At 49.5% G+C, this 140,858-nt stretch overlaps 2 protein-coding genes across 2 annotated transcripts in view; both read right to left on the bottom strand.

Moving 5' to 3' along the window:
• Nucleotides 1–19,190: 19,190 nt before the first annotated feature.
• On the bottom strand, nt 19,191–117,027 carry LOC140428294 (tumor necrosis factor receptor superfamily member 5-like). Its single transcript, XM_072514609.1, has 9 exons — nt 116,624–117,027; nt 85,422–85,506; nt 83,483–83,608; nt 77,123–77,269; nt 76,877–76,973; nt 74,295–74,347; nt 70,076–70,183; nt 55,869–55,906; nt 19,191–23,297 (listed from the first exon to the last, which is right to left on the bottom strand). The coding sequence occupies exons 1-9, from the start codon at nt 116,657–116,659 to the stop codon at nt 23,073–23,075; spliced, it is 915 nt and encodes a 304-aa protein (XP_072370710.1). The 5' UTR covers nt 116,660–117,027; the 3' UTR covers nt 19,191–23,072.
• An 11,171-nt stretch (nt 117,028–128,198) lies between these two features.
• Nucleotides 128,199–140,858, bottom strand: part of LOC140428292 (tumor necrosis factor receptor superfamily member 5-like) — a 52,036-nt gene continuing 39,376 nt past the window's right edge. Inside the window, exons 8-9 of the mRNA XM_072514606.1 lie at nt 131,066–131,103; nt 128,199–129,206 (exon numbers count right to left, since the gene is read on the bottom strand). Of these exons, the coding sequence (XP_072370707.1) occupies nt 129,081–129,206; nt 131,066–131,103 (164 nt within the window). The 3' untranslated portion in view covers nt 128,199–129,080. The remainder of the gene's footprint in view (nt 129,207–131,065; nt 131,104–140,858) is intronic.

Genomic DNA, 140,858 nt, shown 5'->3' with positions numbered 1-140,858 from the left:
CAGAAGGAGGCCATTCGGTCCATTGAGTCTGCGCCAACCCTCCAAAAGAGCACCCTACCTACGCCCACACCCCTGCCCTAAGTTTGTAACCCAATAAACCCACATAACCTTTTGGGCACTAAGCAGCAATTTATCATGGCCAATCCACCTAACCTGCACATCTTTGGGCTGTGGGAGGAAACTGGAGCACCCGGAGGAAACCCACGCAGACGCGAGGAGAATGTGTAAACTCTACACAGACACCCGAGACTGGAATTGAACCCAGGTCCCTGGCGCTGTGATGCAGCAGTTCTAACCATTGTGCCACCATGCCGCCTCTCCTAATACTTGTCCAATGATTCCTCTTGCCTGAGTCTAGACTACTCAGTGAACAGTGGCAAATTATTCAACCCAGGAGAGCATCACAACTGAGCCCAGTTGGACTGTCACTCGACATTCAAGGGACATTGTCACCCTTTGGGGCCCCCAGATCAGAGGGACACTGAGGCCTTCTGCAGTAGATCAACTAACATTTGTTTTTCTAAATTTAGAGTGCCCAATTATTTTTTTCCAAATAAGGGGCAATTTGGCATGGCCAATCCACCTACCCTGCACATCTTTGGGTCGTGGGGGCAAAACCCACATAAACACGGGGTGAATGTGCAAACTCCACACGGACAGTGACCCAGAATCAAACATGGGAGCTCGGTGCCGTGAGGTAGCAGTGCTACCCACTGCACCACCATACTGCCCAGATCAACTAACTGAATGCCAACCAAGGATTTAAGCTGGGACCTTCTGATGTCTGTGGCTCAGTGTCACATCATGGAGAATATTTACTCATTAAGCTATCAGGGAAAGTCACATATATGGGCTAAAATGAAACAGAAAAGTGTGGAATTACTCAACAGGTCAGGCAGCATTGGTGGCAAGCAGAAAAGAGTTAATGCTTCAGGTTAATGATGTTTTATCAGAATAGGAAGATGTTTACTTGAATTATCCCAGGTATGGAGGGACTGCCATATGGGGGAAAATTAAACAGGTTGGGTCTCTATTCCTAGGAGTTCAGAAGAATGAGAGGTGATGTGATTGAAACATATCAGATTCTTAGGGTATTAGACAGGGTAAATGTTGGCAGGATGTTTTCACTCTTGGGAGAGTGTAGGACTAGAGGGCACAGTCGCAGAATAAGGGGGTGCTCATTTAAGACTGATTTGAGGAAGAATTTCTTCTCGCAAAGAGTGGTGAATCTTTGGAATTCTTTACCCGGAAAGCTGTGGAGGCCAAGTCCTTGAATATTTTCAAGGCTGAGATCGCTAGGTTTTAATCAGTAGGTGAACTAAGGGTTAGGGAGAGTAGGCAGGAAAGTGAACATAGTGAGTGTGGATCAGCCATGATCTAAATGGCAGAGCAGGTTCGAAGGGCCTACTCCTGTTCCTATTTCTTGTGGTTTTATGGTCTTTGGAGATTAATGGTTATTAAACAAGTACAAAGATAAGGAAAGGGGAGGGGGGGAAGAACAAAAGCGAAAGGTCTATAATAGGACAGAGGGCAGGAGAGATTAAATGACAAAAGGGATAATGGTGCAAGGGTGGGGGGGGGACAAATTTAGAAACCAAAGGCCTCTGAGAATGGGATAAGGGCTGGACTGTGCTGCCCTTCATGGGATGTTGCTGTCGATTGGCAATTGACGGAGACATCAGAGGGCTGCCTGACCATGTGGTTGCACACCACAAGAAAGATGCAGCATTTTCAGGAGGGATAGTGAAACAACACTAAACATCCAGTATTATGCTTGCACATCAGCTAGTTTACATTTATTCAATAGTGTTGGAGAGGAAAAGGCTGTCATAAATCGAAAATCGGGGACGGCAAGTGGCGCAGTGGTTAGCACTGGAACTGCGGCGCTGAGGACCCGGGTTCGAATCCCAGCCCTGGGTCACTGTCTGTGTGGAGTTTGCACATTCTCCCCATATCTACGTGGGTTTCACCCTCACAACCCAAAGATGTGCAGGTTAGATGGATTGACCATGCTAAATTGCCCCTTAATTGGGAAAAAAATAATTGGGTCCTCTAAATTAATTAAAAAATAAATCGAAAATCGGATTTAAGACTAGCAAGATTTGTGTAAAAAATATTAATGGTGATGCTACATTCAAGACTATTCTGAACATCTTTTATAGAAAGGAAACCATACTGGATTTAGTCACCAGCTTGATTTTGATACATTAGCTACAACTTCAGAAACCAGCCTTCAGTGGCAGCTGTGGTTCGGTGTTACTATTGTCAGTCAGAGGGTTGTGGGTAGAGGTTCCAGCCCAGTAAATTCAGCAGAAGCTGTGAGCTGACACTGGGGGAGAGCTGCTTTGTTTGATCTGCCATCTTTTGGATGAGACGCTAAACAGAGGCCCCATCTGCCCTGTCAGGTGGAAGGAAAATATCCCATAGCACTATTTCAAACAGTGGGAAAGATATCCCCAGTGTGATCATTATCCAGTTACTGTTTTGTGGAGCCATGCTGTATGCAAACGGATGGCCACATTTTCTACATTGCAGCACTTTAACATAGGAACAGGAGGAAGCAATTCGGTCCATCGTCCCTGCTGCACCATTTAATTAGATTATGAGTGGTCATCTATATCGATGCCACTTTGCCGCACTATTTCCATATCACGAGATGTAATTAACCTCCAAAAAACAATCGATTTCTGTCTTTGACATGTTCAATGATTGAACTTCCACGGCCCACTGGATTAAAGAATTTCAAAGGTTCACATCCTCTAAGTCCTCCTCATCTCAGTCTTCAATGGTCTGCCCCTTATTCTGAGATAAAGTCCCCTGGTTTTAGACTCACCAGCCAGGGGAACATATTATCAAAAGCACTTAAATGGTGTCAAAGCATTTTGGGATATCCTAAGGTCATACAGACAGTCAAATATTTCTGTTTTTATTTCTTTCACCAGTGAAACTCCAATCATATACCAGCTTTCAACCCATAGATATATCTCCTAGATTTAGGTCTAGCTCCCCCAGATCCATGATGGACAAAGGGCAGCCCCTGCCACCACCCTTGGTCTATCGCAATCTCATCTCTCCTGTCCAGGTGGTAGGCCGCTCCTGAAGGTCTTCCTTAAATGTACATGACCGGGTCACCTTTGGTCATCTGGTGGTGTCCATTCTACTGTTGTTAAGGTCTCAGGCCAGACCCCAACATTTGTTAGGATACCAGACAAGAATCCCAAACAGTTTTTTTTAATTTTGTAAAACTGTGAGGAAAGGGTACTTTCACCCTGGGAGTGATGGCTCTGACCAATGGGTATCTTTTATGTTAAAATAAACTTCATTTAAACATGGTATTAACCACATTAACATCAAAGAAAATAGCTTTTTTAATATAAAATGAATTAAGTTATTTCCTACCCCATTATTTTTTTCCAATTAAGGGGCAATTTAACACGGCCAATCCACCTACTCTGCACATCTTTGGGTTGTGGGGGTGAGACCCACGCAGACACGGGGAGAATGTACAAACTCTACACGGGCTGTGACACAGGACCAGGATCGAACCCGGGTCCTCAATGCCGTGAGGCAGCAGTGCTAACCACAGCACCACTGTGCCGTCCCCCCCAAAAAATAGCTTATTAAACACAAGGAAATATCCAGGACGTGATTCAGTGGCCTTGTTGCGCTCGAGCGCAACGAGGCTGGTGAATAGCAGGAGAGGGCAAAAATGAAAATCGCGCCGGGCCAAACCGTTTGGGATGCAACCGGCCCACTCCCGTAGGCGAAATCAAGATCCTGCCGAAGCATGGCGAGGACCCAATAATCACCACTTAAGCCCTATTTCCATACAATTAATGGGAGCAGTTTCCCCCGCAAGTGGTCACGTCGGCGCCGATTATTACTCCTTTTTAAAAGCGTGAACCTGGTGAAAGAGCTGCTGCGGGGAGCCGCGGAGGTGAGTAACCATCTTCACTCACAAGCAAAGAGCCCGGGGGCACTGGGCCTGCTGCCCCTCTGCTTGGAGGGGGGTGGAGGGGGCAACCGAGCATGGGGTCCACCCTCGGCCGGGGTGGTCTGCTATGGGGGGGGCATCGGAGCTGGAGGGTGTAGGGGATCGGAGCAGGTGGGGGGAGCAACTGCATGCGGTTCCGCCATGCCAACCCCTGGATTGCATGTACCCGGTTCAATAAGGGAATGGAGGATCTCAAGGTGGAAGACATCGCTGTTTGTCAGTCTCTCACCCTCTCCAATTCCTTATAGATATTGAACAGTATGGACAATATTTTGGACCCCGTGGCACTTGCCCGTGGCGGGTGCCCATGTGTAGGGGCCTGCGCCACACCCTGAGGACGCGGCTGCCCATTAGGCCAGGGTGAGACCCAGAGGGGGAGGCCCGCGATGGCCCAAGGTGTACAAGTGTTGCTGGTCATTCGGGCAGATGACGGACAATGCGTGCCGCAGGAGGCTTTGCCTCCACAAGGAGACAGTGTGGCACCTGTGCCATGTCCTTGCGGATATGGCACCACGTGGAGGAGGGGGACACCCACCCTCCATGGCCATAAAAGCCACCGCAGCCCTGAACCTTTATGCCGTGAGATCATTCCAGGGTTCAATCAGGGACCTGTGTGGCATCTCTCAGGCTATGGTCCACAGGTGCACCGACAGGTCACAGATGCCCTGTTTTCCCAGGTCTCAATGGTCCTCAATGACTCGTCTCTGTGCTGGTGGAGGATGGGGATGACAACTGTGACGCATCAATAGTTGCATCCTCGGAGCTCTCTTCCAAGGTGTTCTCGTAGGAGGTGAGGGGGACGACAACCGCCGATGGTCCTGCGGGAGAATAGACATGTGGTCAATGGGAGGGATGGGTCATTCAGTCAGGCAATAACAACTCACGTTTGACAGGTCATCCTGGTGGGGCCTGGTGGATCCTCACCACTGCGGCATGTGCCAATCTCCGCGCTGGTGACCACTCTGTCCTCGGCCAACCCCATAACCTCCAGGGCCAGTTCCTCGAGTGTGATGAGGATCCTGGGGCGGGATTCTCCGTTAGCTGAAGCCGAAATCGTGAAACGCAATTGGGCAAAGAATATGTCCCGATGCCAAAATTGCGCTGATTTGACACCACATCACAATTCTCCATCACATCGACAGCGGCATCAATGCGTTCCGGAACATATGTACAGTAAACACCATTTGCATATCATTAGCGGGCCCAACCCGGTATTCTCCAGGGCCCCTGCAATTTTCTTCCTCCGATGGGCCGAGTTCCGGATGACACGGTTCACTTGTGTCCCCAATGTCACGCCACACATTCTGGAACCTTTTGTGATCTTCTCAAAAGGTCTCAATGTTCACTATCCGAGGGTTGGAAGAAGGTTTCCTCAAAGAAATGGGGGCAATTCGTCGACATGTTCCAAGGCCAATAGCAACTAGGGAAAGAGGGAGAGACGGGGAGCAGACAAAAACACACAACACTAAGAGGTACAAAAAGGGAAAGGGGGGAGGTAATGACGAGAAATCTTGGGGGAACCACAGGAAGAAGCATGGAGGATTCGGAGGGAAAGGGGGCAGGAAGGCCCCCCCCCTCCCCCGAACCCCCCAGGTCTGCAACAAAAACCACAGAAGGAAGGGGATGGGACGATAACAGGCGCTCAGAACACCTAGAGCGGAAGAGGGGGATACAAAGGAGGAGTCAGGGAGGGGGGGGATAGGGAGAGGGGAAGGAGGGGCGAGAAGATATATCAAGAAAGAATGTATGTACATAAGAACTGTTTAAATTGTAAATATCGAACACAAAGTTTCACTATGTAAAATTGAAAATGGCAATAAAAATACTTTTTAAAAAAGACCTCAAGGTTGTCGCTTATCTCTCCACGTATGGTCTTGATGCCTTGGGTGGTGGCCAGAGTATCAGACGTTGTTTGCTGAAATAAAAGCATAGAAAAGGACACAAGCAATACCAAGAGAACGTTTATCAATTTACTAGCTTCCTCTAGACTGTCCCCTTCATATTAATGCCAGATTGAAATATTCTATTGAATTGCACTCAATATTCCAATTCCCATTTCCTGTTTTGATTTCCTGTCTCTATTGTCTACCCTCAGTTACTTGATCCTATCCCAACCATGAGCCCTGGAGAAATTTTGCAGTCCAAAAATATATCTTCATGTTTAAAACAGAAATCAAACATTTCGGGTAGCACGGTGGTTAGCACTGCAGCCTCACAACGCCGAGGTCCCGGCACTGGGTCACTGTCCGTGTGGAGTTTGCACATTCTCCCCGTGGCTGCAAGGGCTTCGCCCCCACAACACAAAAGATGTGCAGGTTAGGTTGATTGGCAACACTAAGTTGCCCCTTAATTCGAATAAATGAATTGGGCACTCTCAATTTATTTTTAAAAAAGAAATCAAACATGTCCATTTGATTCCAGGCAGTAACATTGTGATTGCTTGTTCTTTGTCTTAAATTACATCTTTTCTTAAGGTAACTTGTGAAATTACATTGTCTCTCTACATCCCAGAATTGTCCCAAATTCAAATAACAGTGATGTTGGCTTTCAGATTTTTGTTAATCTTCAGTTCATATCTTCTTCAAAAGAGGCTTTGTCCACATGTCCATCGACACTGCCGAAACTGTGCATGTGTTTTATTTAATTGTCTTCTTAAAATCCCTTTAAATGTCAGTTTTTTATTCCCCCCTCATCATCGTTCTCGTTACCTGTCAAATAGATTCCACTTTTAATTTTGTCCCGCCTTGTTAAACTATCGCCCATCCTGTTCTTGGTGCTTCATTCGCTCTGCCGTATCCCGTCGAAAAACAGGGCCACCATGGCCTCCTCTAATCGTTCTTCTCCTGCCCTACTCACTTCCTCAACTCCAATCTGCACATATTTTTTTTTCCTCAATGTTCATATATCCCACTTGGTTGATCCTCTGGTCCTTAACTACTGTAACCCACCCATTTAAGTAATAGACACTCCCCTTAGGCCCTTCAAGCGTTTGAGATCAGTTTCAATCTAACCGTGATCAGAATCTGCACGAAGGGGTGTTCTATGTGGATTTCCGACATCGAACAGCAACTGATGATTGCCTGTTGGAGTAACAGACTACAGGTCACTTATAATTATCATATTGTTGGGTTAGTACGGCAATGTAGTAATTCCTATTATTATGGCCATGAATCTGGAACGGGACAAATAAAATCGAGCAAATCCAATGCTGGCTCTGTTGCTCAGACTTGTCTGAGACTGGTGAATGCGACCTCTCGCTTCTCCATCTATTCTGTCTTTTACAACTTCTCACTGAATGCCCGCCCCTCCCCCCCTTTCACTAGGTTTTAAATTGGGCCGACTATTGCTGCACCATTGAAAATCGACAAATAAATTCGCAAATTTTTGAAGTTACTGCAAATCTTGTTCCACTTACAGTTACCTGGAAAGTAAAACACAAAAGATCCATTCTGCTTGGAGCAAAATGGGTTAATTAATCGGAACATATCTGACAATTCAAACTTAAAATTTGTAATTCTCAATTCTTGTAAAAATATAAATACATCTTCAGTTGTTAACAGGCAAGGATTAATTCTCTATTCATTTCAAAAAGGGGTGGAGTAAAGGTTTTCAACTGGATGTCATTACGTCACCGCCTCTCTTTGTTTTGTCTTAGGAAAAACATGAGCAGGGGACTCGTTTCCTTTAATAATCGCTACTTTACACTGCAATCTCAGAATTTTGCTGTCTTTCTTCTTGTGTCAGTTGTGCTAGGAATAATTTTTTTCGAACCTGCCAAGAAGTTTTAACACAAGATCAATCCAACACAGGATTGGCTCTAATCATTTTAGATATATCAATCAATCCAACTGAATTAAAATTATTGCACTCTTACATGTGTTAATTTGTATCCGGATTAAAATTCCCACATGTTGATCACAAATATCTTTGAATCATGCCTCTGGCCAGAAAAACATGACTCCAGGTTTTGTTAGCCGTTTGCTCAAAGATTACAATTTCGACAAAAAACATCCAAACTTGAAACAGACACACATAAATATCATTCGGACACAAGCAGCAAAACATATCAAATACTTTAAAACAACAAATGAATTACATCAATATCCTTTTGTTTCTATTGTAACATGCCACAAATGTCTGTAATTAAAAAATAACTCCAAACATGGTTAATTCCCCATAAAGATAAACCTTACTGATAACATGACTCTCCAACACCCACATATTCATTTGCTCGTAAAGTTTAAGCAGTTAATCATTTTTGCTTTTAACTGGCATTTTGAGTTCCTATAAATCGACACTTAAACCTTATATCGAATAATTTAGACAATTTAAAAATCAATTAATTGCCTGCTGAAATAGTTAACTTCTGTCCTCCAATTTTATTTTCCTATGAAGAAATCTTAACATCTCACTTGTAACTTGCTTTGGGAGAATTCAAATTGAATCACTGCCAAACTGCATCCTGACCTTGACCAGACAACACAAGCTGGTATTTCTCTTGTCAGTATCCGTTTGCACAGTATTTTCAATTCCCAGACCCTTTTAATATCCTTCAAGGGGTTTCCAGCTATTTTCTACTCCTAAATAGTGTTTCTAACCCCAGGCCTGCAGGTCGCAGATCACGTCATAAGGAAAGCTGGGGAGTCAACTGATTTCTACACATGGTCACAGATCTGCAGGTCTATTACCTCGCTTCTGCCAATCAGCTCTTTACTGAACTGTCTTTACGGCTTCTCCTAACGTTAGCTTTTGTTGTTCTACCTACAAGGACAGTGCTCCACTTTTGTGGGGCACTGACCTGCGTCAACAAATTAGCTATTGAGCCAAAACCCGAGTCCGCCGCATTCCATCCTGGAAGGTTGGTCTGAGGTTCAGGCTCTTTAGGTGCCTGCCCCTTTCTCTTAAACATTCTCTTAAACATGCCAAATGTGTCCTGGATTACTCCAAGGGTTCTTTATGATTCGGACACAATGTAATAAAGAGAACAACAACAGAAGTTTGTCTACTCTACTTTATTAGCAAAAATAATACAAATATGAATATAAAATAAGAATATAAACAAGAATCTTACGCCCATCTGTTCATCAGGGACCCTGGAGGTCAACGGCAGCTTTGAGATTCCGCTCCTGGCACCTGTCCTGACTCTAGTTCAAGGTGAAGTCCCACGAATGAGAAAAAGGGCCTGATATTTATACAGTGAAGTAAATAAGTCTAATAGATAAGCAGTTGGGAAAGTCAGCAAGCTGTTGCAAATAGTTGGATAAATGAAGTATTAAACAAGCATAGCGTGGCATGAGAATGGCTGAGTTTAAATATCTGGTGCTTTATGTTCCAGTCAACATCCTGGCCATAGAAGGCTGCTAAATATCCTTACATGAACAGAATCAACCCATTCCTTTTTTTTAAAATTTAGAGTATCCAATTCATTTTTTCCAATTAGGGGCAATTTAGCGTGGCCAATCCATCGACCTGCATATCTTTGGGTTGTGGGGGCGAAACCTATGCAAACATGGGGAGAATGTGCAAACTCCACATGGACAGTGACCCAGAGCCGGGATCGAACCTGGGACCTCAGCGCCGTGATCAACCCATTCCTTACAGACCATCAGCTGCGCATCTTACATGTCTGTGCCTGATACCCGGGCAGTGTGCACAATGCCTTCATCCTGGCACACTCGACATGTTTGAGACACCTCACCCAGCTCCTGGGTGACAAGGGTTAGCCACTGATGTCGTGGATGATGACATCTAACCGGAGGCCATAAACCAACGCAGAGACCCGCTACAACATTGGCCATACAGCAACCAGGAGCGTGATCAAGCGGTGCATCAGCCTCCTCATGTGCCTTGACTGCTCTGGAGAGGCCGTCCAGTATGATGCTGAGAGGGGCGCCCACATTGTGGCGGCCTGCTGTATCCTCCACAACATCCTGCAGCAGAGGGGCGATGTACTGGAGGTGGAGGAACGCAGGCCTCGTCCGATGAGGAGGATGCGGGGGAGGATGGGCAGGACATGAAGCCCAGGCAGGCACAGGAGGACGCACAATGTGTACGCCAGGGCCTAAACACACGGGATGCTCTGATCGCCTCCAGGTTCATCGGCTGGAGGAGGAGGGGGGGGGGGGGGAACTGGCCAGGGCACGGACACCGGATCCCAACCCCACACTCCCTCACTCTCCCCCCTCGGCCACCCCCTGCCTGCAACTCCCTCTGTGATACATACTTGTCGCACTACGGGGTGGAGGGCAGTAACAGCCGGTCTGGTCCATGGGATGGAGGAGGATGATGACCCGCTCTGTGATGAGCTCTGGTGCTCCGCATTGTTTGACAATGTCTGACTCCTGCCCATGGTAGCACTTTGCAGCCTCCAGCTGGGTGTCCCCTGCATGCAAGCTGGCCATTCCATCACGTGGTCCCATCGGATCCCTGGGGTGGCGGTGTTGGGGAAGGTCTGTGGAGGTGGGGAGCCAGGGCCACGCACAGGGTCTGCCCATTTCCCCCCGGCCAGCCCAGACCTGCCCACCCTCACATCCATCAGCACTGAGGCAGGTTGTAACGGTGGTGACAGATGTTTAATATGAACGGATATATACAGATTTATGCCCCAGCCCCCATAACTAAACTGTTCCCTGCACCCGTGCTTAACTAGTATTTGACTTCCTGGCCTTACGGGCCCTAACACTACACCTAGGTGGTTCCCAGACGGTACAGCATGGGCAGCATGGTAGCACACGGGCAGCAAGGTAGCACAGTGGTTAGCACTGTTGCTTCACAGCGCCAGGGTCCCTAGTTCGATTCCCAGCTTGGGTCACTGTCTGTGCGTAGTCTACAAGTTCTCCCTGTGTCTGCCTGGATTTCCTCCAGGTGCTCCGGTTTCCTCCCATAAGTCCCGAAAGACATGCTATTAGACATTCTGAATTCTCCCTCCATGTACCTGAACAGGCTTCTTCTGGGGTGATTGGGCCTGGATGGCCCTGGCTCCTGCTCGCGGGTTCCGGGTAACATGGTGCGCCCTCGCACCTCCCCTGCGGGAGTCGCCGGCACGGGCTCCATCATCTCGTCCTCCCTCAGGATGCCTGATGGTCCCCGGGTTACTCCATGGGACGGGGATTGCGAGGGGAGCTATCCCTTGAGCTCCCCTGCCTCCTGGCACTGCCAGTCCTGGAAGCCCGTTCTCATCTCGACCAGGGTCCGCAGACTCGCGGCCATGGAGCACAGGGAGTGGACCATCTCCATCTGGTACTGCGCCACATCACGCTGCAACTGTGCCACCAACCTCTGGGTTTGTGTCACACCAGCCAGTGACAGCGCCATCTCCCTCTGGGACTGGGCCACCTACCTCTGTGACTGCAACACATCGGCCAGCGCTCGGGCAATGCTGCCAACACTCCCAGCCATGGCCTGCTGTGACTGGGCCATGCTCAGGAGCGCCGCTGCAATTTCCAGGTGGTTCTGAGACATTGACACCTGTGAGGTAGCAACCCTGCCCTGGGCCTCGGCCATCACCTGCACAGAATGCCCCAGGCCTTGGACAAGCTGATCCGTAGCCAAAACCGTCGCCCCCCCCCCCCCCCCACAATGCCTCCACCGCGGACGCCACCCATGGAGTGTTGGCCTGGGTGGCACGAATTGGCAGCACCACCTCCTGCTGCTGCACGTGATTGGACTCCTCCAACTGCACCTGCAGGTGCTGGATGCTCGCCGACAACCCCTCATGTAGTCCCGGGCTCTGTGACTGCATCTCCACTATAGATGGGACTGTTTGTTCCAGAAGCTCGAGACCCGTCTGGACGGCAGCTTATCCCTGGGTCCGCCCTGCCCTATGACCGTCCGCCCCCTTGGGTGTTCCTACCTCCGCCTGTTGTACCGGGTCAACTGTGTGGTGCCCACCAAATACTGTCTCAAGAGCCTCGTTATTAACTTACACAACTGAGGTGAGTGTCGCTGAGATGGTGGAGGATGTTGGAGACAGCAGTGACGGAAAATCACTGTCATCGTCCGGCCCAAACTCCGGGGTCTCCTGAGTCTCGGGTGGCGGGCTGGTGCCCGAGCTGTTTTCAGTGTTGGTGCCCAGCTCACGTGGGGGCTCCAGCTGTGGCACTGGCTGGGGGCGGGGGACACCAGATGGACCCCCCCCCCCCATCTCCAGCAGGTCCTGCAAGACACAAGACAAGATGCATGATTAGACCGCGAGCTGGGGGGGGGGGGGGGGGGAGTGGTAGTGGGCGTGTAGGTGGGGGTGGGGGATGGTGGCGTGGGTGAGGATGGTGGGGGGTTGATACACGTGTCACGAGAAAGCGCAACTAACTGGTGTCTCACTTCCTCACCCGTGGTTGAGCTCCGCCTCAGCGACCACCCGTTCCTCTGGGCCGCCGACCATGTCCAGGGCCCTCTTCTCGGCCACGGTGAGGGGCCGCAGGTCCGACGATTGTGCGCAGCCCTCCTGTCTTCTCCCACTCCCGGCGGTTGTGTGCAGTCTTCTACTGGGGCGGGGGTGGGGGAACAGATGACTATAGTGTTAGACAGTCCAACGCATGCAGCCCAGGGGTGAATAGCTGGTGGCCTCAGTTGCCAGGGTACCCGGCCATGGCGGCTGGTATGGGTATGTGTTGCAAGGTAGAGGTTCAGCCGTCATCCTGGTAGAGGGGTGTCGGGTTACGGGTGTGTGGGACGCGGGTCACTGCCCGGGGCACAGTGTTGCCTGGCTGCCGTGAGGAGTTTGTTCCAGCATTATTTGTTCCGTCCGTACGATGTTGCCCACAGCGCTCACGGCCTCGGCAGCCTGCGCCCAGGCACGGCAAACAGCGACAGCAGCCTCCTTCCCTGGCCAGGGTACAAGATCCACCGCATCCGAGAGGGTCTCCAGCTTGGCATCGATAAACGTCGGGGCTGCTCTCCTCGCTGCCATCTTGTTGGCTGGGGTGGTGTGTGTGGGGAGTGAAGTGTGTATATACAGCTGCAGCTTGTCAGCCTCATGATTGTGAGTTGCGAAACTGCCGAATCCAGCACCATTTCTCATTGGAATCGATTGTGTTCCATGTGGCGCCGGTGCTGGCCCCTTAGCAGTAGCGGAATCGGTCCAGATGTGGCACCAGTTTTCCTGAAAGTCCACGAATTCTGCATTGTCACTTAGTCTCATAAACGGAGAATCCCACCCCTTAGCACAGTGGGCTAAGAAAGTTGGCTTGTAGATCATAGAACATAGATCATAGAATTTACAGTGCAGAAGGAGGCCATTCAGCCCATCGAGTCTGCACCGGCTCTTGGAAAGAGCACCCTACCCAAGGTCAACACCTCCACCCGATCCCCATAACCCAGTAACCCCACCCAACACTAAGGGTAATTTTGGACACTAAGGGCAATTTATCATGGCCAATCCACCTAACCTGCACATCTTTGGACTGTGGGAGGAAACCGGGAGCACCCGGAGGAAACCCACGCACACACAGGGAGGATGTGCAGACTCCGCACAGACAGTGGCCCAAGCCGGAATCGAACCTGGGACCCTGGAGCTGTGAAGCAATTGTGCTATCCACAATGCTACCGTGCTGCCCAGAATGAAAATCGCTTATTGTAATGCAGAACAAGACCAGCAGCGCGGGTTCAATTCCCGTTCCAGCCTCCCCGAACAGGTGCCGGAATGTGGCGATTAGGGGCTTTTCGCAGTAACTTCATTGAAGCCTACTTGTGACAATAAGCGATTATTATTATTACTATTATTAGTCCTGCTACTAATTCCAATTAAGCAGCACAATACAGCTCCAATGCCGCTTATAAATAAAGTTAAGCAACAGATTACTTGCTTAGTTATGTGGATACTTTTGGAGAGAGACCCTTTCAGGAGCAGAACCAATATATTTCTCCTCTACCTAACAGCATTTGGCAAAACTGCTGTTCAACTAAAAATCCTTCTGTCTTGTCAGTCTCAATTCCTATGGCAAACTGCAAAACTGCAGACAGACTTGGTTCCTCCCATCATCTGTATCCTACCAAAATGTCACACGACCTGCTTGGCTAGGATTAAATACAACCCTTCATAAATTATGTACTTTCCAGGGAATCTCCAGCAACGATAATAATATCCCATTAACCATTTATCTGTAACCATGTAAGTGGCAGGGGCTGGTTTAGCACACTGGGCTAAATCGCTGGCTTTTAAAGCAGACCAGCAGCACGGTTCAATTCCCATACTAGCCTCCCCGAACAGGCGCTGGAATGTGGCGACTAGGAGCTTTTCACAGTAACTTCATTTGAAGTCTACTTGTGGCAATAAGCGATTTTCATTTCATTTTAATTTTCAATGGTTGGAAAGAATTATAAACTCCTCAATTACAGTTTAAGCATACACACAGTCTTCATACCTTAACCTAAGTTTTTGAATAATGTTACTGCAACAAATATTTAACTTAAACTCAGGCTTTTAAAAACATTACTGCAACAGATATAAAATGTAATTTATAACAATTTCTACATTCATCACACTGTCACTCAGTGGGGCGTAGGTCTGAGAAGTAAAATGCATGTTCTGTCAACCGCAATCCTCTCTGTCGGAAAGTCCTGCAAGAACCTTTCACCATTTTACTGTAGTAATTCTTTGTTGGTGCTGCCTCACCATTTGATGCCAAGGATCTTACATAGGCAGCGCTGCTGAAAGGTGTCCAACTTTACTGTTCCCTTGCATGTCATGCGAAGATAGTTTGCAGTTGGTACTACAATGGATATGTAGAGTTACACCTTCATAGCCGCGACAATGGTTTTGGCTGCACAGTCTGTGCTGAAAGACCAATGCTGCTTTGCCCATTCTTGTATGAACATCAGTCTCTACATTGCCCTCCCTGGAGATGCTTCTTCTGAAGCAGGGCAAGTGGTCTACCTTCTCGATGTTCGTGGACCGCCTGATGCACGCAAGGCGACACGCGTGCCATCTATCACTCCCTGGAGCTGGGGCATCACGGCAATGGCGGAGAATCCTGCTGTACAGTCATACTGTTGTATCCAGGTCAAAGTTTATGTAGTCGGCTGCCCAGGAAAACAGGGCATTCCTGACTTCTCAGATGCACTTGTGAGCTGTTAGTTGGGAGATGCCACACAAGTCCCCACTTGAGCCCTGGAATGATCCTGGGGTGTAGAGGTTCAGGACGACCACCAGGAGTGGGTGTCCTCCTCCTCCACATAGTGCCAGGTCTGCAAGGACACAGCACAGGAGTCGCACCATCTCCTTGTTGAGGGAGAGCCTCCTGTGGCACATGCTGTCTGTCATCTGTTCGAAAGATTAGAGATGCCTGTACACCTTAGGCCATCGCCGGCCTCCCCTTCTGTGTCCCTCCTTGGCCTGATGGGCGGCTGGATCCTCAGTGTGCGGGGCGGGTCCCTGCACATGGCCCGCCGCCTCGAGCCTCTATTGGTGCTGCTGCCGCTGCTTCCTCCGGCGTCTGGCAGCCTGGCCTGTTACTAGCACACGATGGCAGCTTCCACTGGGTACACGATATCATTCATAATGAGATATCTGTAAGGAATTGGCGAGGGTGAGACTGACAAACAGCTGTGACTTCCACCCCGGGATCCTGGGATCTCCTGGGCGTCACCCACCCTCACATCCCCTGCCCAGCACTCATGGTGCCATCCAACCCACACTGCAAATGCACCCCCGGCCATAACAGCCTCCTTTGGGCATCAGAACCCTGACCCCGAACCCCAGACACCCACCAGGAGCGTTACCTGGACCGATCGCTGGTTCCATCCCCTGTCCACACACCCACCCTCTGGCCAGGGGGATGTCCAGGCCAGGGGGATGTCCCCAGTGCTATGGCAAACTCCTGGGTGTTGGAATGTTGGAGGCTGCCTCTGTGGTGTTGATGCCTCCCGGTGTTCAGGCAAAGTGTCCAGACCTCTCAGTTTTAGATTCTCGGCAGTAAGAACCGCCTGCATCATGGCATGTGTACTGACGGGGATCGATTTGGAAGCTGTGAAGTGCTCACAATACTAGAATTGCCAATTTCCCATTAACAATAGCCTTCAGCTGTGCAGCCAGAGGCCGCCACGTCAACAGGAGTCAAAGTGGCCAATACCATATTACCACGGACAGGGTCTGTCCCGGGTGTGTTCATTGGGACAGGCAGGCAGTGGCTGAAGCTGCCCCTGTTGTGGGTATACAAGGTCCAGGAGGGGGGGTGACATGCCAGGACCATGGCCGTTGGCAACCCCTCCCCCCACAAGCTTAGGGGTGAACCCCACCAATGGCAGCCGCCCCCCGCGACCGAGCTCCCCCCCTCACGCATCTGGATAGTGCTAATTGCCTGATTTCCAAGATGGCTACTCATCTCCTCAGGTCCCCACAGTAGCTATCTGCCAGATTCACGTTTTTAAATAGGTGTACTAAACGGTGCCCGCGTGAGCGCTCGCTATGGAGGCGGTTAGATCACAGGAGACCGTTTGATCAGGAGTCCTTCCCATTAATGGGATGGCAATTGGTCTTAATTGGTGATTGTTTGTTTCTCACCATGTTGCGGTGGGATCCTGACCTCACCAACGGGAGCGGGCTGGTTAGATTGGAATCTGACCAGTGCCCAGAGTGGTTCCCAATTTCGGCCTCTCCGCTATCTAACCAACCCACTCACTCTCTCGCCTGGCGTGGCGAGGCTGGTAGATCGTGCCCCAAATCAAACAAACAGACAAGAAGAATGTCACCCACTCTCTTTTTAATAAATACACATCATCACAAAAAGGGCACAAATGGTTCATTTTCGAGTTGTGCACAATTGATGAGGACTGGATGTGACAGCATTGGTAATGCGAAGAGCTAGATGAAGGTTGCCGACTTTGCTTTGTCGTATTCCTGGAGGTTTCATCGCATGATCTCCCATCTCCAATCACCCACCAATGAAAAGTTCTTGTTTCCAAGAACCAATACTTTGTTTTATTGCGAATGAATGAATGGGTGTGATTTAATGGAAGAGCTTCCAAGTGTGGTAGCAAGCGGGAACTGCCACGAGCTTCCCGACGCCTGGCCCAATGAGGCCGTCACTGGGGCAAACTATTAATTAGCCCACTTAACGGAGCCCCATGGGTTTCTCGCTGCACATCATGGTCCCGCCGGCTGATCGCTGGGACCACGCTCGCCAGCCCCTCCCGCTAACAAGGGAGAGCAGCATTTAAACCGCTCCTGCACAGCCTACCCCACTCCACTCACAGCTATGCCACGGAGCCAACCAGCCCAACGATTCGGCAATGCCAATCTGGAGAGACGGCTGGAAGGAGTAGAGGCATGCCGGGATGCCCTGTTCCCCCTCAGGTCTTGGAGGGTCAGCCACAAGGCAGCCAGTGCTGTTTGGGCGGACGTGGCTGCGGCCATCAGCTTGTGGAGCGTCACTAGGAGGGCTAGCACAAGAACGTCAATGACCTCCACTGTGTCGCTCAGGTGAGTTTTTTGTTTGCATCAATCCCCCGATACTCTTCTCCCCCTCCATACAGCCCATCTCCCCAAGCCCCCTCCCCCAACCCTCGAGCACCCCCCACACACTGAACCACGTGTGCGGCTAACGATGCCCCCTCTGTGTCCCTGCAGGAGAAGTTGGCCCACAGCCTACAGGAGAGGGCCTAGACAGACAGCGGCATGCCAGACATCAGAGTCCTCACCCCCATGAGGAATGGGCCCTGGGGGTCGCAGTGGTGGCAGAAGACAAAGCAGTGACCACCATAGAGGTTTGCGTGTGGCCCAGAGGTGAGGCTACACAGGCCCCCACGAGATGACCTGTCAAGCGCAAGTTGTTCATGCCCAGGTGGCACTGCAGGTTGGCAGGGGCATTAGCAGTGTGCCAGGCTGGCATTTTGTGCATGATCAGGCCTGCAATGCCCCTCCTGTGGGAGGTGGGGTGCAGGGGGAGGCCCCGAGGACACCCTTAAAGGTGGGTTAAGGCGTTGGAGGTGGGAGAGATCAGGGCGTCACTTAAGATCTCCCTCTGCACTGAGGAGTTCCGGCGACCGAGTGTGGCCATGGGGGGGGGGGGGGGGGGGGGGGGGGGGGGGACCACGACATTCCTCGCTGGGCCATCAAAAATAAACAGAATGCCATTAGATAGCGAGGCTGTTCCAGCTGCTGAGAGCACCAGGAACGGCCCCTCTATTCCCGCCCAAAACACATTCAATGTGTCCTGTTCTGGTCACCGTACTTTAGGAAGGATGTAAGAGGTCCTGGAGAGGGTGCAGAGGAGATTTATCAGAATTATTCCAGGGATGGGGGATTTTAGCGGCAAGGGCAGATTGAAGAATCTGGGTGTTGTTCTCCTTGGAGCGAAGGAGTCTGAGGGTAGATCTAATAGTGGCGAACCAGGTTATGACAGGTTTAGAGAGGTAGGCGAAGAAAACGTGTTCCTGTTAGCTGGTTGATGAACATGGTTGTCTTCAGCTGGAAGAACAAAAAGATTAGCTGACGGTGCAGGGAATCGGGGACAGATTTAAAGTTTTGGACAAGAGATACAGGGCGGAATTCAAGGAAGAATTTTTTATTTTATGCAGCGAGTGGCAATGACCTGGAGTCTTCTCCCTGGGAGGGTGGTGGAAGCGAAACCAATGAATGATTTCACTGAGGAAACTGGATGTATCCTTGAGGGAAATAAACCTGCAGCTTACAAGGACAGAGTGGGGAATGGGTTTTGGAGGCCAGGAAGGGGGGCTGAGGGGATGGGTTTTGGAGGCCAGACCAGGAGGCACAAAAAGTGGAGGGTTACCATTGTTTTTTAAAAATCCAATTAAATGCAATTTTAGCGTGGCCAATCCACCTATCCTGCACACCTTTGCGTTGTGGGGATGAGACCCACGCAGACACGGGAAGAATGTGCAAACTCCACACGGACAGTGACCCGGGGCTGCAAGGGGGTTATCATCTTAGGGGGTTGCCCCAACCCCCCGCCGCCGATGCACTCAAGGCATCCCCCCCACAGAATGTACCAACCCCTTCCCTTCTCGCCCACCCTTTCACCTGCCCGACTTACTTTACATGACATCCTGCCCACCAGGGGTGGGAGGCAGGCTGTGAAATTCCCCCCTATGTCATTTCCAAATGTACAACCCCCCCCCCCCCCCCACTTATTTGTTTCCATTCGAGTGCAGCAGCAGGGACTGTTGTGTTATGCTGTTTCGGATAACACAGGCTGCTACTTGATGCAGTCTTAACTAAAGGATGCTCCAAACTCTGAAATGAGTTCACCGTGTTTATTGAACTATTAAAACAGTTCCCAAATGAGTTTGACTCTCTGCTAATCCAACTGTAGTAACTCAGTCTAACTGTACCAGCTTGCTCTAAGCCATGTGCTGGGGTGTGATGCTGCTGATCAACCCTGTCTAACTCTCTGGCTGTCTGTGGATAGTGTTCATAGTGTTTATGTCATGCCCCCTTGTGGTGATGCCACCTCTGAGTGTCCTGACTGCCCATTTGTTGTGTCTTATTCTGACTGTTCATTGGTTGCATGTTTGCATATCATGATAGGGAACTTCAGCAGTTATAGAAAGCAGGTGAAGGAGTAACAGGATGAGGGATTATAAACAATTGTTTTATGTACATTTCTAAAATTAGAGGATGAGTAAGTGCTGGAAAGTACAGAAGCAGTCAGCTTTTTCCTGCAAGGTCATCACAATATGGAGAGAGATCCCACAGGAAGACAGACACATTTTTCTGAACTCACTCTCTAAAGAATAGAACCCTATGGCGTTGCCGAAGCAGATCAAAGTACTTTCTGCTAATTTTGGAAAGCTCCTATTTTGCGGATTGCACAGGACCCATATTGCCCTTGGCTTTTCCTTTCCTCAAAACGTGTACTACAATCATTACCACCATTGAACCCCATAGGTTCTGATCTCTAGTAGTCCACTGATATTTAACTCCTAAAATGCTGATTCAAGAGTTATGGGGATAAAGCTGGCAATAGGAGTTTAGGATTATTTATAGGATCAGTCATGAGCTCAACGAATGGTCGAGCCGACTTGATGGGCCAAATGGCCTACTTCTGTTCCTATGTCTTATAGTCTATTCCATGCCACTGCTAGTTAACCCCTAAAATTCTGACCTATCCTACTCCATTGCTATTTAACCCCCAAGATTCCAGATCAATCTCACTAGTACTATCCAACCCATTGAAATATTCAAGAAGACTTTGATCTTGGACTGTTTTTACTGATATTGACTCCTTGCTGAAGGTTAATTCAACAGGCACCACTCACACCCAGAAATGCATTATAGATGAGAGAGACTATCTACCATGTAGAGGGGATTCAACTACAATGTGCATCATAGCTAATCTCAATATTATCCCTCAGCTCAAATGACAGCTATCAGAAATGGCAACAGTGGTCAACACTCTGCCCCGGAATCGTCAGGAAAATCTGAAATCTGTACTGCCAGCCCAGCTGAGAACAGCAAATTCAGCTCAGAACGGGATTGATACGAGGAGTTCCTAACCTCTGTTACTCAACTACTCACTAGATAACCTCACATATCAAGGACAATAAAGGCTGAGAAGGAGATCTGTGGCAGAGTGGGTAGTGCCCCTGATCTCTGAGCCAGAAGTTCCGGGTTGAGTCCCACCCCAGGACTTGATGACCAAGGAAGGTGCATTCATAACATGGCCAAACAGGTTGAATATCAACCATCAAATCCAACATGCCATGACTGACAGTAAGAGCAGGAGAGACTCCTGGTCAGCCACGCTTGATGTGGAGTGGTGCCCCCTCAAGCTATAAGTCCCTGGCGACAGGCTAGTGACCTGCTCCAGGAATAATGAGCTATGGAAACAGACAGAAGTCTGCCTTGGTGCACCAACAAGTGTGGAATGAGAATTGGAATAAATGCTGGCCTAGCCAGTGATATCCACATCCCATGAATAAATATATTTTATAAAAGATTGATTGGGTGATCTTACTTTTTGATAGTTCCTAATAACCAAATAACTACTAATAAAGAATGCCTCAGAAACTATACAATTGTAATAGGTATCACTGGTTTCTAAAAAAAAATGCTTTCTAGTTTATCTGGTAACTATGCAATCAACACAAACCAGGGAGTTCCCAGGTTTAATCCACAATCTTTTATGACCAAACCTATGGCTGTAATAGAAGGTAATTACTGTAAAAGGCATCAAGTGTGCTTTGTGGAGAACACAATAGTCCAAATGTTTCTAGGCCTCAAGCCAAATGATTTACTACTCTAACATCACCATGGTGATGGACATTGGAACAGCCACTGGGAAATAAGCCGCTTATCAGCTGGTGTGTAAACTCAAAAATTCTCTCTTCTGGCCTTGCTGATTGAAGTAAGTTTTGTCTGGAGGAGATAGTTTGCTCCAACCTGCATGTGAAATAAAATAGTCATTCATGAGGAAATTCAGGGAGGTTCAGGCTAAAATCACTACATACGGTTACAAAGCTCATCGTCAAATTCCTGCTTCTGCTTTAGCCTACTCACATCCACAAGGCACCTCTACAAATCGAAAGATGAGCAGCAATCTAAACGCAATTGTTATTCAAGGTTGAATATACTGTTGTATTATTTTTTTATACAAGTGGCAGGGTGATCAAGCCATTTGCGATCTGTTGCATTACTTCAGGTGGTCTAAATCTGGGCTGAGATAAGCTCATAGCCTAACCATACTGTCTGTATGTATGTTCCCTTTTACTGTTTGGCTCTCTGGTGAAATAAATTCCCAATATCTGCAACAGTATCTAGTCACCAGGCTGGGAAACTCCCAATCTATCATCATCCTGATTAATCGGTTACTTCCCAATCACCATTGGACTTGCCGACCTACATTGGCTCTCCGTCCCCAAATGTGTCATTTTCTTGTCCTTGCCCAAATTCTTCCTCGAGCTGGCCCCTCGCTATTTATGTAACCTTTCCAGGCCCTCAACCTTCCCATTACAGAGCATTCCTCTAACTCTACCCTTTTGTCCATCCACTTCCTTTATACCTCCTTTGGCAGCTATGCCTTCCATTGTCTGGGTCCTAAACTCTGGAATTCCCTCTCCCAACTGGCTCGCTTCTCCTCCTGTCGTTCCTTAAGACAATCCTAATAATAATCTATATTCGTGTCACAAGTAGGCTTACATTAACACTGCCATGAAGTTAAATCTATCTGTTTGATCGACCTGTCCTAACATCCCCTCCTTTCACTTCGGTGTTTTTGGCTGATAATGCTCCTGTGAAGTGACGCAGAAACATTTACCAACTTAGAGTTGTTGTTGTAAATAGAGAGCTACCGTTAAGTCATTTCCCCACCCCCACCCAGTTTTATAGCCCTTCTCGCTCCATGCTCGAAATGGTTATAAATCTAACCAATTCATGGTCACCAAGGAGTTGGCCAGAAATGTGGCCTCTTCACAGCCCACTCAGTGAACGGTAGTTCATCACCGTTCAATATACATCAAGTTGTCCTTCCTAATTCCATACTTAATATTTATTCATCAAGGAATTTAAGTCTCCTGATCACATTCCACCCTTGCTTCTCATCAGCCCTCAAGCATTTTTCATCCATTCTCAGGATGTATATGCAACTGGCAAGGCTGACGTTTATTGCTCCAAGTTGACCTGATGGGTCCGTTACTATTGAATTTTTTGGGCTGTGTTAACTGATCAAGGCTAATTGGACAATCCCTTTCGCCACCTGACTGTGCGATCAGGTAACTTAAGCACAGGCCACCATCCAAACTAGAAACTTTCCTCACCCCTACAGCCAAGTAGTTTTAATTTTGACACCCCTTTCTGCACATTTATGATTTATATGGAGTGTGAATTCAATAATTAGGCTTTTCAATGCTACAAGTAATTCTGCTTTCTCGTGGTCATCGGTAATGGGAATGTGACAACCTTATTGTCCCTGGTCCTGGAATAAACAGATGAGGATTTAGATGCAGGATTGTCACATCAGCCAAGGTGGTCAGGAACCATAAGACAATCATAATAATTAGTTCACAGAAAAATGTCCATTTCAGTAACTTAATGCCAAGGCTTGGGGTTCAATGTTGTTCAGACGTTCCTAATAACCTGCCCATCAGCAAGTAGCACAATATAGTCCTTTGGCGAGTATGTTTGCTAGGTCTTTGGCAGAGGCGTCTGCTCTTGCTCTTGTTCTGGGAGATGATACTCCTTGCCATCTTCTTGATGAGCTGGGATCAAGCGATGTTCTTCTGCCAAGGACTCTGGAATCGGGACTGATGTCTCATCACTTGCCTGTTGTCCAAAATGCCAGTTGTCTTCTGGCAAGATTACAGCACCTCCAGTATCCTTTGCAGGAGCGAGCTGTTCTGGTTGTTTAAGCTGTAGGAACATTAATGTTAGGTTTTAAAGATGGTTCCCAACAGCAATGCATTCCAAATGACTAGCAAGAAATCAGAAAGAACTGTCCAACTGATCCTTAAAACCTGCTTCTTTGACCTAGCTTTCGATCATCGTCATAATATCCCATGTAGCTTAGTATCAAATTTGATCTAATTACACTCCTGCATTACAAATACAAAGTTTATTAGATTGCTATATTTTGGGACTGTTTCTTTAATTCATGGGAAAATGGAGGGGCTCATCTGATCTGTTCTGAATTCCACCCAGCAACAGGTTTGAGTGGCCCAGGTTGTCTTGCTGGGGAGAAGGTGCGAGATATTCACACATGTGAACAATGACCAGAACAGCTCTGCTGACAGTGGATAGCCTGTTAGTCTCCAAGTCTCACAGGAAGGTGTTAGGTTTTTTAAATGGTTAGACTTTATGCCAAGATAGAATGGAGTTGGGGAGTTAGAGATCTCGAAGATAGCTAATTATAATTAATACCTAGATACAAAGCCGATGTTGCTGTGGAGATGCACTTTGTGAGGGGAACAGACCACAGCAAGTCGCTGTAGTATTGGCTTACAGGTTTCTTAAGATATCCCTGAACCACACCAAGCTAAGAAGATTATACCTATGGAGCACCCCCCCCCCCTCAGTCCTGCGCTATCTGCACCCCCAGATATCTAAAGTGGTCACCACCCTATGAAATGACAGTGCCCCCACCCCCGGCCAGGAGTTTCTGTGGTATTTTTGCTGATTCTTTTGTGAATGCCATGGTTGGGGACAGGGGAAGCTTATCTCCTCCCTATGGAACTGTGGCACCCTTACGCAGTGATGTACCTTCAATCCACAGAGAGGCAGAGAGAGCAAGTGAACATAAGGCTTTATTAGTCATGAACTTGCCTAGCCAGAGTCAGTAGTACAGATGAATGCCGCCCACAAGAGGCCGGCCTATATATGTCCCTGCGGGTTATAGCTCGTAGTCCTGCTCGAGGCGATGCCTTTGTTGAGCAGGTATTGACGCAGCTCATCACTCATGAACGATGTGCCCCGGTCACTGTGGACGTAGGCAGGGAAACCGAACAGAGTGGAGATGCTGTGCAGTGTCTTTATGCCGGTGGCTGAGGTCACGTCGGGGCAGGGGACGGCGAAGGGGAAGCGGGAGTACTCATTGATGACGGTGAGAAAATATATATTCCTGTTGGTGGAGGGGAGGGGCCCTTTGAAACCAATGCTTAGGCGCTCAAAGGGCCGGGAGGCCTTTAGAGGTGGGCCTTGTCTGGTCGGTAGAAGAGCGGTTTGCACTCCACGCAGACTTGGCAGTCCCTAGTCATGGCCTTGACCTCCTCGGAGAAGGCAGATTGCAGACCTTAATGAAGTGAGTAAGCCGGGTGACCCCCGGGTGGCAGAGGTCATTGTGGATTGCCCGAAGTCGGTCATCTTGCGCGCTGGTGCATGTGCCGCGGGACAGGGCATCTGGGGGCTCGGTGAGCTTCCCAGGATGATACTTGATATCGTAGTTGTAAGTGGAGAGTTCGATCCTCCACCTCAAGATTTTATCATTTTTTATTTTGCCCCGTTGTGCGTTGCCAAACATGAAGGCTACCGATCGTTGGTCGATGTCGAGGGTGAACCTCCTACCGGCTAGGTGGTGCCTACAGTGCCGCACGGCTTCCACTATGGCTTGTGCTTCCTTCTCGACCGAGGGGTGTTGAATTTCGGAAGTGTTGTGGGTCCTAGAGAAAAGCTACTGGCCTGCCCGCCTGGTTGAGTGTGGCGGCCAGTGCGACGACTGACGCATCGCTCTCTACCTGAAAAGGGATGGACTCATCCACTGCGTGCATTGAGACCTTGGTGATGTCGGCCTTGATGCGGCTGAAGGCTGAGCGGGCCTCATCCATCAGGGGGAAACAGGTGGTTTGAATCAGTGGGCGGGCTTTGTCCGCATAGTTGGGGACCCACTGGGCGTAGTATGAGAACAGTCCCAGGCATCGTTTTAGGGCCTTGAGGCTGTGGGGAGGGGGGAGTTCTGTGAGGGGGCGCATGCGGTCGGGGTCGGGCCCTGGGACTCCGTTCTCCACGACGTAGCCGAGGATGGCCAGTCGGGTAGTACGGAAGACACACTTTTCTTTGTTGTATGTAAGGTTGAGGGATTGGGCGGCTTGGAGGAACCTCTGAAGGTTGGCGTCATGGTCCTGCTGGTCATGGCCGCAGATGGTCACGTTGTCCTGGTATGGGTATATCGCCCGCAAACCGTACTGGCCCACCATTCAATCCATCGTTCTCTGAAAAACCGAGACCCCCATTAGTGACGCCGAAAGGGACTCTGAGGAAGTGGAAGAGTGGGCCGGCTGCTTCAAAGGCAGTGTAGTGGCGCTCTGACGGGCGGATTGGGAGCTGGTGGTAGGCCGCCTTCAGATCGACCGTGGAGAACACACTGTACTGTGCGATCTGGTTGACCATCTCCACTATGCGGGGGAGGGGGTACGCATCCAGTTGCATGAACCGGTTAATTGTCTGGCTGTAGTCCACAACCATCCGGTTCTTTTCCCAGGTCTAGACGACCACCACTTGCGCTCTCCAGGGGCTGTTACTGGCCTCTATGATCCCTTCACTCAGCAGTCACTGGACTTCTGACTTGATAAATACCATGGCTAGCGAGCTGTACCGCCTGCTCCTACTGGCAATGGGCTTACAGTCTGGAGTGAGGTTTGCAAAGAGTGAAGGTGGGGGGAGACCTTGAGGGTCGCGAGGCTGCATACTGGGAGGGGAGGCAAGGGTCCGCCGAACTGTAAGGTCAGGCTTCGGTGATTACACTGCAAATCCAATCCGAGTAGTAGGGTGGCGCAGAGGTGGCGGAGGATGTAGAGCTTGAATTGGGTATACTCTGCGCCCTGTATCGCGAGGTTGGCGATACAGTACCCCCGGATCTGGACCGAATGAGACCCGGAGGCAAGGGCGATTGTTTGTGAGGCGGAGTAGGTGTGGAGGGAGCAGCGCATTACCGGGTCGGGTGGACAAAGCTCTCCGTGCTCCCGGAGTCGAAGAAGCAGGGGGTCTCATGCCCGTTGACCCGGACGACCATCATGGAGTTCCTCAGTGGTTTCGGCTGCGACTGAACGAGGGTCACGCGCCCAGCTGTGGGTAGCCTGCGTGGTCGGTGGAGTCGCAAGATGGCGGCCCTCATGTGTCGCACGTGTCGGACGGTGCTGGGACCGGCGGCCAAGATGGCAGCCCCCATGAGTCGAACGTGTCGGTCGGTGTTGGGGCCGGCAGCCAAGATGGCAGCCCCCACGATTTGCACGATGCCAGTGATGCGTCAAGGGAGGGCGTTTCGAGCAGGCACGCAGCCACATTGCGAGGTCTGTGGGACTGTGAGTCCATGGGTCGGGCCTGGTGTGCTTTCGATTTCTGGGCCTTGGATCGGCCCAGACAGACTCTTGCGTAGTGCCCCCTTTTCCCCGCAGTCGCTGCACGTCACCGTGTGGGCTGGGCAACGCTGCCGGGGTGTTGGCCCTGACCACAGAAGTAGCATTGCGGTTCTCCGGGCTGCGGCGTGGGTGGGTCCGACGGGGGCCGTGACGATAGTGTCCAGAAGGGGGTCGCCGGGCCCGGGCCCGTGGGGAATGTGCTGAGGTTCTGGTAGGCCACCTCGAGCGAGGTAGCTAGCTTTACCGTGTCCCGCAGGTCGGAGATCCCGTTTTCCAGCAGGCTCTGCCTAGTATAGTTAGAGCGGACCCACGCCACATAAGTGTCCCAGATCTGTGAGTTCATATGCTCCTCCGCCATCACATCTCAGTAGCTGCAGTTTCTTGCAAATAGGGTCAGGGTTTCCAGATACTCGTCTAACGATTCTCCGGCGCGTTGACGGCGAGTAGTGAAGAGGTGCCTAGCGAACACCTCGTTCACGGGCTTACGAAGTGCACCTTGAGGGTTGCGGCCGCTTCCTCATACGTGGCCGCTTTTTCAATCATTACCGAGATTCGATGGCTCACCCGAGCGTGGGGGAGTCGCAGTTTGAGGGTCTCCGAGGGAACCGTTGCTGAGGACTCGATGTAGGCCTCGAAGCATCGAAGCCAATGTTCAAATATTTCCTTGGCTTCGGACGCGCGGGCGTCGGGTTTGAGCCTGTCTGGCTTTAGAGCGGCTTCCATGGTGCTGTCGATGACTAATAAATTGATGTACCTTCAATCCACAGAGAGGCAGCGAGAGCGAGTGAACATAAGGCTTTATTAGTCATGAACTTGCCGAGCCAGAGTCAGTAGTACAGATGAATGCCGCCCACAAGAGGCCGGCCTACATATGCCCCGGTGTGGGCGGAGCCAGAGGTGGAGCCATACCGAGGTTACAGTACAGTACCTGGAAGCGGTTCATATCACCACTTCCCGGTCATAAGTCACAGGTTATGGTATATGCATGCATTATGGTGAATACATTCACCACACGTAGCAAGAACAGCCTCTTCCAAATGGTGCCTTTAACATAGTAAAATGTCTCACACAGGTATCATAATCCCCGTAGACACTTATAACTTTAAAAGTTTACTTGAATTTCCAGTGACTGACTGAAAAGGTCACACAACAAGGTTTCATGTTTTAAGACATTTACCTCTGTCGCTGGCAGGTTGGGTGCAGGCGATTAAAATGAATGTGTGCTGGGGTTTTTGTTTATATTTCAGTCCTGTCGATCTTTTTACCAAAGCTGTTTTTCAAAGAGGTGGAGAAGTTGATTGCCTTGAATAATGGGGGAGGGGAAATGTGGCTAGGATTAGGAAGGTACTTCTGCAAAGAGGACGGCAGGCAGGGGGGTTGGGCCTCCCAAATCTATTGTATTATTACTGGGCAGTGATTGCTGAAAAGGTCAGGAGCTGAGTCAGCCGGGGGTGCGCAAGGTTGGGGCTGATACAGTTGAAGGTGGTCTTGGGTGCACCTCACGAGGGCGAGGATGAGCCGAACTTTGAAGGGGTGGAGGATGTGCAGGCGATGGGGGAGGAGTCCCACAAACCACGTTCTTGCCCAAAACTGGAGGGGTATTGGAGGGAGGTTTTTAAGGTTATCTCAGGGGTGGTGCATGTGAGGTTCAAACCAGGGCCCCTAGAAACCATTTTCGGAGTGTCAGACCAGCCCGGGCTGCAGGCAGATGTCCTATCATTCGGCTCGCTGATTGCCCGAAGGCGGGTCCTGTTGGGGTGGAGGTCAGCTTCTCCGCCCTGTGCCTCGGCTTAGCCGGGGAACCTGCTGGAATTTTTGACGCTCGAGAAGGTTAAGTACGAGTTGAAGGGGAGGATGGAAGGATTCTACAATTCATGGGCACTGTTTACCTTGCACTTTCAATAATTGGATATCATCAAACATTGCGGGGGGTGGGGGGGGGGGGGGGGGGTTCAGTATACTTTTATTGTTGACTATGTATGGGATGATCGTGGATTCTCTTTTGGTCTTTCTTCTTTTGTATTTGGGCTGTAAGGATGATGGTTGGGTTTGTATGTTGGAGAGTATGCTGGTTGGGGGATGCTATTGTATTTGTTATCGTGGTCATCTTTTGTTGGTTGTATATCTGATGAAAAAGTGGAAAATGAGGAGAGTAAAAATAGAAAAATAAAACAATACCACAGAAACTAATGGTAAGCTGGCGATGCTGTGGTTATGGTACTGAGTTCATCACCCAGAAATCTGGAATAATGATGCAGAGAATGTGAGTTTAAATTCCACAACAGTTTGAGGTCCTGAATCCATTTTTTTTTTTAAATATGAAAATAAGAAGCCGGAGTCAATGCAAGTGACCATGCGGCTGTCGGAATTATTATACAAACCCGAACTTCCGGAGACTGGGATGTGCTGAGCAGTCGCACATTCGGGGCGTCATTCTCTGCCGGCGGGATTCTCCGTTTTGCCGGCGCCCGGGGGTTTCCCGACGGCGTGGGGCTGCCCCACAATGGGAAACCCCATTGACCGGCCGGTGTAACGGAACATCCCGCCGGCAGGTCGGGGCTGGAATGTGGCGCGGCGGGAAGGAGAATTTCGCCCCAGGTAGCTCTCCGCCAGAACACAGTAAAATAGGCACTTCTGGACGAATATAGCCCAAAAATTCAGACTCATTCCACCCGTAAACAGAAAAGGAAGAGGACAGGAGTATTATGCCACAACTGGGAGCTCAAGAGGCCACAGGGAAGGTAGAAGCAGTGCAAAAGGGCAAGAACCACGAGCGAGCAACTCGGCGGACCCACAAGGCGGGGTGGGGTGGCCCTGGCCACCCCTGACAGACGAATGGAAGATATTCCTGACTAAGGAATTGACCGCGATGAGGGAGGCAATTAAAGTGGCGATCCAGGTGGCGGAGGTGCTGGTCACCATGCAGACAGCAATCGGTGGAATGGGGAAGAAGCTGGAGGCTCAGGGGAAGACGATCCAGGAGCTTGAAAAGGCGTTCACCGACAAGAGTGACAGGTTTGTAGCCCGGAGGCCGAAATAAAAAGGTTAGTGGTGACCCAGAGGAGCCTGAAGGGGGAAGTCAAGGATCAGGAAAACCTGTCTCGGCTGCAAGATATTCGAATAGTGGACCTCCCAGAGACAAACGAGGGCAGCGACCCGACAGACTATGTGGCTCAGATGCTGGGCAACGTGGTCGAAAGGGACAGCTTCCCCAAGCCGCCGGAGATCGACAGGGCACACAGGCCACTCTGACTGAAGCCCAGGGCTGGGGAGCAGCCAACGAAGATAATCGGCAAACTGCACACGTACCAGGATCAGTGGAGGATCCTGTGTTGGGCTCAGCAGACAAAAGCGAGCAGTTGAGAAGGACACAGAATACGGGTATACCAAGACATTGGGGCAGACCTTAAGACATAGGAGCGGAAGTAAGGCCATTCGGCCCATCAAGTCCACTCCACCATTCAATCATGGCTGATTTCAACTCCATTTACCCGCTCTCTCTCCATAGCCCTTAATTCCTCGAGAAATCAAGAATTTATCAACTTCTGTCTTAAAGACACTCAACGACCCGGCCTCCACCGCCCTCTGTGGCAATGAATTCCACAGACCCACCACTCTCTGGCTGAAGAAATTTCTCCTCATCTCTGTTCTAAAGTGACTCCCTTTTATTCTAAGGCTGTGCCCCCAGGTCCTAGTCTCCCCTGCTAATGGAAACAACTTCCCTACATCCACCCTATCTAAGCCATTCATTATCTTGTAAGTTTCTATTAGATCTCCCCTCAACCTCCTAAACTCCAATGAATATAATCCCAGGATCCTCAGACGTTCATCGTATGTTAGGCCTACCATTCCTGGGATCATCCGTGTGAATCTCCGCTGGACCCGCTCCAGTGCCAGTATGTCCTTCCTGAGGGGTCGGGCCCAAAATTGTCACAGTATTCTAAATGGGGCCTAACTAATGCTTTATAAAGCTTCAGAAGTACATCCCTGCTTTTATATTCCAAGCCTCTTGAGATGAATGACAACATTGCATTTGCTTTCTTAATTACGGACTCAACCTGCAAGTTTACCTTTAGAGAATCCTGGACTAGGACTCCCAAGTCCCTTTGCACTTCAGCATTATGAATTTTGTCACCGTTTAGAAAATAGTCCACGCCTCTATTCTTTTTTCCAAAGTGCAAGACCTCGCACTTGCCCACGTTGAATTTCATCAGCCATTTCTTGGACCATTCTCCGAAACTGTCTTAATCTTTCTGCAGCCTCCCCACCTCCTCCATACTACCTGCCCCTCCACCTATCTTTGTATCATTGGCAAACTTAGCCAGAATGCCCTCAGTCCCGTCATCTAGATCGTTAATATATAAAGAGAACAGCTGTGGCCCAAACACTGAACCTTGCGGGACACCACTCGTCACCGGTTGCGATTCCGAAAAAGAACCTTTTATCCCAACTCTCTGCCTTCTGCCTGACAGCCAATCGTCAATCCATGTTAGTACCTTGCCTCGAATACCATGGGCCCTTATTTTACTCAGCAGTCTCCCGTGAGGCACCTTATCAAAGGCCTTTTGGAAGTCAAGATAGATAACATCCATTGGCTCTCCTTGGTTTAACCTATTTGTTATCTCTTCAACGAACTCTAACAGGTTTGTCAGGCACGACCTCCCCTTACTAAATCCATGCTGACTTGTCCTAATCCGACCCTGCACTTCCAAGAATTTAGAAATCTCATCCTTAACAATGGATTCTAGAATCTTGCCAACAACCGAGGTTAGGCTAATTGGCCTATAATTTTCCATCTTTTTCCTTGTTCCCTTCTTGAACAGAGGGTTACAACAGCGATTTTCCAATCCTCTGGTACTTTCCCTGACTCCAGTGACTTTTGAAAGATCATAACTAACGCCTCCACTATTTCTTCAGCTATCTCCTTTAGAACTCTAGGACGTAGCCCATCTGGGCCCGGAGATTTATCAATTTTTAGACCTCTTAGTTTCTCTAGCACTTTCTCCTTTGTGATGGCTACCATATTCAACTCTGTCCCCTGACTCTCCGGAATTGTTGGGATATTACTCATGTCTTCTACTGTGAAGACTGACGCAAAGTACTTATTCAGTTCCTCAGCTATTTCCTTGTCTCCCATCACAAAATTACCAGCGTCATTTTGGAGCGGCCCAATGTCAACTTTTGCCTCCCGTTTGTTTTTAATGTATTTAAAGAAACTTTTACTATCATTTCTAATGTTACTGGCTAGCCTACCTTCAAATTTGATCCTCTCTTTCCTTATCTCTCTCTTTGTTATCCTCTGTTTGTTTTTGTAGCCTTCCCAATCTGCTGACTTCCCACTACTCTTTGCCACATTATAGGCTTTCTCTTTTGCTTTGATGCATTCCCTAACTTCCTTTGTCAGCCATGGCTGCCTAATCCCCCCTCTGATAACCTTTCTTTTCTTTGGGATGAACCTCTGTACTGTGTCCTCAATTACTCCCAGAAACTCCTGCCATTGCTGTTCTACTGTCTTTCCCACTAGGCGCTGCTCCCAGTCGATTTTCGTCAGTTCCTCCCTCATGCCCCTGTAGTTACCTTTATTTAACTGTAACACCTTTACATCTGATTCTACCTTCTTTCTTTCAAATTGGAGATTGAATTCGGCCATATTATGATCACTGCCTCCTAAGTGCTCCCTTACTTTAAGATCTTTAATCAAGTCTGGCTCATTACATAACACTAAGTCCAGAATGTCCTGTTCCCTCGTGGGCTCCATCACAAGCTGTTCGAGAAAGCCCTCCTGTAAACATTCAATGAATTCCCTTTCCTTGGGTCCACTGGCAGTATTATTTACCCAGTCCACCTGCATATTAAAGTCCCCCATGATCACTGTGACCTTGCCTTTCTGACATGCACTTTCTATTTCGTGGTGCATTTTGTGCCCCTGGTCCTGACCACTGTTAGGAGGCCTGTCCATAACTCCCATTATGGTTTTTTTGCCTTTGTGGTTCCTCAACTCTACCCACACAGACTCCACATCATCCGACCCTATGTTGTTTAGTTCTATTGATTTAATTTCATTCCTAATTAACAAGGCAACCCCGCCCCCTCTGCCCACCTCTCTGTCTTTTCGATAGGTTGTGAATCCCTGGATGTTTAAATGCCAGTCCTGAACCCCCTGCAACCATGTCTCTGTGATGCCTACCACATCATACCTGCCAGTCACAATCTGGGCCACAAGCTCATCTACCTTGTTCCGTACACTGCGCGCATTTAAATATAGCGCCTTTAATTCTCTATTGACCGTCCCTTTTTGTTTTCTTAGTGTGGTGGACCTTGGTTTACTGAGCCTTTCCATACACTGTGTCATATTTTGTGGGATGGGGACAATCGTAACCACTCTTGAGTTTTGTCTGTTCGTGTTTTTTTTATTCCTAAGCAGCTACGCTCCCCGCTGATTACTTCACCTCTTGGTTCCCTGACTTTCCCTACCCCTCCAATCTTTAGTTTAAAGTCCTATTGACCACCCTATTTACTCTTTTCGCCAGAACACTGGTCCCAGCTCGGTTCAGGTGGAGACCATCCCAACGGTATAGGTCCCCCCTGTCCCAAAACTGATGCCAGTGTCCCATGAAAAGGAACCCCTCATTCCCACACCACTCTTTCAGCCACGTGTTAACTTCCCTTATTCTTGCCTCCCTATGCCAATTTGCACGTGGCTCGGGCAGTAATCCGGAGAATATGACCCTTGAGGACCTGTTTTTTTAATTTGAATCCTAGCTCTTTATAATCTCTAAACAGGTCCTCTTTCCTAGACGTGCCTATGTTGTTGGTACCGACATGGACCACAACAACTGGATCCTCCCCCTCCCTCTCCAGTATCCTTTCAAGCCGGTCAGAGATGTCCCGCACCCTAGCACCGGGCAGGCAACATTCCATGCGGGACTCTTTATCCTGCTCACAAAGGATACTATCTATCCCCCTGATAATAGAATCCCCTACAACTACAACTTGCCTATTTACTCCCTCCCCTTGAATGGCCTGCTGAACCATGGTGCCTTGGTCAGCTGACTCATCCTTCCTGCAGCCCTGTTCGCCATCCACACAGGGAGCAAGTGCCTCATACCTGTTGGACAGAGTCAAGGGCTGAGGCTCCTGAGTTCCTGACTGCTGGTTCCCTTTACCTGCCTGACTTGCAGTCACACCCTGCTGTCCCTGGCCACTGGCAGGATTTAAACTACTTACTCTGACAGGTGTGACTGCCTCCTGAAACACAGTGTCCAGGTAAGTCTCCCCCTCCCGGATGTACCTCAGTGTTTGAAGCTCAGACTCCAGCTCATCAACTCTGAGCCGGAGCTCTTCGAGCAGCCAACACTTACTGCAGATGTGGTCGCTGCAGCTCGCAATGGGATCTGCCAGCTCCCACATCAAGCAGCTCAAGCACATCTGTCAAAGTGCAGGGCCGAGTTTAACCAAGCAAAATCGACCCTGTACAAAAACAGAATAAAATGTGGGATGTTATTCCCAGCCAGGCCCTGGGGGACATTCCAGAACAAAGAACATTATTTTACCGTCCCAGCAGAGGCAGACGGGTTTGTGCGTGCGAATGGCCCAGACAAAAATCTGACAAGGCAGCGATGAGGAACGCGCAGCCGTGGCCATTTTGGATGGCCCCCTAACAGAGGGGAACCTCGGAGTGCAGGAGTGCATCCAGAAGGTAAGTATGGTTGATCTCGCAGGAAGGCGGGGGACAAAATCCCCCCACCACGATTATCACCTGGAACATTAGGGGACTTAACGGCCCGAGAAAAGATCCAGAGTCTTCACCCATTTGAGAAGTTTGAAAGCCGACATGGTCTTCCTCCAAGAGACAGACCCAAGGGAGAAGGATCGACTGGGTGGGACAGATCTACCATTCCTGCTATGGGACGAGGGCGAGGGGGGTAGCTATTTTGAAAAACAAGAGGACTGTGTTTATAGTGACAAAGATGGTTACGGACAAAGGGGGATGGAATGCCATGGTCAGCGGTGTCCTAGATGGGGCACCGGTAGTCTTGGTAAATGTGTACGTGCTAAACGGAATTTATAATGAAGACCATGGTGGAGATCCCCACCATTGACACACACCGACGGATCAAGGGGGGGGGGGAATTTAACGGCGTACAGGACCCATTGACGGACTGACCCATTCCCGCTGACTATTCCTGCGGGAAGTGCATCCAACTTCAGCTCCTCAAAGACCGTGTTAGGGAACTGGAGCTGAAGCTGGATGAACTTCGGATCATCCGGGAGGCAGAGGGGATGATTGAGAAGAGTTACAAGGAGGTAACCACACCCAAGGTACAGGACAAGAATAGCTGGGTTACAGTCAGGGGGAAAAAAACAAACAGGCAGACAGTGCAGGGATCACTCGTGGCCGTTCCCCTTCAAAACAAGTATACCGTTTTGGATGCTGTTGGGGGGGGATGACCTACCAGGGGAAGGCCCTAGCGGCCAGGTCTCTGGCACTGAGTCTGGCTCTGGGGCTCAGAAGGGATGGGGGGAGAATAGAAAAGCAATAGTAGTTGGAGATTCAATGGTTAGGGGAATAGATAGGAGATTCTGTGGTCGCGAGCGAGACTCCCGGAAGGTATGTTGCCTCCCGTGTGCCAGGGCCAGGGATGTCTCGGATCGTGTCTCCAGGATCCTTAAGGGGGAGGGTGAGCAGCCAGAAGTCGTGGTGCACATTGGTACCAACGACATAGGTAGGAAAAGGGGTGTGGAGGTAATAAACAGGTTCAGGGAGTTAGGCTGAAAGTTAAAAGCCAGGACAGACAGAGTTGTCATCTCTGGTTTGTTGCCGGTGCCACGTGATAGCGAGGCTAGGAATAGGGAGAGAGTGCAGCTGAACACGTGGCTGCAGGAATGGTGTAGGAGGGAGGGCTTCAGGTATTTGGATAATTGGAGTGCATTCTGGGGAAGGTGGGACCTGTACAAGCAGGACGGGTTGCATCTGAACCAGAGGGGCACCAATATCTTGGGAGGGAAGTTTTCTAGTACTCTTCGGGAGGGTTTAAACTAATTTGGCAGGGGAATGGGAATCGGATTTGTAGTCCAGCAACTAAGGAAGCCGATATTCAGGACGCCAAAGCGTGTAATGAGGCAGTGGGGAAGGGAACACTGACAAAGGAGAGTACTTGCAGGCACGGAGATGGGTTGAAATGTGTATACTTCAACGCAAGAAGCATCAGGAATAAGGTGGGTGAACTTAAGGCATGGATCGGTACTTGGGACTACGATGTGGTGGCCATCACGGAAACTTGGATAGAAGAGGGGCAGAAATGGTTGTTGGAGGTCCCTGGTTATAGATGTTTCAATAAGATTAGGGAGGGTGGTAAAAGAGGTGGGGGGGTGGCATTGTTAATTGGAGATAGTATAACAGCTGCAGAAAGACAGTTCGAGGAGTATCACCCTACTGAGGTAGTGTGGGTTGAAGTCAGAAATAGGAAAGGAGCAATCACCTTGTTAGGAGTTTTCTATAGGCCCCCCAATAGTAGCAGAGATGTGGAGGAACAGATTGGCAAACAGATTTTGGAAAGGTGCAGAAGTCACAGGGTAGTAGTCATGGGTGACTTCAACTTCCCAAATATTGAGTGGAAACTCTTTAGATCAAATAGTTTGGATGGGGTGGTGTTTGTGCAGTGTGTCCAGGAAGCTTTTCTAACACAGTATGTAGATTGTCCGACCAGAGGAAGGGCAATATTGGATTTAGTACTTGGTAATGAACCAGGGCAAGTGATAGATTTGTTAGTGGGGGAGCATTTTGGAGATAGTGACCACAATTCTGTGACTTTCACTTTAGTAATGGAGAGGGATAGGTGCGTGCAACAGGGCAAGGTTTACAATTGGAGGAAGGGTAAATGTGATGTTGTCAGACAAGAATTGAAGTGCATAAGTTGGGAACATAGGCTGTCAGGGAAGGACACAAGTGAAATGTGGAACTTGTTCAAGGAACAGGTACTACGTGTCCTCGATATGTCAGGCAGGGAAGAGATGGTCGAGTGAGGGAACTATGGTTGACAAAAGAGGTTGAATGTCTTGTTCTGAGGAAAAAGGAGACTTATGTAAGGCTGAGGAAACAAGGTTCAGACAGGGCATTGGAGGGATACAAGATAGCCAGGAGGGAACTGAAGAAAGGGATTAGGAGAGCTAAGAGAGGGCATGAACAATCTTTGGCAGGTAGGATCAAGGAAAACCCCAAGGCCTTTTACACATATGTGAGAAATATGAGAATTACTAGAGCGAGGGTAGGTACGATCAAGGACAGTAGCGGGAGATTGTGTATTGAGTCTGAAGAGATAGGAGAGGTCTTGAACGAGTACTTTTCTTCTGTATTTACAAATGAGAGGGGCGATATTGTTGGAGAGGACAGTGTGAAACAGATTGGTAAGCTCAAGGAAATACTTGTTAGGAAGGAAGATGTGTTGGGCATTTTGAAAAACTTGAGGATAGACAAGTCCCCCGGGCCTGACGGGATATATCCAAGGATTCTATGGGAAGCAAGAGATGAAATTGCAGAGCCGTTGGCAATGATCTTTTCGTCCTCACTGTCAACAGGGGTGGTACCAGGGGATTGGAGAGTGGCGAATGTCGTGCCCCTGTTCAAAAAAGGGACTAGGGATAACCCTGGGAATTACAGGCCAGTTAGTCTTACTTCGGTGGTTGGCAAAGTAATGGAAAGGGTACTGAAGGATAGGATTTCTGAGCATCTGGAAAGACACTGCTTGATTAGGGATAGTCAGCACGGATTTGTGAGGGGTAGGTCTTGCCTTACAAGTCTTATTGAATTCTTTGAGGAGGTGACCAAGCATGTGGATGAAGGTAATGCAGTGGATGTAGTGTACATGGATTTTAGTAAGGCATTCGATAAGGTTCCCCATGGTAGGCTTCTGCAGAAAGTAAGGAGGCATGGGATAGTGGGAAATTTGGCCAGTTGGATAATGAACTGGCTAACCGATAGAAGTCAGAGAGTGGTGGTGGATGGCAAATATTCAGCCTGGATCCCAGTTACCAGTGGCGTACCGCAGGGATCAGTTCTGGGTCCTCTGCTGTTTGTGATTTTCATTAATGACTTGGATGAGGGAGTTGAAGGGTGGGTCAGTAAATTTGCAGACGATACGAAGATTGGTGGAGTTGTGGATAGTGAGGAGGGCTGTTGTCGGCTGCAAAGAGACATAGATAGGATGCAGAGCTGGGCTGAGAAGTAGCAGATGGAGTTTAACCCTGAAAAGTGTGAGGTTGTCCATTTTGGAAGGACAAATATGAATGCGGAATACACGGTTAACGGTAGAGTTCTTGGCAATGTGGAGGAGCAGAGAGATCTTGGGGTCTATGTTCATTCATCTTTGAAAGTTGTCACTCAAGTGGATAGAGCTGTGAAGAAGGCCTATGGTGTGCTCGCGTTCATTAACAGAGGGATTGAATTTAAGAGCCGTGAGGTGATGATGCAGCAGTACAAAACTTTGGTAAGGCCACATTTGGAGTACTGTGTACAGTTCTGGTCGCCTCATTTTAGGAAGGATGTGGAAGCTTTGGAAAAGGTGCAAAGGTGATTTACCAGGATGTTGCCTGGAATGGAGAGTAGGTCTTACGAGGAAAGGTTGAGGGTGCTAGGCCTTTTCTCATTAGAACGGAGAAGGATGAGGGGCGACTTGATAGAGGTTTATAAGATGATCAGGGGAATAGATAGAGTAGACAGTCAGAGACTTTTTCCCCGGGTGGAACAAACCATTACAAGGGGACATAAATTTAAGGTGAAAGGTGGAAGATATAGGAGGGATATCAGAGATAGGTTCTTTACCCAGAGAGTAGAGGGGGCATGGAATGCACTGCCTGTGGAAGTAGTTGAGTCAGAAACATTAGGGACCTTCAAGCAGCTATTGGATAGGTACATGGATTACGGTAAAATGATATAGTGTAGATTTATTTGCTCTTAAGGGCAGCATGGTAGCATTGTGGATAGCACAATTGCTTCACGGCTCCGGGGTCCCAGGTTTGATTCCGGCTTGGATCGCTGTCTGTGCGGAGTCTGCCCATCCTCCCAGTGTCTGCGTGGGTTTCCTCCGGGTGCTCCGGTTTCCTCCCACGGTCCAAGGATGCGCAGTTTAGGTGGATTGGCCATGATAAATTGCCCTTAGTGTCCAAAATTGCCCTTGGTGTTGGGTGGAGGTGTTGAGTTTGGGTAGGGGGCTCTTTCCAAGTGCCGGTGCAGACTCAAAGGGCCGAATGGCCTCCTTCTGCACTGTAAATTCAATGATAATCTATGATTAATCTAGGACAAAGGTTCGGCACAACATCGTGGGCCGAAGGGCCTGTTCTGTGCTGTATTTTCTATGTTCTATGTTCAATCAAACCCCAGAATGGGGAAGCGACAGACATGGCAAGGAAACTGGGAACGTTCATGGAGCAGATGGGGGCAGTGGACGCATAATGGTTCCTGCACCTGGGTGAGGAGGAATTTTCGTTCTTCTCACCAGTACATAAGGTCTACACCCACATCAACTTCTTTGTTGTGGGGAAAATCGGTGCTTCCAGAAATAGCAGAGCAGAATATTCCACGAATATCATCTCCAAACACGCTCCACATCACATGGATGTGAGGTTGGAGACGGACCATGCCCAATGCCCCACGTGGAGGATTGACACGGCCCTCTCGGCCAACAAAGTCTTATGTCAGAAAACATCACAGGCCATAGGTGAGTACGTTACGAACAACCTGAACAGGGAAGTCTCACCTTCCATGTTCTGGGAGGCACTGAAAGCTAGGGGAAAGATTATAGCCTCCAAGGCTCGTAGAGACAGAGAAGAGAGGGCAGCTACTGATCTGGAGGTCAACAGAAGATATTCCGAGATCCTGACCGTAGAGCTTCTGGCGGAGAGGAAAAAGCTAAAAATTGACTTTAACCTGTATCGACCAGGAAGGCACTGCACCAACTCTGCCAGACATGCGAGACCTTTTATGAACATGGAGAGAAGGCTAGCCACCTGCTGGCTCACCAGCTGAGAAAGCAGGCAGCCATGAGGGAAATAGCCCAGGTAAAGGACAGCAAGGTGGACTGGTAGCCGAACCAAAAATGGTCAACAAAGCCTTTGAGGCCTCCTACTGGGGCCTGTACACCTCTGAGTCCCCAGATGGGCACTTGGGGATGAAATGGTTCCTCGTTGGACTGGACATGCCAGTTGTGGGGGACGATAGATGGAGGGAGCTCGAAGCACCAATAGGACTGGGAGAGGTGATGGAGAGCATCACCTCCATGCAGGCAGGGAAGGCGCCGGACCCGACGGGTACCCAGCGGACCTCTACAAAAGATTTGGCCTGGCTCTCGCTCCGCACCTACGGGAGATGTTCGCAGACTCGCTAGCGAGGGCCACCTCGTCTCAATGCTAACTCAGGCCACCATATCGTTTAAACCCAAAAAAGACAACGACCCGGCGGAATGTGGATCATGCAGACCTATTTTGTTCCTCAATGTGGGTACGGAAATACTCGCAGAAGTCCAGCCAAAAGACTGGTGAGCTGCGTACCAGAGGTGGTCGCTGAGGACGACAGGCTTTGTCAAGGGCAGACAGCTAACCGCAAACATCAGGAAGCTGCTGAATGTGATATTGACCCCCTCCGGGAGAGAATAGCAGAGGGGATCGTCTCCCTGGACAGAGTCGAATGGAAGTACCTCATTGAGGTATTGAAGCGGTTTGGTGCAGTGACAGGGTTCACCTCATGGGGGAAACTCCTGTACAATGCCGCAAGGCAAGCGTTTGGACCAACACCACCACCAGCTCGGAATACTTCCAGTTGCACAGAGGCACCAGGTAGGAATGCCCGCTCCTGTTCGTTCTGGCAATTGAACCCGTGGCGATCGCCGTGCGAGACGCGAGAGGTTGGAAGGGTATCCGAAGAGGAGGTAGAGAGCACAGAGTCTACCTCTTTGCGGATGATCTGCTCCTCTACATCTCAGACCCGAAAAACGGCATGAAATAAATCATGAAGCTGCTGGAAGAGTTTGGGGCCTTCACGGGCTACAAACTCAGCCTGGAAAAAGTGAGGTTTTCCTGGTGAACCCAAACAGGGAGGGGAAGAATCCAAGAATCACTAAGACAACACTGCAGAGGCAAAGTAGCCTGCGTAGCCTGGCCCTCCCGAACTTGCAATGCTATTACTGGGCAGCCACGCCAAGAGAGTGAGGGGATGGATAAGGGAATCAAACATGGAATGGGTGACGATGGAGGAGTCCTCCTGCATGGGAACGACCCTCCGAACCCTCACCACGACAGCACTCACATCCCCGGCGGCACAGTGGGTAGCACTGTTGCTTCACAGCTCCAGGGTCGCAGGTTCGATTACAGCTTGGGTCACTGTCTGTGTGGAGTTTGCATGTTCTCCCCGTGTCTGCGTGGGTTTCCTCCGGGTGCTCCCGTTTCCTCCCACAAGTCCCGAAAGACGTGCTGTTCGGTAATTTGGACATTCTGAATTCTCCCTCCGTGTACCCGAACCAGGGCCGGCATGTGGCGACTAGGGGCTTTTCACAGTAACTTCATTGCAGTGTTAATGTAAGCCTACGTGTGACAATAAAGATTATTATTATAAGATGATTGCGGTCACTCTCCACTTTCCCATCAGAATAACGACACAGAAGAAATCACATCACCTTCACAGAACAACCATTCAGCACGAAACTAAAGTATCTGAACTATGCTGACCAGAATCAGTGCGCTCAAACGTGTGTTCTTGTTGAAAGAAAAAAATGAGGAAGTGAATAGTTGTGTGACCTCGGGCTAATGGCCCAGCACGCTTCCGCTGCGGCCCTCTGCTCCTTAAACCAGGAGCTACAACATTACTGCTTAGGGCCCAAAGACAATAGAATAGGGGAAGGGGGTGCCGAAAAGGAACGGCATGTAAATTATAAATAATAACCATTTCAGTAATCTCCTGTACAGTGTAAGAATGTAAACTTCAATAAAAATATTTAGTTAAAAAAAAAAATCGTACAAACCCAAACGACTCACTGCTGTCACTTAAGGAATGAAACCTGGCATCTTTGCTCTGTCTGACCTATGTGACTCCAATCACAAACCAGTCTGTTTACTGCTCTATAAAAAGGTCTAGCAATCAAACAACAACCAGCAGTACACCCTTTTCAGGGAAACTGGGATGGGCAGAAAATGTCAGCCTTGCCAGCAACAACCACACCCTCAGAATGAATTTATCTTCACTGTCTGCTTTGTTGTTTCTGCCAAGTATCTACTGAAATTATAGCTGACATTTGGGGAACCTACAGAAATTTCAGGTGATAGTGTTAATGTGAGGGACTAAGAATGAATGAAAATCGCTTATTGTCACAAGTAGGCTTCAAATGAAGTTACTGTGAAAAGCCCCTAGTCGCCACATTCCTTCGCCTGTTCGGGGAGGCTGTTACGGGAATTGAACCGTGCTGCTGCCCTGCCTTGGTCTGCTTTCAAAGCCAGCGATTTAGCCCTGTGCTAAACAACCCCTACTCACCCTGTATACTTTTTTAAATAAAATATATAGATATGTTCATTGCTATCTCTAAATATTAAATTTGAACAAAAAACAAAAAAATGGCTGAACGCATGTCTCTCCGTGACCCTCGAACAAAAGAAACTACCTGGCAGTATCAGGGCAATTCATCTCACTTTCTCAAAGAGACACTAACGCCATATTGTGGGCTGCACAGTCCAAATTCAAAGAGAGCTATACAAAAGCCATCTGCATTTCATAACCCAGGCTGGCCGACAGGTGTCTGCTCGTCTGCTCAGGCAAAGGACCCTTCAAGCTTCCTTTCAATACTTACTGGTTGAGACATTCAACAACTTCGGGGATCCAGATGAGGGATACGTACTCTTTGTCAAAGACAGTATGAAGACATGGACCTTTAATTTGTGGAACTATTAATATTGCCTTGTGGAACTGCAAAGTCAGTTTGCCATTTTACCTTCTAAAGCAGCATTGCAGTCGAGGAGCTCTGGTCCAGGTTGGCTACCTGGCCCCACCTACAGCTCTTCTGCTGGAAATTCTGTACCATCACTTACAAGACCGAATCATCTCTGCATGTCTATCACATTGTGTGAAGTCAACACGGGCAGCATGGTAGCACAGTGGTTAGCACAGTTGCTTCACAGGTCCAGGGTCCCAGGTTCAATTCCCGGCTTCATCACTGTCTGTGTGGAGTCTGCATGTTCTCCCCATGTCTGCGTGGGTTTCCTCCGGGGGCTCCAGTTTCCTCCCACAGTCCAAAGATGTGCAGGTTAGGTGGATTGGCCATGATAAATTGCCCTTAGTGTCCAAACAGGTTAGGTGGAGTTACTGGGTTACAAGGATATGGTGGGGGGATGGGCTTTAGTGAGGTGCTCTTTCCAAGAGCCGGTGCAGACTCGATAGGCTGAATGGCCTCCTTCTGCACTATAAATTCTATGATGATTCTATGAACACCACCACCAACATCGGTTTTCAACCCATCAACCTTGGCGAAGAAATACCTGACTGGACATTGATTCTGGACTCTGGAACCCATGTGAAATTTTATTTTCTCTGCATTGCCTCTGCACAGTAAATCTTTCTTTTCTCTATCAATTTTACTGCAAAGGAGACACCATTATGAACCTCCTCCTGTGTTTTGAGTGAGTGCAAATAAACTAACCCTTTGAGTTCAACCTAACTCGGTTTGCTATGGGATTATTAATAGAAATCGGATCACACCAAAACCAAGGGGTTGGGAAGTACACAACCTCTTATAAATGGGGAGGCCAATCAAAAACACCTTCCTATCTCAGGGTGGGAGGTGAGAAGAGAAATTAGTACTTTAATTTAAATTATCCTCCTCCTGTCCGAAAAATCAGACATCGCTCAATTCCATCAAGTGAAGTCTATGATCTGGAAAATTAATTAAAGTGTAACTATCATTTATAGACTAAATATTTTATTTAGTTAAAACTATAACCTTTTCAATAATTACTCCTCTGCTCCAACACAATGTTCTCTCCTCTTCTCTTCACATTGGAAACTTGCCAGTGAGTATTGACTATTTGATTTACCCACTCTGCAGCCTCGAAACGAGCTGTGACAGGTCCTGGTCCACAAATGCACCTATCCCAGCAGGAAAGGGGGAAAGGAATTCGGAGCTGGAGAACAGGCCAGAGTGTTTGCTCCCCTTTGCCCAGGAAAAGGGAAGAAAGGCAGACACCACCCCTTGCCCACCCGAGCGCGGCCAACGCATCGCAAGCCAAGAATCAAATCAGGAGCCTTTTTAAAAAAATATTTTTAAAAATTCTTCCATTGGTTAGTTTTTGAAAAGAAAAATGTGTCCACTGACGTCTTTGAATCCGAAATCTGACTCTAATAGCGTCCTTTGCACATGACTCAAATGCTTGTGTCATTCATTAATCATCAGCGGTTGGGTAATATGTTGCTTCAGAGAAACGCATTGCACATTGTAATCATTACTATCACCCACATCGGGCCTCAACGAACTGATCCTGACAGGCAAGTTCAGTAGACCGCCTTTCCCCTTTGCAAACTGAGAAGTCCCTTCTGAGAGACCGAAAATATAAACAACCTTAAAGATAAGTAAACAATCCACAAACCAATTAAACTAAATATTTGTACCAAGTGGATAATATTCCTAATAACTAAACATTAGTGTTATCTTGCTGTAATGTAGATTAGAGATCCTCATGTTTCAATCTATAATCGGCACTGAATTAATGGTCTAGATGTGAATGTGCGGGGTATGACCATTAAGTTAATAAATAGCACATAAATTAGTTGTATAGTTAAATTGCGAAAAGGAAAGCCTTAGATTACAGGACAATAGAGTGGCAAATGGAATTTGACCAAGTGCTGTTAGGGAGGGAGTTCCAGGATTTTGACCCAGTGACAAAGAAGGAACCTGCAATATATTTTCAAGTCGGGATGGTGAGTGTCTTGGGAGGAGAACTTGCAGGTGGTGGTGTTCCCATGTGTCTGATGCTCTTGCCTTTCTACATGGTAGAGGTTGCAGGTATTGAAGGTGCTGTTGATGAAGCCTTGCTGAGGGCTGCAGTGCAACTTGCAGACGGTACATACTGCTGCCACTGTATGTTGGTGATGGAGGGAGTGAATGCTTGTGGATGGGGTGCCAATTAAGTGGACTGCATTGTCCTGGATGGTGTTGGGCTTCTCAAGTGTTGGTGCTGCACTTATCCAAGCAACCTGGGAGTATGCCATCACAATCCTGACTTGTGCCTTGTAGATGGTTTTGGGTGTCAAGAGGAGAGTTACTTGCCGCAGGATTCCCAGCCCTAATAGCCACAGTATTTATATGGCTAGTCCAGTTAAGTTTCTGGTCAATAGTAGGGACTTCCGATGGCGGCTATGAGGGAGTAAGTCGCATACTTGGTGGCTCCCGCTCTGGCCGGGCTTTTGGACCTTTTTCCCCAACTTTTTCGTAGCTTTGAGTCTTGATTTGGAAAGTGCGGACATTTAGGCACTGGATCCACACAGTGGTGCATGGAACGGAGAACCCAAGGGACCGTAAGGGAAGAAATCGAAAGATAAGCAAGGGCTGGGTAGAAATGGCTGCTGAAGCTAACATGGCCGAGGTTCGGACCCCTGCTGCGATGGCCCAGCCATCAGTGAAGGAGCTGATGGGGGTCATCCAAGAGGGCTTCGCTAGACAGAAACGAGATTGTCTCGGCCCAATAAAGGAGTCGATCGATCAGATGGAACGCAGGCTGGATGCCCAGTATCGGCCGATCCAGAAATTGGAGAAAGCGCTGGTGGACCAGGAGGAGCGCCAAACGGTGGTCGAGTTGGAGGTGGGATGCTGAAGGATCAGCAGAAAAGGCTGTTAGAAAAGGTGGAAGAGCTGGAGAACAGCGCGCGCCGGCAGAATCTGAGAATTGTTGGTCTCCCTGAAGGGGCTGATGCGGGCACTTTTGTGGCAAATATGTTCCAGAAGCTTCTGGGGGAGGGGGCTTTTCCCCGACCGTTGGAGGTGGACAGGGCGTACAGGGCGATGGCGAGGAAGCCACGGACGGGGGACCGCCCCCCCCCCCAAGGAAGATGGTGGTTCGGTTTCACAGATTTCTAGATAAAGAGTGTGTTCTCCAGTGGGCCAAACATACCAGGAGCTGCAAGTGGGACAATACTATATTGCGTGTTTATCAAGACCTGAGTGCGGAGGTGGCCAGAAGGAGGGCAGGCTTCAGGCAACTGAAGGAGATCCTGTTTAAGAGGAAAGTGAAATTCGGGCTCCTCTACCGCCTTTGGGTCACACATGAGGACCAGCACCACTACTTCGAGTCGCCCTAAGAGGCGATGGACTTTGCCAAGAAGAAGGGTCTGGCGCACAACTGAGAACTTTTCGGACTTAAGTGACAGTATCTTTCTCCTTTCTTGAACAAAGTATATATGGTTTGATTGTTGCCTTTTTTCTGTCTTTGAAGTTTGGTTGAAGATGGGGGAGTAAAAGATATTTGTTTTATGTTGGGTTTTTCAGTGTTTTGATGGGGGTGGTTGATGGGGGCTTTTTATTTTGTATTTCGTATTACTTTAATTTGTACTATTGAGGGGTGTTTTGTGCGGGTCTCTGTCTATCTTGGGTTGTCTCCTATGGTAATTAGGAGATTGTTCGGTCTCGGTTTGATGAGGGAAGTGGTTTCAATGGGCGGGGGGGGGGCGGGGGGGAGTAGGGAATAATAGGTGGGAGACTTTGTGGTGCCGGAGGCGAGGGCCACCAGGCTAGCTGGGTGAGCTAGTGGAGGGCGTGTATTGGTTCAATACGGGGCAGGGGTTGGGTTATAGGGTGATGTTGCTGAGGGGGGGGGGGGGGGGGGGGGGGGGGAGTTACTCTGCTGACGAGGGAGGGACTTGGGTTCAGTGACGGAGAGGAGGTCGGGGGTGGGGGCTGCCCGGAGGCGGGCAGTTGGCATCGCGGCACATGGGCTGGGGCGGGCCCAGAAAGGGGGATGGCTGATCAGCGAGGGGGGGGGGGGGGTGGTCGCAGTGCCCCCAAACCAGGCTGACCACCTGGAACATTAGAGAGATAAATGAGCCTTTCAAGAGGGCCCGTGTGTTCGCATACCTGAGGGTTCTGAAGGCGGACATGGTGATGTTGCAAGAGACATACCTGAAAGTGGCGGATCAAGTTAGGCTGAGGAAGGGTTGGGTCACCAGGTTTTCCATTCGGGGCTCGATACTAAGACGAGAGGGGTGGCGATTTTAATTAATAAGCGGGTGCAATTCCAGATCCAGGTATAGTTTCGGACGGGGGGGGCCGTTATGTCATGGTGAGCAGTAAGCTGGAGGGGAGGAAGGTGGTATTGGTTAATGTCTATGCACCAAACTGGGACGATGTTGAATTCATTAAGAGGGTACTGGGGAAGATACCGGATCTGGACTCGCACAAGCTGGTGATGGGAGGATATTTCAATACGGTCAGGGGAATTGATAAGGTGGTCGATGGGGATGGGAACCTGGTTGGGGATTCGGCTGGGCTAAGTAGGGCGTTCAGGGATTTTTATAGCGGACTTTATCGCTCGGAGCCTCCCATGGACCCGAGGGGATGAAATGCTTTCTGGATGGGCCGACTTTCCCAAGGGTGGGCAGGGAGCTGGTGGGTGAGCTGGGGGCTCCGATTAGGGCTGAAGAAATAGCTGAGGGCTTGAAGGCAATGCAGTCGGGTAAAGGGCCGGGGCCAGGTGGGTTCCCGGTAGAATTGTACAAGAAATTCCCGAGGATATTAGGGCTGTTGCTGGTCAAGGTTTTTAACAAGACAAAGGATAGAGGGGGCTGCCCCCGACGATGTCACAGGCTACCATTTCGTTAATATTGAAGCGGGACAAGAACCCAGAGCTATGTGGGTCCTACAGGCCGATCTTGCTGCTTAATGTGGACGCTAAGTTGCTGGCCAAAGTGCTGGCCTCTAGGATTGAGGATTGTGTGCCGGAGATGATTATGGAGGACCAAACCGGATTTGTTCAGGGTAGACAGTTGGTGGCCAATATTAGAAGGTTGCTTAATGTGATTATGATGCCCCCGGAGGGAAGGGAAGTTGAGGTAGTTGTGGCCATGGATGCAGAGATGGAGTTTGACCAGGTAGAGTGGGACTATCTTTGGGAGGTGCTGGGACGGTTTGGGTTTGGTAGGGGCATTATCGACTAGTTCAGGCTGTTGTACCAGGCCCCGGAAGCTAGTGTAAGGACGAACAAGACGACCTCGGTCAATTTTTAGGCTATACCGGGGGACAAGATAGGGATGTCCCCTCTCCCCACTGCTGTTTGCGCTAGCCATAGAGCTGCTGGCCATTGCTCGGAGAGCTTCTAGGGGCTGGAAAGGGCTGGTTCGGGGTGTGGGGTGGGGGGAGTGTGGAGCATAGGATATCGCTGTATGCGGATGACTTACTCCTACATGTAGCAGATCCAGGGGCAGGGATGAGGGAGATTATGGCGATTCTGGGGGAATTTGGCCGGTTTTCGGAATACAAACTGAACATGACGAAGAGTGAGATGTTTGTAGTCCAGGCAAGGGGTCAGGAGGGCCAGCTGGGGGAGTTACAATTCAGGTTAGTGAGGGACAACTTTAGATGTCTGGGGATACAAGTAGCACGCGACTGGGGCCGGTTGTACAAGTTGAACTTGTCCCGGCTGGTTGAGCAGATGAGGGGCGAGGTTCGGAGATGGGGATGGGATGAGCTCTAGCTGTCATTGGCAAGGAGGATGCAGACGGTTAAGATGACGATATTGCCGAGATTTTTATTTGTGTTCCAATGCCTCCCAATTTTCATACCGCGGTCTTTTTTTAAGAGGATCAACAAAATCATTTTGGGCTTTGTCTGGGCGGGTAAGTCCCCACGGGTGAAAAAGGGGATGCTTGAGAGGAATCGGAGGGAGGGGGGGCTGGCCCTGCCAAACTTCAGTAATTACTACTGGGCGGCCAATATTGCGATGATAAGGAAGTGGGTGGTGTGGACGGGGGCGGCTTGGGAGTGGATGGAAGCGGCCTCATGCAGGGCACCAGCTTGGGGGCGCTGAGATCGGCACCATTGCCATTCTGCCGGTGAGATATCCCACCAGTCCCGTGGTGGTGGCGGCCCTGAGGATCTGGGGTCAGTGGAGGAGATTTGTTGGTGCAGTGAGTGCATCGGTTTGGTCCCCAATATGTGACAACCACCGGTTCACTCCGGGGAGCTTAGATGGAGGATTTCGGGGATGGCAAAGGACGGGGATTGAGAAGATGGGGGACCTGTTTCTGGAAGGGAGCTTTCCTAGCTTAAGGGCGCTGGAGGAGAAGTTCGGGCTGACAGCAAGGAATGATTTTAGATATCTACAGGTGCGGGACTTTCTGCGCAGGCAGGTACCATCCTTCCCACTCCTGCCACTAAGAGGGATTCAAGATAGGGTAGTGTCTAGGGGATGGTGGGGGAGGGGAGCATCTTGGACATCTACAAAGAATTAATGGGGGCGGAGGAGACGCACATAGAGGAGCTGAAGCGTAAGTGGGAGGAGGAACTGGGGCGAGATGGAAGACGGCCTACAGGTGGAGGCGCTGAGCAGGGTCAACGCGACCACTGCATGCGCAAGGCTCAGCTTGATCCAATTTAAGGTGGTGCACCGGGTGCACATGACAGCGACCCGGATGAGTAGATTTTTTGGGGTGGAAGACAAGTGTGTCAGGTGTGTGGGTGGACCAGCAAATCATGGCCACGTGTTTTGGGCATGCCCAAAACTTAGGGGATATTGGCAGGGGTTCCCAGCTGGGGGAGTTACAATTCAGGTTAGTGAGGGACAACTTTAGATGTCTGGGGATACAAGTAGCACGCGACTGGGGCCGGTTGTACAAGTTGAACTTGTCCCGGCTGGTTGAGCAGATGAAGGGCGAGGTTCGGAGATGGGATGCGCTCTAGCTGTCATTGGCAAGGAGGATGCAGACGGTTAAGATGACGATATTGCCGAGATGTCATGTCCAGGGTATTGAAGACAAGGGTGGAAATGAGTCCAGGGGTAGCGATCTTTGGGGTGTTGGAAAACCCGGGTGTTCAGGAGGTGAGAGAGGCACATGTCCTGGCCTTTGCCTCCTTGGTAGCCCGGCGATGGATATTACTGGCTTGGAGGGAGTCTAGGCCTCCGAAGTCAAGAGGCATGGTTAACCGACATGGCAAACTTTCTCGGCCTGGAAAAGATCAAGTTTGCCTTGAGAGGGTCGGTGTCAGGGTTCGCCCTGAGGTGGCTACCATTCATTGACTTCTTTGCTGAGAATTAATTGTCAGATGGGGGGGGTTGGGGTAGTATAGAGTAGGTGGTTAAATAGGCAGGCCTTGGAGGGACGGATGTCGGCGGTTGCTTTTTGATTACTGTTCTTTGTACTCGATTGTTTTTTGTACTGTGGTTGTTTGTTATGCCAAAAATACTTCATTAAAAATGGTTTGTTAATTAAAAAATTACAACGTAATAAATAAACATATGCACTGTTGAGGGGGGAAAATATAGTAACATGCAGGATGTTGATCATGGGGGATTCAGCATTGATATTGCCACTGAATGTCAAAGAAAGGTGGTTAGGCTCTCTCTTGATGGAGATGGTCATTGCCTGGTACTTGTGTGGTACAAATGTTACTTGTTACTTTTCAGCCCAAGCCTGATTGTTGCCCAGGTCTTGCTGCATAGACCACTTCTGTATCTGAGGAGTCGTAAGTGGTGCTGAACATTGTGCAATTATCAGTAAACATTCCCACTTCTGACCTTGTGTGCCAGAAGCTCACTGATGATGCAGTTGAAGACAGTTGACTCTGGGACACTACCCCGAGGAACTCCTGCAGTCATATCCTGAAGCTGAGGTGACTGGCTTACAATAACCAAAACTATCTTCCAGATTTCCCCTGATTTCCATTGACTTCAGTTTTGCTAGGGCTCTTTTATGCCATACTCAGTTAAATTCTGCCTTGGCGTCAAGGCAGCCACTCTGAGGTCAGCTCTTTTGTTTAAATTTAGACCGAGGCTGTTACGAGGAGATGAGTGGCCCTGGCAGCATTCAAACTGAGCGTTGATGAGCAGAGTGTTGGTGACTAAGTACCTCTTGATACCTCTGTCGATACTAAGGGCCTTAGGGCTGGCACAGATGAATCAGTCACTCAGCACATTTGGCTGAAGATGGTTATAAGACATAAGGGGCTGGTTTTGCGGCCACGCCCCTAGCAAGATCGCCACGAATGGGACGGGGTCCACTGACCTGAGGCGGGAATTTCCGGTCACCGGGTGGGCACAGCCAAATAATCCTGCCCAAGACCATAAGACATAGGAGCAGAATTAGGTCATTTGGTCCATTGTGTCAGCTCTGTCATTCAAACATGGCTGATGTGTTTCTCATTCCCATTCTCCTGCCTTCTCCCCATAACCCCTGATCCACTTATTAATCACAAACCTATCTATCTCGCTCTTACAGACACTAAGTACATTGGCCTCCACAGCCTTCTGCGGCAATGAGTTCCACAGATTCACCACCCTCTGGCTGAAGAAATTCCTCATCTCTTTTTTAAAGGGATCGTCCCTTCAGTCTGAGGCTGTGCCCTCGGGTTCTAGTCTCTCCTACTAGTGGAAACATCCTCTCCCATGTCCACTTTATCCAGGCCTCTCAGTATTCTGTAAGTTTCAATGAGATAACCCTCATCCTTCTAAACTCCATCGAGTACAGACCCAGAATCCACAACTGCTCCTCATATGAGGAGTCCTTCATTCCGGGGATCATTCTTGTGAACCTCCTCTGGACCAATCATGTCCTTTCTTCGATACGGGCCCAAAACTGCTCACAATATTCCAAATGAGGTCTGACCAGAGCCTTATGCAGCCTCAACAGTACATCCCTGCTCTTGTTTTCAAGCCCTCTCGACCTGAAGGCTAACATTGTATTTGCCTTCCTAACTACCAACTGAACCTGCATGTTGACCTTAAGAGAAAACCCTGAACTAGGACTCCTAAGTCCCTTTGGGCTTCTGATTTCCAAAGCCTTTTCCCATTTAGAAAGTAGTCTGTGCCTCTTATATTTTCCTACCAAAGTGCACAACCTCACACTTTTCTACATTGTATTCCATCTGCCTCTTCTTTGCCCATTCTCCTAACCTGTCCAGGTCCTTCTGCAGCCTCTCTGCTTCCTTAACACAACCTGTCCTACATATCTTTGTATTGGATTGGATTGGATTTGTTTATTGTCACGTGTTCCGAGGTACAGTGAAAAGTATTTTTCTGCGAGCAGCTCAACAGATCATTAAGTACATGAGAAGAAAAGGGGATAAAAGAAAACACATAATAGGGCAACACAACATATACAATGTAACTACATAAGCACTGGCATCGGATGAAGCATACAGGGTGTAGTGTTAATGAGGTCAGTCCATAAGAGGGTCATTTAGGAGTCTGGTGACAGTGGGGAAGCAGCTGTTTTTGAGTCTGTTCGTGCGTATTCTCAAACTTCCTCTCTGTTCCTGATCTATTCTGACTCTCTGTTCCTGATCTATTTGAATCTCCACTCTGACTCTCTGTTCCTGATCTATTTGAATCTCCACTCTGACTCTCTGCTACTGATCTTTTTAAATCTCCATTGACTCTCTGCTCTCGTTCTTTTTAAATCTCCGCTCTGACTCTCTGCACCTGCTCTTTTTAAATCTCTGCTCTGACTCAGATCCCGCTCTTTTTAAATCTCTGCTCTGACTCTCATCTCACGCTCTTTTTAAATCTCCAGTCTGACTCTCAGCTCCCGTTCTTTTTAAATGATTGCAGACCATCGTCTTTTGCACCCACATGCTGGCCTCTGCCATCATTGAGGTTGTGGATGTTTGTGAAGCCTTCTCCTCCAGTTAGTCGTTCAATTGTCCACCACCATTCACAATTGAATTGGGCAGGACTGCAGAGTTTTGATCTGATAGGTTGGTTGTATGATCGCTTAGCTCAGCCTATATTAAGCAGCTTCCACTGTTTGGCATGCATATAGTCCTGTGTTGCAGCCTGGCCAAGTTGGCATCTCATTTTGCTTGTTTTGCTCCTGGCATGCTCTCCTGCACTCTTAATTGAACCAGGGGTTGATCCTTTGGCGTGCCGGTAATAATAGAGTGAGAGAAATACCCGATTATGAGGTTACAGGTTGGGACTGAATACAACTCTGGTGCTGCTGATGACCCAGGGAACCTCATGGTTGCCCAGTTATGATGTGTTCTGAATCTATCCCATTTAGCATGGTGGTGGTGCCACACAAGATGGAGGCTGTCCTCAATGTGAAGACAGGGCTTTGTTTTGTGTTTTTTCTTTGTTCTGTCATGGGATGTGAATGTGACTTGCAAGGCAAAATTTTGTTGCCCACCAAAAGTTGCCCTTGAACTGAGTGACTTCCTAGGGGCGGAATTCTCCGACCCCCTGCCGGGACGCAATTCTCCGCAGTGCAGAGAATCGGCGCCATTGGCGAAGGCATGGTCGGCGCCGGTCGGGGTATGCGGGCCGGCGTGTCGATTCTCCGGCCCGAATGTGCCGAGCGGCCGTCATCAAAAAGTCGAGTCCCGTCGGCGCCGTTCTAACATCCTCTGAGCCGGCGGGACCTGGGCGTTGAAGGGTCCGGGGGCGGCCTGTGGATGGGGAGGGGGGGGTGAGACCCCGGGGGGGGGGCCTCCGTAGTGGCCTGGCCCGCGATCGGGGCCCACAGATCGGCGGGCCGGCCTCTCTGCCCACTGGCCTCCTTTCCTCTGCGCCAGCTCCTGTAGCCCTGCGCCATTTGGCGTCGGAGCCTGCGCGGGGAAGAAAGCCACTGCGCATGCGCTCGTTGGCGGCGGCCCAACTGCGCATGCGTGGACTCCACGGCGCTGGATTCAGGCCGGGATCAGCAGCTGGAGTGGCGTAGGCCACTGCAGCACCTTCCTAGCCCACTGTGGGCTGCAGAATGGGGTCCCGGAATGGGCCCCGATGCCGGAGTAAAACACTCCCATTTTTCTCCGGCGTCGGCACTTAGCTGCCCGATGGGAGAATCCTGCCCCTGGAGTCACATGTAGGCCAGACCAGGTAAGGACAACAGATTTTCTTTCCTCAAGGACATCAGTGAGCTCGATGGGTTTTTACACCAATTGATTATATACTTGAAATCATAGAATCATAGAAGTTTACAGAATGGAAACAGGCCCTTCGGCCCAACCAGTCCATGCCGCCCAGTTTTTACCATTAAGCTAGTCCCAGTTGCCCGCACTTGGCCCATAACCCTCTATACCCATCTTACCCATGTAACTATCTAAATGCTTTTTAAAAGACACAATTGTACCCACCTCTACTACTACCTCTGGCAGCCCATTCCAGGCACTCACTACCCTCTGAGTGAAGAAATTGCCCCTCTGGGCCCTTCTGAAACTCTCCCCTCTCACCTTAAACCTATGCCCTCTAGTTTTAGACTCCCCTACCTTTGGGAAAAGATGTTGACTAAAAGATGTTGACTAATGAAAAATGAAATGAAATGAAAATCGTTTATTGTCACAAGTAGGCCTCAAATGAAGTTACTGTGAAAAGCCCCTCGTCGCCACATTCCGGCGCCTGTTCGGGGAGGCTGTACGGGAATTGAACCGTGCTGCTGGCCTGCCTTGGTCTGCTTTCAAAGCCAGCGATTTAGCCCTGTGCTAAACCAGCCCCTGGTCACTATTGGTCACTATTACTGAGACAAGTTTTCAATTCCAGATTTTATTAATTGAATTTAAATTTCACCTGCTGCCATGGTGGGATTTGAACTCGTGTCCCCAGAGCATTGACCTGGACCTCTGAATTATTAGACCAGTGGCATTACCACTATACCATCCCTATGTATTGTGCGTATATGCAATCACCTTTTTTAAAAAATAAAAAAAATTTAGAGTACCCACTCATTTTCCAATTAAAGGGCAATTTAGTGTGGCCAATCCACCTACTCTGCACATCTTTGGGTTGTAGGGGTGAGACCCACACAGACATGGGGAGAATGTGCAAACTCCACACGGACAGTGATCCAGGGCCGGGATTGAACCCGGGTCCTCAGCCACCGATGTGCCACTGTGCTGCTCTGCAATCACCTTTATATAGCAACTTTAGCACAGTAAATAGTCCCAAGGCACTTATCATACAATCATAAAATGTACAGTGCAGAAGGAGGCCATTTGGCCCATCGAGTCTACACTGGCCCTTGGAAAGAGAACCCCACCCAAGGCCCACACCTCCACCCTATCCCCATAACCCAATAACTTTTTTGAACACTAAGGGCAATTTAGCATAGCCAATCCACCTAACCTGCACATCTTTGGACTGTGGGAGGAAACCTGAGCACCCGGAGGAAACCCAAGCAGTCACAGGGAGAACGTGCAGACTCTGCACAGACAGTGACCCAAGCCGGGAATCGAACCTGGGACCCTGAAGCTGTGAAGCAACAGTGATAACCACTGTGCTACCTTGCCGCACTTAATTGGAGCGTTATCAGAGAAAATTGGCACTGAGTCACATTCAGAGATATTGGAACAGGTTGGTCAAAGAGATAGGTTTTTACAAAGTATCTTAAAGAAAGAGAAGTAAATGGATACACAAAGAATTTTAGAGAGAAAATTCCAGAGTTCATGGGTCAGACAATCGGAGACAGAGCCACAATGCTGGAGTATGAACAGCAGAGAAATCACAGAGCTGTAGGGCTGGAGAAAATTACAGAAACAGGAAGAGGAAAGACCACAGAGAGAGCTGGAGAATTTTGCAATTGAGGCAATGTTGGACTGGGAGCCGACATAAGCGAGCGAACACAGCGGATGGTGGGCGAACAGGAGCGATGAGCAGAAACGTTTTGGATGAGGCCAAGTTTACAGAGGTTGCAAGATGGCCAGAAGAGCTTCTGGAATAGCAATGTCCAGGAGTCACAAAGGCAGAGCTTCCGCAGTGGATAAGCTCAGTCAGATAAGGAGACAAGCAATCCGACGGAGGTGGAAGTAGGTGGTCTTAGTGATGGGGAGGGTATTGGGTTGGAAGCTCAATTCAGGGTCAGGTAGGAAGTCAAAGTTGCAAATGGGAATTTTCAGCCTCAGAGAACAGCCAGCAAGATGGATAGAGTCACACTTTCAACTGGAATACTGATAACAGTGTAGCCTACCTGTTTATGTAACCGCCCCAACATTTCCTTCAGGTAATCTACAAAGAAAAAGCAATCATGAACAACACTAATTAACTTGAAATATTAATAGTTGTAGTTTTTGATTATGCATGATATACATACATTGTATGTAGCCTGTAATAGTGAAAAGAAGATCTCTCTGGCACATTGACAATGACCATATGATCGGGAAAACCAAGGTTTGATTCCTTGTCGATGCTGATCTCAGAATAGAAGGGGCACAAGATTGTTTCTTACACTCTAAAGCACCCAAACCCTACCCAAGAGCCCTCACCGGAAGCCCACAAGGATTGGTCTTGGCCTAGAGTAGGATCATGCATGCCTGCATGAAAATCGCTTATTGTTACAAATGAAGTTACTGTGAAAAGCCCCTAGTCGCCACATTCCGGAGCCTATTCGGGGAGGCTGGTATGGGAATTGAACCCGCGCTGCTGGCCTTGTTCTGCTTTACAAGCCAGCTGTTTAGCCCACTGTGCTAAACCAGCCCCTAATGGATCCTCACACAGCACAAACAACCAAGCAACATTCTTCAGGCTCAAACCTGATGGACAGAATTTTACAGGCACCCACCGATGACAGATCTGCAGGCGGTCTACCCCATCCTCCCCCGACCAATTGGAAATTTCTCATCCCCACTGAGGCCTTATTATTATCCATTTAAGAGCCGCTTACAACCCGGGCACAATTTTGAAGCTGGTGGGAGAGGTGAGGGCTGGAGGGGGAAATACCAGCGGGTAAGCCTGCTCAGGATTCGGGTGGGAAAGGGGAGGTTGGGGGCACCTCCATCACTGGCTCCTTTTCCCGACCTGGTGCCCCAGTCAAGGTCCAACCCCCCACAAGGTCCATCCCACCCCCCACCTCCCCCCCGCACTGGGCCGTGACTGTTCCCTCCCTCATGATCCTTTCCAACATGGCCCATGACCACACCAAAATCACCACTTCCTCAGACCCCTCACCTCTCACCAGCAACATCCAATCCTATCCCTTCCACAAGACTTAACTTCATTCTTGATTCCCAGCACTTCATCCTTGATTCGCAGCACTGAGAAACTGGGATCTGCCTGTAGTCCTAGTGGTGACCACTGCTCCTGGTGGCACTGCTGGAAATAAACAGCTGCCGAGGGTGGCATGTGGCGCAGTGGATAGCACTGGGACTGCGGCGCTGAGGATCCGGGTTCGAATCCCGGCCCTAGGTCATTGGCCGTGTGGAGTTTGCACATTCTCTCCATGTCTGCGTGGGTTTCACCCCCACAACCCAAAGATGTGCAGGTTAGGTGGATTGGCCACACTAAATTGCCCCTTAATTGGAAAAAAAAATAATTGGGTACTCTAACTTTAAAATAAAAATAAAGGGCTGCCAACCAATCAGGTTGGCTGGCAGCTATCTGAGGCGGGGTTTCCAGTGAGAACAGGGGTGGTGGTAGGGGGAGTGGTTTCCTGCTCAAGAAGTAGCGGTATGTGGAAAGAGCAGAGAAGTTGGATGTCGATACCATGAGTCAGCCCAGGAATGGTGGGCCAAATAGTCTCCTTCTGTAGATCCCATGATTTATATATTTATACTGCGTCTTTAACACAGAAAACATCAGAGCAGCATAATCAGACAAAGTCAGACCCAAATCTGAAGAAGGAAATAACAGCAGTGATGATGAAATGTTTGCTTAAAAAACTGCGTTTGAAGGTCTTGAAGGAAGTGAAGGGGCAGTCTGGTTGAGGGAGGAAATCGTGCAGTGCAAGACTTAGATGGCTGAAGTCACGGCTACCATTTCTTACTCTACAGTATTATCTTCATAAATAATGACTCTAACCAACCTTGTGCTATAAAAGCAGATCAGAGGCTAAGAATCCTGTGGTGAGTAACTCACCGCCTCACTTCCCAAAGCCTGTCTATCATCTACAAGGCACAAGTCAGGAGTGTAATGGAATATTCCCCACTTGCCTGGATGAGCGCAGCTCCAGCAACACTCAAGAAGCTCAACACCATCCAGGACAATGCAGCCTACTTGATTGACACCCATACACAAACATTCACTCTCTCCACTAACGAAACACAGTGGCAGCAGTGCGTACCATCTACAAGATGCACTGCAGGAAGTCACCAAGGCTCCTTCGGCAGCACCTTCCAAACCCACAACCACTACCATCAAGAAGGACAAAGGCAAGATACCTGGAAACACCACCACCTGACGGTTCCCCTGCAAGTCACTCACCATCCTGATTTGGAAATATATCACCATTCCTTCACTGTCGCTGGATCAAAATCCTGGAATTCCCTCACTAATAGCCCTGTGGGTGTACCTACGTCACAGGGTCTGAGCGATTCAAGAAGGAAGCTCACCCCCACCTTCTCAAGGGCAGTTAAGGATAGACGATAAATGCTAACCTAGCCAGCGATGCCTACGTCCCATAAATTAATTTTTAAAAGGGGACCACGCACTTGACAGTGGAAGATATCCCTGAATGATAACTGTAACCTGAATCTTGGACCTCAGACTTCATAGCAGACTGAAAATATGTAGATCAGCATTCTCTGATTGATAGAATAGAATAGAATTTACAGTGCAGAAGGAGGCCATTCGGCCCATCGGGTCTGCACCTGCCCTTGGAAAGAGCACCCTACTTCAGCCCCACGATTCCACCCTTTATCCCCGTAACCCAGTAACCCCATCTAACCTTTTTGGACACTAAGGGCAATTTATCATGGCCAATCCACCTAACCTGCGCATCTTTGGACTGTGTAGTGTAGCCATCTGGGATGGCCACTTTCGGTATTGTGGTGAATGTATAATTACTGATAATTCACCAGTGCACTGTGTTATGTTATTAACCCTGTGGGCTCTATCTATGGGCCATTGTGTGGCTTCACCCACAGGGGATATGTTGGGCATGTATGGGCTCCGCCCATGGCTCCACCCCCTTTACAGGAAGTATAAGAGCTGCTGACCTGTGGAGCCGCCTTCAGTGTTGTACCGGTCACAGGCAGGCTCAGTTCTATGCTGATTAAAACCACGGTTTACTTCTCCACGTGTCTTCGAGTGAATTGATGGTCGCATCAGGTATACAAATGGACACTCATAGAGACTATGGGGAAATGTGGACAATACTAAGCAACAAGCAGGCACAGAGCTTGAATGTATATTTGGAAAGCAGTCAGCAGACGGAATCGAAACTCTGAATCAATTAACATCTTGATGGCTGTAGCACCGTCAATATGACGCGAGGCAGGTTGAGGTAATGTCAATTGAAGGCTTTATTAAGCAGAACTTTATCCCCAGCAGCGTGGTTACAGAATGCAACTGCTGAGGGAAATGGAGGGAAAAACTGGGTTCTTATACCGGCATTTCTGGGTGGAGTCCAGTAGGTGGCAGATCCTATCAGGACCTGGCATCCCTCCACCAATAGCCTGTCGACACGTGGTGTACCGTATTACCCCTAATACATACCACCACATTCAGCCCTTGTTGAAAAAAAACCCGGCGGGATGGTGGTTCGCATGGTGGTAGGGGTTTACAGAGTCGGTACTGTGCCGTAACTTTGAACAAAACACAAAATTATCGTTTCAACTGGGCCAACGGGCCAAACAGGGTCGGCATGATGCCATAACTATAACAAGACACAATAACTGAAAACGTTGAGAGTTAAAGTGATTCGATGAGCCGGATGGGCGCCCTGGTCGTCCTTTCCGATCGTCTCGGGCATGGTGGTGATGGCGCTGGCTCGAGTCCCGTCGACTCTGGGAGCGTAGCGCTGTCTCCTGTGTCCTTACCCCTGGGCAGGTCTGGGAGGAGAACCGAACCCCCCGGGAAGGGGGTGGCTGCGGGATGAACCGGCGGGAGTGAGGAGGTGGTGATTGCCGTTGGGGGGGTGTGGGTAGCTCCGGCGGGCGCCAGATCTCGTAGGGAGACCGTGTCCTGTCGGCCATCGGGGTACTCCACATAGGCATATTGCGGGTTGGCGTGAAGGAGATGCACCCGTTCCACCAACGGATCTGACTTGTGCGCCCGCACATGTTTCCGGAGCAGAATGGGTCCCGGAGCTGCTAGCCAGGTCAGAAGTGGCGTTCCAGAGGAGGACTTCCTAGGAAAGAGGAGGAGGCGCTCGTGAGGTGTTTGATTCGTGGTGGTGCACAGCAGGGACCGGATAGAGTGAAGGGCATCCGGGAGGACTTCCTGCCAACGGGAAATTGGGAGGCTCCTGACCGGAGGGCCAGCAGGACGGCCTTCCAGACCGTTCCATTCTCCCTTTCTACCTGCCCGTTACCCCGGGGGTTGTAACTGGTCGTCCTGCTCGAGGCTATGCCCCTGCTGAGCAGGAATTGACGCAGTTCGTCACTCATAAAGGAGGACCCCCTGTCGCTATGGATATAGTCGGGGAAACCGAACAGTGTAAAAATGGTACCGAGGGCTTTAATGACCGTGGACGCGGTCATGTCGGGCAGGGGATGGCGAAAGGGAAACGGGAGTATTTGTCAACGACGTTCAGGAAGTACGCGTTGCGATCGGTGGAGGGGAGGGGGCCTTTGAAATCCAAACTGAGGCGTTCAAAGGGTCGCGAGGCCTTAACCAGGTGCGCTCTATCTGGCCTGAAAAAGTGCGGTTTGCACTCAGCGCAGATCTGGCAGTTTCTGGTGACTGTTCGGACGTCCTCGACGGAGTAAGGGAGGTTGCGGGCCTTAAGGAAGTGGTAGAAACGAGTGACCCCCGGGTGGCAGAGGTCCTCGTGGAGGGCTTGTAGACGGTCCACTTGTACATTGGCCCATGTGCCGCGAGATAGGGCATCGCATGGCTCGTTCAGCTTTCCTGGACAATACAAGATCTCATAATTGAAGGTGGAGAGTTCGATCCTCCACCGCAAGATCTTGTCGTTCTTGATCTTGCCCCGCTGTGCATTATTGAACATGAAGGCAACCGACCGTTGGTCAGTGAATCTTCTACCGGCCAGGTAATGCCTCCAGAGTCGCACAGCTTCCACTATTGCTTGTGCCTCCTTTTCCACTGAGGAGTGGCGGATTTCTGAAGCGTGGAGGGTTCGGGAGAAGAAGGCCACGGGTCTGCTTGCTTGGTTGAGGGTGGCCGCCAGAACTACATCCGATGCGTCGCTCTCGACCTGGAAGGGGAGGGACTCATTGATGGCGCGCATCGTGGCCTTTGCGATATCCGTTTTGATGCGGCTAAAGGCCTGGCGGGCCTCTGTCGACAGGGGAAAAGTAGTGGACTGGATTAGTGCACGGGCCTTGTCTGCGTACTGGGGGGCCCACTGGGCGTAATAAGAAAAGAAGCCCAGGCAACGTTTCAGGGCTTTGGCACAGTGGGGGAGAGGGAACTCCATGAGGGGGCGCATGCGTTCAGGGTCGGGGCCTATCACTCCATTATGCACTACGTAGCCCAGGATGGCTAGACGATCGGTGCGGAACACGCATTTTTCTTTGTTGTAAGTGAGGTCCAGGGCGTGAGCGGTCTGGAGGAATTTTTGGAGGTTGGCGTTGTGGTCCTGCTGGTCATGGCCGCAGATGGTGACGTTGTCGAGATACGGGAACGTGGCCCGTAAACCGTGCTGGTCAATCATTCGGTCCATCTCTCGTTGGAAGACCGAGACTCCGTTCGTGACGCCGAATGGAACCCTTAAAAAGTGGTATAACTGCCCGTCTGCTTCGAAGGCAGTATAGTTGCGGTCACCGGGACGGATGGGGAGCTGGTGGTAGGCGGACCTGAGGTCCACGGTGGAAAAGACCTTGTACTGTGCAATCCGATTGACTATGTCGGATATGCGGGGGAGAGGGTACGCATCTAGCTGAGTGTACCTGTTGATGGTCTGACTATAGTCGATGACCATCCTCGGTTTCTCCCCGATCTTAACGACTACCACCTGGGCTCTCCAGAGACTGTTGCTAGCCTGGATGATGCCTTCCTTCAGCAGCCTCTGGACTTCGGACTGGATAAATGCTCGGTCCTGGGCGCTGTACCGTCTGCTCCTTGTGGCAACGGGTTTGCAATCCGGTGTGAGGTTCGCAAACAAGGAAGGCGGTTCAACCTTGAGGGTCGCGAGGCCGCAGACAGTCAGTGGGGGTATAGGGCCGCCAAATTTAAATGTTAAACTCTGGAGGTTGCATTGGAAGTCCAACCCTAGGAGTGTGGGCGCACAGAGATGGGGGAGGACGTACAGCCGGTAATTTCGGAACTCCCTCCCCTGCACCGTTAGGTTAGCGATGCAGAACCCCGTGATCTGAACGGAGTCGGATCCCGCCGCCAGGAAAATTTTCTGGGTGCTTGGCCGAATTACGAGGGAACAGCGCCTTACCATGTCCGGATGAATGAAGCTCTCCGTGCTCCCAGAGTCGATAAGACACGGCGTCTCGTAGCCATTCACTAGGACTGTAGTGGTTGTAGTCTGGAGCGTCCGGGGTCGCGACTGGTCGTGGGTCGTCGAAGCCAGACGTGGTTGTTGAAGTTGAGCATCATAATCAGGCAGTATGTGGCCGTCTGTGTCGGGGTCCTTCAGCCAAGATGGCGGCGTCCACGGATCGAGCGCGGTCAGAGGTGGACAAAATGGCGGCGCCCATCTCTCCCTCGTGGCGTCCGGGGTCCAAAATGGCGGCGGCCGTTGGTCACACGTGGATCGCTGGGGGGCTGGGTCTGTGGTCCCGTTTCTTCCCCGGAGATAGCGGCGACCCCGCGGGACTTGCACACCGTCGCGTAGTGGCCTTTCTTCCCACAGCTTTTGCAGGTAGCCGCGCGGGCCGGGCATCGCTGCCGAGGGTGTTTCGGCTGGCCGCAAAAATAGCAGCGGGGCCCCCCTAGTTGGTCTGGTGTTTTGGCCGTGCAGGGTTGCGGCGGTGTCGGAGAGTCGACCGCAGCGGGGGTCCACGGAGCCCAAGGGGCTGTAGTGCGGTCGGGGGCGTAGGCGCGGGCGTTACGCGAGGCCACATCGAGGGATGCCGCCAGGGCCCGAGCTTCTGTAAGTCCCAGAGATTCTTTCTCCAGAAGCCTCTGGCGGATCTGGGAAGAGGCCAAACCTGCCACATTCGCATCGCAGACCAGGAGCTCTGTGTGTTCACTCGCTGTTACCGCCGGGCAGTTGCAGTTTCGACCCAGGATCTGCAGGGCGTTATAAAACTCGTCCAGCGATTCCCCCGGAAATTGCCGTCGTGTGGCGAGCTGGTAGCGAGCAAAAACCTGGTTGGCGGGCCGGATGTAGATACCCTTCAGCGCGGCGATGGCACCGGTGAAACCGTCCTCGTCCTCGATAAGGGAGTAGACGTCAGGACTCACCCTGGAATAGAGGACCTGCATCTTTTGTTCGTCAGTCGGTGTGCCGGGGGCCGTTCGGAGGTAGCCCTCAAAGCATGCCATCCTGTGTTTGAAGATAGAGGCCGAGTTAGCTGCTTGGGGTGCGATGCGCAGGCCCTCCGGGGTGATTCGGAGCTCCATGTTCCCACGTCGTTTTCTTCAATTTAAATTCTGCTTAATAAATTGTAGCACCGTCAATATGACGCGAGGCAGGTTGAGGTAATGTCAATTGAAGGCTTTATTAAGCAGAACTTTATCCCCAGCAGCGTGGTTACAGAATGCAACTGCTGAGGGAAATGGAGGGAAAAACTGGGTTCTTATATCGGCATTTCTGGGTGGAGTCCAGTAGGTGGCAGATCCTATCAGGACCTGGCATCCCTCCACCAATAGCCTGTCGACACGTGGTGTACCGTATTACCCCGAATACATACCACCGCAATGGCCCATCTCCGAGGAACAAAGGACTAATACTCAGGTAGCCGATACTGTCGCAGACATCCCGGCGCCAGTACCCCAACCAAAGGACACAAACAAAGCCAGGCCAACGGCCATCAAGGACATGCCCAGCCATCAGGGCACCCACCCCTTAATTGGTTAGGATCGATAACAATGATCGAGAAGCGGCCCAATTAATTGGGACCAAGTTTAAGGCCCGCGAAAAGCGCCTCCCAGTATAAGAAGGAACCCCCGACAAAGATTCAGTCTCTTGGATTCGGCTCTCAAGTGGAGAGACCCTTCCACCAGCATCACCAGAAGCAAGTAAGTTCAAGGTCAACGCTCGCTACCAGACGAACGACCTTAGCTGTACTCCTGTTACCTCTTCAAACCCAACAGCCTCAGATCTGAACAACGGCCATTGTTCCTCTGATCTAAGTGGGCACCGAATTTAAGTATAGGTGTTAGTGATAGAGATAGTGTAGTTTGCAGTATTATCGTGCATGAGTAGATCTTACTGTGTGTAAATAAATAGTACTGACTTTGAACCCACTACCTGGTGTATTGGCTCTTTGATGGGTATTCGGGTTGAACCTTGTGGCGGTATCAAGAGATACCTGGCGACTCTGAAAGTATACTCATAATTAGGATTAAGAAAGGCGACCTTATTAACCGCCATATTTATAGTAAGTAAACAGAGCAATATTACTGGTGATTCTGATGGGATTCAACCTAGAAGTGGCTTTGTCACTCCGAGAGAACCCAATTAGGAATCCAATTGGAAAAAGAAAAACCACAAGCGTAAGACCAATATCGGTCAAACCTCCAAGATTCGGAAGTGTGTTATTTGCATGCGTACTAACAAGGGATATAAGGTGAACTTGATAGATTTTGTTGCGTAAAACTGTTGGGAGTTTTGTAGACCGGAAAATAGCATAAACCGTATCCGTGTTTACATCACCACTTTATTCCCCCCTGTTCCAAATTCGGTAGAAACCCCAGAGATAGCGATAGAAATGGCAATGAAGGCAATGGAATGCCTTATGAAACCCCAGGAATTCGAGGTCGCAGCGACCAGTAGAGCAGGGCAGTGTCCCATATGGGAAGAGGAAATTAGAAAATATCTCAAGGGGAAAGGATGGCCCCTTTGGAGCGAATTTTGTGCAAACGACGAAACAGGTCCTGGAAGCTTAGGGCATACTTGGTGGGAGAACCTGACCGAGATTCATAAGAAAAGCTTAGGGAAAGCTCGTAAGCCGATGGCAATCTTGTCCTGCTTGGCACAATTGCGAGGCACAGAGAAGGTCGTGAGGACGCTCTGCAGAGAGATTGACGAGAGATATAAGAATAGTGAGGGAGACGTTAATGAGTATGAAGAAGTGGCCCTGCGGTACTTAGTGAGCAGTTAGCGGCGAAGGACAAGGAGATGGCTGATGTCAAACGGGCACACCAATCTTGTCTCGCTCACTTAAGCAGCTTCCAATCACAATACAATAAGGCCGACCAAGACATGCAGCGCGCGGTGTTGGTACGAGAAGAAACAGAACACCAAGTTGAGCAATTAAAAGAACAATGTAACGATTTAAAAGCAGCCCTACGAGCACTCCACAGTTCCACGGCAGAACAAAGGCAGAGCTCGGCAGACCACGCCAAATGCCGAAAGCAAACTGCAGACCTGCAATCCCTGCTTTCTGTACAAAATGGATTCCAGAATACATTCGGACCCCAGTTCGATCAGGAAAATGGCCCCGATTGGCAGGAGTTAAATGAAATTGCCCATTGATATGTACATGGCACATGTACTCAGGACAAACCTCAGAAAAGGAAAGCATCCCCATCCCCGACTGCACAGGCAGAGCACAACCCCATGAACCCTGTTACCACACAGCGCAGGGCCACAACAGACGGAGACCCCGATTTTCTGTACCCCATTAACCGTCACCCAATTAAGGGACGGGTGCGATAAGATACCACCGTTCCTACCCACATCGGACCCACGCCATTATTAAGCAAGAGTCAAACAACAGGCGACCATGTACGGCCTGGACGAAAAACAGCAAGTGAAGCTCACAGTTTTGAGCCTCGACCCCTCAGTCGTGGCAGCCCTTCCCGACCCACAAAATGTAGGAGGAGACACCCTCCAAGAAATGCACACAGCGATCCTAGATGTGATCGGCTACAATAAGCGAGATCCCATAGAAGGCCTCAATAAATGTAGGCAGAAAAAGACCGAGCACCCAACAGCATTTGCTGGACGCCTTTGGATTCATTTCACAGCAATATTCGGAGAGTTAGCCCGCACCCATTTGACACCAGACAATATGGCCAAATGGACTTGAATCCTAGTCTCTCACGCGACCGAAGCAGGACAGAGGGCTTGCGCCAATTATGACCCATCAGATGAGACCCACAATGAGAAATGGGTACTAAAGAGATTATCCGGAGCTTGGGAACAGTCCCTTCAGGGAAAGTCAGATTACAGAAAAGCAGATGAAGAGCAGGCAGATGCTAACATGCATCCAGTCAGGACACATCAGAACCCCGCATGGTAAACGAGGGAAAAAACAGCCCACAGCAGCCTAAATCCCAAGAGTGCTACAATTGTGGAGTTAGGTCATTACGCACGAGAATGTCAAGTGCCCCCGAAACAGCAATGGAATCAGCCCACCAATGCACACCCCCCCCCCCCCCGAACCAGCAACGACACCAACAGCCCAACCCCCCATCCAGGGAACCATACCCAAGGGAGCAATACACCAGAGAACCTGCTCCGCCTTACGTGCCCCAGGGGTCATGTTACAACTGTGGGCAGTCAGGACACTTCGCCCGAGATTGCAGGAGACCCCCACCACCAGCTAGAATAGCCCCCAGATATGAAAAACACCACCCACAGCAGCTGCAAGGTCCCAGCTGCCCCATGCAAACTGTGAGCGCTTACCCACCAATTCTCATGGCAGGAACACCTCAGCAATGCCACTTCATTTTTGTTTCTCTCCTCCTTCCTCTCTTCTTCGGTCACGCTACACTGACTCCATATGCTAGTTACACCCCAAGCCAAATGTGATTTACGGTATCCTACTCTCTGATGGAGCCTGCCCGATTTTGTTATTTTAGTTTGTTAATTTTAAATGTTGAATGTTTGTTTGTGCACTTAAAGTTTATTCATGGCCCCACGCCACATCTTGAAATAGTCATAACCACTCTTTTAACGCCAAGTGGCAGTTAAAGGAACAAGTTTGTTGACAGACACACATTCATAGCTACTCTTCTGATTCAAAGGTAATCATAAGAGACAGTATCCACAATGAACACAAATTATCTCCGTTCTTACCCGGTCAACCAGGCAGTGGAGTAACGGCACTGATCCCCGCCCTGCCTGTGGACCCCCATCTGCTCAGCTACGCTTGGGCAGTGCACTTACGGCACTGGTCACCATCCTACCCGGGGATTCCACCCATTCTTGCACCGCCGCAGCCCATACGGAGCTTTTGGTTCAAAACTCTTTTACTGTTCTTTTAGTCTGTGGTTTAAAGAATGTTCTTTGCCACAAGTTGTTTGTTTGTTTTCCGGCGACCCTTAGGTTGCTCTCCCATATGCTAGTTACATCCTCAAACACTTGGATGGTACACTCACCACATCAATCACACAGGCTGCGAGACTGCTCACGCTGTGACAGTATTTTCTTCCCGGGTGTCTTGTCCCAAAAATATTTGGTTTTAAAACAAAATGAGGGAGTCACATATGGTGACAATTCTAATGGGCAATTGGTAATAAAAGTGCAGACAGACAGATATACGAGATCTTAAACAAGATAATAACAGAGATTATGCTTGTGTCCACAGGAAATTCAGAACAACTGAAGGCACGGACGATCAAGAGGGAAAAGAGAACATGAAGACAGACATCATGGTCTAGATTTGGATCTTCGCGGTATCCCTCCAGTTGCGTGCGGACGCGACCCCCTGACCCCTACCCCACTGGCCGTGAATGTTTCCCATCCCTGCCATACCCCACACCCAGAGACAGCAACTGATACACCAACCTGGTATGACAAATTTATGCCATGGTATTCCCTGTCCTACATCGTAGCAGCACTGTTAGTCATATCGATACTCTGCAGTATCATCCAGACACTGAGACTTAGGAAATGGCGAAGGAAAGCCTCCCGCACTCTGGTATATACCCTCAGACCCCCTATTTTCAAACTTCAGCAAACCCCCCACTCGATTTAAGTGAATAAAGTGCATCAACTAATTTTTTTGTTTGTTCTAATAAAGATGTGAAATCCTGTACTTGACCGCCAAGATACAGAGACATGTAATGCTGCTGTTGTATAGCTTATACTGTTGTAAATTATTTTAATTGACTAAGGATAGTTCAGATAAGAATAGTTAGAGGTTCCCGTGTTTTAATTGTAATGCATGCCTGAATGTCAGAGAGCCCCTTAGAATTTTATAATAATGTGATGTATATAAAGCAATTTAGGTAAAAGTTCCAATCAATAGGACAGAGTAGAGTAGAGCCTGTCCTTGATTGTGGGTGCTCGACTTAGGCAGAGAACAAAGAAGATCCAGTAATATGATTCTTCACGCTTCGCATTGAGGATCACAAGGAGGGAGTGTAGCAATCTGGGATGGCCACTTTTGGAATACAAAATTAACACTCACAGATACTAGAGGGAAATGTGGACAATGCTAAGCAACAAGCAGGCACAGAGCCTGAATGTATATTTGGAAAGCAGTCAGCAGACGGAATCGAAACTCTGGGTCGATTAACATTTTGATGGCCCATCTCCGAGGAACAAAAGACTAATACTCAGGTAGCCGATACTGTCGCAGACATCCCGGCGCCAGTACGCCAACCAAAAGACACAAACAAAGCAAGGTATTTGGGTTGAACCTTGTGGCGGTATCAAGAGATACCTGGCGACTCTGAAAGTATACTCATAATTAGGATTAAGAAAGGCAACCTTATTAACCGCCATATTTATAGCAAGTAAACAGAGCAACAGGAGGAAACCGGAGCACCCGGAGGCATTGCACGCAGACATGGGGAGAATATGCAGACTCCGCACAGACAGTGACCCAAGCTGGGAATCGAACCAGGGACCCTGGAGTTGTGAAGAAACTGTGCTAACCACTGTGCTACCATGCTTGAACATTCGCTTTAATCACAAACACTGTGTGTGTGTGACAATGCTGTCAGCCCCGCTGCCGCTCCCGCCGACTAGGTACACCACGAGTCCGGTGGTGGCGGCGACTTTGAAAATTTGGGACAGTGGAGACACCACAGGGGTGAGGTAGAGGCTTTGGTTTGGTCCCCGATCCGGGAGAACCATTGGTTCGTCCTGGGGAGAATGGATGGAGGGTTCCTGAGCTGGCACAGGGGCAGGAATTAGAAGGATGGGGGACCTGTTTTTAGATGGGACGTTTGCGAGCCTTGGGGCGCTGGAGGAAAAATTTGGGCTTCCCCCCGGAAATGCCTTCAGGTACATGCAGGTAAGGACGTTTGTAAGACGGCAGGTGAGTGAGTTCCCGCTGCTTCCAGCACATAGGATCCAGGATAGGGTGCTCTCGGGGGTGTGGGTTGGAGAAGGCAAGGTCTCGGCGATCTACCAGGAGATGCAGGAGGAGGAGGAGACCTCGGTGGAGGAGCTAAAGGGTAAATGGGAGGAGGAGCTTGGGGAGGAGATAGACGAGGGTACGTGGGCAGACGCCCTGGGTAGGATTGATTCTTCCTCCTCTTGCGCCAGGCTTAGCCTAATACAATTTAAGGTTCTTTATAGAGCGCATATGACAGGGGCGAGGCTGAGCAGGTTCTTTGGGGTGGAAGACAGGTGTGTGAGGTGCTCGGGGAGCCCAGCAAATCACGCCCATATGTTCTGGGCGTGCCCGGCGCTGGATGGGTTCTGGAGGGGCGATGCGAGGACGGTGTCTAAGGTGGTGAACACCCGGGTTAAGCCGAGCTGGGGGTTAGCACTATTTGGGGTATCGGACGAGCCGGGAGTGCAAGAGGCGAAAGAGGCCGGTACTCTGGCCTTTGCGTCCCTGGTAGCCCAGTGGAGGATTCTGCTACTATGGAAAGATGCGAGGCCCTCAAGAGTGGAAGCCTGGAACTGCGACATGGCAGGATTCATTAAATTGGAGAGGGCAAAATTTGCCTTGAGAGGGTCTGTGCAGGGGTTCTTCAGGCGGTGGCAACCGTTCCAAGACTTTCTAGCAGAGCGTTCGGAGGTGGTCAGCAGCAGCAACCCGGGGGTGGGGGGGGGTCTGTACTTTGTGTTTACTACTGTGTTTATGTAGTTGTAAGATGTTTATTTATGCGTTCTTTGTTTTTCTTTTTTCTGTAAGGGGGGGGGGTTGTTGAAAATATGTAAAAATTTGAATAAAAATATTTTTTAAACAAAAGACAATGCTGTCAGCCATCACTCAGCCAGTTACTGCAATAATTTAAGTGAGAACAACTTACCTCTGTGGTAAATAAGGGCAGCAGCTAAAGCTACCAGTGTGGCTGTGACTAAAACGCTGATCACAATCGTAGGGGTTTCATTAGGGACTGACCCAGGCCCGGTTTTACCTAGGATAAAGACAAGAATCTGTTCATTCGGAGCTAAAACAAGATTTTGTGTTTTTCTGTGTTCTGCTTAGTTAAAATGGAAAAACCAGCAACAGCTCGAAAAACAGACATCCAGAATAAATGAACAATCACAATGAGCTCCGGCGTCAGTGCCAGTGGCAACCAGGTGAAGACTCAACGCAACCTTTATAAACACTGCAGATCACTAAGATAACCAATACAGTTGGATCAATATTTATAATGATAATGGTAGAAATGGTTTCAAGCAGTATCAAGGCATTCAAAAGATAGATATTACCCTAATCCTTTATAGAACAGGTTTAAACAACCCATTCTTTGCTCCTGTTTTATCCTTCCTTCTGAAGGTAGCCTTTGACATCCCCAGCTCCGGGCAGTATAGAATGGGCATGGCCTAGAAAGAGGGCATCACCTTGTCTGTGTTGGCCATATGGAGGAGCAATCCATTACCTCCTTTTGCCTTTTCCCCGCAGACCTACAAATTTTTCCTTTTCAGATAAAGATCCAATATCCTTCCGAAAGCCTCGATTGAACCTGCTGCCATCGTACACTCAGGCAGCACCTCCCGGATCCTAACCACTCACTGCGTGAAAAGGTTCCCCTCACGTCGCCATTGCTTCCTTTGCCAATTACCTCACATTTCTGTCTTCTGGCTCTCCATATTTACACCAATGGGAACAGTTTGCCCCCATCTCTCTCTCTATCCAGATCCCGCAGGATTTTGAATATCTCCAACAAATTTCTCACCCTTCACTTCCAAGAAGAACAATCCCAACTTCTCCAAACTTTCTACATCACTAAAAATCCTCATCCCTGGAACCATCCCTGGAATCTTTCCCGAATCCTCTCTAATGCTTTCACAGAGAGCAGACTCGATAGCCCTAATGGCCTAATTCTGCTCCTATATCTTACGAACTTCTGAGATGAGATACCGCCCCCCCCCCCCGCAACATGTTCTGCGGTGGCGGAGACAGATCATTATTGGCCGCCGCCGGACTCTTCTGCCCTCGCCGCTATCAGCGGGGTTTCCCATTGTTTGCACCCTCTGCCACAGGACCAGACAATCCCACCCCATATCTTTCCAAAAGTATGGCTCAGAACTGGATGCAATACTCCGGCTGAGGCCAAGCTAATATTTTATACAACATTCTTTCCTAGCTTTTTCCATATCCTTTATTAACCATGCTATCAAACTAATCTTCCACCTTCAATGATTTATAGAGATCCCTGTGCTCCTGCACTCCTTTTAGAATTCTACTTTTTATTTTATATTGTCTTCCAGTGTTCCTCCTATCAAAATGAATACTTCATACTTCTCTGCATTAAATTTCATCTGCCATCTGTCTGCCCATTCCACCAATCAACGTTTGTTTGTTGAAGTTCTAAACCATCCTCCTCTTTGCTCACAATGCAATTTGGATCATCCAAAAATTTTGAAATTGCCCTCTGGTGCACCAAAGTCGAGGTGATTAATATGTGATTAATAAGATGATTAATACGTATCAGGAAGATCAAAGATCCCAACACAGACCCCTGGAGAACTCCACTACAAACCTTTTTCCAAGCTGAAAAACAACCAATAAATACAACACTGTTTTCTGTCACTCAGTCAATTTCATATCCATGTTGTCACTGTTCTTTTTATTTGTGGGGCTATAACTTTGATCTCAAGTCTGTTGTTCGACACTGTGTCAAATGCCTTTTGGAAGTCTATATACACCACATCCATAGCGTCGCCTTCATCAACCCTCTCTAGTTACCTCATCAAAAAACTGAAACTATTAATTTTGTACTGATTTATTGTTTCTAGAAGTTTCCCCACCACTAAAGTTAAACTGACTGACCTGTAGTTGCTGGGTGTATCCTTACACCTTTTTGAACAAGGGTGAAACCTTTGCAATTCTCCAATCTCCTAACTATAAGGAAGATTGGAAAATTTTGACCACAATTTCCACTCTCACTTTCTTCAGTATCTTTGGATGCATCTCATCCAGTCCTGGGTGCCTTGACAACTTCAAGTAGAGACACCTTATACACAGCTTCCTCCTTATCAATTGACTAAATACTGCTTTCTTTTCGTAGGTGATCTTGGCCTACAGTAGGAGATTACCCATTTAACTTAATATGACCTAAAATCTCCCACTTCAGTTATACAGTACACCATCCCTTAAGTGGGCACTTCATCCTTCAGGAACCAGTCTAAAATTATTCTCACTCCCAATAGCTTGATTCGTCTTTAGTTTTCCAGTCGGCTAACTTCTAATACCGGAACTGCCTTTCGTTGTGTGGGTTACACTGTAGTGTGCAAGCTCCCACATTCTGTGTGGTGAACGATAGGGTCAGCATTTTTTATGCTTAAGGTACAGGCCTGGCTCTTCCTGTGTCTTGCTCTCTAACTTTCAGATGGTTCCAGACCACAGAAGACAAACTGGAAACAGCTGTCCGTCTGTGATATCCATGGGTTTATCAGAAAGACGGTAACCTAATCTCAAAAATGGCTCCCTCTACCCTTTTCAAATGGCAATGGGAAATACATCAGCATTATATCTATATAGAAATGCTAATTAGTTATTTTTGATCCTTTCATCTCAGATGTATATGGATAGTTTACAGCACCACTATTTACAACTTGTTACCTAGAACATCTTTCTGGGACATAGTGAGACTCAGAATCTATTAATTGCATACTCAGAGACTGCGATCATTGTCTCACACCTTCTTCTCAGTAAAACAATCTTGAGTCATCCTCTGATCTCTAACAATCAATCTGGTCTGACCTATATGTGACTCCAGGCCCACAACAATGTGATTGACTCTTAACTGCCCTCTGAAATTGCAACAAACGCTGACCTTGCCACTGACCTCTATATTCCATCAAAGTGTTAAAAAAAATCTTTATAGGTCCTACTTGCTAATTTCCAACCTGACTCCCTAAATTTTGACTTCAGGATCACATCCCTCTTTCTACACAAGTCAATGGTACTGATGGGGACCACAGCCACTGGCTGTTCACATCAGGGGGCCCTGGCATCAGGGAGCAACACACCATCTTGGATTCAGGTCTGCAGCTGCAGAAACATCTGTCTGTGCCTCTAGCTATCAAATTGTCTTTGACTATCACTCCTCAAAACTCTTCATGCTGCTGCACCTGCACCCGCACCCCCCTCCCCCTCCCCCCCTCCTCCCATACAACTGAACCAGATGAACCATCACTTTCATCAATCAGAGAGTGAGATGCACTCAAGAGTACTCCTGCACTACCTACCTCTTCTTGACTGTCTGGTGGCCACCCATTCCCTTTCTTAAACTATGGAGTGGTCAAATATATAAACGTGCTATTCACAAAGCTCTCAATCTTGCCGATGCGCAGCAATGACTCCAGTTACTGCTCAACCTCCGAAACCTGGCCCTCGAGCTGCTACAGCTGACAACACTTCCTACACAAATGTTTATTCAATACAGTGGAAGCATTCTGGAGTACCCACATGTGCACTCCAGGGTTCAGGATTGTCCGGCCATTCCTCTACATAAGCCACCCTCAGTGGTACTGTAGCCCCTTTAACCCCGTATAGATTTCCATTTGGTTCCCCCATGACACTTTTTAGTAGCTTCCAAGCAGACACAATGTAAAACAAACTGCAGTAAGAGAGATCCTGAAATTTTGCTGCACTACATCGATTACCATGAAGACAATTAGCGCTAAGTGAAATGCACTTAATAGCCAGACTGATGGTAGAGTTGGCACAATTGGCCTCTCCTAGCTATGGAATGGGGTAAAATATGCAACTAGATTCAGGCTCCTGATCACCATTCAATGATTCCTGATGCAACAAGAATGTGTATAGAATTTGGGTGAGTGTTGTGCCAAGCATGGTCATAATGCCACTCCCACAATCTGCCTTCTAGCCAACCATAATCTACAAGAGCAATGGCAACATGGGTGTGGTAACCAAACAAAATTGGGGGAAGGTGGGGGGGACAAAAGGTTCCAAATTACCATCTGTGACAATAGTCCAAATCACCACTTTTACCATAAACAAGCACTGATCCCTATCGAGGTGATGATCTTTTGCAGGGAGCTTGTGATACTTACATTTCACATCAGTTGTTGAGCTGCCTGGCTTGAGCTCTTCTTGTGGCCCACAACTGAAAACAAAGAGACAGAGGTCGTCAGGGGATCAGAGCACAAGAATTGCCATCGACAATATACAATCAATGGTCCCAATAACAAGCAGACATTTTTCACCTACTTTGTTCAATGATCCAGATCTTTTATGGGATCTATACGTAGGAAAAAGCTTGGGCTCTTTCAGATTTGATCAGTAGATGGATATCTATAAGATATAGCCCACCCTAGCTCATCCAACCTCTGTTAAACACCAACATCAAGCAGTTTCCTAACTAGTTCCAGGGTGTTCCCATTCACTCCTGGTTAAAACACCACTCCACTTGTTGCTCACTCTTAGTGTAATGGAGAGCTTCCTGACATCAAATGTGCCTTTTGCTAGTTTGAACCGCTCCCTGCCTCGGCCTGACTGACACAGTCACAGTTTGACTTTAAATCATGTTCCAGATTTGCCCTTTTAACACCATTTATTATTTTATACATTTGCATGAGCTGTCTGCTTGGTGCCTGTTTTTGAGGCTGAAAATGCCTTTGAGACCAGGCTTGGGCTTTGTGCTTTTTCTCAATGCCGCCGCCATCAGGCTATCTACGTCGCACAACTTCTGCCACTGAGAGGGCCCAGGGCAGCAGTCATGTAAGAACAGCATAACCTCTAACTTACCCTCCGAATCCCACAATATCATTTATCATCATTATCCTTGCTGCTGGGTCAAAATCCTGGGACTCTCACCCTAACAATGGGAGCGTCTTCACCACCCGAGTGAAGCAACTCAAGGTAACAAATGATGGACAATATGCCAGAAATGCGGAGGTTAAAGAGATAATTGGTGGAGGAGAACTAAACCAAAGGTGTCTTCTCCCTCTGGGATAATCCTGGCTTATGAGCAGTTTTGTCAGTGGAGTGAGGGCACCAGAATGTTTGATGTAGTCTAGCCAGACCGAACGGTGGATGACGAGAGCAGTTTTGCTGCAGGTAGGCTCAATCCTGAGCCCCGGAAATGGGGTCAACCTAGGGAGAATGACCAACCTGGAAAAGAGTAACGGTATTGTTTGGGATAAGAGCATCCAATGTGGCAGAGAGAGTGTGGTTTAGCAGAGATACAAGGTGAATGAAAGGCCCAGGCACAGCAGTTGGCAGTTTGAAACTTTTTTTAAAATAAGGATAGGTGGAATCCACACTGTGTAAAAATAAGAACAAAGTTTTATTTACAAACAAACATTTCCCCTACCGGGTTCCTTCTTGGTCGGTGCCTTACTAGCTGACCTTGTATACACCGAGCAATTGAGATACCTCTTTCCTAGCGAGAGCTTGCACTCCGCAAGGAGCATGGGTAAGACAAGCATTCCCCCACTTATGTCCCGTGTGGGATATTACAACTTTGCCCATTTAAACTGTGGTTCCTGCCTCCACCTATTTAACTCTTAGTTCTTGACTTCGCCGACCTAACCTACAGTCACTCTATCCCGAGAGGAAGCTCAATCATTGAGCATGCAAATAAGCAGACTTCCTGACTCTATCCATTTAACCAGCATTCCTCACTCTTGCCAAAATTAGGTAGGAATGGAAGTTGGGAGGAGGCTGCAAGGAGGCTTTAAGGGAACTTGGACAGGCTACGGTAATAGGCAAGAACTTGGCAGATGGAATATAATGTGAATAAGTGTAAAGTTATTCACATTGGTAGAAAAAACAGAAAAGTAGAATGTTTCCTAAATGCTGAGAAGTTGGGAAGTGTTGATGCCCAAATGGACCTGCAACAAAGGTTCAATAGACTAATCTCCAGAATGGCAGGATTGTTTTAGGAGAGATTGAGGAAACTGGGCTTGTGTTCTGCAGCATTGAAGAATGAGGGGTGATCTCATTGTAACTTGCTAAATCCATACAGCACGCAAAAAGTGTGGATGGAAAAAGGGTATTTCCCCTGGCTGGCCGGGGAAGCAGACGGCTCAGGTTAGGCCATTTGAGACTGTGATGAGGAGGTGGTGAATCTTTGGCATTCTCTAGACCCGAGAGGAAGCTCAATCATTGAGCATGCTCAAGCCAGAAAGAGAGATTTCTGGAGGCTTGTGAATCATGGGATATGGGGATAACACAGGAAAACGGCATTGAGGTTGATGATCAGCCATGTTCTAATTGATAAATGGCCTGAATGACCTACCCATATTCCTATTCTCTCCAATTAACCTGGGTTACCAAGAATCTCCACTTAACCTGAGGGCAGCACGGTAGCACAAGTGGATAGCACTGTGGCTTCACAGCGCCAGGGTCCCAGGTTCGATTCCCCGCTGGGTCACTGTCTGTGTGGAGTTTGCATGTTCTCCCAGTGTCTGCGTGGGTTTCCTCCGGGTGCTCCGGTTTCCTCCCACAGTCCAAAGACGTGCAGTTTAGGTGGATTGGCCATGCTAAATTGCCCGTAGTGTCCATAAGGGTTGGGAGGGGTTATTGGGTTGCGGGGATGGGGTGGAAGTGAGGGCTTAATGTGGGAAGGTGCAGACGCGATGGGCCGAACGGCCTCCTTCTGCACTGTATATTCTATGTTCTATGTACTTACTTTGTCCATTTCTGACAGTATTCCACAGATGAGGAGACATTTGAGTAATAACCACTTTCACATTCCTTACACATTGTGTCTTTGTGTTTGCGATCCGCTGGTAAAGAAAGCAAGTCAGCACATCAGTGAATGACAATTATCACTTGCAGAGATAACACCATCTAAGCATTTCACTTTTTCAGCATGAGATATAAATCAGACAAGTATACAGATTGATGAAATTTGATATCGGTTCGTTGGTTTTACCTGGAATGCCTACTCCAGATCCAGGCTCACACGGCGTGTCCTTCACACACATCTCACAGTCGCTATTGATGCAGTGCTCCCCTATTTCACATACACACACAGTATCGTGCAAAGTGTTCCCAGGAGACTCTGTTACAAATCCTCCATCTGAAAATATTACAATGCAGAGATAAGACTTCCTCGCCTGACGAGAGTACAAACAGTGACGAGGACAGTGTCTTGCACCCGAGACAGTAAAGGGGCTGTGTACCTGAGACATGTACTGGGCTGTGTACCTGAGACATGTACTGGGCTGTGCACCTGAGACATGTACTGGGCTGTGCACCTGAGACAGTGACAGGGCTGTGTACCTGAGACAGTGACAGGGCCGTGTACCTGAGACAGTGACAGGGCCGTGTACCTGAGACAGTGACAGGGCTGTGTACCTGAGACAGTGACAGGGCCGTGTACCTGAGACAGTGACAGGGCCGTGTACCTGAGACAGTGACAGGGCCGTGTACCTGAGACAGTGACAGGGCTGTGTACCTGAGACAGTGACAGGGCTGTGTACCTGAGACAGTGACAGGGCCGTGTACCTGAGACAGCGACAGGACTGCGTAGCTGACACAGCGACAGGGCTGCGCGCCTGACACAGCGACAGGGCTGCGCGCCTGACACAGCGACAGGGCTGCGCGCCTGACGCAGCGACAGGGCTGCGCGCCTGATGCAGCGACAGGGCTGCGCGCCTGACGCAGCGACAGGGCTGCGCGCCTGACGCAGCGACAGGGCTGCGCGCCTGACGCAGCGACAGGGCTGCGCGCCTGACGCAGCGACAGGGCTGCGCGCCTGACGCAGCGACAGGGCTGCGCGCCTGACGCAGCGACAGGGCTGCGCGCCTGACTCAGCGACAGGGCTGCGTAGCTGACACAGCGACAGGGCTGCGTAGCTGACACAGCGACAGGGCTGCGTAGCTGACACAGCGACAGGGCTGCGCGCCTGACGCAGCGACAGGGCTGCGCGCCTGACGCAGCGACAGGGCTGCGCGCCTGACGCAGCGACAGGGCTGCGCGCCTGACGCAGCGACAGGGCTGCGCGCCTGACGCAGCGACAGGGCTGCGCGCCTGACGCAGCGACAGGGCTGCGCGCCTGACGCAGCGACAGGGCTGCGCGCCTGACGCAGCGACAGGGCTGCGCGCCTGACGCAGCGACAGGGCTGCGCGCCTGACGCAGCGACAGGGCTGCGCGCCTGACTCAGCGACAGGGCTGCGTGGCTGACACAGCGACAGGGCTGCGTAGCTGACACAGCGACAGGGCTGCGTAGCTGACACAGCGACAGGGCTGCGTAGGTGACACAGCGACAGGACTGCGTAGCTGACACAGCGACAGGGCTGCGTAGCTGACACAGCGACAGGGCTGCGTAGCTGACACAGCGACAGGGCTGCGTAGCTGACACAGCGACAGGGCTGCGTAGCTGACACAGCGACAGGGCTGCGTAGCTGACACAGCGACAGGGCTGCGTAGCTGACACAGCGACAGGGCTGCGTAGCTGACACAGCGACAGGGCTGCGCGGCTGACACAGCGACAGGGCTGCGCGCCTGACACAGCGACAGGGCTGCGCGCCTGACACAGCGACAAGGCTGCGTAGCTGACACAGCGACAGGGCTGCGTAGCTGACACAGCGACAGGGCTGCGCGCCTGACACAGCGACAAGGCTGCGTAGCTGACACAGCGACAGGGCTGCGTAGCTGACACAGCGACAGGGCTGCGTAGCTGACACAGCGACAGGGCTGCGTAGCTGACACAGCGACAGGGCTGCGTAGTTGACACAGCGACAGGGCTGCGTAGCTGACACAGCGACAGGGCTGCGTAGCTGACACAGCGACAGGGCTGCTTAGATGACACAGCGACAGGGCTGCGTAGCTGACACAGCGACAGGGCTGCGTAGCTGACACAGCGACAGGGCTGCGTAGCTGACCCAGCGACAGGGCTGCGTAGCTGACACAGCGACAGGGCTGCGTAGCTGACACAGCGACAGGGCTGCGTAGCTGACACAGCGACAGGGCTGCGTAGCTGACACAGCGACAGGGCTGCGTAGCTGACACAGCGACAGGGCTGCGTAGCTGACACAGCGACAGGGCTGCGTAGCTGACACAGCGACAGGGCTGCGTAGCTGACACAGCGACAGGGCTGCGTAGCTGACACAGCGACAGGGCTGCGTAGCTGACACAGCGACAGGGCTGCGTAGCTGACACAGCGACAGGGCTGCGTAGCTGACACAGCGACAGGGCTGCGTAGCTGACACAGCGACAGGGCAGTGTAGCTGAAACAGCGACAGGGCAGCGCAGCTGACACAGCGACAGGGCTGCGTAGCTGACACAGCGACAGGGCTGCGTAGCTGAAACAGCGACAAGGCTGCGTAGCTGACACAGTGACAGGGCTGCGTAGCTGACGCAGTGACAGGACTGCGTAGCTGACACAGTGACAGGGCTGCGTAGGTGACACAGCGACAGGACTGCGTAGCTGACACAGCGACAGGGTTGCGTAGCTGACACAGCGACAGGACTGCGTAGCTGAAACAGCGACACGGCTGCGTAGCTGACACAGTGACAGGGCTGCGTACCTGACACAGTGACAGGGTTGCGTAGCTGACACAGTGACAGGGTTGCGTAGCTGAAACAGCGACACGGCTGCGTAGCTGACACAGTGACAGGGCTGCGTAGCTGACACAGCGACAGGGCTGCGTAGCTGACACAGCGACAGGGCTGCGTAGTTGACACAGCGACAGGGCTGCGTAGCTGACACAGCGACAGGGCTGCGTAGCTGACACAGTGACAGGGCTGCTTAGATGACACAGCGACAGGGCTGCGTAGCTGACACAGCGACAGGGCTGCGTAGCTGACACAGCGACAGGGCTGCGTAGCTGACACAGCGACAGGGCTGCGTAGCTGACACAGCGACAGGGCTGCGTAGCTGACACAGCGACAGGGCTGCGTAGCTGACACAGCGACAGGGCTGCGTAGCTGACACAGCGACAGGGCTGCGTAGCTGACACAGCGACAGGGCTGCGTAGCTGACACAGCGACAGGGCTGCGTAGCTGACACAGCGACAGGGCTGCGTAGCTGACACAGCGACAGGGCTGCGTAGCTGACACAGCGACAGGGCTGCGTAGCTGACACAGCGACAGGGCAGCGTAGCTGAAACAGCGACAAGGCTGCGCAGCTGACACAGTGACAGGGCTACGTAGCTGACACAGCGACAGGGCTGCGTAGCTGACACAGCGACAGGGCTGCGCAGCTGGCACAGTGACAGGGCTACGTAGCTGACACAGTGACAGGGCTGCGTACCTGACACAGTGACAGGGCTGCGTACCTGACACAGTGACAGGGCTGCGTAGCTGACACAGTGACAGGGCTGCGTACCTGACACAGTGACAGGGCTGCGTACCTGACACAGTGACAGGGCTGCGTACCTGACACAGTGACAGGGCTGCGTACCTGACACAGTGACAGGGCTGCGTAGCTGACACAGTGACAGGACTGTGTAGCTGAAACAGCGACAAGGCTGCGTAGCTGACACAGTGACAGGGCTGCGTAGCTGACGCAGTGACAGGACTGCGTAGCTGACACAGTGACAGGGCTGCGTAGGTGACACAGCGACAGGACTGCGTAGCTGACACAGCGACAGGGTTGCGTAGCTGACACAGCGACAGGGCTGCGTAGTTGACACAGCGACAGGGCTGCGTAGCTGACACAGCGACAGGGCTGCGTAGCTGACACAGCGACAGGGCTGCTTAGATGACACAGCGACAGGGCTGCGTAGCTGACACAGCGACAGGGCTGCGTAGCTGACACAGCGACAGGGCTGCGTAGCTGACCCAGCGACAGGGCTGCGTAGCTGACACAGCGACAGGGCTGCGTAGCTGACACAGCGACAGGGCTGCGTAGCTGACACAGCGACAGGGCTGCGTAGCTGACACAGCGACAGGGCTGCGTAGCTGACACAGCGACAGGGCTGCGTAGCTGACACAGCGACAGGGCTGCGTAGCTGACACAGCGACAGGGCTGCGTAGCTGACACAGCGACAGGGCTGCGTAGCTGACACAGCGACAGGGCTGCGTAGCTGACACAGCGACAGGGCTGCGTAGCTGACACAGCGACAGGGCTGCGTAGCTGACACAGCGACAGGGCTGCGTAGCTGACACAGCGACAGGGCAGTGTAGCTGAAACAGCGACAGGGCAGCGCAGCTGACACAGCGACAGGGCTGCGTAGCTGACACAGCGACAGGGCTGCGTAGCTGAAACAGCGACAAGGCTGCGTAGCTGACACAGTGACAGGGCTGCGTAGCTGACGCAGTGACAGGACTGCGTAGCTGACACAGTGACAGGGCTGCGTAGGTGACACAGCGACAGGACTGCGTAGCTGACACAGCGACAGGGTTGCGTAGCTGACACAGCGACAGGACTGCGTAGCTGAAACAGCGACACGGCTGCGTAGCTGACACAGTGACAGGGCTGCGTACCTGACACAGTGACAGGGTTGCGTAGCTGACACAGTGACAGGGTTGCGTAGCTGAAACAGCGACACGGCTGCGTAGCTGACACAGTGACAGGGCTGCGTAGCTGACACAGCGACAGGGCTGCGTAGCTGACACAGCGACAGGGCTGCGTAGTTGACACAGCGACAGGGCTGCGTAGCTGACACAGCGACAGGGCTGCGTAGCTGACACAGTGACAGGGCTGCTTAGATGACACAGCGACAGGGCTGCGTAGCTGACACAGCGACAGGGCTGCGTAGCTGACACAGCGACAGGGCTGCGTAGCTGACACAGCGACAGGGCTGCGTAGCTGACACAGCGACAGGGCTGCGTAGCTGACACAGCGACAGGGCTGCGTAGCTGACACAGCGACAGGGCTGCGTAGCTGACACAGCGACAGGGCTGCGTAGCTGACACAGCGACAGGGCTGCGTAGCTGACACAGCGACAGGGCTGCGTAGCTGACACAGCGACAGGGCTGCGTAGCTGACACAGCGACAGGGCTGCGTAGCTGACACAGCGACAGGGCTGCGTAGCTGACACAGCGACAGGGCAGCGTAGCTGAAACAGCGACAAGGCTGCGCAGCTGACACAGTGACAGGGCTACGTAGCTGACACAGCGACAGGGCTGCGTAGCTGACACAGCGACAGGGCTGCGCAGCTGGCACAGTGACAGGGCTACGTAGCTGACACAGTGACAGGGCTGCGTACCTGACACAGTGACAGGGCTGCGTACCTGACACAGTGACAGGGCTGCGTAGCTGACACAGTGACAGGGCTGCGTACCTGACACAGTGACAGGGCTGCGTACCTGACACAGTGACAGGGCTGCGTACCTGACACAGTGACAGGGCTGCGTACCTGACACAGTGACAGGGCTGCGTAGCTGACACAGTGACAGGACTGTGTAGCTGAAACAGCGACAAGGCTGCGTAGCTGACACAGTGACAGGGCTGCGTAGCTGACGCAGTGACAGGACTGCGTAGCTGACACAGTGACAGGGCTGCGTAGGTGACACAGCGACAGGACTGCGTAGCTGACACAGCGACAGGGTTGCGTAGCTGACACAGTGACAGGACTGCGTAGCTGAAACAGCGACACGGCTGCGTAGCTGACACAGTGACAGGGCTGCGTACCTGACACAGTGACAGGGTTGCGTAGCTGACACAGTGACAGGACTGCGTAGCTGAAACAGCGACACGGCTGCGTAGCTGACACAGCGACACGGCTGCGTAGCTGACACAGTGACAGGACTGCGTAGCTGAAACAGCGACAAGGCTGCGTAGCTGACACAGTGACAGGGCTGCGTAGCTGACGCAGTGACAGGACTGCGTAGCTGACACAATGACAGCGATGCGTACCTGGCACAGTGACAGGGCTGTGTACCTGGGACAGTAACGGGACTGTGTACCTGGGACACTGGCGGGGTTGTGTAGCTGTGACAGTGATCTGTGTACATGTGACAGTGCCAGTGCTGTGCTTCCTGTAGTTTCTCGTTTTGGTCGTTCTGTTGGGTGGGAGAAATTCCTCCCACTTATTATTCCAACAGGATTTGTATTCTGCTTAATAGAACATCAATTTAAAGCACAAAGTTCTGCAAATTCTGTTGGGGATTTAATTTGGCCACAATCTTGCTTCCTGCCTCCCCTCCCCCCGAAGTCTATATTTGTTCACAGTGGATTGTGATTGAGAGGAAACACTCTCCATTTTGAGTGTGCGGCACAATTTAATCAGACTATCAGTGCTGGCCTCGACAATCGGGATAACACATACACACGCGAACACCAGTGACACACAGCCAGAAATACATGCAACAACACAATAGGGAAAGCTAATGTGTACCTACTTGGATCGCAGTACATGTGCTGTTGACAGTGATCGGCCAAGTTCCAGTTTGACTGATAGCGCCCCTCTTCACAGGGCTTACAATCAGTGCCACTCTGTACCGTGCATTCACTGTTCATGTAGGAACCTGCAACACAAGACAGCACAAGTACCAATCTATTGTGCAGGGAACACAATTCATAGACCTGGCTCTAATTCTGCTCCTTTGCCACCGGCCCGGGTGACCTTTGACACCATTTCATAGAGTCATAGAAGAGTCATAGAATCCATAAAGTGCAGAAGGAGGCCATTGGGTCCGTTGAACTTGCACCGACCCTTAGAAAGAGCAGCCTACCTAAGACCACTCCCTTGCCCTATCGCTTAACACTGCAGATTGAAATAGTCAATCCACCTAACCTGCACATCTTTGGAATGTGCGAGGAAACCCGCACAGACACAGGAGAAAGTGCAAACTCCACACGGACAGTGACCCAAGGTGAACCCGGGTCCCTGGTGCTGTGAGGCAGCAATGCGAAGCACTGTGTCGCCATGCCGCTCTTCTCTTGCAGTTAAATCTTTGCTCGTTGAGACGAAAATAAACCTCCCGGTAGATATTGGAAGTATTGGCAAAAAAAAGACAAGCTTTGAGAAGTCGGTTTGAAGATGGCAAAAGGGGAGTTGAGGAGATTGTAGAATTGTCCAGAGTGTCACCCATGGTGACTAGCAACAATGCTATTAATTTGGCGTGAAGAGCGGCAGATTCACCAATCAGCAGACCAGAAGGAGGAAAGGAATTATCAGAGCCAAGACTCGGCAGTGCTTATACTTTCCAACATTAGCGATTGCCCCTAACCCAGGGGTCAATTTTGCCGACCTATCGCAGCCGCAACTAAGATCAAATTAAATTAGCCTAGGTTAACAGCTGGAAATAAAACCTGGCAACCTCCTGATCTGAGCAGCTCAGCTTCTCGCTCGCCCAATTGCGAAGTCTGATCAGTTTTTTAAAAATTCCCCACCCATTCAGGTGCCAACCAACCAGTCATTTGGATTCCATCCTACAACTCCCAGATATTCAGTATTCGCTGGGCGAACCATTTGAGTGGCTTGGATTCTATTCAAAGCCATTGATTCCACAAAGAAATGGGTAAAATTATGGAGATCAAGCCCAAAACACTGATAAAATCTTGGAAAGATATATCATAAAAATGGAGGTTGACATTTTCAGCCCTATGGACAGGAGTGGGGCATCCCACACCTCAAGCCATCAATCAAAACATGGCTAATCTGGGACTCAACCATCTCCCTTGATACCCAAGCCTGAACTAAACCTTGAAAGCTCCAATTGGCTCCAGCTTCTGCAGCCCTTTTTGAGGACAGTATTTGTTATAACCCACAAGTATCTTACGGGGTGGGAATAATTAACTTACCCGTGAACCTTGCAGAATACCATCTCCCCTGTTAAAGGGGTGAAGGACCTCTTAACAATGTCTAGTTGTATGATATATAGAGCCAGCCGGTTAGGCACCGGCAAGGCAGACCCAGTTGGGATCTACCGTGCGGTGTATATAATAGTTATTGTAAATAAAACTAAGTGTCTTAGAACTACTGGTGTGGACTTCTTCGTGGCCTTATAAAAGTATTCCAGGTGTCTATTGCCTTGTGTCTGTGTGTGTATAGAGAAGCTCCTTGATTTCACTCTTGAATGGACTCGCACCTATCAGTGACCCAGTTTATATTCCAGCTTTGACAAAGAGTAATCCAAACTCGAAACTTTAACGCCATTCTCGCTCCACAGATGCCACCACACCTGCCGAGATTGTCCAGCATTTTCTGGTTTTGTTTAAGATTCCGGCATCCATATTCCAGCCTTCTGTTCATCTCGTTCCCCACCACCCACCCCCCCCCCCCACCCCCCCCCCCTGCAGGAATTCATTCTCCTCCATTATTATTTGTGTACTTACCCGGTGGACACTTGGCACAGCAACGGGAAAACTTTATGTACTGTGTGATAGTGTTACATTTGGTGGCGGATTCACAATGGCACACCTGAAAGAGTAAAACAGAGGCTGTATTTAGTATTCACGTTATCGCGTTTCACTGCATTGCTCATTTTCGGGGTTACCCACCCCGAATAATCTGCAGGACACTGCTGTGAGAAAATCCAGGAGAAGGTTCATCGGAGCAGTAAAAAAAATTGTACGTAGTCAATACTTTGTTTAAGTACTCTCACTTATTAATTGTGTACATATCGGAAAGTGAAAAGTTGGCTGCTTGACCGTCAGTCAGGAATGTGAAAATGAAAATGTTCCAGTAAAACAAGAAAGAAAGCTGCAGCTGAAAGAAGCTCATCAATTAGGTCCATATTACCAGATTCATTCCACCCATTTTCACCAACCCCAACTCCCAGGGGAATTCTGGTAGCAGGATTATAATGGTTACTGGACTGCTAATCCAGAGGATCATACTAATGTGCAGAGTGTTTCTTAAATAGTTAGAAAGTGTAGATATTAAAAAAGCCATTATGTGGAGATGCCGCCGTTGGACTGGGGTGGGCACAGTAAGATGTCTTACAACACCAGGTTAATGCCCAACAGGTTTGATTCGAATCACTAGCTTTCGGAGCACAGCTCCTTCGCCTGATGAAGGAGCTGTGCTCTAAAAGCTAGTGATTTGAAACAAACCTGCTGGACTTTAACCTGGTGTTGTAAGATATAAATAAAGGACCTGCGTATCCAATAAACCACTGACGGCTAACATGCAGGTGCAGCAGGCAATTAAGAAGGTGAATGGTATGTTGACCTTCAGAATCATAGATTCCCTACAGACAGAAGGAGGCTATTCGGCCCATCAAGTCTGCAACAACCATCTGAAACAGCACTCTACCTTGACCCACTCCCTCACTATCCCCCTAACCCCATCTAACCTATGGACACTATATGGCAATTTAGCATGGCCAAACCACCTAATCCATCTATTGCAAGTGGGTTTGAGTACAGGTGTACTGAAGTCATTTATCAATTGAATAGAATCTAGTTTAGACCACACCTGGAGAACTGTACGCAGTTTTGGTCCCCTTAGGAAGGAAATGTTTTGTCATAGAGGGGGGGAAACAGAAGTTCACCAGACTGTTCCCGAAAAGAGATTGAGGAAACTGGGCTCTTATCCTCTCGAGTTTTGAAAAATGAGAGGCGATCTCATTGAAACCTACGAAATACTTAAAGCGATAGGCAGGGTAGATACAGGCGAGATGTTTCCTCTGGTTGGAGAGTTTAGAACCAGGATGCACAATTTCAAAGTAAGTGATGCACGATCAATTACACTCAAGACGAAGTGATTTCATAACTGAAGGCTTTAATCGACTAGAACTTGTTCCCCAGCAGCTTTGGTACAGAAAGTGAAGGCCGCTGGGACGGCACCGGTTCTTATACTCCGCCTGTCAGGGCGGAGCTACGTATCAACAGCCAATGGTAAACTCCTAGGTTTAACCAATGGTCATCAGCCTCTTATGTACCGCAATACCTAATAATACCACAGTAAGGAGGAAGCCACGTACAACTGAGATGTGGAGAATTTATTTTTATTCAGAGGGTTGTGAATCTTTGGAATTCTCTATCCCCGAGGGCTGTGGAAGCTCAGTCATCGAGTCTGACTGACAGATTTCTAAATACCAATGACTTAAAAGGTGTGGGCATAGTTTGGGGAAAAGACATTGAAGTGGACGATCATACAAGATCACACTGAATGGTCTGATGGGCTGAATGGCCTACAGTTGCTCCTATATTGAGGAGAAAAGGGCAGTAAGGTATGGGCAACAATTGCTGCCTCGCCAGTGATGCCCAAACCTCAGGAACAATGAATGAAAAAATGTTTCTTTCTGGAATATTACAGCTTAGGTGCATAAGGCACTCTGAGAAAATGCTTTCAAAACTCACAATAGGAGATGCTATTAAGTATATTAAATGAAAGAGGGTGGTAATGGGGGGATGTGAGTTCATTGAGAACAGACACACGTGAGACTGTAATGGATAATACTAAAAAGGCAGATTTGTTAAATGAATATTTTGTATCTGTTCTTCCCATGGAGAGAAGAAAATAATAGGCAGTCTAAAAAGTCACAAAGAAGAATTTACTGGTTGGATTTAATATAAGTAAGAAAACTGTCAAGGGGAGAAACTACTGAACGTGAACAAATCTCCAGGATTGCAGGGAATTGAGTGATTTTTATATTTCAGCTCCAATTTTGGGATGGGCTGTTATATCGGTCACTATATACCATTTCCTGAGACGACGCTGGTCAGCTCTGTATTAAGCATTGCCTGGCATGGCAGACCCTGCCACGTTTACTGCAGGGGAGGACAGTGGGCTGAGAAGGTTTCACTGGCCTCTGTCTTCTGGGCTAGCTGAGTTTTTTGTTTCAGCTCGCCTCTTCTAATGCCCTTGCAAACAGCCAGCAACCCCAAAGTCCCCTCCATCAAAGACAGTCTCCTGGTTGAAAGTGACTATGTCTGCCATCTTCAAATCCCACTTACAGGTGTTCTTGTAATGGAGGCATGGACATCCAGCAGGTAATGATTCAGTTGCCAATTAACCGCATGGAATGTCTTTGGCTATACGACTGTCACCCACCTACTGAAGGTGCCTGAGCCAGTGCAGACGTTGTTGGCTTAGTACTAGACGTATGCTGACAGAATTAGTATGCCTCCCAGCACCAATCCCCTTCCAGCCCACACCCATTGTCCAACAGGAGTCGGGTCAGGAAGTCTGTTGGCATTTGCGAAAGCTCATAAAGTGGGTCACCAACCCTCCCACTCCCAGCATTGTCTTGGAGCCTCCAGATGTTAAACAATTGAATCTGGTGCACACTACAGTGAGCCACCCAGGAGAGGAATTACTGAGACAATGGGTGCGATTCTCCAGAAAAATTTCTAAGTGTGCCAGCGAGCAGGAATTGTCGCGGGTTTCCCGGCGCTAGTCCAGCGAGGCCGGCAATGCTATTCAACGTTAATTTGTCCACTTAACGAGGCCTCATGGGCTTCTCGCCCCGAATGCTGGCTCGCCAGCTGATTCGCTGGGACCGTACTTGCCAGCCCCCCACTAACAGGTGGGCATGGCTGAGGCGCTGCAGAGTTTGACCCAGTCGTAGGTGGACATTGCAGAGGTGCGGCAGAGCATGTCCCAGTCACTGAGGAGCATCGCCGAGGGCGTCGACATGATGGTGCGGACCATGGGGAACCGCCAGGGCTGGCAGAGCCAGATGGTGCAGGGGCAGCCAGGGCCCGAACCAGCTGCCCCTCCGTTCGAAAGTGAACCACAGGGTCCTATGGACATCAACCGGGAGGAGGGATGATGAGTGCCAACCCGGACCCGTCCCATGGGGCGGCGACGGTGGATACCAGCTCTCCCGTGTTTCACCCCTCTGATACGGCCGCAACTCGGGGTCAGCACATTGGACAGGGCTGCACGGCTGTTCATGTGCCGCCGACAAGTGAGCCGGGGTCCTCCAGCCCCAGAGCCCCCAGAGGACGCTCGCCCACCAGGGGATTGAAGGCCACGAGACACGGTAAGCAGCTGGCTGCCTCCACCTCAGATGTGCATCCTGGGGACACACCTTGACGTAGTGGTAGAGCTAGGAGGGCTAAGCACATCGAGGATCATTGAGGGCACCGGGGGGGAGGGGGGGGAGCGCTGCACCATCGGCAGAGTGGGGACCTATATTGAACAATAAACGCCCTTGTGCACAACCAGTAGCATGCCTCTGTCACTTTCTGCCGCAATGCATCACCGCGTGCAGGTGATGGGTGTGAATGAGCACCAGACAGGCAGGGGTCAGACTATGGCACAGATTGAGAAGCACCAGCGCCCAGCTCTCGGTGGGTTATCATCAACCCCCTGACCTCAACAGTGACCCGCTGACAGTGCCGACACAGTCCCAGCACCCTGGGGTAATGTGACACATACCTTGGAGACATGGGGGTGGTGGGTGGGCAAGGTTGTGACGATGGACTAGGCTACGTCCTAGGTGAATTGGGCAAGTACGAGGGCCTCCCTGGCCCTCCGGGCTTGCCAGACCCTCACCACTGCCGCCTGTCCTGCAGCCTCTGATCAAAAATGGTTTCTGATAACTGCACTTCAACTTCATCTTCACTCTTTGATTTCTCTACACTAATCGGTGCCAGCGTGACCACCTGCTGGGGAGTCCGCTGAATGACGGGAGGCCTTTGGATAAAGGGTGGCTCTCATTAATTGTATAGACATGGGGCTTAAGTGGTGATAATTTCTTTCTCGCCTTTCTACGGCGAGATTCCGATTTCGCCAATGGGTGCAGGCCGGTTGCATCGCAAACTGTTTGGCGCCTGCCGCAGTTCCCCTTTCCAGCTATTCACCGGCCTCGTTTCGCTTGAGCGGGAGTGTAATGAGGCCGGTAGATCACGCCCAATGTTTCTTTGTTATCAAGATATCGGGGATGGCTAAAAGGGCGGTTTCAATAATGGTCTTGGCAGAGGGCACGGGAGGAAATTCCAGTGATAGCAGGAATGAAGTTCCCCAAATTTAACAGAGCCCGGCAATCAGTAAGCAGGGAATGATCATGCCTTGAAGGGAGTCGGGAAGCAGTGGGGGTTGATCGGGAGTTAATTACAGAGGGGTAGGGGGTGGGATTAATGCTGATAGGGAGGTACAGACTAGAGAAAATAGTTTGATAAGGTCAGTGGAATGGTTAACCAATCGCTGGGCAAGCAGTTCAAGATCTAACGGCCCTGTCAAAATTTCAGCAATAGTACCAAAGGCTTGTGCCCCAGAACTTGCCGTTCCCCTCGCCAATTCAGCTACAACACTAGCATCTACCCGGTACTGTGGAAAAATGGCATGTCCACAAAAAGCAGGACAAATCTAAACCAGCCAATTACCATCCCATCAATCTGTTCTCAATCATCAGTAAAGTGCTGGAAGGGGTAATTAACAGAGATACCAAGAGCCCTTACTCAGCAATAACATGTTAACTGACAAATTCCACCAGGGTCACTCAGCTCCTGACCTTATTACAGCCTTGGTTCGAACATGGACAAAAGAGCTGAATATCAGAAGTGACGGGAGAGTAACTGCCTTTACGTCAAGGCTGCATTTCACATTTGCATTTGCAGTATGGCATCAAAGAGGCTTACCAGAACTGAAGTCAATGGGAATCAGAGGGAAAATGCTCCACTGGTTGGAGTACCAACACAAAGATGATTGTGGTCGTTGGAGGTTAATCATTTCAGTTGCACAATGTTCAGCACCATTCATGACCTCATTACAGCCCTGGTTCAAGCATGAATAAAAGTGCTGAATGTCAGAGGTGAGGTGAGAGTGACTGCCCTTGACATCAAGGCAGCATTTCACCGAGTATAGCATCAAAGAGCCCTCGCTAAACTGGAGTCAATGGGAATCAGGGCAAAACTCTCTCCACAATCCTTTTAGCTGTAATATTACGTACTGGAATGGCCTCCAGAAACCTAGTAGACACATCCATTATAGTCAAAAGATATTGATTCCAACTTTTTGTTTTAGGAAGCGGTCCTACACAATCGATTAGGACCCTTGGAAAAGGTTCCTCAAATGCTGGAATGGGTATTAAGGGCGCTGGTTTTATCACTGCTTGAGGTTTCCCTATCACTTGACATGTATGACATGATTGACAAAATTTAACTACATCTTTATGTTGTCCAGGCCAATAAAAATGTTTCTGGATTTTAGCTCAAGTTTTCCTTATCCCCAAATGACCTCCCACTGGTACCTCATGTGCAACTCACAACACCTCCTTTCTATACCCTACCGGCAATACTACTTGATGAACGTCTGCCCACTTTTCATCCGCCTGCATATGTACAGGTCTCCATTTTCTCATCAAGACATCACCTTTACGGTAATAACATTCTGGTATACTCTCAGATTCCTCTTCCGTATATGCTTTCTGATATATCGTTTTATTTCTATATCTTTTTGTTGTAACTCCGCCAATTTTCCTGAACTAAAAATATCTGCCTCATCCTCCACCTGTTCTTGTTCTTTTTCAACCATCTGATCAAAAATCGTATCTGATAATTGCACTCCAACTTCATCTTCACTCTTTGAGTTCTCCTCTTGTCTTAACCTGTGACTTTGCGACCTTGTTACTACACAATCCAGAAAGATCCCAGGATATTCGTCCTTCAACACTTCAGTTGTCTGATTTTCCACTGGCTTATCAACCACAGTAGGCATCACTCCCACCTGCAATCCAGCTATATCATTACCCTAGATAAACTGTATTCCTGGACAAGATAGTTTCTCTATTACTCTTACTACCACTTCACCACCCTTCACTGGACTTTCCAACCTTACCTTATATAATGGAACGCTACTCCTCTCACCCTGAATTCCACATATCACCACCTTTTCTGGCAACATTCTTCCCAAACTACATAATTCCTCATCTCTTACCATTAAAGATTGACTAGCCCCTGTATCTCTTAAAATTGTGACTTCTTTACATTCTCTTCCTGATACACATGAGTAAACTTTACCCACACAAGTAAATTCTTTAAATACATCTGGCACCTTCTTAACAATTACTTCTTGAACAGGTTGTACAATCGTTTGCACCTCCTTCGCTTCCCTTGGGCTTTCCTTTACCACTTTGACAAACCCAACTGTCTTATCCTGTTTTACCACATCAGCATTCCCAGTGTTTTTCTTCAACCACCAACACTGTGACTTTACATGGCCTAGTTTATTACAGTGAAAACATTTGAAACATTTCATCTCTTTTCCACCCTCCTGGATTTCTTTTTTAATCTGAGACACACTCTCTTTACTGTCTCCCATCAGATCACCTTTACCTTTACCACTTGAGTATTTCTCATGTCCCCAGTTTCGATCCCTCACCGGCCGAAACTGATGTCGGAAACCAATCTTTGATTTATGAACTAATTCATAATAATCTGCCATTTCTGCTGCTAATCTCGCAGTTTTAACCCTCCGTTCTTCCACACGAGTTCTCACTACATCAGGAATTGAATTTTTAAACTCCTCCAAAAGTATAATTTCTCTGAGAGCTTCATACGTTTGGTCTATTTTCAAAGCCCTTATCCACCTATCAAAATTACTCTGTTTGAGCCTTTCAAACCCCATGTATTTTTGACCAAATTCTTTCCATAAATTTCTAAACCTTTGTCTGTTAGCTTCAGGCACTAGCTCATATGCACTTAAGATGGATTTCTTCACCTCCTCATACGTTCCAGATACCTCCTCCGGTAGTGATACAAACACTTCACTAGCTCTACCTACCAGCTTTGTTTGAATCAGTAATACCCACATGTCCTGTGGTCATTTCATTTGTTTAGCTACCTTCTCAAATGAAATGAAAAAGGCTTCCATTTCCTTCTCGTCAAACTTTGGCAATGCTTGGACATATTTAAATAGATTCCCACCAAGCCTTCGACTATGACGCTCTTTCTCACTATCCTCAACACTATCATCCAACTGTACGTTTCCCTTTACATCTGCCAATTTTAATTGACTGTCATGTTTCATGGCCATTTTCTGAAGTTCAAACTCCCTCTCTTTATCTTTTTCCCAGATCTGTATCTCCCTTTCTTTTTCTTTTTGTTCTGCTAGGGCTATTCTTTCTTTTCTCCTTTCTTCTCTCTCCTTTTCTTTTCCCTCTCTCTCTCTTTCTTTTTCCTCTCTCTCTCTCTCGCATTCAAGCCGCTTTGATTCTTTCTCATGATCCATTCGTTTAATTTGCAACTGACTTTTTGCCATTTCCCATGAGTCAATCTCTATCTCAGGCAACTTTAAATGCTTAACCACCGCCATAATTACCTCACCCTTTCGCATTTTGTCAGGTAATGTTAACTGCAATGTTTTTGCCAGACCCAACAGTCTGCGTTTAGTCTCTGTCCGTAAGGTACTGCGTATGACAGTCTCCACCCCCAAAAGCTTCTGAGCCTCTGAAAGAGCCATTGTCCACAACACACTTAAACTAAAATACCACACCGGAAAAGCAACAATCCTTCACTGTCTTTAAGTTCACAAAAGCCAATCCAATAGATAGACTTTTATTCCCCTCGAGCCCCCAATTGTTATGGGCGAGGCGTTTTCAGAACCCCAAAATGTATCATGGAGTTCAGCCAACCTCCCCCTTTAATGTATTGTTTCTTTTCCGAGGACACGGCTTGTTCTCCAGGAGTGGGATTACAATTATGGACACGTGGGTTTTTAAACACAAAACAATGTTTATTCCATGAACTCAACTTAACCCTTTTAAATAAACATTGGATCTCTTAATACCCCCTTACTTCAAAGATTACCCCAAAAATATTACAACACTAAATAATCTTTCAGTTATTCCTTTCAACATCCAAGAGAGATTTAACACCTTTAAACAGAAACACATCAGGTTAAAGGCATTACGATTATGAGTTTAAATCAACCAAATGATCCAGAGATAGTCTTTCATGGCAGAGATCACAGCAGATCCAGCTCACTGCAAACAGACACACCCCAAGCTCTTTCAAACTGAAACTAAAAACTCAGAACTAACCTCAAACTGGCTGAACTGAGCTCAGCTCCACCCACTCTCTGACATCACTGCATTTCTTAAAGGTACATTGCTTAAACATCCATTTCTTAAAGGCACTCTGACATGACACAAGTAACTCACCTCCTGGCCCCCTAAAGCCTGTACACCATCTACAAGGCACAAGTAAGGAGGCTAATGGAATACTCTCCACTTGCCTGGATGAGTGCAGCTCCAACAACACACAATAAGCTTGACACCATCCAGGACAAAGCAGCCCACTTGATTGCTCCCCCTTCCACAAATATTCATACTCTCCACCACCAACAAGATGCACTACAAGAACGCACCACGGTTCCTTCGACAGCACCTTCCACACCCATGACCACTACCCTCCAGAAGGATAAGAACAGCAGATACCTGGGAACCCCACATGGAGGATCCCCTCCACGTCACTCACTACCCCGGCTTGGAAATATATCACAGTTCCTTCACGGTCGCTGGGTCAAAATTCTGGAATGCAGTGACCATCGTTATTTGATTTGATTTATTATTGTCACATGTATTAGTATACAGTGATAAGTATTGTTTTGTGTATAAAAGTATACAATACTTTTCACTGTATATTAATACATGTGACAATAATAAATCAAATCGAACTAATTGATAGCACCTTATACTTCAGGATGTTTCGGAGAGATATAATGAATTGCCTCTAGATGCAATCTGTATTGTTAATACGCCTTAACAGTGGGCCGGATTGATTTTATTCACTTACTGCCGGTACAGCGGAGGGGATTCCCTCAGCAGGACTTATGGAGGTATTGTGCCGCAGTGGGTAGCATCCTTGCCTCGGAGCCAGAAGCTCCAAGTTCAAGTCCCATCCCAGGACTTAATTGCCAAGGAAGGTGCTTTCATAACGCGGCTAAACAGGTCGAGTGTCATCCTGCAAAATCCTTCCAAAGACACCTATGGCTGGTGGCAAGAGCTGGAGTGACTCCTGATCAGCCGTGCTTGATGTGGAGTGGCGCCTCTCAAGCTACAATTTCTGGCAACAGACGAGCGACCTGTTCCAGGAAATATTAGCTATGGAAACAGACTAAAGTCTGCCTTAGTGCAACACTTGATGTGGGGAAGTGAATTGGAATGGACCATCATTATGTCAGCAAAGTTCCAATTGTAGCTCAGTGGTAGTTCTCTCACTTTCCACACTGATATCATTAGTGTCTACTACTTACACAAAAAAACATTCTCAAATTCAACAGAGCAACCTAACGATTCTAAAGTGGCTGAAAATATTTGCTAAAGGTTTAATTTTTTTTAATGGCCCTGAAGGCACAACCACCAATAAAAAATGATTATTGCTTAGTTAAGATGATTACGCATGGTGAACTCCACGTCTTGATGTGTGTGGTGGTATGTATTAGGGGTAATATGGTACCTGTGAAGCCGAGAGGCTATTGGCTGACAGGTCCCGGGTCCCGGTTGGATCTGCTGACTTCTGGCTCCGCCCTGAAGGCGGAGTATAAGAGGTCGAGTTCTCCGCGCAGCCTCATTCTGTTACTGAGCTGCTGGGGAACAAGTCTCGCTTAATAAAGCCTAGACAGACGTCATCGCATCTCGTCTCGCGTAAGTCATTGTGCGCTACAATTTATTAAGCGAGCTTAAAAAACTATGGAGCTCCGGATCGCCCCGGAGTGCCTGCGGATCAGCCCCCATGCAGCAAACTCAGCGGCCGTGTTCAAACACTGGCTAGCATGCTTCGAAGGCTACCTTCGAACGGCCCCCGGCCGGATCACGGAAGAGCAGAAAATGCAGGTCCTGCATTCGAGGGTAAGCCTGGAGATTTACTCACTTATAGAAGACGCGGAGGATTTCCCGACGGCGCTCGCGTTGCTGAAGGGCATCTACATTCGGCCCGTAAACCAGGTCTACGCACGCCACCAACTCGCGACGAGACGGCAAATTCCCGGAGAATTCCCATTTTGTCCACACCCGACCACATGCGATTCATGGGGGTGGCCATTTTGTCCACCCCCGACCACGTGCGATTCATGGACGCCGCCATCTTGGTTGACAACAAAGGACCCTAGCATAGACGGCTCCACGGGGTCCGCCGAAAACGCCACGACACTACTGCCATGACTGGCTTCGGTGACACTGGATCAATCGCAGCCCTGGGCGCTCCAAACGACGACAACAACGGTGCTGGTCAACGGATACAAGACGCCATGCTTGATCGACTCCAGGAGCACGGAAAGTTTTATTCACCCAGATACGGTAAGACGCTGTTTTCTGTCCATCCATCCAAGCACGCAAAAGATTTCCCTAGCTGCAGGATCCCACTCAGTGGAGATCAAAGGGTTCTGCACCGCGAACCTAACGGTGCAAGGGAGGGAGTTTAACAACTACAGGCTCTACGTCCTTCCCCAACTCTGCGTGCCCACATTACTGGGATTAGACTTCCAGTGTAACCTCCAGAGCCTAACATCCCAATTCAGCGGCCCAATACCCCCAGTCACTATCTGCGGCCTCGCAACCCTCAAGGTTGAACCGCCGTCCTTGTTTGCAAACCTCACCCCGGATTGCAAACCCGTCGCCACTAGGAGCAGACGGTACAGGGCCCAGGACCGGACGTTTATCCGGTCTGAAGTCCAGCGGTTGCTAAGGAAGGCATAATCCAGGCCAGCAATAGTCCCTGGAGAGCCCAAGTGGTAGTCGTGAAGACCGGGGAGAAGTAAAGGATGGTCGTAGACTATAGTCAGACCATCAACAGGTACACGCAGCTAGATGCGTACCCTCTCCCCCGCATATCCGACATGGTCAATCAGATTGCCCAGTACAAGGTCTTTTCCACCGTGGTCCTCAAGTCCGCCTACCACCAGCTCCCCATCCGCCCAGGTGACCGCAAGTACACCGCCTTCGAGGCAGACGGGCGGCTATACCATTTCCTAAGGGTCCCATTTGGCGTCACGAACGGGGTCTTGGTCTTCCAACGGGAGATGGACTGAATGGTTGACCAGCACGGGTTGCAGGCCACATTCCCGTATCTCGACAACGTAACCATCTGCGGCCACGACCAGCAGGACCACGACACCAACCTCCAAAAGTTCCTCCAGACCGCTAACGCCCTGAACCTCTCATATAACGAGGAAAAATGCGTTTTTAGCACAAACCGTTTGGCCATCTTGGGATACGTAGTGCGCAATGGAGTGATAGGCCCCGACCCCGAACGCATGAGCCCCCTTATGGAATTTCCCCTCCCCCACTGCTCCAAAGCCCTGAAACGTTGCCTGGGCTTCTTTTCATATTACGCCCAGTGGGTCCCCCAGTACGTAGACAAGGCCCACCCGCTAATACAGTCCACTACCTTCCCCCTGTCGACAGAGGCCCGCCAGGCCTTCAGCCGCATCAAAGCGGATATCGCAAAGGCCACGATGCACGCCATCGACGAGTCCCTCCCCTTCCAGGTCGAGAGCGACGCATCTGATGTAGCTCTGGCGGCCACTTTTAACCAAGCGGGCAGACCCGTGGCCTTTTTCTCCCGGACCCTCCACACCTCAGAAATCCGCCACTTCTCAGTGGAAAAGGAAGCCCAAGCCATAGTGGAAGCTGTGCGACATTGGAGGCATTACCTGGCCGGCAGGAGATTCACTCTCCTCACCGACCAACGGTCGGTAGCCTTTATGTTCGATAATGCACAGCGGGGCAAAATTAAGAATGACAAGATCTTAAGGTGGAGGATCGAGCTCTCCACCTATAACTATGAGATCTTATATCGTCCCGGAAAGCTGAACGAGCCGTCCGATGCCCTATCCCGCGGCACATGTGCCAACGCACAAATAGACCGCCTCCAAGCCCTCCACGAGGACCTCTGCCACCGTGGGGTCACTCGATTCTACCATTTCGTAAAGTCCCGCAACCTCCCCTACACTGTTGAGGAGGTCCGTACAGTCACCAGGAACTGCCACATCTGCGCAGAGTGCAAACCGCACTTTTTCAGGCCGGATAGAGCGCACCTGATCAAGGCTTCCCGCCCCTTTGAACGCCTCAGTTTGGATTTCAAAGGGCCCCTCCCCTCCACCGATCGCATCGCATACTTCCTAAACGTGGTGGACGAGTACTCCAGTTTCCCTTTCGCCATCCCCTGCCCCGACATGACAGCGGCCACGGTCATTAAAGCCCTGGGCACCATCTTTACACTGTTCGGCTTCCCCGCATACATCCATAGCGACTGGAAAGGCATTGCCTCGAGCAGGACGACCAGCTACAACCCCCGGGGGAACGGGCAGGTTGAGAGGGAGAACGGCACGGTCTGGAAGACCGTCCTACTGGCCCTACGGTCCAGAGATCTCCCAGTTTCCCGGTGGCAGGAAGTCCTCCCGGATGCTCTCCACTCCATCCGATCGCTGCTGTGTACCACCATTAACCAAACGCCTCACGAGCGCCTCCTTGTCTTCCCTAGGAAGTCCTCCTCCGGAACGTCGCTGCCGACCTGGCTGGCAGCCCCAGGACCCATCTTGCTCCGGAAACATGTGCGGGCGCACAAATCGGACCCGTTGGTCGAGAGGGTTCACCTTCTCCACACGAACCCGCAGTACGCCTATGTGGCGTACCCCGACGACCGACAGGACACGGTCTCCCTGCAGGACCTGGCGCCCGCCGGCAACACACACACACCCCCAACACCGATCACCCCCTCCCTGCCACCGGCGCACCCCACGACCGCCCCCTTCCGGGGGGGGGATGGGTCCTCCTCCCGTGCCCGCCCAGGAGTAAAACAGGAACAAACAGCGCAACGCTCCCGGAGACGACAGCGCCCGAGCCAGCACCTGCACCGGGGTTGAGGCGATCGACGAGGAAGACCAGACCGCCCGCTCGACTCGTGGAATCCGCGTGACACCAAGAAAGCAAGAATTTTGTTGTAAAATTTTTAAAAATTCCTTATTGTAAATAGTTCTGACAAACTTGTACATAGCTAAATGTTGGGCTAAATATGTCTATCAACAGTTCGAAATTTGTTCCAGGGCCAGCCTTGTAAACCCCTACCTCCATGCGAACCACCACCCCGCCGGGTTCCTTTTTAACAAGGGGTGAATGTGGTGGTATGTATTAGGGGTAATATGGTACCTGTGAAGCCGAGAGGCTATTGGCTGACAGGTCCCGGGTCCTGGTTGGATCTGCCGACTTCTGGCTCCGCCCTGAAGGCGGAGTATAAGAGCGGGTTCTCCCCGCAGCCTCATTCTGTTACTGAGCTGCTGGGGAACAAGTCTCGCTTAATAAAGCCTAGATAGATTTCATCGCTTCTCGTCTCACGTAAGTCATTGTGCGCTACAATGTGCGAGGCTGGGTTTGACCCAGCTTAAAGTGGTGTTTAGGGTGCACCTGACCAAGTCCAGAATGAGTTGCTTCTTCTCGGAGGTGGATGACATATGAGAGCGTGTCCGGGGGTCCAGCCAACCATGCGCACATGTTCTGATCTTGCCCCAAGCTTGTGAGCTTTTAGGTCTCCTTCTTTAGCACCATGTCATAATTTGAATATTGAACAGGAGCCCTGTTCATTAGTTGCCATTATTGGGCCGTGCTGCAGAAGGGCGCGAGGGAGGGCGGATGTTCTTACCTTCGCCGTGTTGATTGCCCGGAGGCGGGTTCTGCTGGGGTGGAGGTCTGTGTCTCCACCCAGGGCCTCAATCTGGTTGGGAGGCTTGATGGTGTTTTTGTACCTAGAGAAGATCAAGTACACTGTGAGGGGTTAGGTTGAGGTATTCTACCGGAGGTGGCAACCATTGGTAGTTTATTTTGAGGAACTGATCACCGTCAGTTGTGTGTGTGTGTGTGTGTGGGGGGGTGATAATGCTACTTCTAATGTCTTTATTCTGTAAATTGTATAGATTTGTTCATTTTGTAATCTATAAAACAAAAAACTCCAATAAAAACATTTTTTTTTAAAAAAAGAAGCCTTCTGCTGAGCTGTGAGGGACAATCAGGCCGCCTGCTGAGGACTTTTTCCAGTCTTATGGCACACAAAAGAGGCAAGAGTGGTTCTGGGAAATCAGGGGATGGTGGGGTTTAGAGGACAGGCCACAATGGACGCCGGGGAAGGCTGCTTCTTTCAACACCAACTGCAGTGGGAAAGTGAACATTTTGTGGCCCTTTTATGAAACAGCCTTCTGTGGCCTCTTTAGAGACCCGCAGTGACACCTAAATTAACACACCGCAATCTCTGACTAAGGCAAACTGGTTTGACAATCCAGATCTGAAATAGCATCGGGACTTAATTTTAAAAATAGAATGAGACCTGCCCTCCTGTGGGGTCATCTTAAAAAAAGGCCCCAGCCTATTTACCAGTGATTGAATTGAGCAGATCAGACACAGACCTCTCCTAAAGAGGCTACCACCACATCTACTTTAGACTTTAAAATGGGTGCAATGAATGGATATGACAATGTTAAATTTAGACCTCATTATTCCTTTTTAAATGTTTATGCTCATTATTCCTTGTTAAAATGATTATGCTGATTATTGAGTTTCAAATTGATTATGCCAGTGGATCCTTAAACTAGTTAATCTGTGTTAAAATGATGACACTGATTATCTAACACATTTTGGTATAGTTGAGGAGCAACTCTTGCCGTTTCTACAACAACCACCCACAGTCATGTGGCTGATCACCACAACTAACCCCAGTTTCCCACAATAAAACTCGTGGGGAAGTTTCTTCGAAGACACTTCAGTGATTTGTGTCATCGCTTGTTACTGAGCATTCCACTGCGGCCAACGGGTTCCAGTGTCTGCTGAGCGCATCTCCAACTAAAAAGTTTCGAAATATTAGCTGGCGGAGTCAGTTCCCTCAAGGTGAGCAAATAGAAGGGAGAAATGGTGCTTGCAGGTGATCACTTATCTCATTGCCTGATCTGGTGGTTACAGACTCATATCAGAAGGAAATGAGAGGTTTTCAGAAGTGCTGAACACCCCTGCATAGGATGTGAATATTCTGTGCACATGGTATCACCTTCTACCAACACAGTATGCGAGAGGATAGCTTCGCCAGAGTAGTATCTGGGCTTGTGACAAGGGTTAGATACAGTGATTTTGGTCTTTCCTGTGTCTCGCTGAAGAAAGCTACAGAATTGCCAAGACTGGATGTTGACGAGTACCCTGATGACACAAAGGTGATGGACAAATGAAGAGAGGCAGAGTTGGTTGTCATCCGTGTGCACTGTGACCTCAGGTTCCCGGATACTGATGCCGAGGGTAGCTTAGGAAGAGGGGGAGGACAAAGGTTAGCTCCCTGAACCTCTCCAGAGTCATTGCGGGGTTGAGGAGATAGCGGGCACAATTTAACAAGAAAAGAACAGAGTCCTGTTTAAGGGCGTGTTTGGCGGGGCGTTTCTTGGCGCCTACAGTGCAGAGAACAACTCCGCTACCAAACGGGACCTTTTTTTGGCCTCGGAGAGGAACGCCCCACCGAGGCCGCACTTCCCATCGTTTTCAGAACTGACAAGTTCATCTCGAGCTCCCTCTCACCCTATCTCATAAGGGCAGGGCACCCCGGGCCTGATCTCCAGTATGGGCAACCTAACACCCAGGCATCTTGGCACTGCCAGCCTGGCACACTGGCAGTGCCCCTTCCAACCTAGCAGTGCCTATCTATTATAGAAGTGTTTGGTAGGACAGACAGGCAGCAGCTGTAGTTGCCCCTGTTTTCGGTAGCTACAATATTTAAAGATGGCTGGCTTGAAGGGCTCGCAGATGAAAAGCCCCTTACCTCCTACCCCTTGCCAGCCCAGGGGCGACCGCCGATCTGGAACGCTTCAGCCCCCCCGACCATTGCATTCAACTTCAATCTCGCTAATGAAATGGAAATGAATACCAATTAAGGGTTAATGAAATGCTCGCCATATTTGGGCAAGATCCGGAACTCGCCATCAGGAGCGAGCCAGTTAGATAATAAACTGATTAGAACCAAGGGCAAATCTCGATTTTGGCCTTTCCCGCTATTTAATCAGCGCACCCAGATCTGCGCCGGGCACAACATGGTTTTTAAATCGCGCCCATTGTCAAGTCAGGGCAGTCTCAGGGAGTTAGGCAATGGAGGAGTTGTCTTGAAGGAAAATCATGTGATAGTGTCAAAGGCCACAGAGAGGTCAAAGGCCACAGAGAGCTCAAAGGTTGAGGTGGGTTAGTGCACCACAGTCACAGGGAATGGGACTAGTGACAGGACTGGAAACCTGTCTGGAGAGATTCACTTTGCGAGTTGCGAGAAAGATGGGCATAGATCTGGGAGACATCAGTACAATCAAGGACCTTGGTGGGAGGAAGGCTGGAGATAGGATTATTGATAATGAGAACAGCGATATGAAGTGTAGGATTTTGGAGATGGAGCTAATGGATGAGATGAACTGATGCAGAAAAACTATGGAGAGCTGGAAATTTCAGGTTGGGAATACAGAAGTTCGGCTCAGTGGCTAAAGGAAAAGTAGGAAGCAGCAGTCAAGGCTGATTGGATGATCCATCTTGGAGATGAAGGCTCAGGAAAGCTGGATGCAGTGGAGTCAGATCTGGTTTTGGTAGTTAAATCAGGTGTGCACCAATTCACCCACATTCACTCACCTTGGCTTTGACGTGAAGTTGAGTTCTGTACCAGAGGAATAACTGGGAGGGAATGAGTTAAAGTTTTGCTGGAGATTCAAAGGTGCCCCCCCCCCCCCCCCCCGCCCCGGACAGCTGCAGAAGAAAGTTGGTCGGTGGATGTGGGTGATGAGGGATGAAAGGAAGTGGTGAGGCGGCCTTGCCAGTGTTCAGGAGTAGGGAGGCCACTCAACAGGTACTGTTGGAGATGAAACAGTTTGAAAATAGACAGGAAAGTTTATAGAGTATGCAGAGAGAAAGGGAGAGAAAAAGAGAGAGTGGGGGGGTTAGGTAAGATAGGGAATGGTGCACTCAGGAGAAGGGGCCGGGGAAATCAGGATAATAATGAGGAATCGCTGAGTACAGAAACTGAAGGAGGCAAGGAGGGAGGATAACACCTGGAGAGACTTAGGCCAAGATTTTATGGAACAGGAGTGATCCTGTCCAACTGAGGGAAAGTCAGGTACAACTCGCCACAATTTTATGTGCAGGAGGCAATTAACTGCGTGCAGTTGGCACTTTCTTCCCTTTAAGAAACAACGTTCAATCCGTATGAGCTGCTGACCAATTGAAGGACCGTGCTTTAGTCCCAGAAGTGCCACGAAGAGAAGTGGCCACTGCTGGGATTGCAAAGAGCCTGCAGCTGCAACAACAACGGAGGGCCTGAAACCCAGCTCAGTGGATTTGGGATTGCTATGGCCATTCAAACCAGCAAGATGGTGCCGGAGCATGGCGACTCTCTGCGAGATCAAACAGATCCTCTTCTTACATCTCCTCCAACGGTACTAATCTCTTAAAACTTAATTCTAACACTCATACTATCACTAACCTCTCTCTTTTATGTTATGTTTGCCCTATGTATTTTCTTTTCATGTCCGGAATGATCTGTTTTAGCTGTACGCAAAATACTACTTTTCACTGTACCTCAGTACATGTGACAATAAACAAATCCGAATCCAAATAAGTGTGGAGAGGGGCAAGGCTGCGATCAAGAATGGGGGTGGGGATGCTACCAAGAGAGAGGCCCTTGCCACCGGCGGGGCCCTTTGTGGGCCAGTAGCTCCAATCAGGAGAGCTTCCCTCACCCCAAGCCCACAGAAAGGCTGCCCTTGTATGCCTGGCAGTGTCCCTGTGTAGCAACGGGCCCGGCCGCCACTTAATCAACTACTTAGAGGCTTCAATTGGCTCAAAGGTGCAAAGGCCATCCACCACCTTTCCCATAGCTGGTAAAATGCCTAGTATTCTCCTCAACCTCTACCCCCAGCAGCCTCAGAGTACTCTTCTTGGGTCCTCATAAAATCCCAGTCTTACTGTTTGGGAGAGCAGGAGACAATGAAGACCTAAAAAGAGGAATAAGAGGAGTGTAATAGGATATGCCCAAAGGACAGGTAGGGGGAAAGGCTACAGTAATCAAACAGGCTCATGGAATGTTGCCTTTTAACTCAGGCTTGCTGAAATAGAAAACTGCTGAAGTGAAGCAATAGCTGTACAGACCCTGGGTCAAACCTCATCCTAGCACAGTGTTCAGTTCTGGGGCCTCAGCAAGGTCCTGACCTTGGAGGTGGAGCATCGAAAATTCACCAGACTTATGTTGAGCCTTAAAGGATTCACTTATGAGAACAGGTTGCATAAACTCAGCTTATCTTCCTTTGTCTTTCCAATCTTATTTCGAATGAGTTGGACTTGAAGCTCATCTGGTATTTGGGCTGCTGATAACAAGTCTCCAGTGTAATGATATGTATGTAGGCACGCCAGTGAAGGGTTAATTATTGCATCTCAGTGTAATTCAAGCACTAGAGGGCACCACCATTTGTCTGTATAAATATCATACCTCAGGGAATGCTGGATAGACCTAGCAAAGGAGAAAGACTGAGAACAGATAATACAAAGGACACTGATACTAAAAAATTTCTCAAACAATCCAGACGGAACAGCTATTGGGCACAAAAACAGAAACTACAGAACAACGAACTGTACACAATGGTACGTCTCTGAAACTGAAGGACAACTTAACAGCACAGCCCAAAACAATGCCAGGAGTAGAAACAGAACATGGACATTGTTCAGACAAAACAAATGTCATGCCAATGAATTTCATGAATTTGTATTTGCTCCAAGCAAAAAAGCAAACCAGTTTTTAAGACAAATGACATACAAAATCAATACCACAAACACAGAAAAAGACCAGGTCAGACAACAAAAGTGGTTCAACCAGTCAAACATCTGATGATGACTTGTTGGTACTTCAACACACCACGAGTGCAGACTAAGGACAGACTCAATTTGTGAATCTTATCATAGCATTTACAGTGCAGAAGGAGGCCACTCGGCCCATCGAGTCTGCACCAGCTCTTGGAAAGAGCACCCTACCCAAGGTCAACACCTCCACCCTATCCCCATAACCCAGTAACCCCACCCAACACTAAGGGCAATTTTGGACACTAAGGGCAATTTATCATGGCCAATCCACCTAACCTGCACATCTTTGGACTGTGGGAGGAAACCGGAGCACCCGGAGGAAACCCACGCACACACGGGGAGGATGTGCAGACTCCGCACAGACAGTGTCCCAAGCCGGGAATCGAACCCGAGACCCTGGAGCTGTGAAGCAATTGTGCTATCCACAATGCTACCGTGCTGCCCTTGGCAACAGGAATCGTTCCTGTTGAACTTTTTTGTTATTGATTTTTCACTACATTTCAAAGTTATATACATATCATGTATTGTAATATTATTATACATTTATCCTTTGTAAATAGAAACAAAATGTTAAAAAAAGGGGATGTAATGATATGTATATAGGCACTCCAGTGAAGGATTAATTATTACATCTCAGGGTAATTCAAACACGAGAGGGCACCACCATTTCTCTGTATAAATATCATACCTCAGGGAATGCTGGGTAGAACTAGCGAAGAACAAAGCCTGAGAACAGCACGAGGAGTAGTTTCGATTAGAGAGAGTTAACACGAGGATATCATTAGTGACTACTAGATTATAGATTACTGCTAGACAGATTCAATATTACTTTATTACTAGTCATAGCTCAGTAGTGTGTGCGAACTTCATTTAATTAATCGTTATCCAATAAATTAGTTTTGATTCAATCTAAAGATTGGTGGTTTCTTTGTCATCAACTCAACGGATCATTTTGGATCAAAAGTCAAAGAACAACGACATATTACCACCAAAGGTAATATAACATCCAGTGGGGTGAAGGCATAGCAGCTTCGACCAAAAGGATTAATAGTAGAAGCATGGGCAAGGGTGGGCTGTGGGAAAATGGCAGTGACAAGGAAGGGTTGGCAAGGAGTTTGGCTCTTGTTTTGGGTAGAGAGAAATTTCTCAAAAGACCTTCCTTACCATTGACTAGCAGAAACCTATATAAATATATAATCTAAAATACTGCTGAATATCTATTGTACAGATTTCCCCAATACTGGGGCACACCTTCTCCTCCTCTCTTCCATGACTGAACCCAAGCTGGGCTTGAGGTCATGCATCAGGGTGACACTTCCTGTTCAATGCATGGCCCATTTCCACTGTGGATTTAGTCATTCCTAGGTCAAAGGCTAGGAATCCTACAGCGTGTAACTCACTTCCCCCCACCCCCACCCCCAACAAAGCCTTCTACCACCTTCTACAAGGCTCAAGTCAGGAGTGTAATGGAATATTCTCCACTTGCCTGGATGAGTGCAACTCCAGCAACACTCAAGAAACTCAACACCATCCAGGACAAAGCAGACCGCTTGATTGCTCCTCCTTCCACAAACGTTCAAACCCTCCACCACCGACGAACAGTAGCAGCCTTGTGTACCATCTACACGATGCACTGCAGTAACCCACCAAGGTTCCTCAGACAGCACATTTCAAACCTACGACCACTACCATCTGGAAGGACAAGAACAGCAGATACCTGGGAACCTCACCACCCGGAGGTACACCTCCAAGTCACTCACCACCCTGACTTGGAAATATGTCGCTGTTCCTTCACTGTCGCTGGAGCAATATCCTGGAACTCCCTCCCTAACAGCACAGTGGGTGTACCTGCACCTCAGGGACTGCAGCGGTTCAAGAAGGCAACTCAACACCACCTTCTGAAGGGCAGCTAGGGATGGGCAATAAATGCTGGCCTAACCAGCAATGCCCATATCCCATAAATGAATTTTTAAAAATCTGATGGTGACTAATATTAATATTATATTCTAGTCAATGCGCCTTTGTTAAACAGTATGATTACTACTTCCCTATTGCACAACAGCTTAATAGATGCTAGTTCATAATTCACAAATTAATATTGCTGACATGAAAGAACTTGCATTTATACAGCAGCTTTCATAATGCTCCAAAGTACCTCACACCCAATAATTTGAAATGCAGTCGCTGTTGAAATGCGGAAAACACAGCCACTACTTTGTGCACTGTGACAAGCAGCAATAAGGTAAATGATCAGATTATCTATTTTAGTGATGTTAGTTGAGGGATAAATGTTGTCCAAGATAGTGGAGCCTGTTCTTCTTTGAAATAACACCATGGAATCTCTCCCATACGTCTGAGAGGGGGAACTGGGATCTCAATTAATTAATTAATGATTCAAAGGACAGTGCCTTTGACAATGCCAATCTCCCTCACCGCTGCACTGGACTGTCAGCTTCAAAGGTGTGCTCAGGTCTCTTGACTTGAAACCACAATTTGCTGACTCAGAGGTGTGTGTGTCTTCACTGAGCCATGGTGGACACGTTAACAAGGAAGATAATAACTGAGCGTGTGAAATACAAAATGGTATTTGAATACCATGTTGTTATGTTTGTGGCAGGTGCAGCCTGAATGGGAGCTGAAGGCAATTAACAGCCGATGCACATAGAGGAGTGGTACTTACTCCCCAGGAAGGAGCCGACTGCTCTGAAGATATGAACAAGAGGCATGGAACTAATTAGAAAACAGACAAAAGCTGGTACATAGGTTCACAGAAGCTGATGCAACCCCAGGAAATTTTGAAATGAGCAACTTGAATGTAGCACACAATATACCTGCGGTCAGAACCACTACTTAGATGCCAAAATAGGCATAGGCAAATTGGATAGGCTAAGTGAATGGGCTAGGGTCTGGCAGATGGAATACAATGTTGACAAATGTGAGGTTATCCATTTTGGTAGGAATAACAGCAAAAGGGATTATTATTTAAATGATAAAATATTAAAACATGCTGCTGTGCAGAGAGACCTGGGTGTGCTAGTGCATGAGTCGCAAAAAGTTGGTTTTCAGGTGCAACAGGTGATTAAGAAGGCAAATGGAATTTTGTCCTTCATTGCTAGAGGGGTGGAGTTTAAGACTAGGGAGGTTCTGCTGCAATTGTATAAGGTGTTAGTGAGGCCACACCTGGAGTATTGTGTTCAGTTTTGGTCTCCTTACTTGAGAAAGGACGTACTGGCACTTGAGGGTGTGCAGAGGAGATTCACTAGGTTAATCCCAGAGCTGAAGGGGTTGGATTACGAGGAGAGGTTGAGTAGACTGGGACTGTACTCGTTGGAATTTAGAAGGATGAGGGGGGATCTTATAGAAATATATAAGATTATGAAGGGAATAGATAGGATAGATGCGGGCAGGTTGTTTCCACTGGCGGGTGAAAGCAGAACTAGGGGGCATAGCCTCAAAATAAGGGGAAGTAGATTTAGGACTGAGTTTAGGAGGAACTTCTTCACCCAAAGGGTTGTGAATCTATGGAATTCCTTGCCCAGTGAAGCAGTAGAGGCTCCTTCATTAAATGTTTTTAAGATAAAGATAGATAGTTTTTTGAAGAATAAAGGGATTAAGGGTTATGATGTTCGGGCCGGAAAGTGGAGCTGAGTCCACAAAAGATCAGCCATGATCTCATTGAATGGTGGAGTAGGCTCGATGGGGCCAGATGGCCTACTCCTGCTCCTAGTTCTTAAAATATGTAGTTACACTAAAAGTGCAGTGGGACATGAGAAAGCCAGTGCTTAAATTGTAGCTTTCCCTCGCATTCCATCACTTGTACAATCAGGAAAGACTGAGGAACACAATGCTTTTGGCATTGCAAAACTTAGAAATTTCTGAAGGATGATGGAAGGTCTGGCATTTCTTTTTGACAGCTGCCTGTGGACATATACTGATTTTTAACACCTTTCGTTTGGTACATTTTCTACTGAACAGCCAACCTTTTGACATCATGGAACCGGTGATGTTACTTGGACTGAATGTGTGCTGCTGTTATTGATTTTTGTCCAACTTCTAAAGACTACTGTCAGCACTGAGTGTCTTATTGGTGGTTCATTACTGCTCCAAGATCTAACACTAAGCCCTCCCCTTGTCCATCACTCCACACACTGGTAGGTCATGGGATCCAGACCATGGATTCTTACATTCTGAACTGCCTATGTTGGTTGGCATTTTGCAGTGCCCAGAAACTGACGCATTTACAGCATTAGACCAGGACCCGCTCTTGGGTACCACCTAGTGACTGGTTATGGAGTGCTTGCATCGGTTTGTTTTGCTTAATAACCACAACCTCCATTTATACAATGCCTTTAACATTAAATAAAAACCCACTGGAACTTCACAGCGCAAGTGTGACAAAAAGACACTGATTCAGGAAAGGAGAAATTAGGAGCATTAGGAAAAGTTTCATTGAGGAAGGTTTTGGAAAAGTTTTTCACAGTGAACATAGAGAGACAGAAATGTTTAGAGATAGAATCCCGCAGGTAAGAGCCAGGAGGATGAAGGCCATGCCACTGTTGATGAGATCAAAGGAAGGGGCATATGCCAGAGGAACAGAGGTTCTTTTTTATTAGTTCAACAGGTTTGGGCTTTGCTGGCTAGGCCAGCATTGATGGCCCATCCTTAGTTGCCCTTGAAGAGCTGATGGTGAGCTGCCTTCTTGAACCGCTGCAGGCCACGTGGTGTAAGTACACACACAGTGCTGTCAGGGAGGGAATTCCAGGATTTTGACCCAGTGACAGTGAAGGAGTGGTGAAATATTTCTAAATCAGATTGGTGTGTGGCTTGGAGGGGAACTTCCAGGTGGTGGCATTCCTAAATATCTGTTGCTCCTGCCCTTCTAGATGGTAATAGTCGTTGTAGCCACCTAAGTTGGCCACTTCCCGACTTAAAATGGAGAACCGCAAAGGCTGAAGGGAAATTCAGCCAACACGGGCAAAGACTAGCAAATACAAAAATCATGTATATTGGAACCTGCAAAACAACCAGACAGCACAGAAACCAGCAGCCATGTGCATAGTAATGTAGCAGCCATCTACATATTAATGAGCGATCCCCGGGAACAATCGAAACATTTTAAGGTAAACAAGGCCAGGCCAGACTCATCGGCGCCAGCAGGTGCCAACACAAAAGAGGTTAACTGACACTTAAAGACCGCCCAACGATCAGGGAACCGCTCCAGCATTGGAGAAATAGAACCAAGTGATTGGAACAAAGTCCAATCACCTGAAACCAGGTACGGGGTCCGCCCCGAAGGGCGGGAAGCCCCTGGGGACTATAAAGCAAAGCCCCCAAGTTCAAATCGTCCTTCTTGACAGGGTCACTCAGCAACGCGAAGCAACCCCTGAGAGTGAACTGTCCAGCGGCCTCCAAACAAGTAAGTCTCAAGTCAACACTCGCTACGAGATAGGCGCTCCTAGCTACCAGTCCATACCAGCTTTTGAATCCTGCAGACTCAGGACCTGAACGAAAGGCCCTTTGTTCCCCTGACCTGGTGGGCCAGTCCGAAGCTAAGTATAGGCCTGTTAGTGATAGAAATAGCCTGGAAAGTAGAGTTTATGCATGAGTAGCGATTTACTGTGTATAATAAATGTGTATTGATTTGAATCTTACTAATTGGTGTGTTGAGTTATTGATCATTACTTGAACTTGAACCTCGTGGCGGTATCATAAAGATACCTGGCGACTCTAGAGCAAAGGTTACAAAACAGAGCCAATTGAACCAACCAAAAGTTAGCAACATATTACTGGCAACATCCTGACGGGACCCGATCTGGAAGTGGCTTAACCACTCCAGGAGAACCCAAAAATTTGAATTAGAAATCCAATTAGGAACAGAAAAACCACAAGTGTTCAAGCAGTTCTGATCAATCCTCATAATTCGGAAGTGTGTTAATGCATGCGTAACTAACAGGGCGATAAGGTAAACTGATAGATTTCTTTTGTTGCGACAAAACTGTCGGGAGTTTGTATTCCGGAAAATAGCGAAAGCCATACCCGTAATTACAGCACCACCTTAATACCCCTTGTTCCAAATTTCAAGAGAAGTATTCAGAGAGGAAAGAGGGCAATGCAGGCAATGCAACGCCTCATGAACCCCGAAGAATTTGTGGTCGCAGCGACCAGCAGTAGAGTAGGACAGTGTCCCGTTTGGGAAGAGGAAATCAGAAAGAACCTCAAAGGGAAAGGATGGCCCCTTTGGAGCGGATTCTGTGAAAAGGAGGAAACAGGTCCCGGGAGTATAGGACATACTTGGTGGTGTAATCCATAAGAAAAGCTTGGGAAAAGCTCGCAAGCCGATGGCAATTGTGTCCTGTTTGGCACAATTGCGAGGCACAGAGGAGGTCGTTAGGACAATCCGAAAAGAGATAGAAGGCATACATCGAATGAGCAAGGTCGATGTCAGTGAGGTAGAGAAAGAGAACCTAGAGTTAAGAAGGAAGTTAGTAGCAAAGGACGGAGAGGTGGATGATGCCAAGTGGGCACACCAGTCTTGTCTGGCGCACTTAAGCAGCTTCTAATCCCAGTACAAAAAGGCTTATCAGGACACGCAACGTGCAGTCCTGGTAAGAGAGGAAACAGAGAAACAGGTAGAGGCATTGCAAAGGCAGTGTAGCGACCTGAAAGCAGCATTACGAGCACTCCATACGACCACCACGGAGCAAAGACAAAGCTCATTAGACCACGCAAAGTGCCGGAAACAGATAGCAGAACTGCAATCTCTGCTTTCAGTTCAAAAAGGATTCCAGGAAACCTTTGGATCACAGTTAGAGGAGGAAGATGGCCCTGATTGGGAAGAATTGAACGAAACAGCGCAGAGATATGTTCAGGGAACATGTGCGCAGGGAAAGCCCCAGAAGAGAAAACCGCTCCAACCCCCCACAGAGCAGATAGTTCATGTTCCAATGAACCCAGTCACCACCCACCGCACAGCCACATCGGACGACACAGAATTTCTGTACACCACCCCCTTAACAGTGACCCAATTACGGGACGCGTGCGATAAAATCAAACCGTTCCTCCCCACCTCAGACCCCCACCACTTCTTTGCCAGAGTAAAACAGCAAGCTACCATGTATGGCCTGGATGAGCGAGAGCAAGTAACGCTCACAGTTTTGAGTTCAGACCCTTCGGTCATAGCAGCCCTCCCCGACCCACAGAATGTAGGAGGAGGCACCCTTTCAGAAATGCATACCGCAATCCTAGACGCGATCGGGTACAACAGGGGTGACCCCGTAGAAGGCCTCAATAAGTGCAGGCAAAAGAAAACCGAGCACCCCACAGCGTTTGCTGGGCGCTTGTGGATCCATTTCGCAGCAGTTTTCGGAGACTTAGACCGCGCCCACGTGTCCCCAGACAACATGGCCAAATGGACCCGCACCCTTATCTCCCATGCCACAGAAACAGGACAAAAAGCTTGTGCCAATTATGATCCCTCAGAGGAGGCTCATAATGAGAAATGGGTTGTAAAACGATTGTCCCGTGCCTGGGAGCAATCTGTTCAAAACAAACCCACGAATAAAAATCCCGAAGAACAGCAGGCAGAAGCAGACATACACACAGTTAAGGCACACCAGAACCCCGCATGGGTAAATGAAGGCAGGAACAGCCCCCCACAAAAGCCACAGGAGTGTTACAACTGTGGACAGTTCGGACACTTTGCACGAGAATGCAATGCCCCACAAAAGCAACATAGAGCCCAGCAGACAGGCACTCTAAATAAAACCAGGACAAAGCCAATACATAGCGTTAGCACCCATTCAGATCAGACGGACCTGAACGGAACGGACTGACGGTGTTCGAGCTCCCCCAGTTGGGTCTGCAACACCCTTTGGGATAGGTCCGGCCGACCAATAGTTGCAGCAAAGATACGGGGACAGCCCATAGAGTTTCTCTGGGACACAGGAGGGTCCCGCACCACAATCAATTCCTCCACCATGTTTCAAAAGGACACGTGGCCCACTACAGCCACCATCACCCTCAGCGACTTTACAGGCCACTCACAGCAGGGACACATCTCAGCCCCTGTACCCATTCAAATCGGCAACATCACCACCAAGCACCCCATAGTTTTAGTCGATCTACCCCACACAGCAGAACACATTTTAGGCATAGATTTTATGAATTCCAACAATCTGTCCTTCGATCCAGTCAATCAATGTGTTTGGAGAATGGCAAAATCTGCAAGAGCCCCCGCAACGCTCACCATAGGAGAATATGCAAACAAGATTAGCGCAGTAGGCGAATTTTGGTTTGACCCGACCACGATTAGCAGACAAGCAAGTTCAGGCAGTTCTGCAGAAGCACAGGACAGCATTCGCGACCCACAAACACGACTGTGGCCGGATGACTGGTTCCGTTCAAATCACAGGACCTGACCCTAGATCCCAAAAGCAACACGGATTTCCCCAAGAGGCAGAGGGAGAAATTGTAAAAGTTATAGAAAGCTTATTAGAGCAGGACGTACTCAGATCAGTAGCCTCCACTAATAATGCCCCGATTTGGCCAATGAGAAAGCCCGATGGATCATGGAGATTGACCATCGATTACCGGGAACTCAACAAAATCACCCCCGCAGCAGCCCCCACGGTAGCCACAAGTCCCGAGACCATGCTCAATCAGGGACTCAACTCACAATACTTTACGGTTTTGGACGTCAGTAATGGATTCTGGTCCATTCCATTGACAAAAGCGTGCTAATACAAATTTGCCTTCACTTTTAAAAATCAGCAGTACACGTGGACATGCCTCCCGCAAGGATTCCACAACTCCCCCTCCATTGTCCACCGACAGCTGGCAAATGGATTATCAAAATTTTCTCACCCCGAATGTCTGGTCCAGTATGTGGACGACCTATTACTGCAGACAGACACCAAGGCAAAGCACATCGAGCTTCTGGCCGAACTCCTGGAACTCCTACAGAAAATTGGTTGTAAAGTAAACCCCAAAAAGGTCCAGATTTTGGAAAACAAGGTGATATATTTGGGTACAATTATCACACATGGTAAACGCGAGATCGAGCATACAAGGATTGACTCGATTGCCAAATTGCCCCTTCCCCAGAACGTTTCAGCCCTATTTTTAGGACTGGTTGGCTATTGCCGAAACCACATTGACGGTTTCGCCAGCAAGGCAGCACCCCTCTTAGACCTCCTAAAGAAAGGAATCCTTGGGAATAGCTTCCGCAGCATACGGATGCGTTGAAAAGAGCCCTCATTGCAGCCCCCGCACTACAAGTTCCAGACCCACTTTCCCCCTACGCTATAGAGATAGCTAGCACCAACCGCACCCTTTCGGCCGTGCTCCTTCAGGAACGGCACGAACAGTTAAGGCCCGTGGCTTACGTCTCCAGAGTCTTAGATGCTGTGGAGCAGGGATTTTCAGCCTGTGAAAGGCACCTGCTCGCAGTTTTTTGGGCAGTACAATATTTTTCATACATAACCGGACTGAACCCCATCACAATCCTAACGGAACACACCCCCACCCAACTTTTACTGGACGGACGACTTAAGGACGGTTCAGTCAGTCAAATAAGAGCAGCCAGATGGACCCTTCTCTTGCAGGGACGGGACATCACTGTTAAAAGAACCAAGACCCACACTTTCGTAGCAGATAACCTACAGTACCCAGGAACCCCCCACGAATGTATTTCTGTGGAGTATGTGTACTAAGTGTTTCTCCTATACATATAGAAAGAAAGATGATTTGCCATCTTCATGGGCAATTTGCCAATAACGTGCAGTAACTGAAACGGCCAACTATGTTGAAGGTGTACAGTGATCAAATCGATGATTTCTACAAAGATGTAATAACCCTAAACACTCCACGTAATTTACTTAAAGCAAAAGAGAGGAACCAGATCATATTATTGTAAACGCTTACTATAGAATCCCCACAGTGCAGCAGGAGGCCACTCGGACCGTTGAGTCTGCATGAACCCTCAGAAAGAGGCGCATTCCCCCATCCTATCCACATAGCCCAAGCTAACCTGAACATTTCTTGGCACTAAGGGGCAATTTTTAGCCTGGCTAATCCACGTGAGCTGCACATCTTTGGACTGCGGGAGGAAACCGCAGCACCCAGGGGCTGGTTTGGCACAGGGCTAAGTAGCTGGCTTTGAAAGCAGACCAAGGCAGGCCAGCAGCACGGTTCAATTCCCGTACAGCCTCCCCGAACAGGCGACGGAATGTGGCGACTAGGGGCTTTTCACAATAACTTCATTTGAAGCCTACTTGTGACAATAAGCGATTTTCATTTCATTTCAGAAGAAATCCACGCAGACCCAGATCCCTGTCGCTGAGGCAGCAGTGCTAACCACTGTGCCAGCGTGCAGGCTTAACACTGCAAAATTTGAAAATTCTATTGCCACATCTAAATATACGTGTATTAAATGCCATGAATGGATCACTGAATTCCTGCTAACCTGCTCCACCAGTTTTCACTAGCCAAACAAACTCTCCTCCTGCCTCTGCCAAACCAAATAACCACGCATCACCAAGTACGAAAGCCACATTTTCAGTAACTGCCATCAGCATTTACTCCCCCGAATTCAAAGTTGCTTCACTCAAATGATGTCCCTTTTTTTGTTTTGAACTAGGTTTCCAATTTGTCATGGTTGTATTGAATGGCAGAGCGGGCTCAAGGGGCCAAATGGCTCACTCCTGCTTCTATTTCATTCAGGTGAATTAGCTGGTTGTTATCGAGTAGGGGTTTTTGACGGTAACTTCATTGCAGTGTTAATGTAAGCCTACATGTGACAATAAAGATTATTATATAAATTATCGCATTGCTGTAGTTAAGCTTGCTGTGCAAATATGGCTGCACCAATGTCCACATTGTAACAGTCGCTACAAAACTGCCAAAAGTGCTTTGGGAGGTTGAGAAAGGTGCTTCATAAATTAAAGTCCTTCATTTCTCTCACATGGAAACATATATAGAAAATAGAAGCCTAAGGAGGCCATTCGGCCCTTCGAGCCTGCTCGGCCATTCATTATAATCATGGCTGATCATCTCACACATCCGCCTCGACTACAATTGCATCTCCACACATCTAACCTAGATTCCTCTGAACCAGTTTATATAAATAGGGTTAGAGATTAAACTGAACACACAGTGAAAAAACAAACATGGAAATATAATCAAGGTCACTGCTTTACAATTGAATATAATTTCAGAATTTAAAAGCCTTTAACACTCCCAGTGATTACATTCCCCTGGAACGAAATAGAAATCAACCCTGGCAATATAACAATGAGGGGGTGGGGGGGGGTAGATAGCAGCGTGTTACCCTGAGCTATGCTAGGTATCCATGAAAGGCCTGTAGTTAAAGGACAGAGTCAACTCCAGTCTCCAAATTCAAAGCCCATCTCCGGAGGTCTTCGGAGCTGCACATTCCCTCCTCCACCAGAATGCTTCAATCATTCTTTTAAAAAGATTAAACTACATGAAATAGCCGTCCCCATTCCCCCCAATGTCCCTGAGCCCGTGACTGCATTTAATCTTGCTCAGTATTTTCTGCTCCTGTGTGTATATTTTCGTAGCTCACTTCCTCTTATAGTTACATTTATATCCAGATTTCTCACTACCGGATACAGTTACTGTCTTCACACCCCTTAGCCGCTCAAATATTATTAATGATCCTGAACAAAAGCCCCTCAAAACAAAACCAACCACAACAAAAAACCCCAGCACCTGTTATTCAGCAATCTCCCCACCACCCAGTGAACGCACGCAATATAAAAACACAAATTTATGAACCTGAGTAAACAGCCAGAGATACAGCAGCACTTTCATTCTGCATTCAGTCCCCAGAGATCTGATCCCTGCGATTGTCCCGATCTCATCTCAGTCTCTGCCGTTTGTGCGAATCGACAATAATATTTTTTAAAAGAGCTCGGATCAATGCCGGAATACAACGCGCAGAGGGAGAGGTGGCGGTGCGGGGTCAGGCTGGGCACAGCGCCTGTGGATTCCCGGCAGCAACCTTGGGAATAATGATTGTGTGTGTGTGTGAGAGAGACGGAAGGCGGAATCAGGCCGGAGGGGGAGGAGGAGGCAGCCCTCAGCTGACACCAGTTACCGAGAATAATCATGGCTCTCCCTTCACTGCCTCCCTCCCAGACTGAGCCCTTCTCCCACAGGGAATGGGATTTACCATCAGAACTGGGACATGAGAAAGGTTTACAAGGTGCGGGCGGGACACAAGGGACGATCCCCTCAATCCTGAAGGGAACGTGTGTTTCTCCAGAGCAGCTGCCTGCCCTCTACAGTCTTGTTTTCAGCTCCAGCAGCTCGGAGTAGTTGGCTCCAGTCGCTTTTGCACACATTTGATGTGTGGGACTGTGTTGATTCTTTCGCCTCACGTGTTGACACCCACCCGACCGACTGCAGTTTAAACACCCAGGCTGAGGCAGCAGGGCACTGCTGAGGGACTGCAGCGCTGTCAGAGGGTCAGTACTCAGGGAGTGCTGCATTGTCAGGGGGTTAGTATTGTGCGAGTGCTGCGTATCAGAGGGTCAGTAGTGAGGGAGCGCCCCACTGTCACAGAGTCAGTACTGTGAGAGTTATGCACTGTCAAGAGCGTCAGTACTGTGAGAGTTATGCACTGTCAAGAGCTTCAGTAGTGAGGGAGTACTGCACTGTCAATCGGTCAGTACTGAGGGAGTGCTGCACTGTCAGAGGGTCAGTACTGAGGGTGTGCTGCAGTGTCAGAGGGTCAGTACTGAGGGAGTGCTGCACTGTCAATGGGCCAGTACTGAGGGAGTGCTGCACTGTCAGAGGGTGAGTAGTGAGGGAGTGCTGCACTGTCAATGGGTCAGTACTGAGGGAGTGCTGCACTGTCAGAGGGTCAGTACTGAGGGAGTGCTGCACTGTCAGAGTGTCAGTACTGAGGGAGTGCTGCACTGTCAGAGGGTCAGTACTGAGGGAGTGCTGCACTGTCAAAGGGTCAGTATTATTCCATCAACCCAAACCTACCCCTGCCCCCCCCCCCCCTCCACCTCCTCCTCCGTCCCCTGCCAACTGTAACCCTTGACAACTTTGGTTAAGCATCTTCACAGTAGCTTTGGGTCCTACAGCATAAAAGTAGAGAAGGTGGCTATTCAGCCCATCCAGTGTTCTTTCAAAGAGAAACCCAGTCAGCCCTACCACCGGCCCCCAACTCCCGCATTTTCCTTGTAATTCTTTTTTTCCTGTTATTTATCCGAATTCCTTCTGAATACGAATGCGAGTCTGTATTCACCACAAGATCAGGGAGCGAGTGCATTCCAAATCCTCGCCACCCTTCAGGTAAAAGATTTCCCTCCTGTCACCTCCGATTCGTTTGTCAATTAACTTCAAGTTAAATTTGGGCCATCTGACTATCGATCCTTCAGTCATTGGAAAGAGTTTCTATTTATTCCAGTGAAACCCTTTGTAATTTTATACTCTTCCATCAAATTCCCTCAGACTTCCTGGCTTGAAGGAGAACAATAGCAGTTTCTCTGGAACTTTCCAGTAAATCCTCTCTGAAATCTCTACAAAGCCTTCACATGCGTTGGGTGGTCAGAATTGGAAACCATAGTCACCATGGGGCTAAACTGTTTTATGTAGGTTCAGCAAAACTTCTTGGTTTTCATACTCTAAGCCTCTATTTATAAAGCCATTTGAAGCAAGGGTTTCATTATGATACATGCTACAACCACAGCTTTGTCAGACAATTACACACAACTTGGCAGTTTATATTATGCAATCAGCTCTGCTTCTTTGAATCTGGCCCCATGCAATATTCAGGCAGCAACATGCAAAAGGCCTGAACCTCACAAGCGCCACAAACAACAATCCCATGTACAAATGAGAATATTGTGAACTAAGAGTGAAATATTCGATTAGCACATGACTCCTAGTTTCACTTCCATGTTTATAAATGGCAAAACATTCCAGTAAATTGGCACCAACCAATTCAGCTGTAGTGGTATTGTCACTTGACTACGAAACCAGAGACTCTGGGTACTGCTCTGGAGATCAATCTGGGTTCAAATCCCACCACGGCAAATGGTTCAATTTAAACTCCCAAAAACATTTTGAATTAAAAGTCTAAAGATGAAACCATTGTCGATTCTTGTAAAACAAGATCTGTCAGGTTCACAAATTTCCTTTAGGGAAGGAAACTTGCCTTCCTTACCTGATCTGGCCTACCTGTCTCCAGATCCACAGCAATGTGATTGACTCTTAAATGGCCCAGCAAGAGTTTTATCCAACTGCTACAAAGTCAATAAAAGGAATGAATCTGGACGGAGCACCTGGCATCGACCTAGGCATGGAAATGACAACAGAAAATACCACCCTATCAACCCTGCAAAGTCCTCCTCACTAACATCTGGGGGCTTGTGCAAAAATGGAGAGACTAGTCAAGCGACAGACTGACATAGTCATACTCACTGAATCATACCTTACAGATAATGTCCCAGATACTACTATCACTATTCCTGGGCATGTCCTGTCCCACTGGCAGGTCAGACTTGGCAGAGGTGGCAGCACAGTAGTAAACAGTCGGGAGGGAGTTGCCTTGGGAGTCCTCAACATCGACTCTGGACCCCATGGATGCTCATGGCACCAGATCAAACATGGGTAAGGAAACCTCCGGTTGATTATCACATACGTCCTCCCCTCAGCTGATGAATCAGTACTCCTCCATGTTGAACATCATTTCAAGTAAGCACCAAGGGTGGAAAGGGCACAGAATGTATAGAATCATAGAATTTACAGTGCAGAAGGAGGCCATTCGGCCCATCAAGTGTGCACCGGCCCTTACAATGAGCACCCGACTGAAACCCACGTATCTTCTCTATCCCCGTAACCCAGTAACCCCCACTTAACATTTTTTGGGCACTAAGGGCAATTTAGCATGGCCAATCCATACCACACATCTTTGGACTGTGGATGAAAACCGGAGCACCCGGAGGAAACCCACGCAGACACGGGAAGAACGTGCAGACTCCGCACAGACAGTGACCCAGCCGGGAATCGAACCTGGACCCTGGAGCTGTGAAGCAACTGTGCTAACCACTGTGCTACCGTGGTGTACTCTGGGTGGGGGGGGCTTCAATGTCCATTATCAAGAGGGCTCGGTAGCACCGCCACAGACTGAGTTGGCCGAGTACTAAAGGACACAGCGGCACAATGGTTCAGTGATTAGCACTGCTGCCTCACAGTGTCAGGGACTTAGGTTCGTAGGACTGACCACCGCACAGTCCTTGTGAACCCAGAGTCCTGTCTTCACATTGAGAATACCCTCCATTGTGTTGTCTGGCAGTATATCATGTAGGGCAGCACAGCCGCACAGTGGTTAGCACTGTTGCTTCACAGCGCCAGGGACCCGGGTTCAATTCCCGGCTTGGGTCACTGTCTGTGCGGAGACTGTACGTTCTCCATGTGTCTGCGTGGGTTTCCTCCGGGCACTCCAGTTTCCTCCCACAAGTCCCGAAAGATGTGCTGTTATGTGAATTGGACATTCTCAATTCTCCCTCTGAACAGGAGCCGGAATGTGGCGACTAGGGGCTTTTCACAGTAACTTCATTGCAGTGTTAATGTAAGCCTACTTGTGACACAAATAGAGATTATTATTGTTACCATCATGGGATAGACTTTGAACAAGTTTAGCACCTCATGACTGGGCATCCATGAGGTGTTGTGAGCCATCAGCAGCAGCAGAATTGTACTAAACCACAATCTGCAACCTCATGGCCCAGTATATCCCTCATTCTACCATTACCACCAATGCAGGGGATAAACCCTGGTCAAATGAAGAGTGCAGGGGGGCATGCCAGGAGCAACAGCAGACATACCTAAAAATGAGTCAACCTGGTGAAGGTACAACGCAGTATTACTTGTGTGCCAAACAGAATTATTGACAGCAATAATAGACAGAGCTAAGCATTCTCACAACCAACGGACCAGATCTAAGCTCTGAGGTGCTGCTGCATCCAGTCGTGAATGGTGGTGGACAATTAAGCAACTCACTGGAGGAGGAGGCTCTACAAATATCCCGAGCCTCACAATGGAGGAGCCCAGCATGTCAGTGCAAAAGACAAGACTGAAGCATTCGCAACAATCTTCATCCAGAAGTGCCAGGTGGATGATCCATCTCGGTCTCCTCTGGAGACCCCAGCATCACAGATGTCAGTCTTCAACCAATTCGATTCACTGCACATAATATATAGAAATGGCTGAAGGCACTGGATACTGCAAAGGCTATGGGATCTGACAATATTCCAGTAATATTACTGAAGATTTGTGCTCCAGAACATGCCGCACCCCTAGCCAAGCTGTTCCACTACAGCTACAACACTGGCATCTACCCAACAATGTGGAAAATTGTTCATGTGTGTACACAAGAAACAGGACAAATCCAACCCAACCAATTACCTTCCCATCAATCTATTCTCGATCGCCAGTGAAGTGATGAGATGAGGTGTCAGCAGCACTCTCAAGGTATGTTATTCAGCAATAATCTGCTCATTGATCCTCAGCTTGTGTTCTGCCAGGGTAACTCAGGTCCTGTCCTCATTACAGCCTTGGTTCAAACATGGGCAAAAGAGCTGATTGCCAGAGGTGAGGTGAGAGCGACTGCCCTTGACACCAAGGCAACATTTGATCAAATATGGCATCAAGGAACACTGGCAAAACTGGAGTCAATGGGAATCAGGGGCAAAACACTCCCCTGGCTGAAGTCATAACTTTCATAAAGAAAGATGGTTGTGATGGTTGGAGGTCAATCATCTCAGCTCCAGGACATTGCTGCTGGAGTTTCTCAGGGTGGTATCATAGGCCCAACCATCTTCATTACTTGATCAATGACCTTTCTCTTGTCATAAGGTCTGAAGATGATGTTTGCTGATGATTGCACACATTTCAGTACCATTCACGACTCTGATATTGAAGCAGTCCATGTCCAAATGCAATAAGACAATATCCAGGCTTGGGCAGACAAATGACAAGTAACATTCGCGCCACACAAGTGCCAGGCAATGACCATCCCCAACATGATAAGATCTAACCATTGGTCCTTGATTTTCAATGGCACTACCATTGCTGAATCCCCACTATCAATATCCTGGGGGTTACCATTGACCAGAAGCTGAACTGGACTAGCCATATTAACAGTGCAACTACCACAGCAGGTCAATGGCTATGAATCCTGCAACAAGTAACTCATCTCCTGGCTTGTTAAAGCCTGCCCATCAACAAGGCTCAAGTCAGGAGTCTAATGAAGTACTCTCCACTTGCCCGGCTGAGTGCATCTCCAACAACACAAAAGAATCTCAACACAATCCTGGACAAAGCAAGCTGTTTGATTCTTACCCCTTCCACAGACATTCAATCCCTCTGCCACAGACAAACAGTGGCAGCTGTGTGTATCATCTACAAGATGCTCTGCAGGAACTCACCAATGCTCCTTAGGCAGTACCTTCCAAACCCGTGACCACTACCATCTGGAAGGACAAGAGCACCACTATCTGGAGGTCCCCCTCCAAGTTACTCACCATCCTGGCCTGGAAATATACCACCGTTCCTTCACTGTTGGCTGGGTCAAATTCCTGCAACTCCCTTCCGAACAGCACTGTGGGTGTACCTACACCTCAGGGTCTGCAGCATTTGAAAAAGATGCCTCACCACCACCTCCTCAAGGGCAACTAGGGATAGACAATAAATGCTGGTCCGGCCAGCGACACCAACATCCCATATTGAATTAATAAAAATGTGCTATTTCTAGTCACAAAAGTAGGTTCTGTTGACAGAAAAATTACATTTTGCATTGAGTGCTAATTTATAATTTTAAATTGAAACTATCAACACTTACAAATGTCCAGCATGGAGCATATAATAGAACAAAGTACAGCATATGCTAGAAATCTGAAATATAGACAGAAAATGTTTGAAATACACAGCAGTCCAGGCAGCATCTGTGGAGAGAGAAACAGAGCCAATACTTCAGGTCCACAGTCTGCACTATTTCTGACAAAAGGCCATTGGCCTCTTTTTCCCTCTGCCTAGATGCTTCCAGACATGCTGAACATTTCAAACTCTTCTCGTTACTTTTGCAGCAACAATAGCCACTTTTGTTATCCATCAGAAAGCAATCAGACCTCTTCTGAGTCGCTCATCTCCTTTCAGCAAGAAACCCATCAGCAGCTGCCAGAGATCTGCTTTGGCACGACATTAAACCTGAATTTCAGAAAGAAAGCTAAGAAATGATGAAAACATAAACAACTTTCTGAGCAAATATAAAATCAATGTCAAAGTATAAATTGATCATTTTAAAAAGGGCAATTAAAAAAAAGTGACCAGCAAAAAGTGCAAAGCAGCAGAGCTAACTAATAAAACGTTTGTTGTCTTCTCGCTTAACAAGAAGAGCTATAAAGAGACAAAAAAGGTCACAAATCCTGATCACCAGAGACTGGAGCTGAGCTAAGGAGTTGGGTTTAACTAATACCTACCTTGTGTTCAGCTCTGGTAGTGCTCACCCCAAGCTGGTCTCAGCAGAATTCATACAGAAGTGGGGGTCGGAAGCGGGCTGCCTTCCAGCCTGGGATTTCATCCTCTCCTCAACTTCATAAAGAATTGCAAGCTGGAACCAGTTCCAGGTCCTGACGTTGTTCAAGTCACTGGGGCTTGTAAACTATTCTACCCGAATGTGGCTGATCTTTAACCCCACCCCCTGCTTTACCCAGTCTCAAGTCATCCCCTGCCCCACTTCCTCCAGCACTTTGTTAATACTACTGTCGACCATCACCATGTTGCAGCCTTTTAATGTAAACTTATTATACAATATAATAAACAAAAATTCAACTTAAAGAACTAACGTGGGACTTCCGGTGACGGCGGGCGGGAGGCAGCCGCACATTGGAGGGCTCCCGTTCGGGAACGGCATTTTCGGGGAGTAACGCCCGGTCCTAGGGCCAGCGACAGCAGTAAAAGTCGGGAGATAGCGCAAGGAGAGGCAGGATGTTGAAAAGCACCCAAAAACGGCCGGGGAAAAAGCGGCTGAAAGTCTGTTGGAGAGGGGAAAGGTCACCGCGGGGTCAACAAAGAAAATGGAGGCTGGACCACCAGGGGAGGCCTCAGTGCTTACGGCTGAAGAACTAACTAAGGTGATGGCTGCGGAATTCCAAAAGCAGTTGGCGCAGATTGAAAAATGTATGGAGATGGTGAGGAAGGAGATGAGGGAGGTTTTGAATGTGCTGGTGGAGGAGGCGGTTTCCCCGGTGAAGACGGCGGTGGGAAACGCAGTGGCGGAGGTGCGAGAGCAAGGGGAGGCGCTGAAGGAAGTGGAGGAGACGGTATTGCAGCACGGTGATCAACTTACCTCGATGGGGAAGGAGATGCGGAAGGTGATGGACACGAGCAAGAATCTGCGAGGAAAAATGGAAGATCTGGAAAACAGATCCAGGCGACAGAATTTGTCGTGGGGCTGCCCGAAGGAGTTGAAGGACCGAAGCCGACTGAGTATTTTGCCGCGATGCTGGCAAAACTACTGGGGGAGGGGGAGGACCCCTCTCGATATGAACTGGATCGGGCTCATCGGTCGTGGAGGCCTGTACCAAAGGCGAATGAGCCGCCAAGGGCAGTGACTCTGTGCTTCCGTAGGTACGGTGTGAAGGAGAAGGTCCTGAGCTGGGCCAAACAGAAGCGGGTGGTGCAGTGGGCTGGAGCTGGTATACGTGTATACCAGGACTTTATGGTGGAGCTGGCGAGGAGGCGGGCTGCCTTCAACCGGGTGAAGAGGGCACTGTACATTGGCAAGGTGCAGTGCGGCATTGTACATCCAGCGAAGCTGAGGGTGACTTACAAGCTCAGGGACTTTTATTTTGGAACGGCGGAAGCAGCGGAGGAGTTTGCGAAGGCTGAAGGACTGTGGCAGAACTGACAAATTGAGGAATGTTCATGTGCCTATGTAACCTCATGACTGTATTTTCTTCTCTTTTTTTGTATCACTGCGCGCGGGTGTAGAGGCTAAAGGAGCCAATGTTGCATATATTTGGACAAGGGAAGGGACGGGAATTTCACTCGAAAGGAGGGCTCTTTGGGGTGTAGGTGGATATGCGGGGTTTGTGTGCTAAAAGGGGATCTTTGGGCTTTCCTAGGGCCGGGCAAGGGGGAAAGGGACCCGGGCGGGGGCCTCCACCCTGGCCAGTTTAAGCCGGCCAGTGAACGGGAGTGAGGTGGGGGGAGGGGCTGCGGCCATCGGAGCCTGACAGAACAGGGTCTGAGTGGTCTAGCCGGGGTGGAAAGTTGGGGGGAGGGAACCGAGGTTGGGGGAGGGAACCGAGGTTGGGAGGAGGAGTTTTACAAGAGGCAGTGGACGGGAGGAGCTGGAGACTTGGGGGGGTGTGGGGGGGGTACAACTTTGGGGTATCATGTACGGTACTCTCTTAGAGGCTGGATAGTGTTGGTTGGAGGGGGGGTGGGTGGGGGGGTGGAGAGCAGCGTAGATTAAGGGTGACTACGGGTAATCCCTGATTCCTTTTTGTCATTTGATTATGTAAACATGCGGGTTGAGGTTTGGGGATTGGTGGGCGGATGGGATCATTGTTATTATGGGGATTGACATATCTTGTTGATTATTGTTTATTGTTGATGTGTGTAAATGTGGGAGAAAACGTGAAAAAGGAGAATTTAAAAAAAAAAATTTTTTAAGAACGTAAATCTTTGTAAATAACTATTAACTGATTAAACAATTCTTTCCTTTCAATTTCAATGTCAATGGAGTTTTCTTTCTTATTTTTCATACATTTAGAGTACCCAATTATTCTTTTCCAATTAAGGGGCAATTTAGCGTGACCAATCCACCTACCCTGCACATCTTTGGGTTGTGTGGGTGAGACCCATGCAGACACGGGGAGAATGTGTAAACTCCACACAGACGGTGACCCGGGGCCGGGATCGAACCTGGGTCCACAGTGCCGTGAGGCAGCAGAGATAACCACTGTGTCACCGTGCTGCCCCTGTCAATGGAGCTTAAGTAATCTAAACTCCTTTGTTGTTCCCCCTTTCGGCAGTTTCAAACTGATCAATTCTTTTCAATTTTGTTCCTCCAACTAACTTGGCTAAAAATGGGGTTTAGTGGTTTCCTAGAGTTGCCAGGTGAGTTTGGGTGTGGGAGGGGGGGGGGGGGGGGTGCGTAGAGGGTTGTCATTATTCATGACTTACCTGCTCCCGTGCAGATGGGAACAATGCAATTTTCAAATGTTCATGTATTCACTTCATCTACATCTAACATTGGCCCAAGGCAGTTGCTAATGGGTTCTGTGCAAGGGGCTGGCCAAGGTGCAGGGGCAGTGCGGGGGCAGGGAGGAGGATGGGTGAGTTCCACTGGCATTGGTATGCCTGTCGGGTAGATCTCCCTGGGAGGCAGTCAATTAGGATGCGGGATGTCCAATTATGGGACAATGGCCAGAGTACAGAATCTGGAAGAGCATTCAGTGCGACCTGGGGTATGGCCGTCTTCGCTGGAGGATGGGGCTGCTGGGAAAGCAAAAGCTGCAAGTTGAGGCCATGATCCTAGGTTTTGCGTGCTCTGCACACCCCCTCTCTCGGGCCTTGTTAATCTGAAAGATTTCTTTCATAGGGAGAAGCACCACTCAGAAGCAACTAGTGGTTGGAGCTGTCAACTACTGTGGAAGTTGACACAGCAAAACTGAATTGGAAATAGTGACATAGCAATTTAATAATAATAATCGTTATTGTTACAAGTAGGCTTACATTAACACTGTAATGAAGTTACTGTTGAAAGACCCCAATCTCCACATTCCAGCACCTGTTCGGGTACGCATGTCTTTCGGGACTTGTGGGAGGAAACCAGAGCACCCGGAGGAAACCCATGCAGACAGGGAGAACATTCAGACTCCGCACAGACAGTGACCCAAACCGGGAATCGAACCTGGGACCCTGGCACTGTGAAGCAACAGTGCTAACCACTGTGCTATCATGCCACCCACATTTACAATGATAGACAGACAGAAAAATCTGATGAAAGAACAAGGGGAAATCAAGTCTGTGGGCAAGAAGTGCACAGATAATTTAAATGGCTCTTGATACATACACATTCATTTTGCGCCTTTTCATGGTCCTCAGGAACTCAATATGTGGCAAATCAAAGATGCAAATTCATGTCCTTCATCAACGTGGCTCAACAAGGGGCATCGGAGGCATTTACATAGGCACTGCTGCGTTTCACTCGCTAGGAACGGCATTGATTTAAACATAATATAGTGGTAGACATCTCTTTTAAAAGTAAAATTTAGCTGCATTTGTTTATAACCAACTCCATCCCTTCTGACAGTCACCGACGGGTGTTGATTGGTGTGGCTCCCTCACTCTGTATCGTTTTTATGTTTATCTGACTTAATAACGGTGGTGCTTCTGTTTCAGTGTATGTGGTTAAATCGGTTCTTATAATGCTGTAGTGTGAAAGTAAATGATGCATGTTCCATCTTTTGGCAGAAATGTTTAACCAAGGCCTCACCTGCCCTCTCAGGTAGGCCTGAGAAAATCCCATGGCATTACATCAGAAAAGAGCTGTGGCGTTTCCCCCAGTACCAGGGCCAATGTTTACTCCTCTATTAGCAATACACAAACTGATTGTTTGGTCTTTGTCAAATTGTCAGAGATTCGCTGTGTGAAAATTGATTGCCTACTTTACAATCCTGACCACACTTCAAAAGTACTTAACTGACTGTAAAGTGCTTGGCGAAGTTGGGTGATCAGAAAAAAGACACTATATGAATGTAAGCTTTTTTTAAAAAACGCACCATTGTTGCTTGTTGCAAAATTACAGTGGATTGTTTCCACTTCGAAAATGGATGTGAAGCACTTTGTGATGTCCTCAGTTTGTGAAAGGCACTGGGAGGGATTTTCAGAGCCCCCTCCCACACAGTATGTTTTCCGACACCGGAGGTGGCTCGCCATTGACTGTCGACTGGATCGTCCAGTCCCGCCAATGTCTACAGTGTTTTGCGTGACTCCTGCCGGGGTGGTCGCCTTCAAAGCAACCAAAAGATCCCGCCGGCAGAAAGGTCCGGAAAATCCGGCCCACTGTTTAAGGCTTTCTCTTTGTTTCATGGAATTGAAGGTTAGCAAAACTCAGGGTCTTCAGGAGCAGGGAGAAAATTGGGAAGGGGAAAAAAGTTCTGAAAATAATCACTGTCATATAAACTTAAAGCAGGTGAACAGTAAAGACATCCCATTGCATCAAGTGCTTGTCTTTACAGTGCCTCACCCCCCAATCATCATAACAATCAATAACCCCCATTCCACATGCTAGCGTTGAAGAAAATAATCTGACTTCATTAAATGACAGTCAGTTATTCAGTTTATTACTTTTTACAACATTTAACCTCATCTGTACATTTATCAAAATATACATTGTCCAACAAGAACCACTGGAGAGACCAAAACACATTTGAAATTATACACAAGCGTCAATTATACACAAAATAAAGAAATCCAGGGGCATAATTTTACGTGACCCCAAAGTGAGTTCTGGGCTTGTGGGGGGGGGGGGGGGGGGGGGAGAGATCCTCAATTTTTAGCCTGGCGGGAGTGGGAATAGAAAAAAACCTGTTCTCCATCTCGGCTGGGTAACGAGTTAGGCATGACTCTCATGATGGCGAGCACCGATTGCTCAATTTTGCCAAAGGCTATACACAGACCGAGCCTCGAGGTTGGAATTCAGCCGCTTTTACCACCACAGGTGCCGCAAAACATGGGTTGACTTCCTGACAGTCCAGGTTCGAGAGCTGCAATTGGACTCTGCTCGGAGAGATGGTGCAGAATGTCCCCCCCTCCCTGCTGCTTGGGGGAGGAAACTGCAATCTGACTGCAAAAACCTGAGATCAGAAAAGCTTTCAACTCTATATAGTCAGTAAGATATCCACATGCTGTAATTCAAGCAGCCATCTCCGTGCTCCGTCACTGAGCAGGCAGATTAAATCATTTCTGTCAGAGAACCAGAGAATAATACTGCACCAAAGGCATCACGCTTGTGTCAGTTGTTCTGAACCAGTGCAGAAATCTTTTGATGTGTGGATTAGTAAATCCAAGAAGGTCTATGACCATGACCTAGTGAGGCTGAATTCGGGGAGAATTCCCATGAAATATAAATCTGTCAGCATCATGGTGATCTCCACTGCCTTTTCCCAATGGAGCTGGGTTTAATGGTCTTTATAGCTGCACGTTACACAACCAGAAGCTCGGTCCCATCCTCAGGACTTTTATCTTCATCTGCAGCCGTGGCTAATATGTTTCCATTCTCCGTCATCTCTCGCACCTGGACTGGTGTTTGAATCTTCTCTTTGCATTTCTGTTGAATAAATAGAAACAAGTTGCCAGTTTATGAAAAGATAAAATACAAAAACCCAACTCTGTTATTTTAAAAAACCACAGCGATTGGTCAGATTGTAAAGGTGGAAATGGACCAACCAGAAAGATATGGGATTCAACAGCTGGTCTCAGCCAACTACCTGCCCCCACCCCGGGAGGGTTATGTGTCACAGGGTTAGAGAGGGGAGCAGGCAGCCAGTGCCCCCTCCCTGATCCCTCTCAGTGATCCCTCCAAGTGATCCCTCTCAGAGATCACTCTCAGAGATCCTTCTCCAGATCCCTCTCAGTGATCCCTCTCAGTGATCCCTCTCAGTGACCCCTCCCAGAGATCCTTCTCCAGATCCCTCTCAGTGATCCTTCTCAGTGATCCCTCTCAGTGATCCCTCTCAGTGACCCCTCTCAGTGATCCCTCTTGATGATCCCTCTCAGTGATCCCTCTCAGTGATCCCTCTCAGTGATCCCCCTCAGTGATCCCTCTCAGTGACCCCTCCCAGAGATCTTTCTCCAGATCCCTCTCAGTGATCCCTCTCAGTGATCCCTCTCAGTGACCCCTCTCAGTGATCCCCCTCAGTGATCCCTCTCAGTGATCCCTCTCAGTGATCCCTCTCAGTGACCCCTCTCGATGACCCCTCTCAGTGATCCCCTCAGTGATCCCTCTCAGTGATCTCCCTCAGTGATCCCTCTCAGTGATCCCTCTCAGTGATCGCCCTCAGTGATCCCTCTCAGTGATCCCTCTCAGTGACCCCCCTCAGTGATCCCTCTCTGTGATCCCTCTCAGTGATCCCTCTCAGTGATCCTCCTCAGTGATCCCTCTCAGTGATCCCTCTCGATGTCCCGTTCTATGATCCCGTTCGATGATCCCTCTCAGTGATCCCTCTCAGTGACCCCTCTCGATGATCCCTCTCAGTGATCCCCCTCAGTGATCCCTCTCAGTGATCCCTCTCCGTGATCCCTCTCAGTTATCCCTCTCCGTTATCCCTCTCGGTGATCCCTCTTGATGATCCCTCTCGATGATCCCTCTCAGTGATCCCTCTCAGTGACCCCTCTCGATGATCCCTTTCGATGATCCCTCTCAGTGATCCTTCTCAGTGATCCCTCTCAGTGACCCCTCTCGATGATCCCTCTCAGTGATCCCTCTCAGTGATCCCTCTCAGTGATCCCTCTCAGTGATCCCTCTCAGTCACCCCTCTCGATGACCCCTCTCGGTGACCCCTCTCAGTGACCCCTCTCAGTGATCCCTCTCAGTGATCCCTCTCAGTGACCCCTCTCGATGATCCCTCTCGATTATCCCTCTCAGTGATCCCCCTCAGTTATTCCTCTCGATGATCCCTTTCGATGATCCCTCTCAGTGACCCCTCTCGATGACCCCTCTCAGTGACCCCTCTCAGTGACCCCTCTCAGTGACCCCTCTCAGTGATCCCTCTCAGTGATCCCTCTCGGTGACCCCTCTCGGTGACCCCTCTCGGTGACCCCTCTCAGTGATCCCTCTCAGTTATCCCTCTCGATGATCCCTTTCGATGATCCCTTTCGATGATCCCTCTCAGTGATCCCTCTCGATGATCCCTTTCGATGATCCCTCTCAGTGATCCCTCTTAGTGATCCCTCTCAGTGATCCCTCTCAGTGATCCTTCTCAGTGACCCCTCTCGATGATCCCTCTCGATGATCCCTCTCTGTGATCATCAGTGATCCCTCTCAGTGATCCCTCTCAGTGATCCCCCTCAGTGATCCCCTCAGTGATCCACCTCAGTGATTTCTGTTCCAATTCACTTTCAGATGTAAAATCTGGCACCTGTTGGACAAATTGGTTGCTACAAAAAACATTTGTAAAACAAACTTACCAGCCTGTTAATGTAATCCCTTATTTTAATCCGATTTTCTGAAAGAGAGAGAGGAGGAAAATGTAATCACCGGTAAGACTGCTCCCTGCCCCCTGGTCCCAGCCCCCTGGAACACAGCCCCCTGGAACACAGCCCCCCGGAACACAGCCCCCCGGAACCCAGCCCCCCTGGTCCCAGCCCCCCGGAACACAGCCCCCCGGAACACAGCCCCCCGGAACACAGCCCCCCGGAACACAGCCCCCTGCACACAGCCCCCTGCACACAGCCCCCTGCACCCAGACCTCTGCACCCAGCCCCCTGCACCCAGCCCACCGCACACAGCCCCCTGAACACAGCCCCTGAACACAGCCCCTGAACACAGCCCCCTGAACACAGCCCCCTGAACACAGCCCCCTGAACACAGCCCCCTGAACACAGCCCCCTGAACACAGCCCCCTGAACACAGCCCCTTGACCCCTGCACCCAGCCCCCTGAACACAGCCTCCTGAACACAGCCCCCTGCACCCAGACCTCTGCACCCAGCCCCCTGCACCCAGCCCCCTGCACCCAGCCCCCTGCACCCAGCCCACCGCACCCAGCCCCCTGAACACAGCCCCTGAACACAGCCCCCTGAACCCAGCCCCTTGAACACAGCCCCCTGAACACAGCCCCCTGAACCCAGCCCACTGAACACAGCCCCCTGAACACAGCCCCCTGCACCCAGCCCCCTGCACCCAGCCCCCTGAACACAGCCTCCTGCACCCAGCCCCCTGAACACAGCCTCCTGCACCCAGCCCCCTGAACACAGCCCCCTGAACACAGCCCCCTGAACACAGCCCCCTGCACCCAGCCCCCTGCACCCAGCCCCCCTGCACCCAGCCCCCCTGCACCCAGCCCCCCTGCACCCAGCCCCCCTGCACCCAGCCCCCCTGCACCCAGCCCCCTGCACCCAACCCCCTGCACACAGCCCCCTGCACACAGCCCCCTGAACACAGCCCCCTGAACACAGCCCCCTGAACACAGCCCCCTGCACACAGCCCCTTGCACCCAGCCCCCTGCACACAGACCCCTGAACACAGACCCCTGAACACAGACCCCTGAACACAGACCCCTGAACACAGACCCCTGAACACAGACCCCTGAACACAGCCCCCTGAACACAGCCCCCTGAACACAGCCCTCTGAACACAGCCCTCTGAACACAGCCCTCTGAACACAGCCCTCTGAACACAGCCCTCTGAACACAGCCCTCTGAACACAGCCCTCTGAACACAGCCCCCTGCACACAGCCCCCTGCACACAGCCCCCTGCACACAGACCCCTGCACACAGACCCCTGAACACAGACCCCTGAACACAGACCCCTGAACACAACCCCCTGAACACAACCCCCTGAACACAACCCCCTGAACACAACCCCCTGAACACAACCCCCTGAACACAGCCCCCTGCACCCAGCCCCCCTGCACCCAGCCCCTGTATCCAGCCCCCTGCACCCAGCCCCCCTGCACCCAGCCCCTGCATCCAGCCCCCTGCACCCAGCCCCCTGCACCCAGCACCCTGCACCCAGCCCCCTGCACCCAGCCCCCCTGCACCCAGCCCCCCTGCACCCAGCCCCCCTGCACCCAGCCCCCTGCACCCAGCCCCCTGCACCCAGCCCCCTGCACCCAGCCCCCCTGCACCCAGCCCCCCTGCACCCAGCCCCCCTGCACCCAGCCCCCTGCACCCAGCCCCCTGCACCCAGCCCCCTGCACCCAGCCCCCTGCACCAAGCCCCCTGCACCAAGCCCCCTGCACCCAGCCCCCTGCACCCAGCACCCTGCACCCAGCACCCTGCACTCAGCCCCCTGCACCCAACCCCCTGCACTCAACCCCCTGCCCCCTTCACGTGCATCTTGCACATTGCACCTCGTACCCTGCATCCTTTACACTGAACCCTACACCCCGAATCCTGTCCACTGCACCCTATACACTGAGCCCTGAGCCATGTGCCCTGTATCCTGCGCCCTGTATTCTGTCCCCATACTCAGTCCCCTTTACCCTGCTTCTCCCACTGTGCTTGCATCCAGCACCCTGCATGCCTCCTGTACCCTGCGCCTTCCTGTCCCCTGCAACCTGTCCCCATACCCTATGCCCTGCACCCTGTCCCCTGCACCCTGACCCCTGCACCTTGCCCCTTGCCCCCTGCCCCCTGTGCCTTGCACCCTTCCCCCTGTAACCAGCCCCCTGCACCCTGTAAGAAATTATTAATGGGTTTCACAAACAATTAATTCTGTTGAAGAAAATCCCATAAATAATACCTGACCAAAGAATGTGACATTGACAGGTGTTGGAGGAGCAAGAAATATTAGTCAGGAGCTAAAGAGAGTTCCATACCCCCCTTCAAACCATGCCAATCGGGTGCCTCACGTCACCATAGGAGCACAAGGAGCCGTGGCATAATGCCTTATTTGAAAGATTGGATCTCTGATACTAATTGTAACTAAACTGGTGACCAGAAAGGGCACTGGATGGCAAGTATTGTCACACCAATGTGTTCGGGTTTACTCTTTTCGGGTTAGATGGGAGACAAACTGTCAGATCAGAGTAGAGGGAGTTTCACCCCACATGTTCAATGGGGACGTGTACTGGGAGCTTTACACTGGAGCTAACCCCATGCGGTGTCTGATCTGGGAGTGGGTTGATTCTAAACTGCCCTCTGAAATGGCTAGCAAACCACTCAGTTGTATTAAATCACTATGAAGGAAACACAAAGGAATGAAACCGAATAGACCACGAGGCAGCGATCTGGGCACCTGTTATAACCTGCCTGCTTACCACTGGCTGGGGACTAATGGCAATCCCACAATCCTTAGGGAGTATGAGCTTCCCCAATGAGGGGGGCGGGTGCGGGGGGCGGGCGGAGAAATCATTAGCAGGTCCCTGCATAAATTTAAAGTTTTCTTTCTGTTCTACAACTCGTGCTGGATTCTTCATGGCCCTCACAAAACTGGCGACAAGGGTTAAAGTGGATAGCTGTCTATGCTGCTGAAGCCACCTCCCTGGATTTTTGTTGGATACAGGTTGGAAGTTGTTTTCTATTACACCATGCCTCTGTATGGTCGTTTGGATGTCTTTGATGCTGCGCTGGAGAGTTGGAACCAGTATGCACAACGGATGCGTTACTATTTCCGGGCAAACAACATCATCGAAAACTAGCGCCAGATGGTCATTTTGCTCACCGCCTGCAGCCCGCATACATTTGGGGTGATTAGGAGCCTTACGTACCCAGCTGCACCAGACACCAAGACGTTTGATGAACTTGTGACCTTAGTGGGGCAACATTTTAACCCAACCCCGTCCTCGATAGTCCAGCGTTACCGGTTTAATACCACTGAGAGGACCCAGGAGAATCCCTTGCAGAGTTTCTATCCAGGCTACGTAGGATTGCGGAGTACTGTGACTATGGTGAGACATTGTCAGAAACGTTACGCGACCGTTTGGTTTGCGGTATTAACAAAGCAGCCACCCAGAGAAAGTTGTTAGCTGAGCCAACATTGACTTTTCAACAGGCCATTCAGATAGTATTGTCCCGAGAGAGTGCAGAACGGGGAGTGCAGGAGCTACAGGGAATGGAGGTGCATGCCTTGGGGTGCAACCCCTTCCGTCCAAAAGCGTCTCCCCGCCCACGTGGGTGAGGTGGTGTCCGGATCGACGCCAGTGGCCGCCGGACGTTCTTCCCCGAAGGGAGCCTTCTCTAGAACCAATGGATGAGGAGCCATGTCAGTGTCGGACTTGTGGACACTGACCCCGTCGCGGACGCTGGTCCTGGGGGCGCCAGAGGCGTCGTTGTTCCGACAGAAACTGGGGCCAGCCCAGGGGCCGTACCTTCCATTTGGATGAACCTGCGGGGACTACTCCTGAGGACGTGGAGACAGAGGACGACTACCTGCAGCTGCATTGTGTGGCAGCTCCCCGTGTGACCCCAATTAAGGTGACTGTATGGGTCAATGGTCACCTGCTTGAGATGGAGTTGGACACTTGCGCAGCGGTCTCCGTGATCGCCCAGAGGACATTCGACTGCACCAAGCAGGGTATACAGACCCTTACATTAACCGACACACAGGCCAGGTTGGCCACCTTCACAGGGGAACCATTGGACATTGCTGGAACTACGATGACTCCTGTTGTTTATGGATGCCAGGAGGGGGGTTTCCCACTTATCGTGGTGCACGGCCACAGGCCCAGCCTGTTGGGTCTGGACTGGTTGTGCCATTTGCGGCTGCAACGGCAGCACATTCTTCAAACAGGTTCTGGAGGGTTGACGGAGGTACTAGGACGGTACCCAGATGTATTCCAGCCCGGTTTGGGGAAGATAAAAGGGGCCAAAGCCCATAACCAGGTCGAACCAGGAGCCACGTCGCACTATTTCCGGGCGCGCCCGGTGCCTTACGCCCTGCTCGAGAAGGTAGAAGGGGAGCTCACTCGTTTGAAGTCCTTGGGTATCATCAGGCCCATCCGTTTCGCTGACTGGGCAGCACCAATTGTACCTGTAATGAAGCCAGATGCCACAGTTTGCATGTGCGGCGACTATAAACTTACAGTGAATACGGTTTCCCGGCTCGACCGATAGCCAATGCCTCGCATAGAAGATCTCTACACAAAGCTTGCAGATGGACTCTCGTTCACGAAATTAGATATGAGTCACGCCTACCTACAGTTGGAGCTGGACCCTGCCTCCTGGCCATATGTAACTATTAATACACACAGGGGCCTGTATGAATATACACAGTTGCCCTTTGGGGTATCCTCTGCCTGCGCGATCTTTCAACGCATCATGGAGAGCATCTTGAGAGGTTTATCGTATGTTGCTGTCTACTTAGACGACGTTTTGATTACAGGGGCATCGGAGCAGGAACATTTGGAAAATTTGGAGGCTGTCCTTAGACATTTCTCAGAGGCTGGAGTCTGTTTACGTCGTACAAAGTGCGTCTTTCAGGCGAAGGAAGTGGTCGACCTGGGTTATCAGGTGGACCGTGAAGGTTTGCACTCTGTCGCAGAGAAAGTGCGTGCAATTCAACAGGCCCCCGCCCCGACTGACACTTCGCATTTTTGTTCTTTCCGCAGCCTCATAAATTATTACAGGAAGCTGGCCCCGTTGCACCTTCTGCTAAAGAAGAATCACACGTGGGTTTGGGGTCAGCCGCAAGAAACCGCTTTCTGGCGGGTAAAACGGCAATTGTCGTCGTCGGGGTTACTAACCCACTATGATCCTGGAAAGCCTTGCTCGTCACATGTGATGCATCCCCATATGGTATTGGGGCCCTCCTGTCCCACAAGATGGAGAACAGGGCTGAGCGGCCGATAGCTTTCGCCTCCCGCACATTGACTGCAGCGGAAAAGAAGTACGTGCAGATCGAGAAGGAGGGCCTGGCAGTGGTCTTTGCGGTGAAACGTTTCCACCAGTACGTGTATGGCCGCCACTTCACTATCGTGACTGATCATAAGCCTCTGCTGGGACTTTTCCGAGAGGATAAGTCAATACCGCCCATTGCTTCTGCACGGATCCAGCGCTGGGCTTCGATGCTCGCTGCCTACGCATATTCTCTGGAGCGCAAACCAGGAACCCAGATAGCGAATGCCGATGCATTGTGCCGATTGCCTTTGTCGACCGGCCCCATGTTGACCTCCATGACAGGTGAGGTGGTTGCAACCCTAAATTTTATGGACTCCTTGCCTGTGACGGCATCACAGATCCGTGAGTGGACCCAGACGGAGCCAGTCCTGTCAAAGGTTCATCACATAGTCCTGTATGGTGGGCAACATAGACAACTCCCAGGCAAGTTGCGGGCATTTTCTTCCAAGCTGTCAGAATTTAGCGTGGAAGACGGTATCCTCTTGTGGGGGACGCGCGTGATTGTCACGGAAAAAGGACAGGAGTTGATACTAAGGGAGTTGCACAATGGGCAACCGGGTGTGACCAAAATGAAAATGTTGTCCCGGAGTTATGTATGGTGGCCAGGCCTCGACACCGACATTCAGAAGGTGGCCCAAAACTGCTCCATTTGCCAGGCTTCCGCCGCTTCACCTACATTACTGGGAATGGCCAGGGCGGCCTTGGGTGCGCTTGCATGTGGATTTCGTTGGCCCTTTTCAAGGATCCACGTTCCTTCTATTAATCGATGCCCAGTCTAAATGGCTAGAGGTGCATAAGATGGTAGGCGCAACGATCGAGAAGCTGTGTTTGTCTTTCAGTACGCATGGCCTCTCTGAGGTGCTGATCACGGACAACGGCGCTCCTTTCACAAGTGAGGAGTTTGCAAGGTTCATGAAGATAAATGGCATACGCCATTTCCGCACCGCTCCATACCACCCGGCTTCCAATGGGTTGGCGGAGCACGCAGTGCAAACATTCAAACGGGGCCTAAAGAAGCAGTCTTCCGGGTTTATGGACACGAGACAGGCTCGTTTTTTGTTTTCATATAGGACCACATGCGGTAACTGGGGTAGCTCCCGCGGAACTCCTAATGCACCCGCCTTCGCATGGTTTTCCAGGATATTGGCGCAAAAGTACGCCGCACTCAAGAACGGCAGGGACATGGCCTTTCTCAGCATCGGCCGATTCGGCAGTTTGCGCCCGGTGACCCAGTGTTCGTTCGGAATTTTGGGGGTGGTGCCCAGTGGGTCTCTGCCGTTATCTTTCAACGAACAGGCCTGATCTCTTACCAGGTGCAAGCCCAGGGTCATCTCCAGCGCAAGCATGTAGACCACGTTCGGTCCAGAAGGCCATCTCTTCCAAAGATTCCCCGACCCCGGAGCTCACTTCTACAGCCGCAGAGACCAGACACAGTGGAGGGTGTTCCACACGATCTTCCTCTGGCATGGCACTCGAAGCCTGCACTGGTCGTTGCAGAACCACATGGAGATAGAGACGCCGAGATGACAGAGGCTTTGGACTCCGACTCCGAGGTGGAAACACAGGATGCCTCAGAAGGGGAGTCCTCGGTCCCATGGGCCGTGGATGTACAACCATTAAGCCGTTCATCACGGAAGCGCCGTTCTCCGTCCCGTTACACGCCGTCCCATCCAGCACCTCGTGCAAATGGTGACTGGCCTGCGGCAAAATGAATCCGATGCCCTCCCTCGCCAGGGTCTTCAGTGGATTCCTTGGACTTTGGGGGGGATTCCTTGGACTTTGGGGGGGTTGGGGGAGGGATGTTATAACCTGCCTGCTTACCACTGGCTGGGGACTAATGGCAATCCCACAATCATTAGGGAGTATGAGCTTCCCCAATGAGGGGGGCGGAGAAATCATTAGCAGGTCCCTGCATAAATAAAGCTAGCCAGTATGGAACCAGCTAGAGAGGAGTGAGCAGCAAGGGAGTTACTGCTGCTGTTGTATATAAAGTTTTCTTTCTGTTCTACAAACTCGTGTTGGATTCTTCGTGGCCCTCACAAAAGCACCAGAAACGATAACGGCAAACCAGCCCGATCGACCCTGCCAAATCTTCCCTACCATCATCTGGGGCTTGTGCCAAAATCGGGAGAGCTGTCTCACAGACTAGTCAAGCAACAGCCTGACGTAGTCAGACTCACAGAATCATACCTTACAGATAATATGTCAGACACCACCATCACCATCCCTGGATATATTCTGTCCCACCAGGACAGACCCAACAGAGGTGGAGGCACAGTGGTAAACAGCTAGGTGGGAATTTTCCGAGAGTCCTTAACATCAGTTCTGGACCCTAAGAAGTCTCATGGCATCAGGTCAAACATGGGCAAGGCAAGCTCCTGCTAATTATCACGGACCATTCCCCCTCAGCTAATGAGTCAGTACTCCTCCATGGTGAACACCACTCGGAGGAAGCAGGGAAGGTGACAAGGGCACAGAATGTACTCTGGGTGGAGGACTTCAATGTTCATCACCAAGAGTGGCACAGTAGTACCACTAAGCAGGCCGGGTCCCAAAGGACATAGCTGCTAGACTGGGACTGTGGCAGCTGGTGAAGGAACCAACAAGAGGGAAAAACATACTTGACCTCATCCTCACTATCTACAGCAGGCATCTGTCCATGACAGTATTGGTTTTGACCCGGTGACAGTGAAGGAACAGCGATATATTTCCAAGTTAGGATGGTTAGTGACCTGGAGCGGAACCTCCAGGTGATGAGGGTATTTTATGAGAATAGTGTAGAGGGAGTTTACTATCTCTATAACCCTGTGTTGTACCTGTCCTGGGAGTGTTTGATGGGGACAGTGTAGAAGGAGCTTTACCCTGTATCTAACCCCAAGCTGTACCTGTCCTGGGAGTGCCTGATGGGGGCAGTGTAGAGGGAGGTTTAATCTGTATCTAACCCTGTGTTGTACCTGTCCTGCGAGTATTTGATGGGGAATGTGTAAAGGGAGGTTTACTCTGTATCTAACCCCATGCTGTACCTCTCCTGGGAGTGTTTGAAGGGAACAGTGTAGTGGGAGGTTTAGTCTCTATCTAGCCCCAGGCAGTATCAGTCCTGGGAGTGTTTGATGGGTGCAGTGTAGAGGGAGCTTTACTCTATATCTAACCCAACCTGTACCTGCCCTGGGAGAGTTTGATGGGGACAGTGTCAAGGGAGCTTTACTCTCTAACCCAGTGCTTCATGTCCCGGGAATGTTTGATGGGGAATATGTAGAGGGAGGTTTATTCCGTATTTAACCCAATGCTGTACCTCTCCTGGGAGTGTTTGATGGGGTCAGAATAGAGGAAGCTTTAGGGGCAGCACGGTGCCGCAGTGGTTAGCACTGCTGCCTCAGGGCGCAGATGTCCCAGGTTCGATCCCGGCACTGGGTCACTGTCCGTGTGGAGTTTGCACATTCTCCCCCGTGTCTGTGTGGGTTTTGCCCCCACAATGCAAAGATGTGCAGGATAGGTGGATTGGCCACGCTAAATTGCCCTTTAATTGGTAAAAATGAATTGGGTACTCTAAATTATTATTTTTTTTAAATAGAGGGAGCTTTACTCTGTATCTAACCCCATGCTGTAGCTGTCCTGGGAGTGTTTGATGGGACAGCACAGAGGGAGCATTCCTCTGTACCTAACCCCGTGCTGTATCTGTCCTGGGAGTGTTTGATGGGGACAGCGCAGAGGGAGCATTCCTCTGTACCTAACCCCGTGCTGTATCTGTCCTCGGAGTGTTTGATGGGGAAAGTGTAGAGGGAGCTTTCCTCTGTATCTAACCCCATGCTGTACCTCTCCTGGGGGTGTTTGAAGGGAACAGTGTAGAGGGAGCTTTACTCTCTATCTAACCCCGTCCTGTAGCTGTCCTGGGAGTGTTTAATGGGGACAGTGTAGAGGGAGCTTTACTCTGTATTTAACCCCATGTAGTATCTGTCCTCGGAGTGTTTAATGGGTGCAGTGTAGAGGGAGCTTTACTCTGTATCTAACCCCATGCTGTACCTGCCCTGGGAGTGTTTGATGGGGACAGTGTAGTGGGAGCTTTACTCTGTATCTAACCCCATGCTGTATCTGCCCTGGGAGTGTTTGATGGGGACAGTGTAGAGGGAGATATATTCTGTATCTAACCCCCTGCTGTTCCTGCCCTGGGAGTGTTTGATGGGGACAGTGTGGTGGGAGCTTTACTCTCTATCTAACCCCGAGCTGTTCCTGGCCTGGGAGTGTTTGATGGGGACAGTGCAAAGGGAGCCTTACTCTTTATCTAACCCCGTGCTTTACCTGTCCTGGTAGTGTTTTATGGGGCAGTGTAGAGGGAGCTTCACTCGGCATCTGCCCCTGTGCTGCACCTGTCCTGGGTGTGCTTGAAGGGAACAGTGTAGAGGGAGATATATTCTGTATCTAAC

The sequence above is a fragment of the Scyliorhinus torazame genome, chromosome 8 (genome assembly GCF_047496885.1).
Source record: "Scyliorhinus torazame isolate Kashiwa2021f chromosome 8, sScyTor2.1, whole genome shotgun sequence".
Classification (NCBI taxonomy): domain Eukaryota; kingdom Metazoa; phylum Chordata; class Chondrichthyes; order Carcharhiniformes; family Scyliorhinidae; genus Scyliorhinus; species Scyliorhinus torazame.
This window is presented reverse-complemented; position numbering and strand designations above follow the sequence as displayed.

Bases quoted from the DNA above. Each gene is read 5' to 3' on its own strand.
- LOC140428294 (XM_072514609.1), bottom strand. From the start codon at position 116,659: ATGAAAGTGCTGCTGTATCTCTGGCTGTTTACTCAG. The intron at 76,974-77,122 runs GTAAAACCAACG...TTTCTTTACCAG, and splicing joins ATCTGGAGTAGGCATTCCAG to CGGATCGCAAACACAAAGAC. The intron at 55,907-70,075 runs GTAAGTTGTTCT...TTTTCTTTGTAG, and splicing joins TGCCCTTATTTACCACAGAG to ATTACCTGAAGGAAATGTTG.